At 44.3% G+C, this 138,624-nt stretch overlaps 8 protein-coding genes and 1 long non-coding RNA gene across 21 annotated transcripts; 4 read left to right on the top strand and 5 right to left on the bottom strand.

Annotated features, from left to right (window-relative positions):
- Window positions 1-5: 5 nt before the first annotated feature.
- On the bottom strand, window positions 6-11,159 carry LOC115119447 (leukocyte receptor cluster member 8 homolog; the record flags this gene model as incomplete). Its single annotated transcript, XM_065016707.1, is given in 9 exon segments — window positions 6-66; window positions 1,650-1,820; window positions 2,080-2,236; window positions 2,379-2,740; window positions 2,742-2,827; window positions 4,170-4,253; window positions 4,531-4,683; window positions 7,850-7,991; window positions 10,821-11,159. Coding segments are annotated over 9 exon segments (1,257 nt in total), but the record flags the coding sequence as incomplete, so codon positions are not given.
- Window positions 11,160-16,934: 5,775 nt separating this feature from the next.
- Window positions 16,935-21,990, top strand: LOC115119445 (uncharacterized). The gene is made up of 2 exons (XM_029648239.2): window positions 16,935-17,460; window positions 18,730-21,990. Exons 1-2 carry the CDS (start codon window positions 17,409-17,411, stop codon window positions 19,707-19,709), a joined length of 1,032 nt encoding a protein of 343 aa, XP_029504099.1. The 5' UTR covers window positions 16,935-17,408; the 3' UTR covers window positions 19,710-21,990.
- A 5,683-nt stretch (window positions 21,991-27,673) lies between these two features.
- Window positions 27,674-34,294, bottom strand: LOC115119446 (glutamate-rich WD repeat-containing protein 1-like). The gene is made up of 7 exons (XM_029648240.2): window positions 34,047-34,294; window positions 33,719-33,836; window positions 33,358-33,520; window positions 32,992-33,202; window positions 32,558-32,703; window positions 32,167-32,358; window positions 27,674-28,166 (listed from the first exon to the last, which is right to left on the bottom strand). The coding sequence occupies exons 1-7, from the start codon at window positions 34,258-34,260 to the stop codon at window positions 27,858-27,860; spliced, it is 1,353 nt and encodes a 450-aa protein (XP_029504100.1). The 5' UTR covers window positions 34,261-34,294; the 3' UTR covers window positions 27,674-27,857.
- Window positions 34,295-44,543: 10,249 nt separating this feature from the next.
- Window positions 44,544-48,463, bottom strand: LOC115119444 (uncharacterized). Its single transcript, XR_010463594.1, has 5 exons — window positions 48,344-48,463; window positions 47,933-48,042; window positions 47,681-47,752; window positions 47,126-47,263; window positions 44,544-45,001 (listed from the first exon to the last, which is right to left on the bottom strand). It is a non-coding gene; the product is annotated as an uncharacterized LOC115119444 (long non-coding RNA).
- A 3,048-nt stretch (window positions 48,464-51,511) lies between these two features.
- Window positions 51,512-65,580, bottom strand: LOC115119451 (folliculin-like). 5 transcript variants are annotated; one of them, XM_029648248.2, is made up of 12 exons: window positions 65,316-65,580; window positions 63,765-63,968; window positions 63,426-63,572; window positions 55,424-55,645; window positions 55,048-55,214; window positions 54,810-54,901; window positions 53,917-54,080; window positions 53,589-53,702; window positions 53,369-53,492; window positions 53,024-53,152; window positions 52,649-52,751; window positions 51,512-52,331 (listed from the first exon to the last, which is right to left on the bottom strand). In XM_029648248.2, the coding sequence occupies exons 1-12, from the start codon at window positions 65,370-65,372 to the stop codon at window positions 52,124-52,126; spliced, it is 1,731 nt and encodes a 576-aa protein (XP_029504108.1). In that variant the 5' UTR covers window positions 65,373-65,580; the 3' UTR covers window positions 51,512-52,123. The 5 variants fall into 5 exon arrangements, with proteins under 5 accessions (XP_029504108.1, XP_064872787.1, XP_064872788.1 ...); XM_065016715.1 differs by having other exon boundaries at window positions 63,408-63,572; window positions 65,316-65,576; XM_065016716.1 differs by having other exon boundaries at window positions 63,414-63,572; window positions 65,316-65,576.
- An 8-nt stretch (window positions 65,581-65,588) lies between these two features.
- On the top strand, window positions 65,589-75,996 carry LOC115119450 (leukocyte receptor cluster member 9-like). 2 transcript variants are annotated; one of them, XM_029648245.2, is made up of 6 exons: window positions 65,589-65,663; window positions 66,266-66,418; window positions 71,812-71,893; window positions 72,650-72,780; window positions 72,887-73,216; window positions 73,767-75,996. In XM_029648245.2, exons 2-6 carry the CDS (start codon window positions 66,277-66,279, stop codon window positions 74,804-74,806), a joined length of 1,725 nt encoding a protein of 574 aa, XP_029504105.2. In that variant the 5' UTR covers window positions 65,589-65,663; window positions 66,266-66,276; the 3' UTR covers window positions 74,807-75,996. The 2 variants fall into 2 exon arrangements, with proteins under 2 accessions (XP_029504105.2, XP_029504104.2); XM_029648244.2 differs by lacking the exon at window positions 65,589-65,663 and adding an exon at window positions 65,842-65,923.
- A 197-nt stretch (window positions 75,997-76,193) lies between these two features.
- LOC115119448 (protein tweety homolog 1-like) lies at window positions 76,194-124,404 on the top strand. 8 transcript variants are annotated; one of them, XR_010463591.1, is made up of 15 exons: window positions 76,194-77,897; window positions 85,767-85,944; window positions 89,513-89,742; window positions 91,431-91,542; window positions 99,859-100,196; window positions 100,411-100,506; window positions 100,694-100,766; window positions 112,723-112,798; window positions 112,940-112,995; window positions 113,296-113,388; window positions 113,507-113,599; window positions 113,693-113,832; window positions 116,798-116,965; window positions 118,788-120,260; window positions 123,189-123,208. XR_010463591.1 is itself a non-coding variant. In XM_065016709.1 (15 exons), the coding sequence occupies exons 2-15, from the start codon at window positions 85,810-85,812 to the stop codon at window positions 123,205-123,207; spliced, it is 1,713 nt and encodes a 570-aa protein (XP_064872781.1). In that variant the 5' UTR covers window positions 76,194-77,897; window positions 85,767-85,809; the 3' UTR covers window positions 123,208-124,404. The 8 variants fall into 8 exon arrangements, 6 of the variants coding, with proteins under 6 accessions (XP_064872781.1, XP_064872782.1, XP_064872783.1 ...); XM_065016709.1 differs by having other exon boundaries at window positions 120,182-120,260; window positions 123,184-124,404; XR_010463592.1 differs by having other exon boundaries at window positions 76,195-77,897; window positions 118,793-120,260.
- A 52-nt stretch (window positions 124,405-124,456) lies between these two features.
- Window positions 124,457-127,231, bottom strand: LOC115124428 (josephin-2-like). The gene is made up of 5 exons (XM_029653858.2): window positions 126,936-127,231; window positions 126,579-126,707; window positions 126,206-126,331; window positions 125,757-125,951; window positions 124,457-125,365 (listed from the first exon to the last, which is right to left on the bottom strand). Exons 2-5 carry the CDS (start codon window positions 126,698-126,700, stop codon window positions 125,257-125,259), a joined length of 552 nt encoding a protein of 183 aa, XP_029509718.1. The 5' UTR covers window positions 126,701-126,707; window positions 126,936-127,231; the 3' UTR covers window positions 124,457-125,256.
- A 3,275-nt stretch (window positions 127,232-130,506) lies between these two features.
- Window positions 130,507-137,003, top strand: LOC115124426 (ubiquitin-conjugating enzyme E2 S). Its single transcript, XM_029653856.2, has 4 exons — window positions 130,507-130,981; window positions 132,400-132,547; window positions 134,391-134,581; window positions 134,761-137,003. Exons 1-4 carry the CDS (start codon window positions 130,979-130,981, stop codon window positions 135,118-135,120), a joined length of 702 nt encoding a protein of 233 aa, XP_029509716.1. The 5' UTR covers window positions 130,507-130,978; the 3' UTR covers window positions 135,121-137,003.
- The last annotated feature ends 1,621 nt before the right edge of the window (window positions 137,004-138,624 follow it).

Here is a 138,624-nt window from a genome sequence, read left to right as displayed (position 1 = left end):
CCCACAGAACTCTCCAGAGTCCTTTGGGTGGGTACAGCCTCCCAGCGAGACTGCTTGGCCTTCAGTCTGGACGGAGAGAGAGGAGAGACGGGATTAGGATGAAAGGCAGAAATTAGGCATTTGGTCTCCAAAAGGGGATTCAGGCTTTCTAAGTTCCAAGACGGTGAAACCCCAGGCCAAGTTCCAAGACGGTGAAACCCCAGGCCAAGTTCCAAGACGGTGAAACCCCAGGCCAAGTTCCAAGACGGTGAAACCCCAGGCCAAGTTCCAAGACGGTGAAACCCCAGGCCAAGTTCCAAGACGGTGAAACCCCAGGCCAAGTTCCAAGACGGTGAAACCCCAGGCCAAGTTCCAAGACGGTGAAACACCAGGCCAAGTTCCAAGACGGTGAAACACCAGGCCAAGTTCCAAGACGGTGAAACACCAGGCCAAGTTCCAAGACGGTGAAACACCAGGCCAAGTTCCAAGACGGTGAAACACCAGGCCAAGTTCCAAGACGGTGAAACACCAGGCCAAGTTCCAAGACGGTGAAACACCAGGCCAAGTTCCAAGACGGTGAAACACCAGGCCAAGTTCCAAGACGGTGAAACACCAGGCCAAGTTCCAAGACGGTGAAACACCAGGCCAAGTTCCAAGACGGTGAAACACCAGGCCAAGTTCCAAGACGGTGAAACACCAGGCCAAGTTCCAAGACGGTGAAACACCAGGCCAAGTTCCAAGACGGTGAAACACCAGGCCAAGTTCCAAGACGGTGAAACCCCAGGCCAAGTTCCAAGACGGTGAAACACCAGGCCAAGTTCCAAGACGGTGAAACCCCAGGCCAAGTTCCAAGACAGTTGTTGAAATTATTATGGATAAATGAATAAACAATATCCCCATTTTAAATAGAATTGTAACTAAGTAAACTTATACTTTGTTTTATAAGTGATTGACAATATGAGTTCATAAGAAGGGATTGTGTGACACGGACAAGGAGTAATAAAAAGTTAATGAACACCATTCCAACTAGGCAGAAACAAATGGGTTGGGGACTGTGTAAACACATAAGGTCGTTAGCCTATGGTTGACCCTACTGAAACTTAGCTCTGGGGTTTTTAGATAAGGCAGTGAGTGCATTCCTAGGTTCTGTTAATTAAAACTGTCAGTTCAGTAGTGATCGATAATGTTGAGGGGTCAAAAGTTATCTGGGAGTGTGTTAGTAAGTTAGAATGAACTTTTCACCTTACTTTGTCCCGGTCGAGAGGAGAGGATTCTGTTAAAGCCGTGAAATGACGTCCTGATCTGTATATAAACTCATGCATGTGTTTAAGTGGCAGAGCGCTCCGAGAATAAATTCTATTACCTATTATTGAAAGACTGGTCTGCGTCTATTTTATGCAAACAAGAAATCTTACAAATTCTCATAAAATAGATTAAGGGCTTTCAATTGATGAAAGCACATTGGCATAATTAAATTACAGTAACAACAGTGAAACATCAGGCTAAGTTCCTAGACAGTGAAACATCAGGCTAAGTTCCTAGACAGTGAAACATCAGGCTAAGTTCCTAGACAGTGAAACATCAGGCTAAGTTCCTAGACAGTGAAACATCAGGCTAAGTTCCTAGACAGTGAAACATCATGCTTTTTCAAGAACAACTGCTCCACTCACTCAGGCAGAGGCTCGCGGTCCCAGTCGATGGTGTAGGCAGACCCATCCTGTAGTCTTTTCTGTAGGACCTCCTTCAGCCCCTTTTCGGTGCGGTCCTTGTCCTCCTCATTCTCACAGGCTGTGAAGCAGCGCTGAACATACTCCTTCATCGCCTGGGGCCAGTCCTGGGGCCTGAAGGAATCATTTTTATAATCAGCACTGCAACAGTAAATCAGGGGGAAAGGAAACTGGTTTGGGAGTACTAGGTCAATTTGAAGTGACTAATTATTAGTTTGAGAAAGAGGGACATGGTACTTCTGAAATCTATTGGATGCAGATTTTAAACCCCTGTCATCTTCTGATCATGAGTAGAGATACTTCATTCTTCCCCAGTAGGTATTAAGGATAGTAAAGACCAATATATTGGTGTCATTAGTAGCTGTCTCCTCACCGTGTCTGGGCACCGCCAGGTGCAGCAGGAGCAGCAGCTGGGGAGGAAGGAGTAGCAGCCAATCCAGTGGGTTGTTCCCCAGGAGGGAAACTCTGATTGGTCATGACGTAGGGTCGCTTGGGAATGTTGAACTTCATCGCACCTGCTCCAGGTGCCTCTGTGGAAAACAATGAAGACGGCATTGAAACAAAGAAAAATAACACCAAGTGATGGGAAACAAATTCAATGATAAGCTGACAGAAAAAAACATGCTCTAGGCACCTGAACACACACACAACTCAATACCCTCACACACTTACGTTTCATGCGGTGCCAGAGCTGCGGTCCTTGTTGCTGTGGCTGTTGTTGTTGATGGTTCTTGTTTTTGTTGGCCTCTCCTCTCCCAGCTCCTGGTCCATACTGACCCTGTCCTTGTTGCTGGTGTTGGTTGTTATTCTGCTGCTGCTGGTACGAGTTCTGAGTCTGGTAGCTCTGCCCATAGCTGGGCCTGCCCTGGTTGTGGTTGTAACCTCTCATCTGGTTGGGGTCATTGTTGGGGTAGGGCATGGGGTTGTTGGGGTTGTAAGAGTTCTGCCCTGGAGGAAGGGGGTACTGGGAGTTGGGAGGGGGAGGGATGGCTGGGGGAGGAGGGGGTGGGGGCTGCTCAGAGCTGGTGGGGCTCTGGGGGTGGTTGAGGTGCAGCAGGAGGGGGTTGGGGCTGAGAGGGGTAGCTGGAGGACTGGTCATCCATCACGGGCAGGGATGGAGGCTGGGAAGAATGGGGGAAAAGAAACGTGTATATCTCAATATGAAAGGAGAACTGCAGAGCAAAACATTCTAACTGCAACAGACTTCAGCTCCAGACAGATTCTTAATGGAGGATTACATTATGCTGAGCCGCGAGGTACCGGGTAAAGGCCCGCTACGTCATCGGTCGAAAGCAGGGAGGGAGGAGCGTCCTTCTCAAACCAAAACAGTAATCTGTGCCCCTTCTCAAACCAAAACAGTAATCTGTGCCCCTTCTCAAACCAAAACAGTAATCTGTGCCCCTTCTCAAACCAAAACAGTAATCTGTGCCCCTTCTCAAACCAAAACAGTAATCTGTGCCCTTCTCAAACCAAAACAGTAATCTGTGCCCCTTCTCAAACCAAAACAGTAATCTGTGCCCCTTCTCAAACCAAAACAGTAATCTGTGCCCTTCTCAAACCAAAACAGTAATCTGTGCCCCTTCTCAAACCAAAACAGTAATCTGTGCCCCTTCTCAAACCAAAACAGTAATCTGTGTACCCCTTCTCAAACCAAAACAGTAATCTGTGCCCCTTCTCAAACCAAAACAGTAATCTGTGCCCCTTCTCAAACCAAAACAGTAATCTGTGCCCTTCTCAAACCAAAACAGTAATCTGTGCCCCTTCTCAAACCAAAACAGTAATCTGTGCCCCTTCTCAAACCAAAACAGTAATCTGTGCCCCTTCTCAAACCAAAACAGTAATCTGTGCCCCTTCTCAAACCAAAACAGTAATCTGTGCCCCTTCTCAAACCAAAACAGTAATCTGTGCCCCTTCTCAAACCAAAACAGTAATCTGTGCCCCTTCTCAAACCAAAACAGTAATCTGTGCCCCTTCTCAAACCAAAACAGTAATCTGTGCCCCTTCTCAAACCAAACAGTAATCTGTGCCCCTTCTCAAACCAAACAGTAATCTGTGCCCCTTCTCAAACCAAACAGTAATCTGTGCCCCTTCTCAAACCAAACAGTAATCTGTGCCCCTTCTCAAACCAAACAGTAATCTGTGCCGCTCAGTAATTTTGTCAACAAGGCAGCATGACACATTGACCAATCAACAGTGTAGGGTTGTACCTGACAGTGTGAGATAATTTGTGACGCTTGTCAGTGTAGAAATAGAACATTATTCAAATGCCAGTCATCAATAGCATCTTAATTCATGTATTTGATCCCTGGCGCACTTCTGTCCGGACACAGAAAGTCATTTTTACACAAACGCCTGGCATTGGGGACTCATTTAGTCAATAATTCATAAACTGCAATAGAGGAAGAGTGAAGTAAACTGAAAACTTAATTTAAGTAGCAACAGTAGCAGTTTTCTGATGGTTACCTGTCCAGTTGGAGTGGTGGGAGAAGGGTAAGGTCCTGGAGGTACACCATACTGGCCCTGAGGAGGATAGCCACCACCACCATACTGGAGAATCAGAAGAAAACACACTTCAAATATGGTACTGGCTTGGCTTCAACCAATGGTTTTATGTTGTGTATTCTGTCGGGGTATCATGTATTAACAGTTCATAGATTTTTTAGTTGCAAAGTGCCGGTTTTGTAATGTGTAGGCTAAATCTAACAATTCCAATTCCTTATCTAAACGCTATAGTGCATAAAGCCGGCATCAGTGTCGCGGAAATCATTACCAAGGACTATTATCATAACAGTTCATCTGAAATGTGGAGGATATGTACACGTACGGGGCCCGGCGCCATGGGGTAGTAGTAATTGTAGGGGTAGGTGTATCCAGGATACGGCTGCTGCTGGTTCTGTTGGTACCACTGTTGGTAGTACTGCTGCTGTTGCTGCTGTATGGCTGTGGACTCAGTAACTGCAGGCTGAAACTGACCAGCCTGGAAACACAAACAGACAACTACTAAGTGATGAGAGATTAAATCAGAATGAAAGCCTACTCGTCCATTTGAATCATATTTGGGTATAAAGCCAGGAAGACCCGGGGCCGTATCCACAAAGCCTCAGAGTAGGAGTGCTGAGCTAGGATCAGTTTTGCCTTCTAGAATCTTAATCAATAAGACTACATACACAGGTTGGGACCTGATCCAAGATCAGCACTCTTACTTTGAGACGCTTTGTGGATACGAGCCCAGATCAGACAGTTGTCTGTGTCAGGAAGGAAAAAAATGGTCCATGCTGTACAGCTCGTCAAGTTAACTGTTGAGGTAATACATTATACCCAATAACAAGCGCCTTTGAGATTAAAGCCGGGTCTACACTACACTATTTCAGCTCTGATTTAGCTGTCCCAGACAAGTCTTTGAGATTGGAGATAAAATGTCCATGTCATTGCCTACTCGGGGCACGTGGCCATCACCGATGCTTGTTTAATGTGAACGGGTCAGAGACTCAATCTGAGGGCTACTGATCTCGTCTTTGAGCAATCCCAGACATCCCGATATTTTCAAACATGTTTGATTTTATCGGAAGCAAATCTGCAATGGTCTTGTAGTGTGAGATGTGCAACAACAAGTTGAGAACGATGATCAGCAATAGCCAATGAGAGCTCGCCAGAGAAGCCAGTGAGATGACTTTCGAGCAGGAGCCTTTAAAAAAAAGGCACTGTTACCATGTCAATAATTGCAACAACTAGACAAGCATTTAATTTAAAAATGGGGCCACGGGAGAAACTTTCAAGTAAAAAAAAAAGTGCTTGGTTCATAGAACCGGGGTAATGTCAGCAACATTCAGTAGCTGCTAAATGGGGTTGTAAGAAACCGAGTGGCTTCAGGTCTTTTGACTATAAATATGGCTCTCTTTTGGAATGGTTTAAGCTACAAAATATTATGGCCCCATCACTGAAACAGAAACCTCAGGAACATATATGTGTATTCGGTTTCACTCTACAGTGCGCAGAACTCATTATAAGAGAATGGACCAACAGTCCATCAGACTGGAGGAAAAAGCACATCACTAGTTAGATTTCCATCCAATTGGCAACACATTTTAATGCGCATATTCTAAAATCCACAAAGAAAATATGCACATTTTCCCTCCAGTGGTGTTTCCACCAAACGGGCTTGTTGGAGAAATCTGTGCTTTATGATATAGTGCACACAAAATGTAATTTTTCGCTTAAGTTTTTATATATCTAATAAAAATGAAACGTTCAGTGTGTTTCCATAGAATTTAACTCCACCGATAGTTTTGTCACAAACTGTTGCGTTAAATAGCACATTTTCCTATTCTGGTCTTGGCACATGCACTCTAGCCAACAGCTTGCAGATACAGTTGCGGGTAGGCTGTGGAGATAGGATAGTCTACATAATTGCCAGGTCGCAATTGTAAATGAGAACTTGTTCTCAACTTGCCTACCTGGTTAAATAATGGTGAAATAAAATAATTTTAAAAATAATGGATATTTGTATTTATCAAACGGCAGTCAAGCAATCGATCATGTCACCAGAATAATACCCTCGATATTGACTGTAAAGGAGAATCAAGCTCGCAGCGTGCACTTTCATAATTTACTCCATCTGTAGCCTAATAAACTGCATGGTTTCCCGAGTTGTAGTGGGTGGACCACACACCATATCATCGCATGACTCCAAGTTGTCAACAAGCTTATTTGACAAGTCAAATAGTGTTATTTGACAAGTCAAATAGTGTTATTTGACACGCAAAGACACAAACAGCTTTCCATAGTATGAAAAATCCTGGTTGAGAATGAAACTGAACAAATGAACCACGAAACAGCACAGCAAGTGAAAGAAATAGGTTTTGATTATGTTTTACTGGAAAGACGGACATAGGTAAATGCCAACAAAATACATCTTTGGTCAGTTTGGTGTGTGTGTGTGTAACCTTTATTTAACTAGACAAGTCAGTTAAGAACAAATTCTTATTTACTATGACGGCCTACCCCGGACGACACTGGGCCAATTGTAAGCCGCCCTATGGGACTCCCAATCACGGCCCGGATGTGATACAGCCTGGATTCGAACCAGGGACTGTAGTGACGCCTCATGCACTGAGATGCAGTGCCTTAGACCACTGCGTCCATGTGTGTGTTGACTATTTAACTGTACTAGAATGCTTAAAAGGCCGCAAAAATTTTAAACATCGGTTATCAGTATTGTTTTTTTTGGCAAAGAAAATATCAGATGTCAGTATCGGCCAAGAATGTCATATCGGTGCATCACTAATTAAAAGCTCATTTGACTTGTCAAATAGTGTTATCTGACGTGCATCTTTTTTGACACGAAAAGACCCAAACGGAGTTCAATAGTACGTTGTGAAGCTAATAGCAGTGACGCCATTACTGGGTAACTCCGGTAGGGCAACATGTGTACCGGTGCTCAACCAAACGGCGAAAGCCAACATCAGCCACGACAGAGAACAGTTGATTGTCAAGGGCAATGAATTCCATTATCTTGGCGTAAATGGATTTCGCCTTTGAGTTCTCTCTCTGAAATGTTCTTACTCTTTCAAATGACTGCTAAACTTGTTGACTGCTCAATCCACACCAGCAGACATTGTTGGCTAGGTTAGGAATGCTGTGTTGAACGTGTAGTGCAAAATGTTACGTGGCGTCATTATGTCATGTACCTATGTTATATAGGTATGCGCATCAGCTTTGACATTGGTTTTGCACATCGGCATTAAACTAGACATCGGGCCAATACCGATGTTGGCATTTTTAACTAATAACATCTGATTCCGATATGTTCACCAATATATTGTGCATCCCTAGTCAAAAGTACTGTCAGACTGTCTTGTAATAGACTGTCATAGCCCCAATTTAAAAAGTGAACATTTGCCGTTGATGGCAACTTTTTTTTTTTTACATGGTTGGGTCGCATTTTTATATATATCAAAATGGGGTCTTGGGCCAAAACAGTTTAGGAACCCCTGAATTAGACTAATAAAACTGCCATCCATCTGCCAGACATGAAACCCCTTCATAAGCAGAATTTCACTTCATTATCGTAGGTAATGTGCCGTACAGTAAGTGAACAAAAGCATCCGAGAAGCAAAAAAACAGACACATAAGCAAACACACACCTGTTCTGTGGTCCGGTTGGCCTGAGCGGTCTTGGTGGCGCTCTGGGTCTTGCTGATGGAGGCCAGTGCCTGTCTTGCCTTCTCCCACTCTGGGTTTTCCGAGACTGTCTGGCCCTCTGGACCTGCTGCTGCACCAAACGACCTACAACAGACAGGAGACACGTGACTGTCAGTCAGTTAGTACGGAAACCAAACAAATGTCTGATACATTTAACATGACCGAGTTTCAGGTGTGTTAACTTGGAAGATACTACCACCAAACCAGCAATATTTACAGTACACCAATTCTTTACTCAAGAGATAAGATTGGTTATTTTTGGAAATGTGTAACTACACTGAATAAAAATATAAATGCAACAATTTCAAAGCTTTTACTGAGTTACAGTTCATAAAGGAAATATTTTTTATTTTACCAGGAAAAGCCCATTGAGACCCAGAGTCCTGGCCAAGGCAGCAGCAACAATCAATACATTACAGAATTAAAACATACAACACAACATGATCCAGCCTTAAAATGCATTTACACTCCTCTGTAACAAGACTCCCTTCAAAATATAAAATTCATTCAGTGGCACTAACTTATCTAGATGAAGCATGGATTGTAGACTATTCCATGTAGCAACCACCTAGCAGGCCGGGTATGGTAACCGCGGGTTAAGAGAATGTCAAGAGTGTGCAAAGCCGTCATCAAGGCAAAGGGTGGCTACTTCGATAAAGACAAACATAAAATATATTTTGATTACTACATGATTTCACATGTGTTATTTCACAGTTGATGTCTTCACTATTATTCATCACTGTAGAAAATAGTAATAAAGAAAAACCCTTGAATGTGTAGGTGTGTCCAAACTTTTGACTGGTACTGTATGACTATCTGCATATAGATGCAACCTTTCTGGTTGCATCCCATTTCCCAGATGATTAATACAAATTGGGAACACCACGAGCTAAAACGGAACCCAGCAGCTAAAATGAAATAAATGTTTTAGGTCCTAATCTATGGATTTCACATGACTGGGAATACAGATATGCATCTGTTGGGTCACAGACACCTTAAAAAAAGTAATGGATCAGAAAACCAGTCAGTATCTGGGGTGCCCACTATTTGCCTCATGCAGCACAACACATCTCCTTTGCAGAGAGTTGATCTGTGATTGTGGCCTGTGGAATGTTGTCCCACTCCTCTTCAATGGCTGTGCGAAGTCGCTGTATATTGGCTGGGACCGGAACACGCGGTAATACACGTCGACCCAGAGCATCCCAAATATGCTCAATGGGTGACATGTCTGGTGAGTATACAGGCAATGGAAGAACTGGAACACTTTCAGCTTCCAGGAATTGTGTATTGACCCCTGCGACATGGGGCTGTGCATTATCATACTGAAACATGAGGTGATGGCGGCAGATGAATGGCGCAACAATGTGCCTCAGGATATCGTCATGGTATCTCTGTGCATCGAAACAGCCATCGATAAGAAGCAATTGTTCTCGTTGTCCGTAGCTTATGCCTGCCCATACCGCAACTCCACCACTACCATGGGGCACTCTGTTCACAACGCTGACACCAGCAAATCACTTGCCCAAATGACACCATAAAAGAAGATGCGCTTCCCCGAGACGGTTTCTGACAGTTTGTGCAAGCCCAGTTTCATCAGCGGTCCGGATGGCTGTTCTCAGACGATACTGCAGACGAAGAAGCCGGGTGCGGAGAGCCTGGGCTGGCGTGGTTACACGTGGTGTGCGTTTGTGAGGCCGTTGGACTTACTGTCAAATTCTCTAAAACGACATTGGAGGTGGCTTATGGTAAAGAAATAAACATTACCTTCTCTGGAAACAGCTCTGTTGGACATTCCCTCCAAACTTGACACATCGGTGGTATTGTGTTGTGTGACAAAACTGCACATTTTAGAGTCACCCTTTATTGTCCCCAGCACAAGGTGCACCTGTGTAATGATCATGCTGTTTAATCAGCTTCTTGATAATCATCTTCTTGATATGCCATACCTGTCAGGTGGATGGATTTTCTTGGCAAAGGCAAAATGATGACTAACATATGTAATTTTTGCATATTTTAGATAAATAAGCTTTATGCGCATACAGAACATTTCTGGAATCTTTACATGTTGCGTTCATATTTTTGCTTTGTGTATATGAATACATTTTAGTAAGGTAACCTGTTGAATGAGCATCTCAGCTGCTTGAGCATGGCCCCGCCACACACATAACATTCAAAGCCTGCTATTTCTGTGGCCCCTAAATAAAATGGGACATTCTCATTGGTGGTCTCTGTTAGCAGAGGGTATGTTGAGCGAATCTCAAAATAAGAGTGCTTTGACCCCACATGAAGAATAGCAATAACCCATGCTAGTACAAAATAAAACAGTCATCGCCTGGCCCTGCCTATATTTAAGAGACAGTACCCTTTCTGACAACTAGCTAGGCCATTTCCAAATCTTATAGAAGTGATTCAATGTCAAGTTAGACAATACTGCCCAAGCCTTGAGAGAGAAACTCAACTGCCCGGTCCGGAATCAACCCATTAGCCATATTACACCAGTTCTTGGTGACCCATCGTAGACATGAACATCGTGTTGATTCTAGAATTTGTTGTGATCCGGCCAGGAAGATAACGTTAACTTGGTGAGAGTATTGGATGGATGTTACTAGGTTACTGTACTGTGACCCAGTTAGCTAATTACCATGTCTATCATAACTACGTACTACATAGTTGGTGGTGTTGTTAGTAGAGAAGGCTAGCCGATACGAAGCTGCAGGAAAGTAGGAGTTAGCTAACGTTAATTTACTGGCTAGTTAGCGTTAGCTACGTTAACTAACGGAACGAGACGAACTCTGCGAATCGCAGGCTTTCTTCGAACGTTAAATGTTAATGTCTAGCTAGAATACAGGTCAAAATAAAGTGAGAACATATTCGAAAGCTCGATATGTTTAACTTGATAATTTTAGGTCTTACCAGTTAGCAGCTGGAGCTGTCTGGGTCGTATTCGCCGCCATTTTGCCACCGAGATAACTAGCTAGCTACAATACCAATCTAATAGAACGTCGTAGGCCAGAAGACGCTAACGTAAACATGAACAATTAAATCACAATATATAAGGAAAGTTGGTCCTTCGGTCTTTTACTCTACCATCCACTACTTCTCAAAAAGACAGTCTTTCAATTTAAGAAAAAAAACACACTAAAAGCAATATCTAAACGTCGAATAAAGCCATTTTCACAAGAACCGTAGCTGCATTGGATCTTCAACTGAAAAACAAAATGGCAGTTGTATTAGATATGGAACGTATGCCTCGCCTTCCGTTTCCTTTGCCTCGCCTCCTCTCATTGGAGTAAAATACTTAACAACTTTGTTCCTAGATTTTAAAGTAAGTTTTGCCTTCCCTTTACTACTATTGCTTCTACACTTGCATAATAAAGTTATTGCTGTTAAACACCGTAACCCTTGATGTTGCAGAATAATATTGAATAAAACAGGTTTTTACTCTCCCTGCTGGTGAAAAGCTGTTATAAGTAATATATATATATATATATTTTAAGACTCTTCATCCTCCACCACATAACTGTCAAGCAAGGTGAATGTGATAAGATAGTCTCAACCAGGGATGGGCAACTTTGATGGGGGTGGGGGCCACAAAAAATCTGAACTCGATCATGAGGGGCCGCAGTAGCTTGCTGGTCTTTGTACCCAGATCCATACCCACACGTGCACTCAGAGCCGGCCATAGCCTTTTGGGGGCCCTAAGTGAGAGTGGGTGGCCCCCCAGTCGGTAATTCGACCATGATTACTTCAAGTTTAGATAGCTGGCTCGAATAATTTACCAATCTAAAAAAATGTATCTGACATGAGCTAATTGAGTGACTGTGTAGTGACTGACATAACAAGAGAAAAACTGCTGATCCACAACCAAATTTCGAAATTGCACCTTGAGTATTCTACTATTATAACTCTAAATAATCATTCAAGACCCCGACAGAGTTCCTGAATTACAAATAAATAATAATTATTAAGTTTTGGGAAATTGATCTGCATGTAGCCGTGGGAAGTAGGTATGCTGAGGGTGCCCCCTGAAAAATCTGAAAGTAAAAAAGTATTAATAACAAAAAATGGTTTTAATGTCACATGCACAAGTATGGTAAAATGCCTTTCATGCAAACTCAAAACTCAAAACCCAACAATGCAATAATCAATAACAATGTTGTTGTTTTTTTAACACACAAGAACTAAGAATAAGAAATACGAAATACACAATAAAATAAGTAAATAAATATACTATATACAGGGAATATTTTTAAAAGTCACTTCCAATAACATATTTACAATGTGCAGGTATACTGGAGTGATGGAGGTAGATGTGTAAAATGGTAAGGGGTCTAGGCACCATGATATAAGATAAACAGAGTAGCAGCAGTTTGTATGTGAGTGAGTGTGCAAGTGTGTGGAGTCGGTATAAATGTCTGTGCATATTATGTGTGAGCAAGCAAATGATGGAGTGAGTATTTGTGAGTGTGTTGGAGTGACAGTGTGTGTTAGTGTGTAGGAACAGTGTGTGTGTGTGTAGGAGCAGTGTGTGTGAGTGTAGGAGCAGTGTGTGTGTGTGTGTGTAGGAGCAGTGTGTGTGTGTGTAGGAGCAGTGTGTGTAGGAGCAGTGTGTGTGAGTGTGTTGGAGTGACAGTGTGTGTTATTGTGTAGGGTCCTGTGAATGTACATAGAGACAATAAAGTTTCTCTTGTGTGTAAAGTTACAAGGTTAACTCAGATAGTCCATGAAGCAAGTTTGTTAGCTATTTATCAATCATATTGCTTGGGGATAGAAGCTTTTCAAGAGCCTGTTGGTGTCAGACTTGATGCACCGGTACCACTTGCAGTGCGGCAGCAGAAAAAATAGTCTATGGTGGTTGGAGTCTAAAAGTAGTGCACTGGGCCTTTAGCCCACGGGGCCTTTCCTAGTCCTTGATACATGGGCCTACAAAAGAGGGCTGCCAGTTGCCCATCCCTGGTATAAACTCTGGTCTACATACAGCCAGTTCAATTTGAATATTTGACTTGGGTCATAGCAACATTGTTCGCAGAGGGCGAATTATACTGTGACATTCGGGGGTCTCTATTTTTTTCATGGGACCTCCAATGTGTGCACACCCCAAAAAATTTATGGGCCTAATAGTAAAGACATGATATTTAACTGCCTGTTTTTTATTTAGCATGAACACAACCAGTCATTAAGTTTTCATCTTTATTGTCAAACAAATTACTTAACAAAGTAGGCTACCTGCGCATGTTCATCCACTCAAGCATCGAAACAATGCACTGTGCACTCACGCAATTTGATGAATCTGTTACAAAACACCAAAAAGTGTAATGACATTCAGCGATTGTCATTGAGTCTATGCTCTTGTAACCTGAATTAATACATTTTTTATAAAAAGAAAAGTTGGGACACCTGAAAAGGGTCTGAGATATGGGACTGTCCAGGGATGACAACCCGTACTGGGCAAAGATGTCAATTTTATTGAATAGTTTGAGTTATGGCCTTGTCTCAGATCAATGTGCCTCGGAGCCAGATGCTGATGATGAGTTGGTTGCCCTATGAAAAAAAAAATCTGTGAAAGTTTTAATGTTCTTCAAAAACATCCAAATAGCCTCTAATTTACATTCTCAGAATGTTAATAAAACCTCCTACGAAAACTTCCAGAGAACCATAGTAAAACGTTCTCAGAACCTCCCTGCAAACTAAAAATGTAAGTTCCCAGAAAAGGCAAAATGTTCACTTCCGTTCTTTTTAAATAATATTCTTAGAACTTTCTTTGAACATTACTAATGTTTTCTTGTGGTTTTTATGGAACGTTTTCTTAATGTTCTAAAACATGAGGAAACCTGCACAAAACCTTATGCTGAAGTACAAATTCCCACAGAAGATCGTTGTTTCTTAATGTTCTCTGAACGTTTTAAGAACATGTCTTTAACCAGTTAAATGTAACTAAATCAATCAGAAAAAGTTATGTAAGCCCCAAAAGTAATTATTTATCATGAGAGGGCCATAAACAATAACTAGTAGTTCTGCATATTCAAAGAAATATTTAAATCACACCTTTCTGGTTAAAATAGCTGTAAATTGCTGAGGTGTAGTCACTTTTGAGGACACAAGCTCAAGTACACAGTACAAATATGATAAACATATTACATATTTTATGTGATGTATTTCCTATTCAACAAAACTGTATGAAGAAGGCTTAAAATGACTTATATGCTTTCTAAATACAGAATAATCAAGTTGTAAAACTACTTACTATAAGATTCCACCTTCCTTGTAACTGTGAAATGCATATTTATATGTTTAGTGTTAGAGAAAATGTGCATATTTTCTAAAGGTCTTTCTTGATGAAAACGTCTACCCTCATCGCTGCGATTATCTCACAGAGCTCTAGCTTAGCTTCCCAAACTCGTTAGGAACTTGCCATTCATTTCATATGAATCTTGTCCGCTGTAATCAATGAACAGCATTCTTACATAGGTATTCCTCTTGTCCAAATGGGTTAGGGCAGTGTGCAGTGTGATTGCGTCGTCTGTGGATCTATTGGGGTGGTAAGCAAATTGGAGTGGGTCTAGGGTGTCAGGTAGGGTGGAGGTGATATGATCCTTGACTAGTCTCTCGAAGCACTTCATGATGAAGGAAGTGAGTGCTACGTGGCGATAGTTGTTTATCTCAGTTACCTTAGCTTTCTTGGGAACAGGAACAATGGTGGCCCTCTTGAAGCATGTGGGAACAGCAGACTGGGATAGGGATTGAATGAATATGTCCGTAAACACACCAGCCAGCTGGTCTGCGCATGCTCTGAGGACGCGGCTAGGGATGCTAACTGGGCCGGCAGCCTTGCGAGGTTTAACACGTTTAAATGTTTTACTCACGTTGGCTGCGGTGAAGGAGAGCCCACATGTTTTGGTAGCGGGCTGTGTCCCTGGCACTGTAATGTCCTCAAAGCGAGCAAAGAAGTTGTTTAATTTGTCTGGGAGCAAGACGTCGGTGTCTTAATAGCGATGAGCCCGTCTACGGAGCCATACATGAACAATGTAAGGACAGACATAGAAAAATTATGACTGATGCGTAACCGACACTGTTTTATCAGACATATTGATACTATGTTGTAGTGTCTTAAATGCATTGACTCATGAACCTTAATAGTTGATTTACAGTGATAGTAGAAAATACAATCGGGTGGAATCAAGCACTATAAAAGATTAATAGCGTCCTCTTGTGGCATCGAACTGAACAGCAGACACAATTAAAAAAAAAAAGAAGTTTATATGGGCCATTAATCCCATGGCTTTCATTTGAAACATTATTCGGCTAATGGCTAGGTCATGTCACCCGAGACAGAAGTCCAACTTCTGTCAGATAGCAAATAATTATATATTTTTATTACTGAGCAGATTCTGATTTCCCACCTGGCTCTATTCTATTTCTGAGGTGATGTTTGGCAAACAGAATAGAGCCCGGGAGAGGTGAGTAATATGGCGTAATAAACACACGTACATTTGTACCTAATTCCCCCCCCCCCCCCCCCCCCTGCTGTTCCCCTGTTCCCTCTATTTCCTGCCCTGCACCTCGACTGCTGCAGGATGTATGTCTTTTCATAGACTCACAACCATAGGCAGTGTCTTCGCAAAACACATGCACGCACTCATACACACACGCACACAAATGGTCAGCAAAGGAGGATATCTTACTATTGTATGATGTGTGTGTGACACAGAGAGACATAGACAGAGAGCAAGGACTTAGATGCAGTATCCTATGTTAATATTTAAATTAAGTAAAATATATTTTAAATTTAAAAAAATTAAACATTCCCATAGGCACTCATCAGTGTGACCACAAGCACCTTCACTGGTTTCTGTTAGTCTACTGGTTCATCCAGGGGTTGTATTTGGGACTTGATGGGTAGTGTAAAGGGTTGCGGTGATCGAATCTGGTATCAGGATAAGTATGACACTGAGTCACCGATTTTAGGCTATGTATTTTTTATTAGCTAAGTAATAAGTGGTAAATGCAATTTTCGTATATACGCGTCCGCTGTAACACCACGCAGGACAAACAGAGAACTGGCCAACACCCTAAAGATATCTTTAAATACTCTGACAGTAGTAGTTCCTGCTTCTGAGCTGGCCTGTCAGAGTAGAGATCAAGTGTGGTTTAAATTTACTCAATCTATGTTGATTGTTGGCGCCCCAACTGGTCCCAGCCCCCGGGCGCTCCCATTGGCAGGTGTAGTCGTTGTTGGGTAGAATATCTTTGCGCTCATCCCCTAAATACCGTTATCTCACATCTGGTTCTTGTTACTGCTAAGTTTGAGTTCTAACAAAATACAGTCTGTTTAACTGCCTACGTGTCTCCCACAACTCATGATAACTGCCTATACCTCAAGGCCAGCCACAGCCTTTTCGCTAGTCACATCATATGTTGCAAAATGTTGCTTTTAACATACACAGACACCCTCATGATAGGCCAAGCATATTTTCAATCCTCACAGTAGTAGAATACCCCCCCGATTGAATTCTATTCCCACGGTGTGCCATTCAATTTAACCTTTGGACACGTCCTCCCACAGCTACGTAAACCTTGGGTGACGATATCCCACGAAACAGTGAATGACTTCCATGCCTCAACATTCTGTGATCCCCTGAAGTATGAGATGGCGCTGAATGGGGAGGCAGCTCAGAGATAGTTTTTCTTGTCCCACAACAAGCGGAAGGTCTTCCTACAGCAGCGGTCAGCATTCTGATTACCTAGATCCAGGATTTCCTCAAAGTCCCCTTTCAAGAAGGATAATAGCGGGACTGACCAAAATTAGCGAAGAGGAACTGAGTGTTAGACACCACAGGCAGTGTGCTGTAGGACAACGCATGTTGTGCTGCTCAGTGGTTGAGTATGACGACTTGCCTGACAGCATTCCCGAAAAGGGAGGAATTGTATCCAATTTCTTACACCCATAGTAATTAGCTAAGTTTCTATCATGTAAAGGAATGACACCAACCTCTGACTGCCACCCTCAGCTTTAAGGGAGTTGGCTGAAGGAGAGAGAGAGAAGATCTCTCATTAATGTAGCTTAATTATTTGTATTTTATTTAACTAAGTCAGTTAATAACAAATTCTTATTTACAATTACGGCCCACGCCGGCCAAGCCCGGACGACGCTGGGACTCCCAATCACGGCCGCATGTGATACAGCCTGGATTCGAACCAGGTTACTGTAGTGACGCCTCTTGCACTGAGATGTAGTGCCTTAGACCGCAGCGTCACTCGGGAGCCCCTTATGCTACATACTTGTAACCTTGTATCAAAAACATTTAGTTGTTGATTGTTTGATCGTGTGTGCACTTGATGTGGACCCTAGACCCCGTCATTCTCCCTCCATAAAACACTCCCTAATAAAATATCGCGTCACTTCCTTGCCAATCCCTTAGAAAAAGAAATATTAGAAAGGGACGAACGACGCTGGAAAAGAGCGAGAAGAAGCCAGAATAAAGGATAAAGAAGAAAAGACCGATGAAAAGAGGAATAGTGAGGCGGGAGGAAGAGAAACACGAGCGTAATCAAAGTAAGTTTTCCATACTTTTTCTGCTTTGGAAACACTCCCCTCAGAAACTTGATCGGCGGAGCGCAAGTTTTGTCCCCTTTCCTCCCTCCCCATCGACATCACTCATTATGGCCTTCCATAGACTAGTACTCCTGGGCAATCTATATGATACGTTTTAGAGTTCAATAAGCAGACATTATTATTTGTTGAAATGGGGTCCCGAGCTATGGCTGGCAGTAAGTTTGACATAATGTAGCCTGCCTTGCCGCATAAAAGCGATCAGTTTTATGAGGAGTTGTTGATTTTGCTTTGATTAGGCATATCACCTGCAAGGACAAGGGGACGCACAGAGGGACTAATTAACTTTCAACCGCTTACTGTTTCATCCTCTGATGGAAGTTATTGGTAAATAGTAAACTAATGACAGTAATGTCAGACTGCTTTTTAAATGTAGGCTACCTCATTGTTTTTAAAAGCTCAGTAACACCGGGTTGAGTCAATTTTCAATATAGTTTTCAATTCAATGCAATAGTGAATCATTGTAATTGCTTTTAGTATTAATATAGTGTTTGTCTGTGGCTTTAAAGTCCCCTACCCCGAGGGAAGGAATCCAGGCAGAAGTATGTTTCACTTGCAAGTCCCAGCATGGCCTTGGCATTAATATCAATGCCAAACGACTCGTTGGTTTCTCACACTCTTGCACAACAGCGATGTTTTCATGTAGGCCTGTCATGACAGGTGACTGTATATAAGACCATAGAAGTCTCCCCTACAGTGACACTAATCAAGGGAAATGGCCCCTCAGTGACAGCTTGGCTCAGGCCCCTCATATTCACTTTCTCTCTGTTATCTATGTTGACAGTCTAGAATGGACTTCTCTGTTCACTGTAGGTTTATATACTGGCAAAATACCTTTTTGTGAAGGTATTTTATTTTTGTTATGTGTCTTCTAAATAGGTTTATTGAGTTGATATTTGTCTCACACTGACTGAACTTGGCTCAGTGTCCGCATAAATAGATCACGTCAAAGTAAGAACATCAAGGTAGGTCGTTAGTAGTTTAATTTAGTCTGCCAGTGTGTTTTCTAATGCATAGAAGTGTTTCTGCTTGATGTGTTGTCTCACCCAACTGGTTTTCTTTTCTCCCTGTCTCTGGCCTCTTTCTTTATTTCTGTCACTCTTTCATTTTTTCTCACCCTCTCTTCTCTACACCACTTTTTCTCTCCCTCTGTACCCCATCTTCTCTTTCCCTCTTGCCTCCTTTCTCCATAATTCTTTCTCCCTCTCTCAGCTGTCATGCCACTCCACAAGTCGTCCCACAAGGCGCCTCGCCTGGACCCCACCATGATCTCAGCTCCGCTGGGGGACTTCCGCCACACCATGCACATCGGGAGGGGAGGAGATGCTTTTGGTGACACCTCCTTCCTGGCTACTGTTGGCCCCAGCTCTGACCCTGGGTCTCCGGGTGCCACGGCAACAAACGACTCAATGGCGCCCGTTGATTCCGAGACGCCACTTAACCACACTGATGATGTCACGGATGGCTTCGGAAGCCCACTGAACAGTGAGCTTCAGCATTCCGAGTCGGTGTCGTCTTTCACACTCGATATGGATTTCGACCTGGGCCCATCCATCATGGGTGATGTGCTGGGGGTGATGGATGGACTGGGGCTGAACTCAGACTGGACTAGGACTCGCGCTAATGAGGAAGACGTCTCCAGTCCAAGCAAAAGTCTTGTCGTTGAAGTGGAGAATTTTAAAATGGCGGCGGAGGATCAGTCTGTCAGCATAAGGAACAAGCTGAATGAGAAGAAGCTTTTAGAGATCGAGGGAGATGAGGTGGGACATGGAATGATAATAGAGGGGACTGGAGGGATCAAGGCCAAAGGCCAGAGGCCGAAGGTGAGATTCAGCGACAAACGAGAGGAGATCATTCGCCAAGCGTCAGAGGAGGAAGGTCAGGGGTTAGATGTTGAGGAAGAGTATGTGAGTCCCACCGAGGAAGATCGAGAGAGAGGGAACAACGTCATCAGCTTGCCAATCGTGGGAATAGAGGTACAGCCCACAAACCACAAGGCGGATTCACCTTCCAGTCCCGCCTCCTCACACAGCTCAGGGTATGAGGGTGTCACCCCATTGGACAGGAGGAGGGTTGACAACTGTCACTCAGAGACTGATTCCGAGGAGGAGGAGGAGGAGGAGGAGGAAGGGGGAGACAATGGACAGGGCTACACATTTGAAGATGAGTTTGATGATGAAATCGGCCTATAAGAGTGCTATGGGGTCTTACGTCAATCAATGAGAGGATAAAATGGTTCCTCGTTGGTTGTGAACTATGTACAGTTTACTTCCTCTATGCATTGTTCTGCAAATTATCATTCAAAAGGGAGGTTTAACCAAAGCAAAGTATTTCAGAAGAACTGGATATTTGAAGAGTCTCTGTTGAAATATTTTTGGGACCAAATTGCTCCTTTGGATCCTCAGTCATAGACATGCAGTTAGTAAACAGTTACTACAGGAATCTGTTTTCATTGAATCAATCTTATAAGCTCCAATTGATGGACAGAAGAATTTGACCTATGAAATAGCCACCTATGTATTGACATTGTACTTCAATTTATTATGTCTCAATTGAAAATACAAAGAATAGCCTAGTATTGTTTTAAGCCAAGCAGGTTTTAAGTGAATAAATAGCCTAGTTTGCAGCACTTTAATTCATTTCAAGAAACTGGAAGCTTTACTGTTAAATCAGTGCTCAGTAAAAGATAATGACAGTTTTTTAAATGACAATGATTAAGGCAAATTGAAATGTTTTAACTAACATGTTTTAGTTTTTACCAGGTCAAAGTTGTTTCTTAAGAGAAAGTGCATATGATACAGAAAGACTAGTATCTTATGCTGAAGGTGCCTTAAAGGGAGTCATTGTTCATATCCCTGTGCTTTAACTCACCATAGCCATGTCTTCCTTCTTGATGTTGTATTTTCATATCATGTATTGCTCAGAGCAAATTGCTTTGTTGTCTGTTTTGCATTGCATCTTAATGCTCTTTAGAAACAAACTAAATGAATCAGCCTTTTTAGGACAATTATAGATTTCTTTGCCACCTGTTTCTCCACCTAATGCATGGAAAGTCTATTTTTATTCCTGAGTGATTTTATTGTTAAATGCCACTGGGTTGTTCCAGGAAATTAGTCCTTTTAAGGTAGTGTAACTTGGTTAAAAATATATATATATTTCACCTAATTTTAACATTCTGTAATGATGAGCACATTTTCAACTTAATAAAACATGTTTTCCCATCTCAATATACTATAACTGCCAAATAAAGTAACAGGGTTGACTGTAACAGGGTTAATGATTTCATCTTAAATCAGCCATAAATCACCTTGTGACAGGGGGAATGGAAGCTTATTGCTTGCAAAAGGGAGGGGCAATTCAATGCAAGGTTCAAAACATTTTATTAAGTTAAACATTATTAGCCTGTAGCAGGGTTGACGAGTTAAAGCTCGACCCACTCAGTTTTTCACCACAAAACACCAGAAAATGGCCAAAAAGAGTAGAACCAGCTCACCTGCATTTACACTGATTTGACTATTAGTTTATTTAAAAATGAATAGTTTTACGATATTAAGACAAGTTCAGTTCACGTAACAGGGTTGACCTTAAAATGAGTGACTTTAAAAAAAAAAATATTTGTAAAAAAAATTACCCTAATGAATCCCTAAACTCAAGAAATAAAAAATTATCTTCAGAAATGACTCAAAATAAGCAACAGAATAACTAGGGTTTCACAATTTTGGGGTGAAGTGGATTAAAATCTTTTGAGAAGTCAGTGCACAGAGGGACATGTCAATGCTGAATTGTATTCATTAAAAAAAATATGTTTTATAGAATTATCCATGTGGTCTACTTAATTTTAATATAACAGGCTTTTAAATCCAATATTGGTGCACAATTTCTACTTAAAATATCAAAGGATGCAAAAGCAACTAATTTCATGGAACAACCCAACTCTGTTTATGGATACCTCATTTTAAGAATTTCCTCTTATTTAGAGCTTTAATATCTATGGTGTTTTCATGACATAAATCTATCATTCCTAAAAAAAAATTTAACTGAACTGTTCACATTCCATTATTTAATTTCTCATGTCAGAATTTTTCTGACCTAAATTACATCCAATGTAGGCCTATTTTTATTTGAATGCATTTAGCCTGTGTAGTCAATTACAAAAGTTCTTAGTTTTGTTTTTAACAACCACTGACAATCTCTGAAATTGATGTGCTTCATCTCATGTTTTGAATTTCAGTTGCAAAGCATATATGACCTTATATTTAATACTTCTTTTGGACCAACATTGTACAAGGGGGTTGGGTTGAATGCATTCAGGTGCACAACTGACTAGGTATCCCCCTTTCCCCTTACAAGTAATGCTGTAGGGAGAAGAGGAGGGGGTCTGGAAAATATTGTCTCTGGACATGTTCTTTATCTCGTGATGGATCCTCTTGGATATGCTGATTACTTCAATAAACATATTTCATTACAGCGTAATGTTTCAGCAAAGTGTTTCCTTGTGTCAGTGTGTCATTAACTTATGTGGAAAGATGGCAGGAATATTAATGCGAGAATACACTCTACTACGTCTGTATTTGGACAGGGATGCCAACCTTTAAAATGTGGCTATATTCTCCAGCATTTTGGATTTGAGATAATGTTTCATATGAGATGACAGGACAGAATGTCACCTTTTTATTTGAGGGTATTTTACTTTTTAGAAATGAAAGCACTTTATAGATCTAGTCTCTTGTAGATGTCAAGCAATGTCGCTTCCAAATTCCTAGCACATATTGACTACATCAAAATTGTGACTACAAACTCATTGGATGCATTTGCAGTTTGTTTTGTTTTTGTTTTGCCCAATAGAAACTGAATGACTTGAGTCATTTTCTAAGTGAGTAGATACAATGTTTCTGAACACTTCTAAATCAATCCTGATAATACCATGATTAAGAAAAATCATTCATGAATAATGAGTGTGAAAGTTAGGCTCCAACAAAGCATGCAAACCTGTCACCATTACCAATAATGGGGGAGATGAGCATTTTTTGGTGGGGGTATGATCTTCATCCCTCTAACTTTCTCACTCACCATTCACACATCATTTATGATTATCTATAACCACGGTAGCATTCTTATTCATGTAGGTGTTCACAAACACCTTAACTTACGATAAAAGTGTCTCAAATGACAGTACATTATTCACCATTCACTTCCTATTGGAGAAACATCATCCGAAACACAACCAAAACAAGCTGTGTTTACACATATTGCCGCATGAGTGCGCTGTGCGCAAGCTGTGCAAGTTGGTGGCAGAACAAGGGAGAGTTCTTATCGAACACCAGCAATGAGTGCGCTGTGCGCAAGCTGTGCAAGTTGGTGGCAGAACAAGGGAGAGTTCTTATCGAACACCAGCAAAAACAAACGCCTATTTACACGTAGTTTATGAGTCCCTTTCACACTACTTTTGGATTATGATTGGATTTTAAGGCTCGTATGAATGTCCTTCTTAATATAATGTTTGTGTCATCATCGCAAATCTACTGCATTTTACTTCAACCAGTAAAATGGATATTTCGGCTAGCTTTTGCTACAGCCTATATCAACGAGCGTAAGCATTCTAGATAACTGCTTCATCCAAAATGAGTTATTTTGCAAAAATCCCAACCCAAATATAATCTTAACGACTGTTCAAGCAAGAATCAAAACATAATTGTAAGCGTATGAGAACCCCAAAAAGTTATTTTGTTTGTAAGTAATAAAAACGTAAATCTAGGGTCTGTCGAATGGGCAGATGGCAATGGCTTTCTTACTGCCGCCAAAGAGTAGCTCGCATCTGTGCATGACGTCAGTGTGTCGTGTACTGGAAAAGGGTATGCATCCAAGAAGTTTGTAGTCACAAGCTTGTAGTTAGTGGTCATGTCAGAATACTCATACTTGTGTCCTAATAGGCAGTGGTCTAAAGTACTTAAGTAAAAATACTTTAAAGTATTTTTGGGGGGTATCTGTACTTTACTATTTATATTTTTGTTACATGTTTTGTTGTTGTTTACATCTCGTTACATTTTGAATGCTTGGCAGGACAATAAAATTATCGAATTCAAACACTTATCAAGAGAACATCCCTGGTCATCCTACTACCTCTGATCTGGCGGACTCACTAAACGCAAATGCTTGGTTTGTAAATGTTGTCTGTTGAGTGTTGGAGTGTGCCTCTGGCTATCAGTAAATAAAATAATAACATGGTACCATCTGTTTTGCTTAATATAAGACATTTTAAATTATTTATACTTTTACTTTTATTTTCGATTCTTAAGTACATTTTAGCAATTACATTTACTTTTGATACTTAAGTATATTTAAAATCAAATACTTTTAGACTTTTATTCAAGTAGTATTTTACTGGGTGACTTTCACTTTTACTTGAGTCATTTTCTATTAAGGTATCTTTACTTTTACTCAAGTATGGCTATTGGGTACTTTTTCCACAACTGCTAATAGGACGTTTGAGTATTCATTTTTTAAATATATATTTTTTTACAGTATGTGACGTTTCAAAAATCGAGTATACTTTAAATGTGCAGATGTCAAATTCATTTCGGCTTTGACAACAGCTGATAATCAATAAGGATAAGGATGTGCTACCGAAATTAGTCACAAATGCGAAACCATGCAGTCCAGCATGACCCATTCTCATTATGCGACAATATAACGATTTATATTATGTGAATTTTCTTAAATCGTAGCTTCTGCGGAAACCTGGTCTTAAAACATTTCATATTATTCTGTATATAAATCCAGGACACTCCATTTAGTATATGTTACGTCTGGTATGGTTACATAAGACAGATGGTTACTTCAGGCAAAAACAAAAGGAGGGTGGTTGGTCGTGTGGATAGGATGGGTTGGCGTATAACGTGAACGTCTAGTAACTGTTCAACTACTTTTGAGCTACATTGCAACTACTTAGCATGTTATGTAACCCTTCTGTTAACCCGAACGCCCATCCCAGCTAATATTAGCCACCTAGCTAGAATTCGTAACATATCATACGTTTTGCAAATTCGTAAACTATGAAATCTGTACTGGACATCCAACAATTAATACATACAATACGAAACGTAACATCGTACGTAACATCGTTCTAAATTGAGTGTATCTGCTTTAAATACAGAATACTACAAAATGCTCTGAGACCAGGTTGTTTGCGGTGGTGTTCAAATGCCGTTTTTGTTCTTACAATGATCACGAGTATCGCATCGTAGACTAGTCTTTTTTCTCCTTAAAAACTACGTGGATTTATGTTTTCTAATTGAAAAGTGTTTCTTGTCCTCTTGGCTTTCGTCGGAGCTTTTAAATACTAAACCATCTTTTGATTTGTGAATGTGTAGGCACTATGTGGCTGTGTTATTGATGCCATATTAATCAGGCCTTTTGATTTGAACATATGGATTGTTTTTGTGTTGTAGGCGTGGCTATCTACTTCATTAATGGATCAAGCCTCAGCCCAACTTCAGTTTATGGTGCTGTCCAGCAGTTCTCAATTTGCATGCACCCGACTGTCCACGTTTTATGTGCAATAGCCCTTTGATTTGAACATTTTAAACGTTTGTGTGTACTACTAGGCTGTTTGATTTCATTATTTTCTGTTACAGCACTTTGTTGAAATGGAACCATATTAGTTTGTCTTCAGTCCTTAAATAGGATAGATGAGCTGTATGGTCTAGGTCAAATGTGATAGTCTTCCTAAAACCAGCCTGGTCTACCACGGTGTAGGTCTAATGTGATAGTCTTCATATAACCAGCCTGGTCTACCACGGTGTAGGTCTAATGTGAAAGTCTTCCTATAACCAGCCTGGTCTACCACGGTGTAGGTCTAATGTGATAGTCTTCCTATAACCAGCCTGGTCTACCACGGTGTAGGTCTAATGTGATAGTCTTCCTATAAGCAGCCTGGTCTACCACGGTGTAGGTCTAATGTGATAGTCTTCCTATAACCAGCCTGGTCTACCACGGTGTAGGTCTAATGTGATAGTCTTCCTATAACCAGCCTGGTCTACCACAGTGTAGGTCTAATGTGATAGTCTTCCTATAACCAGCCTGGTCTACCACGGTGTAGGTCTAATGTGATAGTCTTCCTATAACCAGCCTGGTCTACCACGGTGTAGGTCTAATGTGATAGTCTTCCTATAACCAGCCTGGTCTACCACGGTGTAGGTCTAATGTGATAGTCTTCCTATAACCAGCCTGGTCTACCACGGTCTAGGTCAAATGTGATAGTCTTCCTATAACCAGCCTGAGTAGGCCTATAACTCCATTCCTATTTTATTCAGAGTTTAGAGAAATGAATCGAATTGGAAATGAACTATTATCAGGCTGGTTAATGTAATGCATGTCTGTTGAATTTGGAAAAAATCCACCCACACTCTGCCCCGCCCCACCTACTCAGCCAATCAGGAGCCGCTACTGAGTTGCAGCTGTGGCATACTGCATACTTTTTACTAAACGGTACATGCTAAATAGAATGCAACGGTGAGTGAATAGCATGGAGTTTAAGTACGTAGTATGCTAGTATGGGTATTTGGACAAGACCACTGTGTGCATATACAGCTCTGGAAAAAATTAAGAGACCACTGCAAAATTATCAGTGTCACTATGTATAGGTATGTGTTTGAATAAAATGAGCATTTTTGTTTTATTCTATAAACTACTGACAACATTTTTCCCAAAATACAAATATTGTCATTTAGAGCATTTACTTACAGAAAATAACTGGTCAAAATAACAAAAAATATGCAGTGTTGTCAGACCTTGAATAATGCAAGAAAATAAGTTCATATTAATTTTTAAAGAACATAATACTGTTTTAACTTAGGAAGAGTTCAGAAATCAATATTTGGTGGAATAACCCTGATTTTCAATCCCAGCTTTCATGCATCTTGGCCTGCTCTCCACCAGACTTTCACATTGATGTTGGGTGACTTTATGCCACTCTTGACACAAAAATTCAAGCAGCTCGGCTTTGTTTGATGGCTTGTGACCATCCATCTTCCTCTTGATCACATTCCAGAGGTTTTCAATGGGGTTCAGGTCTGAAGATTGGGCTGGCCATGACAGGGTCTTGATCTGGTGGTCCTCCATCCACACCTTGATTGACCTGGCTGTGTGGTATGGAGCATCGTCCTGCTGGAAAAAACAATCCTCAGAGTTGGGGAACATTGTCAGAGCAGAAGGAAGCAAGTTTTCTTCCAGGACAACCATGTACGTGGCTTGATTCATGCGTCCTTCACAAAGACAAATCTGCCCGATTCCAGCCTTGCTGAAGCAACCCCAGATCGTCACTGATCCTGCATCAAATTTCACAGCGGATGTGAGACACTGTGGCTTGTAGGCCTCTCCTGGTCTCACACCCACTGTGAAATATGGTGGAGGATCGGTGATGCGAGGAATGGTTTCTGAGGATTGGTTTTTCCAGCAGGACGATGCACCATGCCACACAGCCAGGTCAATCAAGGTGTGGATGGAGGACCACCAGATCAAGAATGTGATCAAGAGGAAGATGGATGGTCACAAGCCAAGCTGCTTGAATTTTTGCACCAGGAGTGGAATAAAGTCACCCAACATCAATGTGAAAGACTGGTGGAGAGCATGCCAAGACGCATAAAAGCTGTGATTTAAAATCAGGGTTATTCCACCAAATATTCCTAAATTAAAACATTAGTGTGGTGTTTAAAAATGATTATGAACTTGTTTTCTTTGCATTATTCAAGGTCTGACAACACTGCATCTTTTTGTTATTTTGACCAGTTGTCATTTCTGCAAATAAATGCTCTAAATTATATTTTTATTTGGAATAAATGTTGTCAGAAGATTATAGAATAAAACTTTATTTTTTTACCCACACACATACCTATAAATAGTAAAACCAGAGAAACTGATCATTTTGCAGTGGTCTCTTCATTTTTTCCACAGCTGAATATACAAATACCCTCAAATAAAAGTTGACACTGTACTAAACCCTTTGATCTAAAAGCAAAATGTAATATTAGCATCACTCTAGAAATACAGACATAGGGGGGTGTACATCAATGGAAATGACTAACTCATGAACTCATTCCTTCATGTCAACCAACAGGCATTTTGTTGGGTTGAGAAAAAATGTACACCAAAACAGTCATTTGGTAAAATGTTTTACTTTGAACATGTTGGTACACATGCTACTTGTGAAGGCCAGAAGGAATAACATACATGCACAGTACATAGTAAATGCATGCCAACAGAGCAGTGAGGGGACTGAGAAATAAAAAACACAGGCACACACACTTAGACCCTCTCTCTCACACACACACACACACACACACCTATACAGAGATGGTCCTGAACACGTTGAAGCCTGACAGAGCAGTAGAGACCATCACTCCAGGTATCTGCGGGTGCCAGTGGATTTCCTTGACCTCTGTCTGACCCTGGTGCAGGAACAGCAGCTGGGGGGGCAGGTCCTTCACCCCCTCCGCCCTCGCACCAACATCACATGACTCTACCGATAGGTCCCATTGGCTGACCACGTCGTCCGCTCCAGAGGCGGCGAACACGCTGGAGTCCACAGGGTTCCATTCTACCGATGTCACTGGCGCGCTGTGCTGCTTGAAGTTAGCCACCGGCCGGCCCGACTGAAAGCACAGGTAGATAATATTACGGTTTAACATGGTTTAGAATAACTGCATAACCATGTTTAAGATCTGCCTTGTCAAACACACACTGACCCCAGACCAGTCCCATGGGCGACCTCCCAAGTTAAGGGTTCTAAAGCGCAATACGAGTCAGACCATGTAACCACTGTTGATTTGGTGCTCCTCCAGCACATCAGAGTAATATCAAATCTCTAAAGCTCGAAGCTAAAAATAAATAAAATAAAATAAAAAGAGGGCCAGTGTGTGGGAGCCAACTTTCCTCTACATTCCACCCACATCTTGAAATGCCATCATACAGGAAAGGACAGGATTACCGTGGGTGTAGAGAAGGGGCGGGGGAGACAAGAGGACTTATCATACAACGCATCACCAGGGGCAACTGCCTGTTCACCTTGCTATCATCCAGAAGGCGAGGCCATTACAGGTGCATCAAAGCTGGGACGGAGAGACTGAAAAACAGCTTCTCTCTCAAAGCCATCAGAATATTAATCAGCCATCACTAACAATGAGTGGCAGCTGCCAAAATACTGACTCAAATCTCTAGCCACTTTAATAATTAAAAATTGGATGTAATAAATGTGTTACAAGTCACTTTATATAATGTTTACATACCCTACATTACTCATCTCATATGTATATATTGTACCGGTACTCTATACCATCTACTGCATCTTGCCTATGCCGCACGGCCATCCATATATTTATACTTACTCATTCCTTTACACTTGTGTGTGCATAAGGTAGTTGTTGTGAAATTGTTAGATATTATTACACGGTCGGAACTAGAAGCAAAAGCATTTCACCACACTTGCATTAACATCTGCTAACCATGTGTATGTGACCAATAAAATGGTATTTGATTATTGTCCGATGCACAGAAAACACAGGTAGAGATTGATGGCAGTGTGTGATTGTTCAGCAGCAGTGGCTTGCAGTGACAATCTGTTAAGACTGTTGGGACTGCAGCCATATTAAACCCAAACAAACCAACCCAGATGCTGCAATAATGATGCAAAGATGGCATTTACAGTATTTGCCATCCTTCCATTACTTTTTATGGGTTTAATATTTTCCAGAAAATCTTAAATAATACCTTTGAGAAAATTGCAACCACCCTGGTACTCCTGTTCAACCCGGAAATGCTATTTAAAGTTGAAGCTAATGAAGAAAAAGCTGTGTACATTTGCAAATACTGTGCCAAATCATATGTGAAGAATGCAACAAAGATGCAGAATCATCTGGCCAAGTACATAAAGTTCTCTCAGCGCTCACAACAAGCAACCGTTGACAAAAGTCCCTCTACTTCTATTCGAGGTGAAAACGATGAATCAGACACCTTACCGATAGCAACAGCTCATGGTCCTCCTGGAATCATTTGTTTTTTTGACTCAATGGAGGAACGTAGTCAGAGAAATGCTGAGGAATGTCTTGCTCGAGCTGTGTATGCAACTGGTTCCTCTCTGATGCTCACAGGCAATGTGTCTTGGAAGAGATTTCTGAATGTTCTTTGCCCAGCATACACCCCTCCAACCAGACATGCTTTATCTACTCATTTGCTGGATGCAGAGCTCAACAGAGTTCAAGTGAAGGTCAAGCAAATCATCGAGAAAGCAGACTATTGCAATCATCTCTGATGGGTGGTTGAATGTTCGTGGGCAAGGAATAATTAACTACATCATCTCCACCCCTCAATTAGTATTCTAAAAGAGCACAGACACGGGACAATAGACACACCGGTCTCTACATTGCAGATGAGCTGAAGGCAGCCAATGACCTTGGACCACAGAAAGTATTTGCACTGGTGACAGACAATGCTGTGAACACGACGGCTGCTTGGTCTAAAGTGGAGGAGTCCTAACCTCACATCACACCCATTGGTTGTGCTGCTCATGCATTGAATCTTCTCCTCAATGACACCATGGCACTGAAAACAATAGATACGCTCTACAAGAGAGCCAAGGAAATGGTTAGGTATGTGAAGGGTCATCAAGTTATAGCAGAAATCTACCTCACCAAGCAATGTGAGAAGAATAAGAGCACCACATTGAAGCTGCCCAGCAACCCCCGTTGGGGTGGTGTTGTTATCATGTTTGACAGTCTCCTGGAGGGGAAGGAGTCTCTCCAAGAAATGGCCATATCACAGCCTGCCGATATGGACAAGCCCCATCAAGAGGATCCTGCTGGATTATGTATTTTGGGAGAGGGTGGTAACAGCTTGAAACTCCTGAAACCTATAGCAGAAGCCATTGCACGGATTGAGGGAGACAATGCCATCCTGTCTGATCTTCAGACTCTGCTAGCAGATGTAAGAGAATAAATCCACTGCCCTGCCCACTTCACTGTTTCTCCAAGCAGAGGAAACTGCAGTTCTGAAATACATCAAAAAGCGTGAAGACTTCTGCCTGAAGCCCATACTCGCTTCAGCGTACATGTTGGACCCCAAGTACACTGGCAAGAGCATCTTGTCTGGTGCAGAGATCAACAAGGCCTATGGTGTCATCACTACCGTGTCTCGCCACCTTGGCTTGGATGAGGGCAAGGTTCTTGGCAGTCTGGCGAAGTACACTTCCAAGCAAGGGCTTTGGGATGGAGATGCAATATGGTAGTCGTGCCAACATATCTCATCAGCCACCTGGTGGAAGGGACTTTGTGGATCTGAGGCTCTTTCCCCTGTTGCCTCCATTATCCTCCAAATCCCACCAACATCAGCCGCCTCAGAGCGCAACTGGTCCTTGTTTGGGAACACGCACACCAAAGCACGCAACAGGCTGACCAATACAAGGGTTGAAAAATTGGTGGTCATCCAGGCAAATCTGATGCTTTTTGAGCCTGACAACGAGCCATCCTCAACAAGGTTGGAAAGTGATAGTGAAGATGAGGCCTCAGAGTCTGATGTTCAAGAGGTGAACATTGATGAGATTCAGGGAGAAGAGATGGAATCCTGAGAGGAAGTCAACCAAAGATTTTGTTTCTAGAATATCATTTTACAGATGTATGTTGAAAACATTTTTGGTTACAATGGATCATTGGGGATCATTAAATATTCATTTTCTTTTGTTATTCAGTGAACTTATTTAATTAAAGGTTAAATTCACAACTAAATCATTTTAAAAATGTCTTTTGGAAGTATTTAATCATTTGCAATTATGTCTACTTATGATAAGGTAAAAGGTATATGTTTCTGTCTCCATATATGGAAAATACACTACTGTTCAAAAGTTAAGGCACTTAGAAATGTCCTTGTTTTTTGTAAAGAAAAGCAATTTTTGTCCATTAAAATAATATGAAATTGATCAGAAATACAGTGTCAACATTGTTAATGTTGTAAATTGAATATCTACATAGGCGTACTGACGCCAATTGTCAGCTTCAGTGAAGAGGCGACTCAGGGATGCTAAGTTCCTCTGTCCAGTGTCTGTTCTTTTGCCCATCTTAATATTTTATTTTTATTGGCCAGTCTGAGATATGGATTTTTATTTGCAACTCTGCCTAGAAGGCCAGCATCAACAAGGAAATGTCTAAGTGACCCCAAACTTTTGAACGGTAGTGTATATCCAATGCAAAAAAACATCTACATTTAAATGGTATTAATATTCATTTCTGTTAATTCCCACAGAAAATTTCCACCTCTGAATATTCCCTAAAATGTGCAACACTAATGGTGACTATTTAAACAGTCTGATGGCCTAGAGAAAGCAGCTATTTTACAGTCTCTCAGTCCCAGCTTTAATGCACCTGTTCTGCCTTTAAATGATAAATAACAAATGTTTTCAAGTGCAACTTTAGCAATGATGGTTTTGGGAAACAGCTCTGAGATGTAATGATACTCCTATGAAGGTTCTAACGAAAAACTTAGCCTTCCGTTTCCCAAAATAAACTTGCCCTGGTTGGTACCGTAGGATCAGCTGATCCTCCCTAAATCCCAACTTTAGACTAATGTCTAAGTCTAGGGGCAAATTAACCCTACTGCAGTTCTTACCTGGAACTGCCTCAAGTCCCAAACTTTCAGAAGTCCGTCGTCCCCGCCAGACAGGAGGAATGGTTCAGTCCTGTTCCAACTGATGACGTTGACGTCTGAGGAGTGTGCCTCCTTGGCACAGAGCATGGAGTTGGGCGGGGCTCTGGTGTCCCAGACCCGGATGGACTGATCCACAGAGCAGGATGCAAAAACCTTGGGGGTAGGATGAAAGAGGGAGGAGGGAGAAAAGAGGGAGAAAGAGGACAATGAGACAGAAAGTTGCAGTTTTAGCTATAATTCTGCAACTGACCTCATTTCATGTCTGCTTCTTCTGACATTAAAAAAGTAAAGTTTCTTTTCATCTATTGATATTGTCACTCAGCCTAACATCCCACTGCTTCTCCCATCATACCGTGGCTTCTGTGGGTGACCACTGCAGGTCCTCCACAGACTTGGTGTGAGAACTGAAAGGCCGTTGGTCGATCTGCCAGGAAGTCCCTCCCTCCTGTGGTTCCCACACATGGATGTTCTTTTTGCAGTCGCCACTGACCAGCCGACCTTTTAGACAAAACATACTAATAAATGAGTTTATTATTCTACTCTTGTATTCACATTTATTTAGGGACAGTTTCACAGAACCACATTAAGACTAGTCCTGTACAAAAAAAATCTAATTTATCGTCAAGGTAATTAGATTGAGCCAGTCATTCTCATTAATTTGGGATGGAAGCAAACATAGTAGACGTCCTCTTATACATAGAACAGTAACTACACAGCGGATGGTGAGGAATATGCACTCTGCTTTAGACGTACCAAAACATCAGACGTGGCAATGGACCGACTCACCGGGTACTTTGGGCGACCAATCAATGGCAAAGCCCTCACTCATGTGACCCGAGAAACTGAAGAGGGGCGTGGCTTCCTTCTGCTGTTTAACAAAGGTTGACATGGCAGCTGAACTGTGGACGGCTTCCATCTGGGATCGGAGGTCAAATATCTCCACCTGACCTTTCTCTGACCAGACAGCAGCCAATGACTGATCTCCACGATGGGTCACCTGGTGGGGAAATAGACAAGTGTTAATGTTGAGCCTTTCAAACCACTGCTGCCTCACATCACACACAGTCCAATCAGGGAGCATGTACAGAAGAACAAACTGAGGGTGCAAGAGATATTTAGATACTCTCAGACAACGAGAACAGTTCAACTCACTCGGACTCTGTTGATCCCTCCATAGTGAGGCATCATGGCCAACTCCATCTGTGGCTTCTCATCTTCATCATCCTCTTCATCACTCTCTCCATCACTGCTCTCGTCCCCCTCCTTCACTTTCTCTGTAGTACCGTGGAGGTTGTGCATGCGTATGAGAAGCAGTCTTAGAGGAAGGAGGAGAAAAGGTATGGTAGGATAAGTCAATGAGGCCTGGGCAATGAAGGACTACCAATAGCGGGGTGTGCAAAAAGTATATTCAATGTAAGTATTTGGGGATCCCTTCACATCAGCCTCCCAATAGGAAGGCAATCTGAGTGTATGCTGAGTGTCATTGTTATGGATCGGTGGGTGTGACAGCTACCTGTTGCTGAGGGCAGCGTCAGCCTGTGTGCCTGCACAGAGCAGCATAGAGAGGGGATACTGTTCCCTGCCGTCTCCATTCGCATCTCTCAACACGTCGAAGCTCAGGCAAGGAGCACCTGGGGCGGGGGGTATATGGTGACAAAGCAAAACAATCAGCAAGTGCCCATCTAGATCAATCTTTGGTTAATTACAAACTAATGCTATAACGTTAGCAAACAAGCTATCCAATACATTTGAAATAACAGTTCGTGACATTGTAAGTTCAAAACATTCTAATTAATTTGTTTGATGGGCAATAAAATAACTCTATTAACTGTTGGACCAACCTGTCTGACACTCGTGGTACATGCGGTAAGCCGACCGGTCCATCTCGAGCTCCTCTCCGGGTTGGAGAGGCTGTTTTCCGGGGACATAAACTTGAGTTTCCTGTTCTCCATCCTTTCCCTCTTCTTCCATTTCGTCTTCGTCGCTGCCACCCCCTTCCATTTCTTCCATCTCTCCATCTTCGTTCGGAAACGTGTCTTCTCCGGGCGCCGACATTTTGAGAGGGGCCAGGCTTTGCTTACTTCCGGTGGATTGATCACGTGGCTTGTCTCTCGCTCGCTCATTTGCGATAATTCAGCTGATGTGCCCCCTCTATTCCTGACCTCTTTGGCAGACAGCCTGGAATTTTTCCTGACCCTTGCTACTGCCAGTAAAGTCCACTAATTCTAAAAGCATCTAACCAAGGAAGGAATTACTGTAATCTTATGGATAAACAAAAAGTATTACAAAATGTAAAGCGAACATTCAAGGCAGGTGGGTTTTTGAGCCCCACCTGTTTAGCTGAAATATTTGTTCCCCTGTTTCGCATGTTATTTTGTCATTACTACGTGTCACATATCAGTTTGCAAACAGTGTAAAAAATAATACAAACATGGTCTCTTTTTTGCTTTCTTGAGTAAGGCAGATCAGAAATGCAGGTGTTTCAGCATAGCTTAGTGCTTTGTGTGGTGGAGGGGCAGCCAGAGTGTAGGAGTTGGTCATCTTCTCTAGTTGTGCCATGATTTGCTCAGTGTTCTGTCACTCATAGGGACACTACATCATCACAAAAGCTACAGGTAGAGCTAGAAAGTTCAAGCCCCTTGGGTGGTGCCATAAATTTACATTAAAAAAGTGCCCATCCAAGAAGGCTCAAGGTCCTTGGTCACAGATTTAATGACGTCAAATCACGTTATATCTACCGCAGCTTTGATTGGACTGATAAAAATCAACATCATACTTTAAAAATCAACATCATACTTTAAAAAATCTTATCTAGCAAGCTAAACAAGCAGTCTACTGGCAAATCCTTTTCAATTCTTGTCATATGAAGAGAAATTATAGAAAAAACGTATCGGTGCTCATCGGCCATTGGACATAAACATTACACAGGAAGTTGGAAATCGCAAATTCAACAATGAGTGGTTTGGAAGGAATCAGTGGCTAACTGCAAGTGTTGCAAAGCAATCACTAGCCTTCTATTCGTTGGAGAGGGTGTGTAGTCCAAGTCTGGGTTTAAGAGTCTCTTTTCCAAATTTAAACGGATAAACATTCACACGCAACACAATAGGCCAGAAAAGGCTGAATACATTGTCCATGCTGTCAATCCAGAATGACTTCTGCCGTGTTCAAAACAACTGGAAACTCGGAACTGGGAAATCTCAGACTTTAGTGTGTTCAAGGCAACTGGGAACTCTGGAAAAAAAACAAGCTCCGACTGGGAAAATACGTTTTGAACGGTCATCCAACTCGCAATTCCAAGTCGGGAGCTCCGACCTGAAGATCACTGACGTCCTGATTCAACCTAGTTTTTTCTGAGTTCCCAGTTGTCTTGAAAGAACCATAAATCCAGAGAATGCCAGACAACATTTGCCCACAAGAAGGACCCCCGTGCCACCTTCCTGTTCAAGTGAGCACAGCATAACAGTGAGTACAAAAATGTATTTTATGCTGCTGCATAAATTATGTGATATGACAGGGAGATATGTATACTGTAGCTAAGAAAGTAATACTAAGTGTATGTTGTGTAGTAAGCTGTTAGCAGCCCATGTGCCTCACACTAATAACTTGGTCCCTTTCCACCTCATAACTTAGCCTACTGTTCTGACTTGGTGGTGCACATGTAGTGTATAGCCTGTTTTAGACAGATGTAATCATTTAATATTTTAAGAGCTTTCATTGTCTGCTTATACAGTATGCCCCCTTTATTTATCTTACGGTTCTGACTTGGTGTACAGGGAAAATACTGTAAGAACGGCCCATGTTCTGAATTCTTTGGCTCTTCATTTCAAAATTGCTGAACAAATAGTTATATTGATTCCATCCATCTTAGCTCACTCATTAATGTCTTAATCAAATTACGATAGCCTCTTATCCGCTTATCGTTCCCTTATGCCATAGTTTGTAAATCTCAATTGTCTCAATTGAGTTTGCCCCACCAAGATTTACATACTAAAATCGCCACTGAGCCTACTGTCCAAACTCCAGCCACCTACATTGCTGAGCCTGAGCATTATCATTGCAATTTCAGTCATGCAATATCAATACTATACTATGTATCATCATGTTTACTTCTGGTGTAATGGTGATGGGTATTTACCATGGAGAATGATTGAGGCTTCTAGTGGCCAAAAGGTTGTATTAACACAGGCAGCGCCATAGAGCTCGCCAGCTTGTAGTCCTCAAAAACAGAAATTAGTTACCTCAGGTTCCTTGAGCCATTTCTATTGGGAAAATGAATGGGAAATGGATAAGGTTTTGTAATAAATGCCGAAAATAAGGTTAACACAAGCTTTGAAGATCAGAGATCTTATACTTTTTGTTCTATGAGATATCAGTCAGTTAACACGACCTTTATGAATTATGAAGTCTTTTATGTGCTTGAAGTGCATTTTTGATTACATAAATGCTTCAAAATTCACAAAACGTGCCGTTAGCTGATGAAGATTACCTCATAGAACAAAACGTATCAAATCTCCTAAGCCTGTATTTACCACAGACCTTATTTTTCGTAAATGTGTATTTTTGCTGTCTTATGTTATTTCCCAACACCCGGGGCTATGAAACAGTTAATTAAAACAGAAAGAAAAACTGAAAACTCTCTCTCTGTCCTCTCTGTGGTTGTCCTCTCCTCATAATAGGACAGCAAACATTATCTGTGTGCATCTGTTTGTTTGACTCTCACTGTCTGTTTTGATGTTGTGCAACATTCTCTCTCTCTCTCAACTGTGTGTCTCTCTCTCTCTCTCTCTCAACGGTGTCTGCAGAGGTTTATCATAGTTTCTCAGAAAGGCTGATGCTCATTTTGCTGCCTCTACATTTACAAAAGGAAGTGAGACATGCCTTGGGGGTATTGTTGTCAGTCTCCGAGCCTTGCTTTTTAAAGTTTTTGTGCAAAGAAAGCACCTGGCTGAGTTTAATGGGAGTTCTGTCTTAAGCAGGAAAAAAGGGTCTCCTTCTTTTTGTATCAAATATTTTGCAAGTGATCTGTCTAAAGTGTGTATGTGCATGTGCGTGCTTGGGTGGGTCAGGGTGCGTGCATGCATGGGCATGAGCGATTTGTGTTTGTGTGAGAAGAGCCCCTATAATTGAGTTGTGAAGCTACATTCCATCCAAAGTGCTTTCCCGACAGCTCCTTTCTTCAGCTCTGCAGCTGCAACTGTTCAGTCAGTGTGTTACTCACAGGAATCAGTCAGGAAGCTGAGCAGAGAATGACACTGTCACACCCTGATCTGTTTCACGTGTCGTGGAAATTTCCTGTATTTACCAAATCATGAGAGCAAACAACACACAAGTCAGAGTTATCACAAAGTCCATCTTTAATTATATAAGCTCCATCACAACCCGGTGACTCTCAGATCAATTCAGTGTCTATAAATGAATTCTCTGAGAGTCCCTTACACGTTGCAACTGAGATCCTTTATAGCAAAGACACACATAGCCAGACAGCATTGGCCATAATTTATCGTTCAGCTTTGTCTCCTAAACTATGTGCTTTTCTCAAACTCAGAACCTAAACAAATCCTCATATCAACAGGCATATATCAAATCCACCCTATCTTGACAAATCACAGAGACACACTGACTGGCACACAGACATTGTGGAGCCAAGAGATCCACGCCTGACCTCTCCCCTCTCTCCGGCCCAAGTAACTTAGTCTTGACAGAGAACAGATGACTGCAAACCCGGCCACAGTATTATACAAAAATAAACATTCTGATGAGAAGTAACTTACAAACATATGATGAATATAAAACATCTTACCTATGTTACCAACTAATTCAGATTATTCCCCAACACGTGTCTTTGTGCCCCCCTCCGGATGTCACCCATCTTCCCGGTGCATTTATACATGTATTCTCTGTTTGTCTGTTGCCAGTTCATCTTGTCTCGTCAAGCCTATCAGCGTTTTGTCAATGTTGCGGCTGCACTCTGGATGTGGGTTGAGGCCAATCTTCCACCGCTCTCACCTTGTCAGGGTCCATCTGAATATTCCCTGCAGTGATGATGTATCCTAGGAAGGAGATGGTGGAGCGATGGAACTCACATTTCTCCGCTTTCACGAAAAGCTTGTTCTCCAGGAGACGCTGGAGGACCTGTCGGACATGGAGGACGTGCTTTTGAGCACGAGGATGTCGTCGAGGTAGACAAACAAAAATCGGTTCACAACATGTCTCGGAGCACATCACGGACCAGGGTCTGGAACACTGCGTGAGAGTTGGTCAGTCCAAATGGCATAACCAGGTACTTATAGTGCCCGCTAGCCATGTTAAAGGAAGTCTTCCATTCATCTCCTTCCCGTAGCTGAACCAGATGGTAGGCGTTCCGAAGGTCCAACTTGGAGACGATGATCGCCCCCTGGAGAGGCTCCAAATCTGAAGAGATGAGTGGTAGCAGGTAACGGTTTTTAACCATAATGTCATTGAGACCCCGGTAGTCGATACTCGGACACAAGATCTTGTCCTTCTTCTCCATAAAGAAGAACCCTGAGCCGGCGGTGGAGGAAGATGGACGCATATTACTGCAGTGAGAGAGTCCTCAATATACCCCTCCATCGCCTTGGTCTCCAGACCCGAAAGGGAATAAAGTCTCCCTCGAGGCGGTGCGGTGCCCCGGGAGAAGATTGATAGCACAGTCATAGGGTTGATGCGGTGGAAGAGATGTGGCTTGGGCAGTGTAAGTCCTGGTTCTCCGTGGGAACGGCAGAGAGATCCAAGGTTTTTCCCAAGCCAGCAGGGAGATGTCCCGGAGCAGGCTGCGCCGACTTCAAACAATATACATGGAAAAGCAGGCTCCAACCCCTAATGGACCCTGTAGCCCAGTCAATAAGGGGATTGTGCCTCAGGAGACATGAAAACACCAAAACAATGGGTACACGAGGAGACTCCAGGAGCAGAAACTGCATGGATATACTGTGGTTGCCTGACACTCGCTGGTGGATAGGAACCATACTGTGGTTTACTCCGCCAATAGAGCGCCCATCCAGCGCTCTGACATCCATCAGAATGGAAAGAGGTTGAGTGGAGATACCCAGCTCAGACACCAGGGTAGGGTCCATAAAGCTCTCGTCGGCCCCAGAGTCAATGAGCTCCTGGATGGAGCTGGTCACCCCACAACAGGGTAGCATGGAGAGGGGTACGAGCAATGGAAGATGGGAAACTCCCTGTATGGCTCACCAGCGTACTCGTACTAGTACATCCTTGATGAGCCTGGTTCTTTAATTGGCAGATAGATAAAAAAAATGTCTCGTAGCTCCACAATACAGACAGCTCTGGGTGTTAAGTCTGCGTAAGCGCTCAGCAGGAGACAATCTAGCCCTGCCCAGTTGCATGGGCTCTGGAAGAGACAACTCGACAGCCCCCGGTGCCCTCCGAGAGACTTCGTCCAACATCGGATCCACTTGGAAATGTGGGTTTCGGGGATTTCCGTGATTCCTCGGAGGCGAGGTGGAAATCAAGGACGCGCGTCAGTGACAGGGAGCTGACTCCCTCTCCCTCCTACGTTCCTGTAACCACCCATCGATCCGTATGCTCAAGGCAATGAGGGAGTCGAGGTCCAGGGGTAGCTCCCGGGCTAAGAGCATGTCTTTAATCACCTTCGACAACCCGTGAAGGAACTCGTCGACGTCAGCGTTATCACGTACGCTATCCTCGAGTGATCTGAGGGAATTGAAGAGGGTCGCAGCTCAAAGATGAGAGAACACTGGGAGAGAGATGGATCTCCAGCATAGCGCTCAGGAGGAGGTAAGAGAGGTTCTTGGGAAGCCAGGGTAGATTGGGGAGAAACGCCACTGGTAGTGGGGTAATTGACAGTCTGGGGGGTTACTGTAGCTGCATCACAGACAATCCTCGGAATTGCTCCAGCAATGTGTTGAAGGCACAATCCTGGCGTTCCGCCAAGGTCTAGAATCCTTCCATAAGACCTTGAAGTAACTCCTTGTGTCTTCCAATGGTGGCTCCCTGGGAGTAGATGGCGTTGCGGAGCTGATCTTAGTCTGCTAGGTCAGTCATGGCCAGTTTGTACTATCACGACTCAGGATATGACCCAGATGCAGACACGGGAGGCGGATAGTACAGTTCTCAGATGATTCATTAGAAACACGGTTTGTGTTCAGGTTAGAGTCAGGCAGATACAGGACGCTAGGCAGGCTCAGGGTCAAGGCAGGCAGAATGGTCAGAACCGGGAAAAACTAGGAAACAGAACTAGAGGAACAGGAAGGTGAGAAAGAATGCTGGTAAGACCTGACAAGACAAGACAAACTGGCAAACAGAGAATACAGGGATAAATACACACAAGATAATGGGAAGATGTGCGACACCTGGAGTGGGGTGGAGACAAGCACAAAGACAGATGAAACAGATCAGGGTGTGACAATTACTCAGGGTGTATGCAGGTACAAAAGGATAGCCACAATGTTCAACTCACAAGCAGGAGAATCCAGAGTGGGAAAGGAACAAGTGGTTTTCTGTATGTGTTTGTGAACAATGCCCCATGACCAGCTTGCTTAGGGGTCTCTTCTCTAGCTTAATCTCTATGTAGGTGAAAGCTTTGTTATGGAAGGTTTGGGAATCACTTCCTTTTAGGTGGTTGTAGAATTTAACGGCTCTTTTCTGGATTTTAATCATTAGCGGGTAACGGCCTAATTCTGCTCTGCATGCATTATTTGGTGTTTTACGTTGTACATGGAGGATGTTTTTGCAGAATTCTGCATGCAAAGTCCCATTTTGTGAATTCTTGGTTGGTGAGCAGACCCCGACCTCACAACATTGAAAGGCAATGGGTTCTATAACCGATTCAATATTTTTTTAGCTTGATCATAAATGGGATGTCGAATTGTATGTTATTTTGATGGCTTACAAGACCCTTCTTGCCTTGTCTCTCAGATCGTTCACAGCTTTGTGGAAGTTACCTGTGGTGCTGATGTTTAGGCCGAGGTAGGTATAGTTTTTTGTTTGCTCTTGGGCAACAGTGTCTAGATGGAATATGTATTTGTGGTCCTGGCAACTGGACCTTACTTTAAACACCATTATTTTTGTTTTACTGAAATGTACTGTCAAGGCCCAAGTCTTTCTTTTTTTTAACCCCTTTTCTCCCCAATTTCGTGGTATCCAATTGGTAGTTACAGTCTTTTCATATCGGGAGAGGCGAAGGTCGAGAGCCGTGCGTCATCCGAAACACAACCCAGCTTCTTGACACAACGGCCGCTTAAACCAGAAGCCAGCCGCACAAATGTGACGGAGGAAACACCTGGCAACTGTGTCAGCGTGCATTGCACCCGGCCCGCCACAGGAGTCGGTAGTGCGCAATGGGACAAGAACGTCCCTGCCGGCCAAACCTTCCCCTAACCCGGACGATGCTGGGCCAATTGTGCGCTGCCCAATTGGTCTCCTGGTCGTGGCCAACTGCGACAGAGCTTGGACTCTAACCAGGATCTCTAGTGGCACAGTTTAGACCACTGCGCCACTTGGAAGGCCAGGGCCCAGGTCTGACAGGATCTGTGCAAGCTGCTGTAGGTCCTCCTTGGCTGGGTACAGAAGGGTACCAGATCATCAGCAAATAGTAGACATTTCACTTCAGCTTCTAAGAGGTTGTCTGTTTAACATTTTTAGATTTGATAGGGAAGCTGAATGGTCAAATATACTGTTTAGGCTTTCTACTGCCGAGTTTACACCTTCACCATTACTCTCTCAACTGTGTCTGCAGAGGTTTATCATAGTTTCTCAGAAAGGCTGATGCTCATTCTGCTACCTCTCCATTTACAAAAGGATGCGAGACATGCCTTGGGGATATTGTTGTTGGTCTCTGAGCCTTGTTTTTTAAAAGTTTGTGTGCATTAAAGAAAGCACCTGGCTAAGTTTAATGGAAGTTGTCTTAAACAGCAGGAAAAAAGGGGCCCCTTCTTTTTGTATCAAAGATTTTGCAAGTGTTCTGTCTAAAGTGTGTGTGTATTGGCATACATACAGTGGGGCAAAAAAAGTATTTAGTCAGCCACCAATTGTGCAAGTTCTCCCACTTAAAAATATGAGAGAGGCCTGCAATTTTCATCATAGGTACACTTCAACTATGACAGACAAAATGAGAAAAAAATATCCAGAAAATCACATTTGTAGGATTTTTAATTCATTAATTTGCAAATTATGGTGGAAAATAAGTATTTGGTCACCTACAAACAAGCAAGATTTCTGGCTCTCACAGGCCTGTAACTTCTTCTTTAAGAGGCTGCTCTGTCCTCCACTCGTTACCTGTATTAATGGCACCTGTTTGAACTTGTTATCAGTATAAAAGACACCTGTCCACAACCTCAAACAGTCACACTCCAAACTCCACTACGGCCAAGACCAAAGAGCTGTGAAAGGACACCAGAAACAAAATTGTAGACCTGCACCAGGCTGGGAAGACTGAATCTGCAATAGGTAAGCAGCTTGGTTTGAAGAAATCAACTGTGGGAGCAATTATTAGGAAATGGAAGACATACAAGACCACTGATAATCTCCCTCGATCTGGGGCTCCACGCAAGATTTCACCCCGTGGGGTCAAAATTATCACAAGAACAGTGAGCAAAAGTCCAAGAACCACACGGGGGGACCTAGTGAATGACCTGCAGAGAGCTGGGACCAAAGTAACAAAGCCTACCATCAGTAACACACTACGCCGCCAGGGACTCAAATCCTGCAGTGCCAGACGTGTCCCCCTGCTTAAGCCAGTACATGTCCAGGCCCGTCTGAAGTTTGCTAGAGAGCATTTGGATGATCCAGAAGAAGATTGGGAGAATGTCATATGGTCAGATGAAACCAAAATATATATTTTTGGTAAAAACTCAACTCGTCGTGTTTGGAGGACAAAGAATGCTGGGTTGCATCCAAAGAACACTGTACCTACTGTGAAGCATGGGGGTGGAAATATTATGCTTTGGGGCTGTTTTTCTGCAAAGGGACCAGGACGACTGATTCCTGTAAAGGAAAGAATGAATGGGTCGTGAGATTTTGAGTGAAAACCTCCTTCCATCAGCAAGGGCATTGAAGATGAAACATGGCTGGGTCTTTCAGCATAACAATGATCCCAAACACACCACCCGGGCAACGAAGGAGTGGCTTCGTAAGAAGAATTTCAAGGTCCTGGAGTGGCCTAGCCAGTCTCCAGATCTCAACCCCATAGAAAATCTTTGGAGGGAGTTGAAAGTCTGTGTTGCCCAGCAACAGCCCCAAAACATCACTGCTCTAGAGGAAATCTGCATGGAGGAATGGGCCAAAATAACAGCAAGTGTGTGAAAACCTTGTGAAGACTTACAGAAAACATTTGACCTCTTGTCATTGCCAACAAAGGGTATATAACAAAGTATTGAGATAAACTTTTGTTATTGACCAAATACTTATTTTCCACCATAATTTGCAAATAAAGAAATTAAAAATCCTACAATGTGATTGTCTGGATTTTTTTTTCTCATTTTGTCTATCATAGTTGAAGTGTACCTATGATGAAAATTACAGGCCTCTCTCATCTTTTTAAGTGGGAGAACTTGCACAATTGGTGGCTGACTAAATACTTTTTTGCCCCACTGTACATATAGCTGATGTGTGTAATTAATGTTAGTGATTTGGCTCAGTTGTAGGCCTACCCAGTAGCTGCAGACATAAATATTCTATTGAACTACAACTTACTTATGACAGAAGTCTTCGTGTAGGAGACAGAAAGAAAAAGGATAGCTGTTGAGAATCAGACAGCAGTGCAGCTCTGCAGCAATTGCAAAATACTCCCCACACTGGGGATGGTAACAGTCAGCACTCGGGGATCTCTACACAAGACTACATCAGAGAAACTCATAACGGCTGCATGGTTTTTATTTACAAGATGCAGTATGTACAAAAGTTAATAGAAAAAAAAAAACATTCATTGAAGACCAACAAACAAATATTCAAATTCCACTGCATTGTAAACATCATATGAATTTGATCAGAAATATTGGACAATTTATGTTCTGTATCTTGCTCAATATAAAACACTTGTTAGTGTTTAGTTAGCTTGCATAGAATATGGCTTTTTATACATATGGCTATGTTGTATAGGTACATAATGGTTTCTTATGGAGATAATAGAACTCTGGTGTGCAGACGGTAAATTAAAAGGTTGTTATTCTATACATAATCTTGACTGCAGTTGTACATTCAGTGCAACAATTAAGTGTGCATGTCAGTCACTTGATTGACAAAGCTTACTGCATTAGAACAGCTAAAATGGACAGATTGAGAAGAAAAAGCCAACAAGTGCTCCAAACCATTTTGTGTGCGCCATTAGAGATCCACTTCAGTAACTTTAGCAACCGCTCTACAGTAGCATCCAGACAGTCCACATAACAGGAGGCTCCAATGTAGGCCGTCATTGTAAATAAGAATTTGTTCTTAATAGACTTGCCTAGTTAAATAAAGGTTTAAAAAAAAAAGACCCAGAAATAACTAATAGGAGCCCACCTTTGGATGGTGGGCTCCTATTGGTTGGTGGAGGTGTGTGTAACCGCATCCCTATTTCCCCTTCATTCTCCATGTGAACTGCTCGTGTGGTTAATAACCTCACTTTTTTACTTTCCAGAGCTGCCCTTTCTTCCTCCCCAGCCGGAGAGGCCAGAGTGGGGAAGGGACAAGTGTCCACCGGGGTCGAGCACCCCAGCTCCAGCCATTTGGAGAAAACAGATGAAGTGAAGTTGAGAAGTTTCTCTGGAGAGGAGGAGACCGAGGGAAGAACTGAAGGGTCAGGATCCTCAAATCTCTGTGAGAGAGGGATGTGATAAGGGAGGAGAGGAAAGGGGGATAAGGGAGGAGAGGAGTTGTTATTAAACAAACATACAGTGCAAGCACTGTCATTGATTGATAGCCAGTTCTCTGGGGAGTTAACCTGTGATATACATTGCATACATTATAGGTGACCTAAACAGGAAAATGATGCACCGGTCATTGCATAGTCAAGCCACATGGTCAGGAAAAAAAGAGGGATGCAAACTGGTGAGGGCCCAAAAATGATTTTTTTGCATGTTTCAGGGAGCATGCAAAAAAAATCCCTGCTCGGGGGAAATGCAGGTTTTAACTAATTAAACAACAAATAATATGATCTACATGATCAGTCACTGTGTGCAAAATAAAAAAAGTGGTTAAAGTGAACCTAACTCACAGCTAAAAATGTAAAGCAAGAAATACAATGTTATTTGTTGCCTAGACTTTACTGCAAATGACACTCAAGTCTTGAGAAAAAAACAATATACTAATATTGCAGTTAGCCATGACAGCCTTTATAATAGAATGCTTGTGACCACACACATCTAAATATTGCACTTGGGGGAAAAAAACATATTTAGTACAAACAGAAAGAATCAAACAGGCATTCTATTTTTGCTCTATTATAGCGGCCACTATGGTAGACATTGATCCAGTGCACAAGGCTACTTGTGTGCAAAAAAATAAATAATCCCCACTCCTTCACACACGTGTTACTGTTAAATTCAACACAACAAAAGCAATATCTTTGGGCTACACTGCACATTATTACACTGTACACTTTCTGCCTGAGTACATCTGTTCTTCAATGTGCCAGCAGAGCATGATACCTTTTGTTGGCATAATTGATCTCTTTCAGGCAGAGTACTACACCTGGCATAGCCCTTTTATCCACTGGCGCCGGATTGAAAATGTGAGAAAGTGTGGTGTTCCATTCACCTCTATAGTGACATCCAGTTTAAACCAGGCCCAGCTTCAGCTCCACCTAACTGCTTAATTAACAAGCAGCGCCTCATTTTCACCTAGTTATCCCATTCTGAAAATTAACCACATATTGTACTGTAGAGGGAAAATATTAGTTCACAGATAGTAGTTAGTTCGTTCGTTTTCTAGTTAACGATAACGTTTCAAATTGCCAGAGTCCAGTAAGCAACTAACGCTTTATAATTTGAGGAACGGCAAGGAGTCGTATAAAGTTACCAGTTAATACTGGTAACTGGTTAGGTTATTAACGTTAGCTCTTCTGATGTTGTAGCTGTCTGACTTCATTAGCCAGCTAATTTTCACACCATAAACTCAATTATTTGATCAGTTAAGTTGGCTAATGTTGCTCAACATTTCCCTGGCTAGCTAACGGGTAATTCGATACAGCTAACGTTAGCAAGATACTAAAAATATTTGTTTCATCACACTTTCTCCCTCACCTCAAACTTTCCAAATACCAGTTGTTTTTCGGTTACAGCTCATGAAGTACACTTCATCACCTTCTCACCCCCGTCTCCGTGGTCAGGCTTCTCACCCACATGTCGTTATCGTTCAGAGGATGCGCTGCTGTAAATGAACTTACAACCTGCCTTCCACGCTCTTTCCAGAGCGCGCTGTTGTCTCTTCTCTCTTCAGTCGGGTGCTGCATTCTGTTGTTATGTGAACGGTTGGCTAAGCCTTGAAAAAACGTTTTTCTCCCCTGTTTTAACCATTTTCTGTCATTTTTTTTTACTCAACAACATGGCATCTTTATAGTGTTTTGTTGCATTTACTATGGCATAGTTGTTTTATGTTTTACATAACTTAGTCCAAAATGTTTAAGGCTGCTGTGTCTGTCTCTTTTGAGTACATGCTGCTACTTGTTCACCCCCACTGGCAACCTACAGTACACTCTCTTATCCAAAACAGTTCATATAGACTACCAGAGTCATAGCCTCGGAAAGTAGTTTGGGGAAGAAAGATTTTCCGGCAATACAGACGGAAAATATTGTTTCGCTAATACAGGACCAATGCACGACTTTAGTGAAACAGTTACATTTGGGGAGGGGAGGGGGGGGGGGGGTTGCTGCACCCTCGGCCCCAAACCTCCCGCGGCTATGACTAGAGTATGTCCACGACATGCTAAAGTTATACCTACCCCTTTTGTCATACCCCTGCCACCCAGGGCTTGTATAAGGTTGGAGATGAATTCGAAGCTATGGTGCTCTGGCCACAGCTGGCTGCGGAGCTGGAGCCAGGAGTCAGAGAGAACAGTCGCAGCTCGGAACACACAACACTGGAGGGGCAGCAAGGCAGAAGCAGGATTTTAGACACAGAGGTTACGCTGATGATTTGAATAGACGGAGCACAACACAGAGCTGATCATCATTGTGCTAATCAGAGGTTATTGATTATCCTGCCCAGTAACGCTGACAACAACACACATTTAGACTTTAGAGTACTGGAACCAGTGGAGGCTGCCGAGGGGAGGACGGCTTATAAAATGTTAGGAAGGGAGCGAATGGTTAATACCATTCCACAAACTCCGTCCGCTCCAGCCATTACCACGGTCCTCCCGCATTGCTCAACAGAGAATCAGAATGAAGGATTTAATGATACATAGCAGATACACTAAGTGTGACATGTTTGTATAAAACACGAGAATAAATCATTTAGTAAAATGGTGTCATTTAATCAATAGATGGTGCCTCACCGGATCAGTGTTGCACAGCAGGTTGACATTGTAGTGGTGGGAAATCCAATAGTCTTTAGGGAACACCTTACGCTTGGAGGAAAAAACTGGTTCAGGAATCACAGTATTCACAAGAGTATCTATGCCAATAGACAAAAAATCGAATTGATACAAAAATGTAACCACTAGGAAATGAACGCATATTTGTTTAAACCACTGTCATTACTCAGGGTGCATGCAGGTACAAAAGGATAGCCACAACGTTCAACTCACAAATCCAGCGTGGTCTGAGTTAAGGGTGGTTTGAAGATTATCGACAACCCCCCTCAAAAAGTAATCACATCCGCTACCTTGGAGTGTCAATATTGATAGCAACAGAAAAACTGTGAGAGATCGAAGTAAAAAGAGAGAGAGAGATGCAGCAGGTTAATGGATGGAAAATGTATGTGTCCTGCCCATGTGGTTCCAGCCACATGCTTAATGAGAAACATCATGACTTCATGTTAACTTGTTGCTTTAATTAATAGTTTGAGCAAATTAACCCCAAATCCAAATTACAGAACCACTATACGAATTACAGTACAATGGTAATGTTGTCAAATGAATTAAACAAATACAAATCCATGAATCAATCAATTAACTTTTGCATACTCTGAATTTATGTCGTCACTGAATTTCTCTTACCTGATCGTAACATCCTTTTATCTTCATGAGAAAGGCCACTTCTCCATTTCTGTGTTTGAAAGCATGCAATACGCAGCTGAAATAAATCCTCTGGTCTGACTAGGCAAAGTTTCCTCAGCGGTCCGTCAAGTGTGTGACACAGAGAGAGAGCTCTGAGTCTTTTCTTTTTCCCCTACCGTTGAGACTCCAGTTTAGTTGACCTCTTTTTTTAGAATTCCTCCTTTTGTCTCCCTGGTACTTTCCAAATCTCCACACCCCCTTCTCTCATTCAATCTGCACTGTGCTCTCACTTTGGATTTTCCCACCTCCCAGTTTGTCAAGCTGCAGCCTTTCCCTTTCGTTCTCCCTCTCTCTCTCTCTCTCCCCCCTGTTGACCCAGTATATTACAGACCTCACTCTCTTCTCACCCTTTAAATGGCTAATGGACAGAGTGAGAGAAACAGACCCACTATGTCTCTCTCGCCCTCTGGGCAGTCTGTCTGTTTGAGCTCAGGCAGAGGCTAGCCTGAAAGTGAAAGTGCTTGATATCTGCTCCCTGTAAATCTCTCAGCCCCTCCCACCACCAGTCATTTCACCTCCCTATTGACTGACCAAGCCCCCTCTCCCATGCAATTAAATGAAATTAAATTCAAGGGGCTGTATTGGCATGGGAAACATATGTTAACATTGCCAAAGCAAGTGAAATAGATAAACAAAAGTCAAATAAACAATACAAAATAAACAGTAAATATTACACTCACAAAAGTTCCTCTCTCTCCCTCTCCCCCCACCCCCAATCCAAATGAGTCCTCAGAAGGCTTAAGTCATGCCATGTTTTCAATCCCCCTATGTGTGCCTGAGCGTGTGCCTGCCTCCTTGTCTCCAGTGAGCCAGTTAGTAATACTCACCTAATACTCACCTTGTTGAATCACCAGAGGATCTCATAAATCAAGAATGATCTTGTATTTTTGGGTGGCTAAAAGGATTGCAACACTGACTGACATAAGCTGCAAGTCATTCAAGTGTGCAAAGTCAATAATAATCATCACAGTGAAGCTGATGTTGCTTCTCAAAACAAAATAATAAATTAATAACAAAAAAATGTCCATTGATTTGAAATGGAAAAGTTTAATATCCCACAGTTTGGAGGCTTAGATACTTTCTCACATTTTGATAGCACTTTCATTTGTGGTACACTAGTTTATTATTTCAAGTGCTACTCAGATATTTTTGTTATGACAAACTACTATTGAGAAAGTGAGTGGGGATCAGAAGTAGATCAATTAGTACATTGTCATGTTCAGGTTTTACGTAGTCATTGTTGTAGTACTACTTCTTGTATCAATTCCATTTTGAACATGGGCCAAGAGAAACAGTGAATGTTCTAGAGGTCCAAAGGGAAAAGGAAGACAGAGTTCTGCAGTCCAACATTCTTCAGCCTCCCAGAGGCACCATCAGTCCTAACTCTTTTCATCTTGGTCCTCTGCATAGGGCAGTAGGATGATCCCTGATCTCAGGTCAGTTTAGCATATTCTTCATTTATGGTTCAGGTTAGGATGTGGTAAGGATAAGATGGTCCTAGATCTGTGTCTAAGAGCTTCTACCCAGAGTGTATATACAGTGCACTCTGTAATTATTGGATCAGTGAAGCATGTTTTCTTTTGGCTCTATACTCCAACACTTTGGATTTGAAATTATACAATGACTATGAGGTTAAAGTGCAGACTGTCAGCTTTAACTTGTGGGTATTTTCCTCCATAATCGGGTGAACTGTTTAGAAATTACAGCACTTTTTGTATATAGTCCCCCCATTTTAGGGGACCAAAAGTATTGGGACAAATTCCCTTATGTGTATTAAAGTAGTCAAAAGTTTAGTATTTGGTCCCATATTCTTTGCATTCAATGATTACAAGCTTGTGACTTAATGATCTTGTTGGATGCATTTGTGGTTTGTTTTGGTTGTGTTTCAGATTATTTTGTGCCCAATAGAAACGAATGGCAAATAATAATAATGTTTTGTCTCATTGAGTCACTTCCATTGTAAATAAGAATATAATATGTTTCTAAACACTTCTAAATGAATGTGGATGCTACCATGATTACGGATAATCCTGAATGAATTGTAAATAATGATGATTGAGGAAGTTAGACGCACAAATATCATACACCCCAAAAATGCTAACCTCCCATGTTATTGTAATGGTGAGAGGTTAGCATCTCTTGGGGGTATGATATTTCTGCGTCTGTAATTTTGTTTTATTGTCTACTCTACTATATTATATGACCTAACGTTCCACCAGTAGGCTGGCCTACAGTTTACAATATCAAATCAAACATTGACTGGGTCATGTGTAACCAACTGTATTTCTTTGTTCTGTGTTGAAAACACACTTTAAGTAGGTATGATTCACTGGTACATTCTATTTATATATTTTTTAAAGCTCAAATTTCACCCACTCTTTCTAAAGAACTTTAATAAAAAATGTTTAACCTTTATTTAACTAGGCATGTCAGTTAAGAACAAATTCTTATTTACAATGACGGCCTACCCCGGCCAAACTAGGACGACGCTGGGCCAATTGTGCGCCGCCCTATAGGACTCCCAATCATGGCCGGAGTGACGCCTCTTGCACTGAGATGCAGTGCAAGAGTAGAAGTATAACTACACACAAAAATGTATGTTATAATACTCCCTAATTTGCTCAATCATTATATACATACACAGTATAAAAAAAAAACACAGAGCATGAACTTGAACAAAGCCTCGTGGTACTGGATTTTACAAGTCTGCAGACTTCAGCAAAAGCCTTCTGAAAGGGATCAAATAACTGCAAAAACAACAAAAAGCTTTGCAGTTATTTAGTTTTAATAATGAGTTACGAGCTCGTTAGTGAAGAAGCCCCCTGCTGATGTGGTAGTATACAACACAATGATATGTTGAGGGACTGAGATCTCATTATGCAAGGGTTTTTACGTTGCGTGTCACCCGAAGACCTAGAACTGTTGTTTTACACCAATTGAGGTCTCTTGGCTGACAGCCACTCATTGTAAAAAAAGCATGTGAGAGGGAACTGGCAAAGGACACAAGTTTTTTTCCCTCCACTCTTTTTCTTCTCCCTTCTTTCTTAGATTTAATGATTCTCCACAAGATGGTGCCAGTTGGGAAAAAGGATGAATGCCACACCAATATTTCAGTTTCAGCTCAAGCAGTTATTTTATTTGAATATCTCTGTACAATGTGTTAACAAACTATTGAAACTTGTATAATAAGTTAGACATAAAATTGTGGAGAGTGTTCCTATAATAATTCCCATTTGATTACTAAAAAAAATATACGAATTACTTATTACGTTATGTATCTGAATTAATTATTAATTTAAAACCGACCCATGGAGTGGATTTTTGTTCTTTATGGTGAAGGATGGGTTTTAATCAAGTCAGCACCTGGACACAAACATATCCTTCAGTCAGTCTCTGTCATTACTCACTCTTTCACACTTGTTTTCTTTCCCTTTCTCTCTGTCTGTCCAAATACAGTAGTAGATACACGCAGAGGGTGCTGGGAGGAGCTATAGGACGGGCTCATTGTCATGGCTGGAAAGGTATAAATGGAACAGTGTCAAACACATCAAACATATGGAAATCACATTTGACTCCGTTCCATTTAATCCATTCCAGCCATTACAATGAGCCCACCCTCCCATACCTCCTCCCACCAGCCTCCTATACTGAGATACAGTATATTTCACTCCAGCTATATGGTCTCTCCCGCTACCGCTCATATTCTCCTCCACTGCTCTCTCACTGGCTAAGGGGCCTCTGCCCTCCTCTGACAGCGGTCATCAGATGGCTCTTGTAGGTTTTGCTGAGTCCTGTCATCCAGAACTTGAGCAGCCTGACGTTGTCCTCCTCCCCAGGCCCCGTGGCACCCAGCAGGGCCAACACCTTCTGGGTGTCCTCCCTCCCACGCCCATCTACCTTGGAGAACTTAAACAGCACCTTCACTTTACTAAGGAATTGAAGGGATAGAGGGGGGGGGGGGGGTTAAGGGGAGGAGGGGTATGGATAGAAGTGGGAGGGAGAGGAGTTATTGGAATTTCCCAATAATTCTGGACTACATTAAGCATTCCACATCATCCTGTACTGCACAGCCAATGTAACCAGGCTGGGGCTTTGGGGGGTTTCATAGGGGGACTTGTTTGACTCTTTAATGCCCCACTATCTACAGTTGCATACCTACATACGTCTGTTTAGAAAAAGCCAAAGAAATGAAACTTCAAAGTTGAGGGAAATTCCCTGCTTATCAGAGGGGTTGTTGTTACTCACTTCATCCACTCCTCCTTCAGACACAGCAGACAGTGAGAGACCACGTCCACTGACAGGTTCTCATTGGACAACGCCACCTCGATCTTATTCAACAACGTGGGACCTGAGAGAGGGGTGGGGGGAAGAGAGAGAGAGAGGACGGGAGAGAAGGATAGAGAGTTATAGGGGTGACGAGAGACAGGGAGAGAGCACGAGAGATGCAGGTCAATAGATTGAAACTGGAAAGTTAATGGAGGAAAATTTCACACAACTAATTGTCTTTGACCTTTGCCATGATTGTTAACAACTAGAGGTGCCTTGAAGAAGACATGTATAATGTATACCTTCATGTTGATGATGTATATAGTATATTGTCCAGATGGGGTCTATCCTCACCTTTATCTGTAGGCTGTGAGTTGGTACTGCTGATGTTGAACTGATAGAGTGAGAGGATGTCTTCACCACAAGCAGCAGAGTACAGAGAACCCCTCTCCAGACTGACCACATCCACCAACACTGAGAACTCTGGGAAGGGACACAGCAAGATGGACATATTTTATGGATATTTTAGGATTCCTTATGAAAACATTTTATTTGTTATTTGTTCTGTTCGCACTTATAACTAATATCATTATCATCCAGTATTTTATTATTAGCATATTACTATCATATGTAATAGTGATTATAAGCAGACCTCCAAATAAAGCAGTAACCACAGTGATGCATTCTGGGTTTGTGTACCTGAGGAGCTGACGTGTGTGGGGATGGGCACGTCAGGGCTGAGGCCCAGGAAGTTACATCGGTATGCTTCCTCATACTGGGCGCTGTACGTCACAGAGCGGACACAGCCCACCGGTAGCAAGGCCTGATGGGATATATACCAAACCATGTGATTAGCGATGAATGTTAGAGGAGGAATATTCTTGAAAGGGGGATACGATGAAACTTTTGATTGGCTGACCTTCAGCATGGTGAATGCTGAATGGATGAGCCCTGGGTCAGCCCCTCTCAATATGACCTGATTTCCCATGAGCACGTGCCATGCTAGCTGGCGGAAATCAGTGGTCCCGAGCACCTGCGTACCAATCAGATAACAGATATCATCACAAGGAAACAGACAAGAAATGCATTCACAAAATAAGAGGATATTGGTTTCCGTTTTTAACCAATTGGCTCACAAAGTTGTTTATTTTGAAACCAAGTGGTTAACAGAATTAAGTATGGCGTATGATGTGCTAGAAATGAAAGTGTTCATAATGTGGTATGGAGAAAGGCACACCAATGTTTACCTGTCTTAAATGTCTCAAGGACCTGAACTTTGGACCAGGATACCCCTCTGCTTTCCCCTCGTCAAACAAGAAGTCTCTGTACAGCTCGCTCTCCGATTGGTGGCACTGGGGTCTAGACCCGCCCCCTTCTGCTCCTTCCCAGCAACTCATTTCCTCCTCTTGCTCTGAGAAGACAACAGGACATTGTTAAAAAGACATACAAAACACCCAATATCGGGACTAATTCCTAGATATATACTGTATATATATACTGTTATTTTATTTAAATTTATTTAGCCAGGATAGTAAACAGAGTAACAATTGCAACTATTTTCCTGATTGGAAGTATTCAAGTGTCATAGCGACTTGCAATATCAGAGCTGAACAGGGGGAGCAATGGAAAAAAAATTGTCCCAAAAATGGTAATCAGAATGGAATGTGTGATATGGTTAAGTGAGTCACATCGTAGCTCTCTGTCCTCGTGGTCTAACCGTGTTAATCACACGTTTACTGTAGACACTCCTGTTCACCTGTCTGTCTCTCTATGAGCACCAGTGCATACATGTCTGTCTCTCTATGAGCACCAGTGCGTACCTGTCTGTCTCTCTACGAGCACCTGTGCGCACTTGTCTGTCTCTCTATGAGCACCTGTGCGCACTTGTCTGTCTCTCTATGAGCACCCGTGCGCACTTGTCGGTCTCTCTATGAGCACTTGTCTGTCTCGCTATGAGCACATTTGTCTCTCTATGAGCACGGGTCTGTCTCTCTATGAGCACCCGTGCGCACCTGTCTGTCTCTCTATGAGCACCTGTGCGCACCTGTCTGTCTCTCTATGAGCACCCGTGCGCACCGGTCTGTCTCTCTATGAGCACCTGTTCGCACTTGTCTGTCTCTCTATGAGCATCCGTGCATACCGGTCTGTCTCTCTATAAGAAGCAGTGTGTCCTCTGTGGGAGCTCCCTCCAGCAGCTTCTCTGTCAGACGACTACCACAGGCCTTCAGTAACCTGCAGTAGAGGAGAAAACACAAGAGAGGGTATCAAACAACTGGGATAGACAGAACACTGCCCGACCACCCCTGATGTTGACTGTATGTCTGCTATTGTTTAGATTAGTGACCTTAGTGATCGTTAGCGACAGTTAGCCGTCTCACCAGCTGAAGGAGGAGTGTAGGCTGGCCCAGAGGTTGGTGTGCTGGGTGAGGGAGGGCAGGGAGCGGGCTGCGTTACCACTCCTCTGGTGGGGGAAGACAGCAGGAGAGAACACGCTGTTCATCCTCACCGCCCTCTGAGGACACACACACTGCTCACTGTCAAACACCTGTAGAGGATAGGGGGAGGGGGGAGAAATAAGAGGGAGAGAAGTCAAACATTGCACGCCTTTTCTGTCTGGTAGTAAGAGTTAGTGTTCATGTTTATTTGTCTTATGTTTTATGTTCACGTTATGAATAGTAAGTGTGTTTTAATGTGTGTATATATCTATGTCCCATACATTTAACATGGTGTGCTAGTTTGTGTGTGTGTCCTTACCTTCAGTGCTGTGCTCTGTAGACTCTGTATAGTGAGTCTGAGGTGGCGCAGCAGGAAGGGCCAGGAGTTGATGAGGTAGATCCTGTCCATGGCTACCATGACGATACTGTACCACCGCTGAAAGCCCCGGGCCAGGCTGTCCTTGATGAAGAACGTGTGAGAGAACACAAAACCATGCTGCTCATCCCCAAAGAAGATAGGACCCTCACGACCTGGACACACCTAGAGGCAGGGAGGGAGAGAGGCAGATGAGAGAGGGAGGGTACTGAGGGGAGAACAGACATTAAGAACCGAGCAAATGGAATGGCATCAAACACCTGGAAATCATGTTTGATGTATTTGATACCATTCCACTGTTATGACGTTGGCCTGGGGGTCGGTTTGTGACAGTCATAAATACCTCTTTCCCCCTTATTCCTCTCTCTACCCTACTGATGTTACATTTGCAAAACCCTTGGTTAACATAGATATTCTGGGAACATGGGGGGAAATGAACTATATTCTGGTAATCCGACCAATTGAACATATGCGATGGTACTTAATGAATATGATGTCAGTTCGGTTGTCATCTGAGACATTCTCATCAATGATAAGATGACAAACTCTACAGTGGAAAGTCTACACATCAGAGTTATCGGATTCACATGGAATTGTTGTTCAATTCAAATGTTTGAATATGAAATTATTCGTGATGGGATGAAATGTGATTTTAGCTTCTAAAATGTGAGATTTGGGTTTTCATAAGATAGGGCTCTGCTCAATCAGTGGCCCACCCCTGTGAAGGGACATGGGCTATAAAAAAAATCAAACGCGCCCTCCTCTCCCTTCCTATATAAGCCCTTGACGACAATATAACCTCCGGTTCCGAGGACGACGGTCCGATGTCAGAATGGTTCAGATAATAACTACAGAACGAAGCCAACATCAGCGTGAGCTTTGGTTGCGAATGGTATGAACTTTTAACTCTTATTCACTACAGAAGTGATACCTCCTAGCCGTTGAGTTAGCAACAGCCGCTGCAAACGAGGGTTAGGAAGGAACAGACAGAGTATCCGGTCTATCACACAACGATGTTACTACAACGTATCCAATTGACAACCAGAGACATTCTTCAAAGGACAAAGGACTCGGTTGGGCAACACGGCCTTCCATCTACCACCAACCTGTCACACCCTGACCTTAGTATTCTTTGTTTTCTTTATTGTTTTGGTTAGGTCAGGGTGTGACATGGGTGATGTATGTGATTTTGTACTGTCTAGGGGTTTTGTAGGTTTATGAGGTTGTTTACCATCTAGGTGTTTATGCATGTCTATGGTTGCCTAGATTGGTTCTCAATCAGAGGCAGCTGTTTATCGTTGTCTCTGATTGGGAACCATATTTAGGCAGCCATCTTCTTTGGGTATTTCGTGGGTTATTGTCTATGTCTAGTTGCCTGTGTCTGCACATTTATATTATAGCTTCACATTCGTTTTGTTATTTTGTATAGTTTGTTTCGTGTCAGTCTTTATTAAAAGTAACATGTATTCATATCACGCTGCGCCTTGGTCTCCTCCATTCAACGAACGTGACACAACCTACTGAAGCGCAGCTCAGAGTAAATATTTATTGCATTTTCCTTTTCCAAATGGGCGGTAATTTAGAATGCATAAGATACTGTATTTACGACAGCACAGCTTCGCCCTTTGTTCCTCAGTCTTCCCGCTCTTTCACTCAAACCTAGCCCCTTTTCTTTTGTGTAACCAGCTGTCATATCTGTTCCGCCCGCTAGGGACGTTTTCCTTTATGACGTCATTTGTAATCAAGTTACGATTTAAGTATGTGTAATTCTGTGTGATTAGTTAGGTATTTAGTAAATAAATAATTAAACCCAATTTTGCATTGCTGATTCAACTTGTAAGCCAGGGTTCGTGCAGATAACTAAGAATTTACAACTTTCAGATGAGACTGAATTAAGATGACAATTAATATTGACTGCTATTGATGTCAAATATTACTAGGTCTTTAAGAGTTTATTCGGAAGATAACGGCTCTATAAATATTATTTTGTGGTGCCCGGCTCTCTAGTTAATTACATTTACATGATTAGCTCAATCAGGTAATATTAATTACGGAGAAATTATTTTATAGAATAGCATGTCATATCACTTAATCCGGCAGAACCAAAGACATGATACCACTGACCCCGCTCCCGTCATTACCACAAGCCCGTTCTCCCCAATTAAGGTGCCACCAACCTCCTGTGATATCTATCAGGGGTCTCCAACAGGTAGATCACGCAGTAGCTCTGAAAGTACATGCAATTTTCACGTGTTCCACAGCAAACAAATCTCACAAGTAGACTCAGACACCACAAGCTCCCAGCTACTATCTAATCAATGCAACATTGACATTTTCCCACCCCTGGTTAGCCACCAGGGCCTAAAGTCACGTTACCCTAAAGGTGCAGCTGAACATTTGTCTCATCTGTGATATTTTGGTTAAAAGAATTAAATTAAACAATATAATTACTTCTTACTAGTAATACATTTATTGTTTTACAAACATTAAAAAGCATGTCATTGGTTTGAGTGTTTTGTTGGTGTAATTTTAGCGGGAGAAATATTTTGTCTGGTAAAAATTCTGAGTGGCTGGTAGATTTTATAATGTGATAACCATCTTGTGGGTTGATAGAAACGTTCTCAATTAAATGTTAACTGCAAAGTAGGCTTACCTGGCAGAAGTATATCATGAGTATGTATATCATTTGTATCTATTATTTGGTTATTTGCAAACTTTGCCATGAAATGAGCAGCAGCAGCGCAGAACCATCGCTCGACCGGCACATTCCTCACTCCCTAGATGCACATCCCTCACTCCCTAGATGCACATCCCTCACTCCCTAGATGCACATTCCTCACTCCCTAGATGCACATCCCTCACTCCCTAGATGCACATCCCTCACTCCCTAGATGCACATCCCTCACTCCCTAGATGCACATCCCTCACTCCCTAGATGCACATTCCTCACTCCCTAGATGCACATTCCTCACTCCCTAGATGCACATCCCTCACTCCCTAGATGCACATTCCTCACTCCCTAGATGCACATTCCTCACTCCCTAGATGCACATTCCTCACTCCCTAGATGCACATTCCTCACTCCCTAGATGCACATCCCTCACTCCCTAGATGCACATTCCTCACTCCCTAGATGCACATTCCTCACTCCCTAGATGCACATTCCTCACTCCCTAGATGCACATTCCTCACTCCCTAGATGCACATTCCTCACTCCCTAGATGCACATTCCTCACTCCCTAGATGCACATTCCTCACTCCCTAGATGCACATTCCTCACTCCCTAGATGCACATTCCTCACTCCCTAGATGCACATTCCTCACTCCCTAGATGCACATTCCTCACTCCCTAGATGCACATTCCTCACTCCCTAGATGCACATTCCTCACTCCCTAGATGCACATCCCTCACTCCCTAGATGCACATCCTCACTCCCTAGATGCACATTCCTCACTCCCTAGATGCACATTCCTCACTCCCTAGATGCACATTCCTCACTCCCTAGATGCACATCCCTCACTCTCCCTAGATGCACATCCCTCACTCCCTAGATGCACATTCCTCACTCCCTAGATGCACATTCCTCACTCCCTAGATGCACATTCCTCACTCCCTAGATGCACATCCCTCACTCCCTAGATGCACATCCCTCACTCCCTAGATGCACATCCCTCACTCCCTAGATGCACATTCCTCACTCCCTAGATGCACATTCCTCACTCCCTAGATGCACATTCCTCACTCCCTAGATGCACATCCCTCACTCCCTAGATGCACATCCCTCACTCCCTAGATGCACATTCCTCACTCCCTAGATGCACATTCCTCACTCCCTAGATGCACATTCCTCACTCCCTAGATGCACATCCCTCACTCCCTAGATGCACATTCCTCACTCCCTAGATGCACATTCCTCACTCCCTAGATGCACATTCCTCACTCCCTAGATGCACATCCCTCACTCCCTAGATGCACATTCCTCACTCCCTAGATGCACATTCCTCACTCCCCCTAGATGCACATTCCTCACTCCCTAGATGCACATTCCTCACTCCCTAGATGCACATTCCTCACTCCCTAGATGCACATTCCTCACTCCCTAGATGCACATCCCTCACTCCCTAGATGCACATCCCTCACTCCCTAGATGCACATTCCTCACTCCCTAGATGCACATTCCTCACTCCCTAGATGCACATCCCTCACTCCCTAGATGCACATCCCTCACTCCCTAGATGCACATCCTCACTCCCTAGATGCACATCCCTCACTCCCTAGATGCACATCCTCACTCCCTAGATGCACATCCCTCACTCCCTAGATGCACATCCTCACTCCCTAGATGCACATCCTCACTCCCTAGATGCACATTCCTCACTCCCTAGATGCACATTCCTCACTCCCTAGATGCACATTCCTCACTCCCTAGATGCACATCCTCACTCCCTAGATGCACATTCCTCACTCCCTAGATGCACATTCCTCACTCCCTAGATGCACATTCCTCACTCCCTAGATGCACATTCCTCACTCCCTAGATGCACATCCTCACTCCCTAGATGCACATCCCTCACTCCCTAGATGCACATCCCTCACTCCCTAGATGCACATTCCTCACTCCCTAGATGCACATTCCTCACTCCCTAGATGCACATCCCACTCCCTAGATGCACATTCCTCACTCCCTAGATGCACATTCCTCACTCCCTAGATGCACATTCCTCACTCCCTAGATGCACATTCCCTCACTCCCTAGATGCACATTCCTCACTCCCTAGATGCACATTCCTCACTCCCTAGATGCACATCCCTCCCTAGATGCACATCCCTCAGATGCACATCCCTCACTCCCTAGATGCACATCCCTCACTCCCTAGATGCACATCCCTCACATCCCTAGATGCACATCCCTCACTCCCTAGATGCACATCCTCACTCCCTAGATGCACATCCCTCACTCCCTAGATGCACATCCCTCACTCCCTAGATGCACATCCTCACTCCCTAGATGCACATCCCTCACTCCCTAGATGCACATTCCTCACTCCCTAGATGCACATTCCTCACTCCCTAGATGCACATCCCTCACTCCCTAGATGCACATCCCTCACTCCCTAGATGCACATCCCTCACTCCCTAGATGCACATTCCTCACTCCCTAGATGCACATCCTCACTCCCTAGATGCACATCCCTCACTCCCTAGATGCACATTCCTCACTCCCTAGATGCACATCCTCACTCCCTAGATGCACATCCCTCACTCCCTAGATGCACATCCCTCACTCCCTAGATGCACATCCCTCACTCCCTAGATGCACATCCCTCACTCCCTAGATGCACATCCCTCACTCCCTAGATGCACATCCCTCACTCCCTAGATGCACATCCCTCACTCCCTAGATGCACATCCCTCACTCCCTAGATGCACATCCCTCACTCCCTAGATGCACATCCCTCACTCCCTAGATGCACATTCCTCACTCCCTAGATGCACATTCCTCACTCCTAGATGCACATTCCTCACTCCCTAGATGCACATTCCTCACCCCCTAGATGCACATTCCTCACCCCCTAGATGCACATTCCTCACTCCCTAGATGCACGATTAAAAGGGCCAGAGGCGCAAGGTGGAACTACACTCCAAAATAATTAGTTTTTTTGTTTTCTTCCAGACCCCCCAAAAAATTGTCTTCTGCTGTGATTTAGGCATTAACATGGATTCAGCACATCCAATTTCATTGATTCTCTATGAACAATTGTTTTTCAGAGTGAAAATTCAAACTGAGAACATAATTTGGGAATATACAGTTGAAGTCAGAAGTTTACATACACCTTAGCCAAATACATTTATACTCAGTTTTTCACAATTACTGACATCAAATCCTAGTGAAGAGTCCCTGTCTTCGGTCAGTTAGGATCACCACTTTATTTTAAGAATGTGAAATGTCAAAATAATAGTAGAGGTTTTTTTCCAGCTTTTATTTATTTCAGCACATTCCCAGTGGGTCAGAAGTTTACAAACTCAATTAGTATTTGGTAGCATTGCCTTTAAATAGATTAACTTGGGTCAAACGTTTCGGGTAGCCTTCCACAAGCTTCCCACAGTAAGTTGGGTGAATTTCGGTCCATTCCTCCTGACAGAGCTGGTGTAACTGAGTCAGGTTTGTTGGCCTCCTTGCTCACACACGCTTTTTCAGTTCTGCCCACAAATTTTCTATGGGATTGAGATCAGGGCTTTGTGATGGCCACTCCAATACCTTGACTTTGTTGTCCTTAAGCCATTTTGCCACAACTTCGGAAGTATGCTTGGGTTCATTGTCCATTTGGAAGACACATCTGCGACCAAGCTTAGACTTCCTGACTGAGGTCTTGAGATGTTGCTTCAATATATCCACATAATTTTCCATCCTCATGATGCCACCTATTATGTGAAGTGCACCAGTCCCTCCTGCAGCAAAGCACCCAAACAACATGATGCTGCCACCCCTGTGCTTCACAGTTGGGATGGTGTTCTTCGGCATGCAAGCCTCCTCCTTTTTCCTCCAGACATAACGATGGTCATAATGGCCAAACAGTTATATTTTTGTTTCATCAGACCAGAGGACATTTCTCCAAAAAGTATGATCTTTGTCCCCATATGCAGTTGTAAACCGTAGTCTGGCTTTATGGTGGTTTTGGAGCGGTGGCTTCTTCCTTGCTGAGCGGCCTTTCAGGTTAGGTCGATCTATGACTCGTTTTACTGTGAATATAGATACTTTTGTACCCATTTCCCCCAGCATCTTCACAAGGTCCTTTGCTGCTGTTCTGGGATTTATTTGCACTTTTTGCACCAAAGTATGTTAATCTCCAGGAGACAGAACGCATCTCCTTCCTGAGTGGTATGACTACTGCATGGTCCCATAGTGTTTATACTATTGTTTGTACAGATGAACATGGTAGCGTCAGGCGTTTGGAAATTGCTCCCAGCGATGAACCAGACTTGTGGAGGTCTCCAATTTCTTTTTCTGAGGTATTGGCTGACTTCTTTTTATTTTCCCATGATGTCAAGCAAAGAGGCACTGGGTTTGAAGGTAGGCCTTGAAACACATCCACAGGTACACCACCAATTGACTCAAATGACGTCAATTAGCCCATCAGAAGCTTCTAAAGCCATGACATCATTTTCTGGAATTTTCCAAGCTGTTTAAAGGCACAGTCAACTTAGTGTATGTAAACTTCTGACCCACTGGAATTGTGATACAGTGAATTATAAGTGAAATAATCTGTCTGTAAACAATTGTTGGAAATTACTTGTGTCATGCACAAAGTAAATGTCCTAACCGACTTGACAAAACTATAGTTTGTTAACAAGAAATTTGTGGAGTGGTTGAAAAACGAGTTTTAATGACTCCAACCTAAGTGTATGTAAACGTCCGACTTCAACTCTATATAAAATATTTGATAGGGCCCCTCTTAGAATTGTTTAACCATTATTTTACCAGGTATATTGACAGAAAACAGTGCACTACTTTCTATTGTACACTAAGGACCCGGGGAAGAGTTGCAGAGGAGAGAAGAAGAATGTGCCTATTTGAAAGCTTGAACAAAAACTTAGTAGCCTGCGATTTTTTTTTTAAGTAGCTCTCACGCTAGAAAAGGTTGGAGACCCCTGATATATATTGTCCCATACACCAGATAGCTGCAGTGAAATATCTTGTTTATAGGGTCAACCATAGTACAGCCATAGTACAGCACCCCTGGAGAAAATTAGGGTTTAATGCCTTGCTCAAGGGCACATTGACAGATTTCTTACCTTGTCGGCTTGGGTGTTGGACCCAGCAACCTTGTCGTTACTGGCCTAATGCTCTAATGCCACCCTTAACTAAAGGCTTATGTATTGACAAACAGTTATGAGTATTAATGCAAGAAAAATGGCAACACGCACGCTCACACACGAGGTTACCTCACAGCTGAGGCTGCGTACGCAGGCCTGGCGGACCACACTGAAGAGCTGGGGTTGTCTGGGTTGTTGGTGGCTGAGGAACCGGATGCCTGTCTCACTGTCCACGCTGACGAAGCCAGGGTGAGACGCTGGGAGAGACCGGCAGCCCTGACAAAGAGATGGAGAGAGACAGGGAGTGAATGAGAGAGAGAGTGAGTGAGTAAGAGAGAGTGAGTGGGGAAGAAAGGGAGAGAACGAGATGGCCAGAAAGAATAGTTATTAGACAAAACAAATTAGTCAATGTCATTTCTATTCTGTCCGTTCAGCCCTTCACTCATCTCACACACATCTCCCACTCACCTCACACATGTCTCCTCTCTGTGTAGCTGAGCTGTTTGCCCTCATGGTGAGTCCCTCTCCCTCTCTGTCCGACTCTCTGTCCCCGGGTATGGGGGCGCCAGCCTGGGAGGGTGTGGGGGACGGGGGGTGCAGAGCCTCGGTGCAGAACAAGGTCCGGGGGCCATGGAGCTCACAGAAATGACAGAGAGCTACCAGAGCATTCATCTGAAGGGGGAGAGAACAGGGCCGGCCCACCCGTTAGGCAGGATCAGGCGGTCGCCTACAGTGGCAGATTGACGAGTGCAGCATTTTCCAAGCTAAACTGACCAAGATGTACCAACAACACATAAAACGTCACATAAATTGTCATTCATTTTGGGCAGAATTATCTCACCCTTTGGCACATGGGCTATGCAGTTGAATGCCGATGCCGCCATGTGATAAGCAGTGCTCACTTTGTCAAAAGCAGGGAAGCTAAATATTTTTCTTGTCTCTCCAGGGTGCTGTTGGAGAGAGGAACCACTGCCGGCACTCCACCAACATTCCGTCAAAAACATAATCTAACATAAATCATGTAGCCTATAGAAAAGGTAGAAATAGTTTATGGCCTTTTCTGTAGAATACAGGCTGGAGTAGAGATCAAATTTATGACAATGTCATGAGACAGACACTTTTTACACCATGCACGTTTCTCTGAATCAAATAGCGTAACCTAAATTGCGCCGAATCAACAACAACAAAAAGTGCATCGAATATGGCACGTTAATAACAAAAATATCTTTAAAAAAACCTCTTAAGGATTAGCCCCTTTTTTTCAATTTTCGCCTAAAATGACGTACCCAAATCTAACTGCCTGTAGCTCAGGCCCTGAAGCAAGGACATACATATTATTGTTACCATCTAAAAGGAAACACTTTGAAGTGTATGGAAAGGTGAAAGGAATGTAGTAGAATATAACACAATAGATCTGGTAAAAGATAATACAAAGAAAAAAATAACTGTTCTTTTGTATTTGTTTTGTACCATCAAATTCGACAATTTGAGAAAACGGCAAATACTTGGCCTGGGAGAGATGACTGGTGATCAGAGGTGCGTTATTGTCAATGCTTTGTCTTTGGATTCAGTGTAAACATGGATGTTGTAATGAAACAGCAGGGAGCAGGTCTCGAACCCTCGGCCTTCTAGCCCGAGGTCCAGCGCGCTATCGACTGTGCTACAAATCCATGCGCTTATAAACCCGGGGTCGTTACACTACTCCCTCCTTTCAAAGAGCCTCGCGCTAGCTTGCGACCCTACGTCTTACAGGAACGCGCTCACCGGCCAAGCACACGCACAGTCGTGGATGCAAGGTCCGATCACTTCTGACACCAATGTAATGGAACAGGCAGGGAGCAGGTCTCGAACTCTCGACCTTCGAGGTCCGGCGCGCTATCGACTGTGCCGCAAAAGCATGCTCGTGTGGCAGAGTCGATTTCCGCGCTTATAAACCCTTTCTGTGTAATTCAATTTAATTGCTGGGGAAAGTTTCCTACAACCTTTCTAAATGGAAACCTATAAGTCAAGCACACTTACCTTGATTAAAGCAGCATGAACAATCACTGCAACAAATGACAGGCGATCATATTGCATCAAAACATCACAAAATGACAAGCTAACCCCTAGCACAGCACGAACCAATGTCTCGAAAATAGATCATGATCATTTTTCTTAAAAGCATGGGAAATAAATCGCCAATGCACACGCAAATTCAAATTTCTAGTTCATTCCCAAAGTAGTCTTGTTGCTGTATTAGCTTTTGTTTATACTTTTTCACTGCTCTGATACGCTCGCTCTCTAGGTTCGTGGTAGTCGTCATGTGATGAGGAGAGTCACGCGCTTTGGATCCAGGAGATGACTCACAGTTTTGGTATACTCTCTTCGGTAAGAAATTATAACAAACTATTGTCAATTTATAAACGGCCTAGAATAGAAAATATTATAGCATCAATTGTTTTGAGGATTTGAATGATTATTTAAACGAAGAGAAAGCCTGTTCTCATCACTGAGGTACATAGACCTAGACCTACATTTCCCACAAGCCCCCTCAGTACAAACATAACAAAGGTCAAAGTACACATTTACGGTAGTTTCAGACATAATCTGTGATATATCTGTTTATAAATCAGAGGGTGTACATTCAGGTAACTAACAACAATAATGTATCATGATGCATATATTATACAGTACTACATTATCGTTTTATTCATGTTTAACATGTTGGTTGCATTGTATAACTTGTTATCTTGACTCTTGGGTGTGTTGTAGCTACATCCTCGTTAGGGAAGGCTACCTCTCAGTTCTCCTTAGCTTAGGTAGCTACTATAGCTACATTGCACAACTTACTTCTAAATATATAGCTACTATATTTACAAAATCTATTATTGCTTAATTTATTGATTTATTAACTGGTTGTGCTTGTATTGCCATGTTAACAGTGAGAAACAGAGTTAACACTTTTGTATAATAATCTTTTACACCCACAGGTTAATTGACTATGGCGTCAGAGGATACAGGTGTGCCTTTGGACTCAGCTGAGAACCTGGAGGACAGGAGAGCACAGGAGCATAGAGCTACAGAGGGGCCAAAGACAGAGGTCCCAGCCAGTCCCAGCCAAGATGGACCTCAGGTGACGGCAGGTAATGTTTTGTCATTCAGTTGGATTCTGTGTGCACTGCTGGTACGTGTAGACATGAGATGTAGGCCTAACTAGGGCATATACGCTTCTTTAGAGGCAGAGCAGAAATGACAGTGAAAGGGAACGTTCATATTTTGATAATTACACAACACTGAAGTTTATTAAGGTATGATCAAATTATGAAGGACCGTTTTTAATATCGAGGTTCCGAGGAAGTTGGGTGTTCACCAGTCGAGGCTGGTGGGAGGAACTATATGAGGACGGGCTCATTGTAATGGCTTCAATGGAATACATGGAACGGAGTCAAACGTGGTTTTCATATGTGCGATGTGCTTGATATCGTTCCAGCCTTTTCAATGTGACCATCCTCCTATAGCTCCTCCCACCAGCCTCCACTGTTCACCCCATCCTCAGTTTCTCTGAAGGAAGTCTGGGTTTGCCTGAGTAACGATATGTTCCACAGAAATTCCACACTGATTGTATCTTAGCTACACTCGCAATAACATCTGCTAACCATGTGTATGTGACCAATACAATTTGATTTGATTTGTGTTGTTAGGTTCTAATTCTCAGAGTAAATAACTCAACGGACACCATGAAAGCATAACCAAGTTTATTTCTTCCCAGAGGATCAATATAGCTGCATTAGACAAATCATGTTTCCACCACCACAAGTATATATACTTCTCTCTAATCCTTACATCTTTTATGGTTCAACAGGAAGACGAAGTGATAGGGTAATAAACCATTACTTCTCTCTTAAGGGGGATCTGACCTGACCTCAACCCCCTTGATGCCTAATCCAAAGATCTCCACTCATATCCCCTATAGCAATCCTGTGACTTCCTCCTGTCCACCCAACACATTCCAAAGCCATCTGGCTCCTACAGATAACCATTAACTTCTGATGTAAAAAACAGTCTCTATCACTTCTCAGATACTATACTTCTGAGTATAAACAATGTTCCAAGTTTAACCCAGAATCTAACAGTGTATTCATCAGACAGTATGATCTCTCTGAGATCTGCTTGTACCTGTTATTACTTTTCTATTATCTCTCTATTTTCTTTCTCTCTGCATTGTTGGGAAGGGCCCATAAGTAAACATCTCACTGTTAGTCTACACCTGTTATTTACCAAGCAAGGGACTAATAACATTGGATTTGATATTCGGGAGAAAGCAGTGTTTTTCCCACTTGTTACTCCCCCACTCTATCTGAAAGCTCCTGGTAGAAGTTGTTCTGAAGCACAGATCGAGTATCAGTTCACTGTCTCTAACTTCTAAGGGAAACACAGAACTAACCTAGGTCAGTGTCTAGGGCTGAGTTCTTCCTACTCCTACTTTTGGGAAAGGGAGAAACCAACCAAACTGTCTGTGTACCCCCTCTAGTGTCATTAGGTTGCAAGCCAAGTCAGTCCAGTCCAAATGTTGTCAGTGCCAAGAACGGATGGAATTACATGTGCAATGTTTTATGCACTATCATACTTCGTATGGGAAACCCCTCCTGTAAGGACAAAATATGTGCCTTTACACACAAGTAATACTGCAGATGTGTCATATACTGTGTAACATTTATGTTGGGAAATCAGTGACAGCTAATATATTGGGAGATTTATGAATGGAAAGGCAATAATGCACTTGTCAAACTCGTTCCACGGAGGAACGAGTGCAGGTTTTCACTCCTCCCTTGTTGATGAATTAAGGTCACTGATTAGTAAGAAACTCCCCCTCACCCTGTTGTCTAGGTATTAATTGAAAGGAAAAACCAAGAACCAGCAGACACTAGGTCCTCCATGGATTGAGTTTGACACCCCTGACATAATGAGTCCTGGTTGTCCTAATCAGAAGTTGCACAAAAACAGGCTCATTAAATCCTCAACTAGGACATCATTCAAAGTGTGCCGGTATGTGATTTAGATTAGATATCACTCCCATCAGTTTTCATAAATATAATTGTATTAAGAGTTTTCATTGGTAGTTACATAGTTTTATTGGGCCTATGATTTGAATTGATTCCCCTCACATAGGGAAGAGCAGGAAACCTCAACGCCAATAGTGGCTATCTGAATCATCATACAGCCCCATGCCTGAGGGGAGACTCATGTAGACCACACCCACCTGCAGCTCTAGTAGAGTCACTGCATTTACCACAAATCTACCATTTCCACCAGGACTGTGTGCATAATTAAACATGATTCTCTTGTCATTCTTGTATATGTAAACACCAATGTCTCCTGGGCTAGGGGCATCACTGGCAGTGAATCTGATTTAGTCAACATTTATCACTTATATCTGCATCAGAGCAGAAACCGAAACAGGAAGAGATCAACAATTTCCATCAGCACTCAGTAACATTAGCTGGCCCAGAATGTACTCATGTCCATGCATGTAGGTAGTTGGAGCTTTTACCCGTAAGTGAGTTGTAGGCCTTTCTGATTTGTTGGTGAAGACTTTACTGTAGACCAGTGGGATGTCAGCATTGAAGGGTCCTATCCTCCCAGAGTCAGTCAAAGCAGCATAGAATGCCACTTTTTTGCCTGTCTGTGAATACAGTTTAATGTATGTTATTTCACATTATATGATATAGTATACACAGCAATCCTTCACCTGTGAAGATAATGTCAATGTGGCGCAGTGACTACATTTGTGTGTTTTCTAACCTGCATTCTCCTTCTTCAGCTCCTCCACCTCTCTCACTGGCACTCAGTCTGGCCTCCTGGGCCAGAGAGACATTTCAGAGCAAATATGAACTCTTCAATGATCTACTGGGGGAAATTAATAATCCTACCTACTGTAAACAAATTATTCATCTGTCGTCATTAAGATCTTTCAATACTGTACCTGAGTTCTCACTCTCACTCTCTGTCCCTGGCCTGCATGTCTGACAGTTCTGCTGCTTGGCCTGGAATTAGAAAGGACAAAAACAGAGAACATATTTTGAGAGCTATAGATCCTTAAACTGTTAAAATTATAAATAAATACAAATTCTATATTATCTTTTCAGCTCTTTAATATTTATTTTGGAGACTGCAATAACATACAGAACAATATGCTATTTTGTTCATTGTCTGTTCAATTTAAATATTAGCTAATCATTTTTTTTACCTCCATTGGCTCCACCTTGTTCTTGTCCAGTTCAGTCTTAGTGACTCAGCTCCACTCTCTGGTTCACCACCTCTCCTTTCAGCTCCTTCACCTGGCTGTCACTAGCTGTCACTCTGGCCCCCATGTTCCTCAGCTCCACTCTCTGGTTCACCACTTCTCCTTTCAGCTCCTTCACCTGGCTGTCACTAGCTGTCACTCTGGCCCCCATGTTCCTCAGCTCCACTCTCTGTTCCACCACCATGTTCCTCAGCTCCACTCTCTGTTCCACCACCATGTTCCTCAGCTCCACTTCCTGTTCCACCATGTTCCTCAGCTCCACTTTCTGTTCCACCATCATGTTCCTCAGCTCCACTCTCTGTTCCACCACCATGTTCCTCAGCTCCACTTTCTGTTCCACCATCATGTTCCTCAGCTCCACTCTCTGTTCCACCATCATGTTCCTCAGCTCCACTCTCTGTTCCACCACCATCTCTCTCGGCTCCTTCAGTTCAGTAAAGACTTGGTCAGGTTGGCTGGTCTGGCAGGTAGCGTGTCGGGCTCATTTCGGGGTCATCGTGACCTTGTTGAGTGTCATTCTCCTTGACTGTTCCAATCTCTCCATGAGCCCATGAACTAATCTAGTCTACTGGGCTCAGCGACCCCCCCCCTCCCTTCTTTTCAGTATGTACACACTGGTCTTGGTGGACCAATACATGGGAATTTAAATCCAAGGTCACTGATGTCATGACGTTGGCCTGAGGGTAAGTTTATGACAGTCATAAATACCTCTTTCCCCCTTTTTCCTCTCTCTACCCTACTGATGTTACATTTGCAAAACCCTTGGTTAACAGAGATTCTGAGAACATCAGAAGGTGGGGGGAATAGAACTATATTCTGGTAATCCGACCAATTGAACATATGCGATGTTACTTAATGAATATGATGTCAGTTCGGTTGTCATCTGAGACATTCTCATCAATGATAAGATGACATAAACTCTACAGTGGAAAGTCTACACATCAGAGTTATCGGATTCACATGGAATTGTTGTTCAATTCAAATGTTTGAATATGAAATTATTCGTGATGGGATGAAATGTGATTTTAGCTTCTAAAATGTGAGATTTGGGTTTTCATAAGATAGGGCTCTGCTCAATCAGTGGCCCACCCCTGTGAAGGGACATGGGCTATAAAAAAAATCAAACGCGCCCTCCTCTCCCTTCCTATATAAGCCCTTGACGACAATATAACCTCCGGTTCCGAGGACGACGGTCCGATGTCAGAATGGTTCAGATAATAACTACAGAACGAAGCCAACATCAGCGTGAGCTTTGGTTGCGAATGGTATGAACTTTTAACTCTTATTCACTACAGAAGTGATACCTCCTAGCCGTTGAGTTAGCAACAGCCGCTGCAAACGAGGGTTAGGAAGGAACAGACAGAGTATCCGGTCTACCACACAACGACGTTACTACAACATATTCAATTTACCAGCAGAGACATTCTTCAAAGCACAAAGGACTCGGTTGGGTAACACGGCCTTCCATCTACCACCAACCTACCGAAGCGCAGCTCAGAGTAAATATTTATTGCATTTTCCTTTTCCAAATTGTCGGTAAGTTAGAATGCATAAGATACTGTATTTACGATAGCACAGCTTTGCCCTTTGTTCCTCAGTCTTCCCGCTCTTTCACTCAAACCCAGACCTTTTCTTTTGTGTAACAAGCTGTCATATCTGTTCCGCCCGCTAGGGATGTTTTCCTTTATGACGTAATTTGTAATCAAGTTATGATTTAATTATGTGTATGTGTAATTCTGTGTGATTAGTTAGGTATTTATTAATAAATAATTAAACCCAATTTTACATTGCTGATTCAACTTGTTAGCCAGGGTTCGTGCAGATAACCAAGAATTTACAACTTTCAGATGAGACTGAATTAAGATGACGATTAATATTGACTGCTATTGATGTAAAATATTACTAGGTCTTTAAGAGTTTATTCGGAAGATAACAGCTCTATAAATATTCTTTCCTGGTACCCCGACTCTCTAGTTAATTACATTAACATGATTAGCTCAGTCAGGTAATATTAATTACGGAGAAATTATTTTATAGAATAGCATGTCATATCACTTAATCCGGCATAGCCAAAGACACGACACTGATAACACAGAGAACACTGGGAAGGACAAACTACCATACAGATATTATATAAGGCCATACAGATATTATATGTTGTTTTGTAACTGACTTTGGGTGAGACGGGCTGCTAAATAACTGCCCCCCATTCCTCTCTCTCTGATGTTCCAGGCCAGGAGGAGGGAGCAGGTGTCTGTCAGTTCTTCCTGTTGGGAAAGTGTCGTTTTGGAAACAGGTGTCGTCGATCTCACAGGTCTGTAGCTAACACGATCACCACCGACCTGTAAGAAAATTGTTATATACCAAAAACTATGGCAGGGCAATGGCTAAGTAACATTGCATTTTGACTTTTGATGGTGCCATGATGCCATTGTTACTGTGATGTCTAAACATGGCTTCACACTCCTGCCATTTTTAACATGCATGATTTAAATTGTCTGATGCAAAATGTTTGTGCAGCCCTCGGAACAACTGAAAATGCCCAGGGGTTAGGGGCTAATATTTACTCACAGTTCAGTCTATTTCAGACTTCTAACCACTTGAACAACTAAATAAGACTGAAAGACAGAAATCTTCAAAGCATATAGCTGCCAGCCCTAAACAGATGGCCCTCAGAATCGGAGTCCTCCCTCTCATCACTAATCCTTCTGCCTGGCGACAGTGGAATCTTCAGAGGAAGATATTGTTTTTCCTCCTGTGAGAAGCAGCATCTGTGGTATTGGCTCTGTCTGCCCTCACAGCAAACAGAGCCTCTGAACCAAGTGGTAATCAAGTCATGTAGCACAGTAGAAATATAATAGATAGGTAGTTAATTCCATAGGATAAGAAAGTGAAGAGGTAGAATAGCAGAGTTAAATTAATGTATCTGTTTAGACATATAGATAAGCTTCTTAAAATACATCCATCTGAAGGTCACTGTCCTATCAGTATGAGGAGGACCTAACAGGTTAGCTCTTACATTGACCAGAGTGATGAATACAATCCCTCTTTCTCCTTCCCTCTTTCTCAGCACTCCAACATTAGACGACCCAGAGGCTGTTATAGACCAGGAAAACAGGAAGGAGGGAGAAAAAGAGGGAAAACTCGAGAAGAAAGCAATAGGGAATAAAACAAACCAGCCAAAAGACACAGAGGGAAAAGGTACAATTTCCCTCCATTAAATCTAACTGAACATATGAGAACCCACTAAAATACCTGTTTACTGCAAACTAAGTATAACTAACTAACAAAGTGTTTCTCCCATCAGGATCAACTAAGAAGCCCCGCATGCGTACAGCTGATGACGTCATCTCTCGGATCCTGTGGGACCCGTCGGTGGAGCCGGCGGACTTTGTGGTGGGGTACGTGGACCGCTTCCTTGGGGTGCTGGAGCGGCCCTTCTCTGAGTTCAACTGGGACACCGACCCCTGCGATTGTGACTACTCCTCTGAGCTAGCCCTGCCCAGACACAGGATTCAGTACTTCACCCATAGAGGGCGTAGAGTTTGGGACCGCAACAACAGGACTGACAGGGTGTTTGGATCCACTGGACAGTGTCTGGCGCCCCCCTTTGGACAGGAGGAGGAGCAAGAGCAGGGTAAGAGAGGGCGAGGAGGAAGCAGCAAGGGCGAAGGAGGGTGGAAGGTAGGGAGAGAGGGCGTGAGGGCGAGGGAAAGGAAGGCGAGAGGGCGAGGGAGGAAGGTAGGGAGAGAGGGCGAGGGAGGGAGGAAGGTAGGGAGAGAGGGCGAGGGAGGGAGGAAGGTAGGGAGAGAGGGCGAGGGAGGGAGGAAGGTAGGGAGAGAGGGTGAGAGGGAGGGAGGGGAGAAAGGTAGGGAGAGAGGGTGAGAGGGAGGGAGGGGAGAAAGGTAGGGAGAGGACGAGGGAGGTAGGGAGAGAGGGTGAGGGAGGGAGGACTGTAGGGAGAGAGGGTGAGAGGACGAGGGAGGGAGGGAGGACTGTAGGGAGAGGAAGGGAGGGTGAGGAAGGTAGGGAGAGAGAGGGAGTGAGGAAGGTAGGGAGAGGGAGGGAGGGATTTCCACAGCTCTAGAACCTGGATTAACATACTGTTCTACTTCACTTTGCTAGTCTATAACATGTTTTTGTCATAATGTTTGGTTAACCTTCAAAATCAGCTTGTTTATTGTCAGGGAAAGGGACACAAGATGTTGAACAACAAGACCCAAAAAACGACCACCGTGAATCAAGAGAAGAACAAGATGGAGTCATCACTACAGGGGAGGGAGAAGAGAGTGACGAGTCCCTGATAAAACAGGATGTTGAAAACGGACACATGGCGGAAAGAAATCAGAGCAAGATAAGTGTTCAGATGCCTGAGTCGACCAGACCAGGCACAGGAAGTACTCCACTGAACCAACAGGAAGCAGGAAGAGAATCAGAACCCTTGGAAGAGGAAGTTGGGAAGGATTCCGTTTTAGTCGTCATAGCAGACCAGATGTCTCTATCCCAGAGTGAAAGCGAGAGCAGGGGGGAGGAAGGTGAGAAGGAGGAAGAATGGAAAGATTACTGGGATGGAGAGAAAGGCCCAGACCTAGCCCAGTGTCCTTCTGTGCCTGTGGAGCAGAGAACAGAGAGGGGTGGAGGCCGGCCTTCCAAACGTAAGCCCACCCACTTCATCACCTTCCGGGCCAACACTCCCGCCATCCTCTCCTCCTTCCAGCACCTTCAGGAGGAGCTCACCTCCCTCCTCCCCTCATCCGCCCCTCATTGGTTGCCCCCCTCCTCCCTCCACGTCACCCTGTGTCTCCTGGTCCTCCCCGGCCCAGCCGAGGTCACTGCCGCTGGGGAGATGCTCCAACGCTTCGCCTACCTGGACCGCAACCCCCCTGTGGCCGTCTCCTTCCCCCTGAAACTGAAGCACTTTGGTGGGAAAGTTCTCTACCTGAGCCCCCAGCCTCAGCCCCACCTCCAGCAGCTAAATGCTGGCCTACAGGAGGCCTTCAGAGAGCAGGGCTGGCTGCACAGGGACTCCTTTAACCCACGCTACCATCTCACCCTGGCCAAGGTGAAGGACCAGGAGGGGGCGAGGGTGTTTGAGGGGGTGGGGGAGCTGAAGGTGGGTAAGGGGGTGAATTTTGGGCGACTGCCTATAAATAGGCTACACCTGTGTAGCATGGGGATGACTGGGGATGGGTTTTATGAGACACTGTGTGTGGTCAATCTCCGGTGAGATGTAGGTGTGTGTTTGTTTAGGTATGGAGGTGCTATTTTACAAAGCACAGAACCCACATTTCCACACCTCACAGTCTCCATAGTTTTACATTTAAAGGTGCAATATGCAGAAATCGCTCCGCCATTTCCTGGTTGCTGAAATTCAAGTTTGCCTAAGTTCAGTTTGTGACAAAACAAGCAATCATTGCTGGTTTTGTGTAGAGAGTTATTGTACCATCTAAACCGCTGTGAAATATCTTTTCAATAACCAAAATATTGTATTTTCAGCTTTCTGAAGATGGTGTACAAAACCGGAAGTAAAAGACACAACAATGAAACTTAAGAACAGGAAGCATAGAAATAGCACTCAAAACAGATCTACCACTTCTTAGATTTCAATGACAATGACAGATCTATAACTCACATTTCTATGTGAATTTGGTCCGCTTCCTAAAAGTTTCGTATTGCAGCTTGAAAATTACTCCATTGATTAAAATATGAAATCCCAATGTTCCTGAAGTGCCTCTATCTGCTACGGACCATGATGAAGTAGCTGTAATTGTAACGACTAATTTACTGTACCATGTTCTTTTAAGAAGAAAAATGCTATTGCAAACTCTTTGCAATAAGGAATTGAGACCAAAAGCTCAAGAGAAGTTTCAAGTGTTTATTACCAAGAGAATCCCCATCCATCTTCTGTTCTGGGCCTGACCCTGCTCTCTGATCCTAGGCAATTTCCTGTTATCTGATTAGGTCAACAACCTTTCTAAATGAGCATACACACAGTTTCATGGCCTGAACTCTATTAATACTCACAGTAATCATTCACTACACAGGATATTAACAAACTACAGTTTAACTTGAAACATGTTACATTTTAATAGAATCCATCAATGTCTATAGCTTTCACATTTCATTTAGCAGACTTTAATACTGATGTAATAATGTAATGTATTTAATATAATAATGGCTGAAATATTATCTTTCCATCATGGTAACTGCATCTCAACCAATCAATTCTTACTTTGTGGCTACAAAGATGATTTTATAATTGTAATAAGATTAATTTAATATGAATATTTTAATATAATCCAACAGAAACCCACTGATTTCTGCTACGTTCATCATGTAAAATGTCTGCTTTTACAAAGAATTATGACCTTTTGGATTTGGATTGCCAAGGACATTAAATATTGAACTTGTAATTTTTGTGAATGTCTGAGTGGTGATATTTCTGTGTAACAGCAGAGGGATGGAGGAAGGATAGAGAGAGAGAAGAGAGAGGGATAGAGAGCTGGATGGAGAGAGGGATGGACAAAGGAGAGGGAGGGATGGGGAGAGGAGCCCCGCTCCGATGAGAAAGGAGAGGGGGATGAGAGGAGCGAGAGATGGAGAGGAGAAATAGATGGTGAGAGGGGAGAGGGGGATGGAGAGTGAAGAGGGATGGATGTCAAAGGAGAGAGAGGGACAAAGGGAGGATAGGATGAGGGGCTTGAGAGAGGAGATGGAGGAGAGAGGATGGCTGCTACAGTATAGTGCTGGGTCTGAATGAGAGCCATGGAGGCACGGTTAACTCTGAGTTAACTCTCTTGCATACGTAATATTATTTTCTGTCTCTCCCCCCTTCTCCTCCTAGATACACGCACACTAGTGTGTTCTCTCACTCTCTCTCTCTCTCTCTCTCTCTCTCTCTCTCTCTCTCTCTCTCTCTCTCTCTCTCTCTCTCTCTCACTCCCGTACGCTCCCTTGCTCGCATTATCTCTCTGACTCCCTTCCCCCACTCCCTTTCAGTGACACAGAAAAACGAACGCCACCCCTCCCTCTCGCTCTCTCGTTCTCCCCCATCCTCCAATGGCACACAAACACCCTGGTCTCTCATTCCACCCGCTCTCACTTTGTTTTTATTGTTTATTTGTAATCCCCCTCTTTTTCAGTCAAATCACCCACGGTCATGGAAGATCATCTCTCATCTTTCCATCTCTGCTTTTCGTGGTTGTTGTTGAATCATGGTGTTGATACTATTTTGCAGTCTCCACTCGAAACTGGTTTTGCAACTCCCCTCTCCCTCTATTCATCGCTCACCCTCCCTCCTTCCCTCCATCCCTCCCTCTTTCTCTCACGCTCACTCACTGCCCAGTTGACAACCCATCTTTTTTCCTATTCACAATATCTTTGTTGCACCCTCCATCCTGCCCTCCCTCCCTCCCATTCTCTCTTGCTCTCAGTATCCATCTAAGTGGTGTGCTTATTTGCTTCTGCCTAAATATATGTGCATCTCTACCTCTCCCTCTCTCTTCCTCTCTGCACAACACAGCCAAACACTGCCCTGCCTAACCACACAGGAGATTTCTTCAACAAATATTTTGTGGATTTTTTGTGCAGAAATCTGAAATGTAACTCAAACTCGAATAATTGGACCTTTTCTCATTTTGTATTTTTATTTAGACAACCGTAGATTTTTTTATGATGATTTGTTGATTTTGGTCAGATTTTTGCCTCCTAATCTGAGAGTGTAGAGATTGATTGGTATGTTGTGTGTGTGACTGAGTGTTGATGGAGGTTTCAGTAAGAGCTGTGTCTGTATCGCCCAGCAGCATCGTCATTTGTGTGAACTGAGAGTGGATGGAGTCCTAATCCCCGTTAACAGATTCATTATCGCTGGGCACAATCGTGCGCTGCCTTGTTGTGAAGTCGCCTGGCTGAGCGATCTGCTGCCTGAATGGGGTTCTGACATGACGATAAGGGTCCCTCTGGGGTGTCTTCTCAATCCTAATCCCTCTCTCTCCTCCCTCTCTCTCCTCTCTCTCTTGCGCTGAGGGCTCCTCTCTTATCCATCAACACAAGCACCTCTCCACTGTTACCAGACAACCATCCAATCACAGGCTGTTTAATATTTCAAAAACAAAAACAGACCTTGTTATTTATTTACATTTTACGTATTTTTGGGGTTCATGTCCCTAAACCTATATATTTCAGGATGAGTTTTTTTCCCAAGAGGATCCAGCGCTGATGGTTGGCAACGGTATACCTCAGTGAGTGTGTAGATATTTGACAGAACACCAGAGAAGAGCAAGAGATAGCAGAACACCCTCCCAACGCTACAGTCAAAGGTAAGAAACGGATCACTCTCCAATCACTCATTCACCATGGGTGAATTGTCTGTGTATTCTACAAGATGAATGGGCAGTCAAGTGAAATAGATTCATCATGCACTGTTAGACCATTGCAGTTTATGTTCAATGATGGAAAGTGGAGAGAAGCCTGGGTTTTACATCAAATGTTTGGATTTTTACGCAATGTCTGTGCATTGGCTGATGTTGAAATTAGGAAATGATTTATAAAACATTGAGGTTGAACCATGTTAGTTTGATTCACTCTGTTTTAGATTGTTTTGTCAATCTCTCATCTCTTATCAACTATGATAAAGTAATTTTATTTATATTAATAAAATATCACATTGTATGTCACTGAATAGTTTGCTTAGCTTCATCTTCAGCAAACCTCTCTCAAATGCTACATTTGACTTTGTGCAAGCTTCTAAATGAGATTGTTAGTGTGGGAGCATTTGTCCATCCTCTTGGTACTGTATGTTAAACTCTTGTACACTCCAAAGCTCCATGTTGTATTTATTGATTCTACAAGCACGGAGCAGCCTGCAGCTGAATGCACTCAATCTTTCATTGATTTGGGGAAATGTGTGTGTATGGTTTGGTTTAACTATCCTTGTATCCAAAATTTGGACAAGTGTGTACATTTTGCTGGTCCCCACAAGTAAAAAGGCTATTTTAGGCTTAGGGGTTAGGGTTACAATTAGGATAAGGGTTAAGGTCAGGGTTAAGGGTTAGGGAAAATAGGATTTTGAATGGATTTAGTTTTCTTCGTTACCCACAAGGATAGTAAAACAAACATGTGTGCGTGCACGTACGTGATCCTGGGGGGACAAACATGTGTGCGTGCACGTACATGTTCCTGGGGGGACAAACATGTGTGCGTGCACGTACGTGATCCTGGGGGGACAAACATGTGTGCGTGCACGTACGTGATCCTGGGGGGACAAACATGTGTGCGTGCACGTACGTGATCCTGGGGGGACAAACGTGTGCGTGCACGTACGTGATCCTGGGGGGACAAACATGTGTGCGTGCACGTACGTGATCCTGGGGGGACAAACGTGTGCGTGCACGTACGTGATCCTGGGGGGACAAACGTGTGCGTGCACGTACGTGATCCTGGGGGGACAAACGTGTGCGTACACGTACGTACACGTACGTGATCCTGGGGGACATTTGTTTTTTATACAAACATGAATTTCAACTGAAACTTAAATATGAATTTTATAAGAAACAATTCAAACTCGTAGAGTCTGGAAATGTGTATTTATACACTACCCATCAAAAGTTTGGGGTCACTTAAAAATGTCCTTGTTTTTGAAAGAAAAGCTCATCTTTTGTCCATTAAAATAACATCAAATTGATCAGAAGTACAGTGTAGACATTGTTAATGTTGTTGGTTAAATGTTGCGGAATTACTGGTCATGCTCTAGATTGGTTTATACATTACCTATCAAATCGTACACAATGTGTAATGGCGGATGGTTGTAAATCTGAGTCCATAGGTGTGCTCAGGTGTTCTATTTTGGGTCCACTGTTGTTCATTTTGTATATCAACAACATTGGGGATCTTATTGAAACAGTGGATGTTCATTTTTATGCAGATGATACTGTTCTTTATTCAAGTGGTAGTAGTTTATCTTTAGCTTTAGAAAATGCCCAAAGAGCATTTAACATCATACAACAGAATCTGTATGATTTAAAGCTGATTCTAAATTCAGGTAAAACAAAATGCATGATATTTTCAAATGCCAGGCATGTTACAAATCATGTCATTGCTACATTGGCTGGACATACTATAGAGCAAGTTAAAGTGTACAAATGTGTGGGTGTGTGGGTTGATGATAAGCTGAGCTTCACTGTGCATGTAGAGAACTTGATAAGGAAGCTCAAGCTGAAAATAGGATTTTTATTACCGGCATAAGGCTGGTTTTGTTGTTGAATTTTCTCTCTTTTTCTCCCCAATTTCGTGCCATCCAATTGTTAGTAGTTACTATCTTGTCTCATCGCTACAACTCCCGTACGGGCTCGGGAGAGACGAAGGTCGAAAGCCATGCGTCCCCCGAAACACAACCCAACCAAGCCGCACTGCCTCTTAACACATCCAACCCGGAAGCCAGCCGCACCAATGTGTCAGAGGAAACACCGTGCACCTGGCGACCTGGTTAGCTCGCACTGCGCCCGGCCCGCCACAGGAGTCGCTAGTGCGCGATGAGACAAGGATAACCCTACCGGACAACGCTAGGCCCTCCCTAACCCGGACGACGCTAGGCCAATTGTGCGTCGCCCCACGGACCTCAGAGTCTCTGGTGGCACAGCTAGCGCTGCAATGCAGTGCCCTAGACCACTGCACCACCCAGGAGGCCCTGCTTGTTTTTCTTTTGAGGCCAGCAATGAGCTGGTACGATGTACATTACTGTCGGTTTTAGATTTTAGTGATGTTATACAGTGGGGCAAAAAAGTATTTAGTCAGCCACCAATTGTGCAAGTTCTCCCACTGTAATTTTCATCACAGGTACACTTCAACTATGACAGACAAAATAAGGGGGAAAAATCCAGAGAATCACATTGAAGGATTTTTAATGAATTTATTTGTAAATTATGGTGGAAAATAAGTATTTGGTCAATAACAAAAGTTTATCTCAATACTTTGTTATAAGGGTGGTGCAGTGGTTAAGGGCGCTGTACTGCAGCGCCAGCTGTGCCATCAGAGTCCCTGGGTTCGCGCCCAGGGTCTGTCGTAACCGGCCGCGACCGGGAGGTCCGTGGGGCGACGCACAATTGGCCTAGCGTCGTCCGGGTTAGGGAGGGCTTGGTTGGTAGGGATATCCTTGTCTCATCGCGCTCCAGCGACTCCTGTGGCGGGCCGGGCGCAGTGCGCGCTAACCAAGGTTGCCGGGTGCACGGTGTAGCCTCCGACACATTGGTGCGGCTGGCTTCCGGGTTGGATGCGCGCTGTGTTAAGAAGCAGTACGGCTGGTTGGGTTGTGTATCGGAGGACACATGACATTCAACCTTCGTCTCTCCCGAGCCCGTACTGAAGTTGTAGCGATGAGACAAGATAGTAGCTACTACAATAATTGAATACCACGAAATTGGGGAGAAAAAGGGGTAAAATTCACAAAAAAAACAACAACAAAAAAAAAAATACTTTGTTATATACCCTTTGTTGGCAATGACAGAAGTCAAACGTTTTCTGTAAGTCTTCACAAGGTTTTCACACACTTGCTGGTATTTTGGCCCATTCCTCCATGCAGATCTCCTCTAGAGCAGTGATGTTTTGGGGCTGTTGCTGGGCAACATGGACTTTCAACTCCCTCCAAAGATTTTCTATGGGGTTGAGATCTGGAGACTGGCTAGGCCACTCCAGGACCTTAAAATTCTTCTTACGAAGCCACTCCTTCGTTGCCCGGGCGGTGTGTTTGGGATCATTGTCATGCAGAAAGACCCAGCCATGTTTCATCTTCAATGCCCTTGCTGATGGAAGGAGGTTTTCACTCAAAATCTCACGATACATGGCCCCATTCATTCTTTCCTTTACACTGATCAGTCGTCCTGGTCCCTTGACAGAAAAACAGCCCCAAAGCATGATGTTTCCACCCCCATGCTTCACAGTAGGTATGGTGTTCTTTGGATGCAACTCAGCATTCTTTGTCCTCCAAACAAGACGAGTTGAGTTTTTACCAAAAAGTTATATTTTGGTTTCATCTGACCATATGACATTCTCCCAATCTTCTTTTGGATCATCCAAATGCTCTCTAGCAAACTTCAGACGGGCCTAGACATGTACTGGCTTTAAGCAGGGGGACACGTCTGGCACTGCAGGATTTGAGTCCCTGGCGGCGTAGTGTGTTACTGATGGTAGGCTTTGTTACTTTGGTCCCAGCTCTCTGCAGGTCATTCACTAGGTCCCCCCGTGTAGTTCTGGGATTTTTGCTCACCGTTCTTGTGATCATTTTGACCCCACGGGGTGAGATCTTGCGTGGAGCCCCAGATCGAGGGAGATTATCAGTGGTCTTGTAGATGTTCCATAAAAAATCTGCTGTTTCCAGCTACAATAGTCATTTACAACAGTAACTATCTCTACAGTGTATTTCTGACAATTTGATGTTATTTTAATGGACAAAAAATGTGCTTTTCTTTCAAAAACAAGGACATTTCTAAGTGACCCCAAAGTTTTAAACGGTAGTGTAGATACATTACAGTCCTCACACTGAATGGGCCGTTCATGTCCCCACTGACTGATAACTGGGCTGTGGTGTGTATCACAGGGCCATATAACTGTCTCATAAACGGCAATCATTAAGAGTGTCCTTAAGTGGTCGTTAGGGAGACCATTGGGTCTTAACGTGTGGCATGATTTCTGTTGCATGTCATTATTCATACCCAGTGGCCCAGAGGAAAGCTGTTGTTTGTGATGTGTAGCAATAAGAATATGTGGTGCAATACAGGATAAAGGAGAAGGTGGCTTTACTGTCCAAAGAGGATTTTGTTCCCAGCTGCATATCCTCAGTCTGCCTCATTAACCGCCTTACAAAATGGCCTCGTGGAGAAACATATTCTGGAGGCTCCCTCAATACAAATAGCTGAGTGACTGTTTCATAACAGAGCCATTCCCAGGGTTGAGTCAATCAGCTTGGTTCAGTGCAGTGACAGATAGTTGACGTCTATTCTACTGTATTCGATCCATTTCTCCTCGGCTTTGTTGTTCCTGAGTGTCTCTTGTTGGTTTGAAGCAGCGAGTGCAAGGCACAGAAGGCTGTGGTTTGGGTTTCCTTCTTCCGTCTCCCTCTCCTCTCCCCTTCTCTCCTTGCTCCCTGTTATTTGCCTTCAGTTATGCAATGGTAACCAGCATGACAACAAGCTGGCAGGAAGCATCACGTCAACTTGAGCCTGCCTCCCTGCCTCCCTCTGACAACTACTGCTGGACCACTGCTCAGCTCAGACTGCTCCCTCTATGGTGCTCTCTCCCTGGGGCCCCCTCAATCCCTTTCTGGGTTCATGTTAGCACTAGTTCCCATTGTTGACACCACATCTTGTTGTGGACAGACAGACAGATAGATTTATGATAATTGCCAAAAATCGTTAATGTAGATTTTTCCAAGTAACACGAATTGAATTTCAATTCACACTATAGTCTAACCACACAACAACATTCCTATAATTCACCTAATGTGACAACATCCTCTACCACCCTCACAGCCAAATAATTCAAGACTATAACAAGAAAAATCCTGTTTGTTGATATACCATCAGAGTCTGGCCATAACAATGTGAGACTACAACAATAACACCAGTCTGTTGACAGCCTCAGTGTGAGGGGATGGACGGCAGTGTGTGAAACCATTCTGAGTGTTGACATTGATTTAGTTAGTGACAGTTGGGGGTTTGGAGCCATTAAGGTGAACAGGCTTATTCTAATGAGCTTGGGTTTGACTGTCTGGGTTGTCTGTTTAAAACTCACACACACACACACACACACACTTATTATGTCCGTTGAGGCGTCATTGATTTTAAATGACTGCTACAGTAAAAAGACGATTGATATTTCTAAAATAGATCAGATATGGTCATATGCGATTCTTGATCATATTTAGTATTGTGTAGTGCTTCTATTCAAATGTAGTGTTGTGTGCTCATACAGATGGATCATTAAAAAGGCTGAGAATTCATGTGATACAATGCTGAGTGTTCTAAACATTCAAAGACAGCAAAACCAAGATAGGAGCCTGGTGCAGAATCCAAATCTAAGAATCCCTCCCTGATAGACGCTATCAAATACACTATTGTGTCTTTCCTCAAGGTTCCTCTGTGTCTCACTGTATGTAGAGCAGTACTGTACAACTCCCTGTCTCTACTCCTCAGTACAACTCCTGTCAATGGTCTAGTCTGTGCTGATCTCATCTCATAGGCTCTCTTGAAACCTTTTCCCCTCTCTCCTTCCCTTTGGAGGGTGGTTGTGTGAAGTCTGCTACTGTGCATCATTGTTGTAGACATACTATCTCTTATAGTATATTCTAATTTCCAGGATGATTGAGGGGTGTTGTGTTGATAGTTGGTCTGATGGCGGTTGAATCTCCCTCTTGTATTGACCCAACTCTGCCTCTGTTATATAGTGCTGGTTGTGTGGTGTGGCTGAGATTGCTACTGGACCTCCCACTATCCCCTACTCTGCTCCCATAGGTTGAGGAGTATGATGAAGTAGGATGTTAGTAGAGATGACAGGGTAGTTGGTTTAGTTGATGTCCCCTGGATAAGAGAGGAATCGCGCACATCCAATCCAGGTTTTTGTCAGGTCCCATTTCTATTCAGTTCAGCCAGATGAATTTCACTTCTGTACTTGAATGAATTGGAATGGAATTGACCACAACCATGATCCAAATGTAGCTTAGAAGCTGAGCAAAAATAACTAGCAATGTCTGCTCTTGCTCTGTGGTTTCTGCTCCACAGGGTTTCACCCTGCATACCTCCTCGCTCCAGGTACAAGCCCTTAGGCATAGCTCTGATCTAGGATTAGATTACCTTGACTTTCACAATTCCTTACTTTAAGCATTAGGAGAAGACCATGTAAACCTCACCTTAGATCAGAGTTTAGGAGAAGACAATATAAACCTCACCTTAGATCAGAGTTTAGGAGAAGACAATGTAAACCTCACCTTAGATCAGAGTTTAGGAGAAGACAATGTAAACCTCACCTTAGATCAGAGTTTAGAGAAGACAATGTAAACCTCACCTTAGATCAGAGTTTAGGAGAAGACAATGTAAACCTCACCTTAGATCAGAGTTTAGGAGAAGACAATGTAAACCTCACCTTAGATCAGAGTTTAGGAGAAGACAATGTAAACCTCACCTTAGATCAGAGTTTAGGAGAAGACAATGTAAACCTCACCTTAGATCAGAGTTTAGGAGAAGACAATGTAAACCTCACCTTAGATCAGAGTTTAGGAGAAGACAATGTAAACCTCACCTTAGATCAGAGTCTAGGAGAAGACAATGTAAACCTCACCTTAGATCAGAGTCTAGGAGAAGACAATGCAAACCTCACCTTAGATCAGAGTCTAGGAGAAGACAATGTAAACCTCACCTTAGATCAGAGTCTAGGAGAAGACAATGTAAACCTCACCTTAGATCAGAGTTTAGGAGAAGACAATGTAAACCTCACCTTAGATCAGAGTTTAGGAGAAGACAATGTAAACCTCACCTTAGATCAGAGTTTAGGAGAAGACAATGTAAACCTCACCTTAGATCAGAGTCTAGGAGAAGACAATGTAAACCTCACCTTAGATCAGAGTTTAGGAGAAGACAATGTAAACCTCACCTTAGATCAGAGTTTAGGAGAAGACAATGTAAACCTCACCTTAGATCAGAGTTTAGGAGAAGACAATGTAAACCTCACCTTAGATCAGAGTTTAGGAGAAGACAATGTAAACCTCACCTTAGATCAGAGTCTAGGAGAAGACAATGTAAACAAACTTCACATTGTGCTGACCCACCTACAGTACATTGATTGATGAAATAGGACGTTTCATTAACCATTGGCTTGCTCTCCCACAGACTGGAGGAGGGTTGGTTGGTGAGTTGATGTCCCCTAGTTCCCTTGCTCCCTCGCTTCCTCCCTCGCTCCCTCTCTCCCTGCCTCCTCAGCAGGGTTATTCTGAAACATCTTATCTTTCTTCCCTGGCTTCCAGTGTGTAAGAAGGAGTGGTAGACAGCTATTGCAACTGAAATGTTGTCCATCACCCGGCACCACATACAGCATAAGGCTTTGTTTACTCATAGTATTTATCATTGGTCTGCCACTGGTGTGGAAATGTGGAATATGTCTATCACTTACACACCTTTGATATTCTAACCCTTCTCTTCACTTAGTTCCTTTCAACAGGGTGGAGGAGGGGGGGTTAGGCGATAGAGTATGTCTGCCATGGCGACCGTGCCCAGCTACACCCCTTCGCTATGGGTGAGGATGTGCCACGCCCTCCCCCGGCTGGACCTCACCATGACGATGAGAGACAACCTCTTCATCCCCGACAGCTGGGAGTACCAACAGGTAACAGAAAACACCCACAGCCAATCATATCCATCGCAAACTACAACACGACTGATTGATTCATATTTATCTCAAGTTTTCTCTTGGTTCAAACAACAAGATCGACAATAAAAGACAGCTAAGATTCAATGAAAAATATGTATTGCACTTGGTAAGAATGAGAACCAAGTCTGATACCGCCATGATACAGAATCCCCCCACCCCTTATGTTAAATACTGCCCCATAAAGATCCCTCTCTGTTTTGCACAGCGGCATCTGCAGAATCCTACTGGTATTATTAGAGCATTTAAACAGCTTATTCATGCTAGTGGTGCAAGTGGCCTAGTTATTGACAGGGAAACGAGCCCAGACCACTCAGAAGAATCTTGACCTGGATTTCAAGTCATCAGAAATATTACACCACCTGGCTGTCTCTCCTCAAAACTGTTAGCACTTAATTACACTGTTCTGTTCCCATCTCCACCACAGTTCAGTTTACATCCCTCAGCTCCACTACAGACTCTTATTTCACATTCATTCTCATCAGTACGGTTTGAGTAGGATTTGGTTTGAGTGTTTTAATCTGGAGACACTGTATTAGTAGCATCAAAATGTTGTATTGTCTTTGTGGTAGAAAACACACCATTTTGTTGTGTTGTTCATTTTTAGGTTTCACCATTCCCTTCCAGTGGCTCTACGTCCCTACTCCCTGCGTCACACACATTGCATGTTTACAACATGTCTACGGTACCGAGAGAGAGATTCTCAAATGATCCGCCAGTAGAGAAAGACAAAAGAAATGGAAAGCACTGAGTAACGTGAGGAGGTAGTGGGGAACAGAAGACAGGACAGAAAGAGAGAGTAAAAAGGAGAGGATGAGTAACGTGAGGAGGTAGTGGGGAACAGAGGACAGAAAGAGAGAGAGAGTAAAAAGGAGAGGATGAGTAACGTGAGGAGGTCGTGGGGAACAGAAGACAGGACAGAAAGAGAGATTAAAAAGGAGAGGATGAGTAACGTGAGGAGGTCGTGGGGAACAAAAGACAGGACAGAAAGAGAGATTAAAAAGGAGAGGATGAGTAACGTGAGGAGGTCGTGGGGAACAGAAGACAGGACAGAAAGAGAGAGTTAAAAAGGAGAGGATGAGTAACGTGAGGAGGTCGTGGGGAACAGAAGACAGGACAGAAAGAGAGATTAAAAAGGAGAGGATGAGTAACGTGAGGAGGTCGTGGGGAACAGAAGACAGGACAGAAAGAGAGATTAAAAAGGAGAGGATGAGTAACGTGAGGAGGTCGTGGGGAACAGAAGACAGGACAGAAAGAGAGATTAAAAAGGAGAGGATGAGTAACGTGAGGAGGTCGTGGGGAACAGAAGACAGGACAGAAAGAGAGAGTAAAAAGGGATAGAGAAAGTGAGGGTGGCAGTGAATGTATTTAAGTAGGTCACAGATTATTAATAGAGTTGCAGTGGCGTGGATAGAAAGAAAGAGAGGGGGAGAGAGAGGGGAGGGGAGGGGGAGAGAGGGGAGGGAGGGGAGAGAGGGGGAGACGGAGAGAGGGGGACAGAGGGGGAGATGGGGAGAGAGAGGGGAGGGGAGGGGGAGAGAGGGGGAGACGGAGAGAGGGGGAGAGAGGGGGAGATGGGGAGAGGGAGGGAGAGGGAGGAGGGGGAGAGGGAGGGAGAGAGGGGGAGAGAGGGAGGAAGGAGGAAGGGGGAGAGAGAAAGGGGGAGGGAGGGGGAGAGGGAGGAAGGGTGAGAGAGAAAGGGGGGAGGGAGGAAGGGGGAGGGAGGGGAGAGAGAGGTGAGGGGGAGAGTGGGCGAGGGGAGAGAGGGAGGGGAGGGGAGAGAGGGGGGGAGGGGGAGAAAGAGGGGAGGGGGAGAGAGGGAGGAAGGGGGAGAGAGAAAGGGAGAGGGAGGAAGGGTGAGAGAGAAAGGGGGAGGGGGAGAGAGGGGGAGAGAGGGAGGAAGGGGGAGAGAGAAAGGGGGAGGGGGAGAGAGGGGGAAAGGGGGAGAGAGAGGGAGCAGGAGAGGGGAGAGGGAGTGTGGGGGGAGAGAGAGCGAGGGGAGGAGAGAGAGCGAGGGGGAGAGCGAGGGAGTGGGGAGAGGGAGAGTGTGGAGGAGAGAGGGAGGGGGAGAGAGAAGGGGGAACATGGATGGGTGGGGGGCTATATAGAGCAGGAGGCATTAGAGAGAGGGATAAGAGATAAGGTGGAGGAGAGGAAAATGAGGGAGGGAGAGAGTGAGACAGGCAGATGGAGAGGGATAATGCTGTAGATAAGTGTTCTGGCTAAATGCACTCTCCAGTAAAGTTGAGTATGATAGATGTTAGTATGTCAGAGTGCAGGCTGAAGATGAGATGCAGGAGAGATGTGAGATGTGTAGCTGAGGTAGTAGTGTGACGATACAAGGTAGCTTTTAACCCTTAATCATGTTCAGTATGTATGTTAAACGGTCAGGAATGATATTATTACATTCAACTACTGGTTAATGAATGCAGTAGGTATGCTCTTCTGAATGGAGTCATACAGATTAGTTTGTGTGTGCCTGTGTTTGTGTTTGTGTGTGTGTGTCTGTGTGTGTCTGTGTGTGTTTGTGTGTGTGTGCGCGTGTGCCTTTGTGTGTGTGTGTGTGAAAAAAGCCTCCTGCTTTTTAGTTGATGTCCCCTGGATAACTTTATACACTTTATGTTCTAATCACCTTTCACTTCCACTGCTTGGGTAGGTAGGACTGTACTCCATTTGTCACAGTGGAATTATAGGACCAAAGAATATTGTGGTCCTTTGTAGCTCATTTGGTAGAGCATGGCGCTTGTAATGCCAGGGTAGCGGGTTCGATTCCCGGGACCGCCCATACGTATAATGTATGCACGCATGACTGTAAGTTGTTTTTAATGAAGGGTCTGCTAAATGGCATATACAGTAAATTAATATTGTGATTTTCAGTATCACAATATCAACCTGTTATTTAGCTATTTTGCATAAATACACTGTATGGATTCTTGCAGAATATTGAGGTTCCCATGATGAAGGCTGGGAATACACTAATGTCCTCATGACTAACATGTGCACCTCCCAGCTGCTCTGAATCCCTGTTGTTATCCATAACACAGTATATTGATACATTTACCCAGCCCTAGCTGCTACAGTCTGGGCTCAATATTTGACTCTCAAATGGTGTGGAGGAGGCTCATGGGAGTTTCATTCCTTATATTAGTTAGACAGTGGTGCATGATGTGTCTCTGACATGCAGTTCTATCCCACGGGCAAAAATATGTTGAACCAACATTTTATCAATTTTAGATTTTTTTTTTTGGGGGGGGGGGGTTGAGAAATGAAGAAATGAAACGTATACAAATTTGAACCAGATTTCCACCATAAGTCAACAACAGAATTTCAAGGGTTGATTTATTCACATGTTGACAATGCAATTAAATATCAACTGATTATAGAGATTGATTTTACGTTATGTCAGGTTTTTGCCAAGAGGGATAATGTTACTTAGAAATGCATTTTCCATTATGCAATCAAGTACAATGACAGTGTTGCTCATCAGTCTGTAATTTGCTGTGTTGAATTTGATTTACTCTCTCAGACTCTACTGGTCCTCTCTAGTCTCTCGGCCATTGCTCTCGTTCTCTCCCTCCTCGTCATTATCTCCTTCCTTATACACTACTGCTGCTGTCGCCGTGGTGACCGGAGCGAGGGATCTGAGGAAGAGGAGGAGGATGAAGAGGGCAGCACGGGCCATGGATACGGAGGCAAGAAAGGGCGGGGTATCTGCTGTGTCACCTGGGTGTCGGTGGCGGCTGTCACACTGTGCTGGTGAGTAAGAGAGGTTATTGTGACGTCACTGCCAGGGTCAATGTGATGTCATTATGAGGGTCATTGTGACCTCTTTATGCGAGCCATTGGGATATTGTGATGTCCTGTCGTCTGTGTGACATCAGTGTCATGAGTGTTGTATTCATGAACTGTGACCAAACCATATGACCATTTGTCACAAGGATAGAGGAGAGGGAATCATTTTTATAACACAGATGTACCATCTTCTAACTTTCATTATTTCCCAATGGTCCAATAACCATGTGTGAGTTTTGATGTAAGTTATTTTCAGAGCACTGTAGAAAGTAGTGTCCAGTCCCTGCTTTACAATGGGTTAGTATTTTGCTCCCGGCAATATCTGACACAGACAGGTGACCTAACTGACCGTGGTCAAGTTGTCGTTTGACCACATGGACCAGGCCACTGAGGTTAGGTGTTTGGGCTTGTGGCAGCATGTTTGTGGTTTGGAAATTGAATCGTGGTTTCCTATCACTGTGACGATGATGTCAGAAGTTCCATCTCAGTGTATTGAATCCTCTCTCCTTCTGTTCCCTCTCTGGTGACTATGCTGTCATCCACTGTCATGAGGGCGTTTAGTCACATTGTGACAGGATGTTAATTTTAAGTTTGCATGAGGATATTGCAGCAGGTATTCAAATCTGACCCTACGAGGTCCGGAGTACTGCTGGTTGTCTGTTCTGCCTGATTATTAATTGCACCCACCTGGTGTCCCAGGTCTTAATCAGTCCCTGATTAGAGGAGAAGAATGAAGTGGAACTGGTTTAGCAGTCCAGATTAGAATTTGCGGGGTTTACTGAGCCAGATTGGGTTCTCGTATAGAAAACCCACAGTTAAACACCTTCAGCTCTGACACCGCATGATGTTGGATGTCCCCTCCCGTCTCAGCAGCATAGTGTTGTCATATGTCACATGTTATCGGATTGCATTGTCAGCCTGAGTTGATGTCACTGCTTTATCAAACAGCACAATGTGCTCCAGATCTGATTTCCGCTTCAGTGATGTCATCATTATGCAGGTGTTTGTGTTATGGTGGTCCTGTTCCCCCCTGCGGCCGTGATGATGTCATCTCTCTCTCTGATACACAACCTTCTTGCTGTTTAGATGAAAAAGGGTAGTAGACATCTTAGTTTTAGAAATGCATTGTGGGAAATATCAAATGACACCCTATTCTTCAAGTTGTGCATCAGAGCACATTTGAGACACACATGATGCTGTCAGAGAAAACATACACGTTGGACTGTATGAAACACAACACTCCTCTTTTTTCTGCCGCTTTCTAATCTGGGTCACATACTTTGTGGGAGATTGGGTCATACCATTGCTCTCGGGTGCGAGGGGATTTGGTGAACATCTGGCCTAAGCTTTAATCTGAATATTTGAATAACAGAGAGATAAATATGTGATTATTTTTTATGTTTCTAATATCACTCCAACTGAAGACTGCAGATGCAGACGCTGCTAAAACTCTTCTAAGCTATCTGTATGTTTTCTAGTTTTCCTGTGGTCGTTAGTTCGTTCATTCATCTTTTTCTCACATTTCACATCACTCTCACCAGCTCCATCTTGTTGTGTCAAATTCATTTTATATGTACATACAGTACAAACTGAATTAAACATGAATCTCTCTCCCTCCCTCTCTCCCTCAATCCCTGTTCCCCTTTTCGCAGTGTTGCCATAGGTGTTGGTTTCTATGGCAACAGCGAGGCTAATGATGGGATATATCAGTTGACCTCATCTCTTCTCACAGCCAATTACACACTGGCTTCCATCGATCTGCTGGTGAGTACTCCAGCTCCTCCCTCCCAGCAAATTTCAGACATGCACTGTGTGTGTGTGTGTGTGTGTGTGTGTGTGTGTGTGTGTGTGTGTGTGTGTGTGTGTGTGTGTGTGGTAGACATATTGGCGGAGAGGGAGAGAAAGTGGGGTGTAAACTTGTCAGGTGTGATATAGATCTGTCTGTCCCCACGCTGTCACTCAGTGGTTTATCTGTCTGTCCCCATGCAGTCACTCAGTGGTTTATATGTCTGTCCCCACGCGGTCACTCAGTGGTTTATATGTCTGTCCCCACGCGGTCACTCAGTGGTTTATCTGTCTGTCCCCACGCGGTCACTCAGTGGTTTATATGTCTGTCCCCACGCGGTCACTCAGTGGTTTATCTGTCTGTCCCCACACGGTCAGTCAGTGGTTTATCTGTCTGTCCCCACACGGTCACTCAGTGGTTTATCTGTCTGTCCCCACGCGGTCACTCAGTGGTTTATATACATTTACATTACATTTAAGTCATTTAGCAGACGCTCTTATCCAGAGCGACTTACAAATTGGTGCGTTCACCTTATGACATCCAGTGGAACTGCCACTTTACAATAGTGCATCTAAATCTTTTAAGGGGGGTGAGAAGGATTACTTTATCCTATCCTAGGTATTCCTTAAAGAGGTGGGGTTTCAGGTGTCTCCGGAAGGTGGTGATTGACTCCGCTGTCCTGGCGTCGTGAGGGAGTTTGTTCCACCATTGGGGGGCCAGAGCAGCGAACAGTTTTGACTGGGCTGAGCGGGAACTGTACTTCCTCAGTGGTAGGGAGGCGAGCAGGCCAGAGGTGGATGAACGCAGTGCCCTTGTTTGGGTGTAGGGCCTGATCAGAGCCTGGAGGTACTGAGGTGCCGTTCCCCTCACAGCTCCGTAGGCAAGCACCATGGTCTTGTAGTGGATGCGAGCTTCAACTGGAAGCCAGTGGAGAGAGCGGAGGAGCGGGGTGACGTGAGAGAACTTGGGAAGGTTGAACACCAGACGGGCTGCGGCGTTCTGGATGAGCTGTAGGGGTTTAATGGCACAGGCAGGGAGCCCAGCCAACAGCGAGTTGCAGTAATCCAGACGGGAGATGACAAGTGCCTGGATTAGGACCTGCGCCGCTTCCTGTGTGAGGCAGGGTCGTACTCTGCGGATGTTGTAGAGCATGAACCTACAGGAACGGGCCACCGCCTTGATGTTATTTGAGAACGACAGGGTGTTGACCAGGATCACGCCAAGGTTCTTAGCGCTCTGGGAGGAGGACACAATGGAGTTGTCAACCGTGATGGCGAGATCATGGAACGGGCAGTCCTTCCCGGGAGGAAGAGCAGCTCCGTCTTGCCGAGGTTCAGCTTGAGGTGATGATCCGTCATCCACACTGATATGTCTGCCAGACATGCAGAGATGCGATTCGCCACCTGGTCGTCAGAAGGGGGAAAGGAGAAGATTAATTGTGTGTCGTCTGCATAGCAATGATAGGAGAGACCATGTGAGGTTATGACAGAGCCAAGTGACTTGGTGTATAGCGAGAATAGGAGAGGGCCTAGAACAGAGCCCTGGGGGACACCAGTGGTGAGCACGTGGTGAGGAGACAGATTCTCGCCACGCCACCTGGTAGGAGCGACCTGTCAGGTAGGACGCAATCCAAGCGTGGGCCGCGCCGGAGATGCCCAACTCGGAGAGGGTGGAGAGGAGGATCTGATGGTTCACAGTATCGAAGGCAGCCGATAGGTCTAGAAGGATGAGAGCAGAGGAGAGAGAGTTAGCTTTAGCAGTGCGGAGCGCCTCCGTGATACAGAGAAGAGCAGTCTCAGTTGAATGACTAGTCTTGAAACCTGACTGATTTGGATCAAGAAGGTCATTCTGAGAGAGATAGCGGGAGAGCTGGCCAAGGACGGCACGTTCAAGAGTTTTGGAGAGAAAAGAAAGAAGGGATACTGGTCTGTAGTTGTTGACATCGGAGGGATCGAGTGTAGGTTTTTTCAGAAGGGGTGCAACTCTCGCTCTCTTGAAGACGGAAGTGACGTAGCCAGCGGTCAGGGATGAGTTGATGAGCGAGGTGAGGTAAGGGAGAAGGTCTCCGGAAATGGTCTGGAGAAGAGAGGAGGGGATAGGGTCAAGCGGGCAGGTTGTTGGGCGGCCGGCCGTCACAAGACGCGAGATTTCATCTGGAGAGAGAGGGGAGAAAGAGGTCAGAGCACAGGGTAGGGCAGTGTGAGCAGAACCAGCGGTGTCGTTTGACTTAGCAAACGAGGATCGGATGTCGTCGACCTTCTTTTCAAAATGGTTGACGAAGTCATCTGCAGAGAGGAGGAGGGGGAGGGGGAGGAGGATTCAGGAGGGAGGAGAAGGTGGCAAAGAGCTTCCTAGGGTTAGAGGCAGATGCTTGGAATTTAGAGTGGTAGAAAGTGGCTTTAGCAGCAGAGACAGAAGAGGAAAATGTAGAGAGGAGGGAGTGAAAGGATGCCAGGTCCGCAGGGAGGCAAGTTTTCCTCCATTTCCGCTCGGCTGCCCGGAGCCCTGTTCTGTGAGCTCGCAATGAGTCGTCGAGCCACGGAGCGGGAGGGGAGGACCGAGCCGGCCTGGAGGATAGGGACATAGAGAGTCAAAGGATGCAGAAAGGGAGGAGAGGAGGGTTGAGGAGGCAGAATCAGGAGATAGGTTGGAGAAGGTTTGAGCAGAGGGAAGAGATGATAGGATGGAAGAGGAGAGAGTAGCGGGGGAGAGAGAGCGAAGGTTGGGACGGCGCGATACCATCCGAGTAGGGGCAGTGTGGGAAGTGTTGGATGAGAGCGAGAGGGAAAAGGATACAAGGTAGTGGTCGGAGACTTGGAGGGGAGTTGCAATGAGGTTAGTGGAAGAACAGCATCTAGTAAAGATGAGGTCGAGCGTATTGCCTGCCTTGTGAGTAGGGGGAAGGTGAGAGGGTGAGGTCAAAAGAGGAGAGGAGTGGAAAGAAGGAGGCAGAGAGGAATGAGTCAAAGGTAGACGTGGGGAGGTTAAAGTCGCCCAGAACTGTGAGAGGTGAGCCGTCCTCAGGAAAGGAGCTTATCAAGGCATCAAGCTCATTGATGAACTCTCCGAGGGAACCTGGAGGGTGATAAATGATAAGGATGTTAAGCTTGAAAGGGCTGGTAACTGTGACAGTATGGAATTCAAAGGAGGCGATAGACAGATGGGTAAGGGGAGAAAGAGAGAATGACCACTTGGGAGAGATGAGGATCCCGGTGCCACCACCCCGCTGACCAGAAGCTCTCGGGGTGTGCGAGAACACGTGGGCGGACGAAGAGAGAGCAGTAGGAGTAGCAGTGTTATCTGTGGTGATCCATGTTTCCGTCAGTGCCAAGAAGTCGAGGGACTGGAGGGAGGCATAGGCTGAGATGAACTCTGCCTTGTTGGCCGCAGATCGGCAGTTCCAGAGGCTACCGGAGACCTGGAACTCCACGTGTGTCGTGCGCGCTGGGACCACCAGATTAGGGTGGCCGCGGCCACGCGTGGTGGAGCGTTTGTATGGTCTGTGCAGAGAGGAGAGAACAGGGATAGACAGACACATAGTTGACAGGCTACAGAAGAGGCTACGCTAATGCAAAGGAGATTGGAATGACAAGTGGACTACACGTCTCGAATGTTCAGAAAGTTAAGCTTACGTAGCAAGAATCTTATTGACTAAAATGATTAAAATGATACAGTACTGCTGAAGTAGGCTAGCTGGCAGTGGCTGCGTTGTTGACTTTGTAGGCTAGCTGGCAGTGGCTGCGTTGTTGACACTACACTAATCAAGTCGTTCCGTTGGGTGTGATAGTTTCGACAGTGCTGCTATTCGGGGGCTAGCTGGCTAGCTAGCAGTGTTGATTACGTTACGTTGCGTTAAAAGAACGACAATAGCTGGCTAGCTAACCTAGAAAATCGCTCTAGACTACACAATTATCTTTGATACAAAGACGGCTATGTAGCTAGCTATGTAGCTAGCTACGATCAAACAAATCAAACCGTTGTACTGTAATGAAATGAAATGAAAATGTGATACTACCTGTGGAGCGAAGCGGAAATGCGACCGGGTTGTTGAGTGAGGAAGTTCAATTCCTCACTATATGTCTGTCCCCACGCTGTCACTCAGTGGTTTATATGTCTGTCCCCACGCTGTCACTCAGGGGTTTATATGTCTGTCCCCATGCAGTCACTCAGTGGTTTATATGTCTGTCCCCACGCTGTCACTCAGTGGTTTATATGTCTGTCCCCACACCAGTGGTTTATATGCACTCAGTGGTTTATCTGTCTGTCCCCAGTGGTTTATATGTCACGGTCACTCAGTGGTTTATATGTCTGTCCCCACGCTGTCACTCAGTGGTTTATATGTCTGTCCCCACACGGTCACTCAGTGGTTTATCTGTCTGTCCCCACACGGTCACTCAGTGGTTTATCTGTCTGTCCCCACACGGTCACTCAGTGGTTTATCTGTCTGTCCCCACACGGTCACTCAGTGGTTTATATGTCTGTCCCCACGCGGTCACTCAGTGGTTTATATGTCTGTCCCCACGCTGTCACTCAGTGGTCACTCAGTGGTTTATCTGTCTGTCCCCACACGGTCACTCAGTGGTTTATCTGTCTGTCCCCACTCAGTGGTTTATGTCTGTCCCCATGCAGTCACTCAGTGGTTTATCTGTCTGTCCCACACGGTCACTCAGTGGTTTATCTGTCTGTCCCCACACGGTCACTCAGTGGATTATATGTCTGTCCCCACGCGGTCACTCAGTGGTTTATATGTCTGTCCCCACGGTGATTGACGGTCACTCAGTGGTTTATCTGTCTGTCCCCACACGGTCACTCAGTGGTTTATCTGTCTGTCCCCACACGGTCACTCAGTGGTTTATCTGTCTGTCCCCACACGGTCACTCAGTGGTTTATATGTCTGTCCCCACACGGTCACTCAGTGGTTTATATGTCTGTCCCCACGCAGTCACTCAGTGGTTTATCTGTCTGTCCCCACGCGTCACTCAGTGGTTTATGTCTGTCCCCATGCGGTCACTCAGTGGTTTATATGTCTGTCCCCACGCTGTCACTCAGTGGTTTATATGTCTATCGTCATGCAGTCACTCAGTGGTTTATCTGTCTGTCCCCACGCGGTCACTCAGTGGTTTATGTCTGTCCCCATGCAGTCACTCAGTGGTTTATCTGTGTCTGTCCCCACACGGTCACTCAGTGGTTTATATGTCTGTCCCCACACGGTCACTCAGTGGTTTATGTCTGTCCCCATGCGGTCACTCAGTGGTTTATGTCTGTCCCCATGCGGTCACTCAGTGGTTTATATGTCTGTCCCCACGCGGTCACTCAGTGGTTTATGTCTGTCCCCATGCGGTCACTCAGTGGTTTATGTCTGTCCCCAGGAACCTGGAGGGTGATAAATGATAAGGTCACTCAGTGGTTTATATGTCTGTCCCTCACGCTGTCACTCAGTGGTTTATATGTCTGTCCCCACGCGGTCACTCAGTGGTTTATCTGTCTGTCCCCACACGGTCACTCAGTGGTTTATCTGTCTGTCCCCACACGGTCACTCAGTGGTTTATCTGTCTGTCCCCACACGGTCACTCAGTGGTTTATCTGTCTGTCCCCACACGGTCACTCAGTGGTTTATATGTCTGTCCCCACACGGTCACTCAGTGGTTTATATGTCTGTCCCCATGCAGTCACTCAGTGGTTTATATGTCTGTCCCCACGCGGTCACTCAGTGGTTTATGTCTGTCCCCATGCGGTCACTCAGTGGTTTATCTGTCTGTCCCCACACGGTCACTCAGTGGTTTATCTGTCTGTCCCCACACGGTCACTCAGTGGTTTATATGTCTGTCCCCATGCAGTCACTCAGTGGTTTATATGTCTGTCCCCATGCGGTCACTCAGTGGTTTATATGTCTGTCCCCACACGGTCACTCAGTGGTTTATATGTCTGTCCCCATGCAGTCACTCAGTGGTTTATATGTCTGTCCCCACGCGGTCACTCAGTGGTTTATGTCTGTCCCCACGCGGTCACTCAGTGGTTTATATGTCTGTCCCCATGCGGTCACTCAGTGGTGTATCTGTCTGTCCCCACGCGGTCACTCAGTGGTTTATATGTCTGTCCCCATGCGGTCACTCAGTGGTTTATATGTCTGTCCCCACGCGGTCACTTAGGGGTTTATATGTCTGTCACCATGCGGTCACTCAGTGGTTTATATGTCTGTCCCCACATGGTCACTCAGGGGTTTATATGTCTGTCCCCATGCGGTCACTCAGTGCTTTGTATGTCTGTCCCCATGCGGTCGCTCAGTGGTTTATATGTCTGTCCCCACACGGTCAGTGGTTTATATGTCTGTCCCCAGTGGTTTATGTCTGTCCCCACGGTCACTCAGTGGTTTATCTGTCTGTCCCCACACGGTCGCTCAGTGGTTTATATGTCTGTCCCCACACGGTTTATCTCTGTCCCCATGCGGTCAGTGGTTTATCTGTCTGTCCTCAGTGGTTTATATGTCTATCGGTCACTCAGTGGTTTATATGTCTGTCCCCACGCGGTCACTCAGTGGTTTATCTGTCTGTCCCCACACGGTCACTCAGTGGTTTATCTGTCTGTCCCCACACGGTCACTCAGTGGTTTATCTGTCTGTCCCCACACGGTCACTCAGTGGTTTATATGTCTGTCCCCACACGGTCACTCAGTGGTTTATATGTCTGTCCCCATGCAGTCACTCAGTGGTTTATCTGTCTGTCCCCACACGGTCACTCAGTGGTTTATGTCTGTCCCCATGCGGTCACTCAGTGGTTTATATGTCTGTCCCCACGCTGTCACTCAGTGGTTTATATGTCTATCGTCATGCGGTCACTCAGTGGTTTATATGTCTGTCCCCACGCGGTCACTCAGTGGTTTATCTGTCTGTCCCCACACGGTCACTCAGTGGTTTATCTGTCTGTCCCCACACGGTCACTCAGTGGTTTATATGTCTGTCCCCATGCAGTCACTCAGTGGTTTATATGTCTGTCCCCACGCGGTCACTCAGTGGTTTATCTGTCTGTCCCCACACGGTCACTCAGTGGTTTATCTGTCTGTCCCCACACGGTCACTCAGTGGTTTATCTGTCTGTCCCCACACGGTCACTCAGTGGTTTATCTGTCTGTCCCCACGGTCACTCAGTGGTTTATGTCTGTCCTCACGGTCACTCAGTGGTTTATCTGTCTGTCCCCACACGGTCACTCAATGGTTTATATGTCTGTCCCCACATCTGTCTGTCCCCACACGGTCACTCAGTGGTCACTCAGTGGTTTATATGTCTGTCCCCACGCAGTCACTCAGTGGTTTATATGTCTGTCCCCACGCGGTCACTCAGTGCTTTGTATGTCTGTCCCCATGCGGTCGCTCAGTGGTTTATATGTCTGTCCCCACACGGTCACACGGTCGCTCAGTGGTTTATCTGTCTGTCCCCACACGGTCGCTCAGTGGTTTATATGTCTGTCCCCACACGGTCGCTCAGTGGTTTATATGTCTGTCCCCACACGGTCGCTCAGTGGTTTATCTGTCTGTCCTCATGCGGTCACTCAGTGGTTTATATGTCTGTCCCCACACGGTCGCTCAGTGGTTTATCTGTCTGTCCCCACACGGTCGCTCAGTGGTTTATCTGTCTGTCCTCATGGTTTATCTGGTCACTCAGTGGTTTATCTGTCTGTCCCCACACGGTCACTCAGTGGTTTATCTGTCTGTCCTCATGCGGTCACTCAGTGGTTTATATGTCTGTCCCCACGCGGTCACTCAGTGGTTTATCTGTCTGTCCCCACACGGTCACTCAGTGGTTTATCTGTCTGTCCCCACACGGTCGCTCAGTGGTTTATCTGTCTGTCCTCATGCGGTCACTCAGTGGTTTATCTGTCTGTCCCCACACGGTCACTCAGTGGTTTATCTGTCTGTCCTCATGCGGTCACTCAGTGGTTTATATGTCTGTCCCCACGCGGTCACTCAGTGGTTTATCTGTCTGTCCCCACACGGTCACTCAGTGGTTTATCTGTCTGTCCCCACACGGTCGCTCAGTGGTTTATATGTCTGTCCCCACACGGTCACTCAGTGGTTTATATGTCTGTCCCCACACGGTCGCTCAGTGGTTTATATGTCTAGGTGATGGATGCCCTCTTTCCTCTGTATATGTTTTTCATTGTAATTCAATCTCCACCCACCGCATGTTGTTGATTATACAACTACAAACTCTCTATGATTACATGACCTTGAGATTGATTGTATGACTCATGACCTCCACCTCTCTGTTCTGCCCCACCCCTCCCTCTCCGCCTCCCCAGGTTTCAGACACAATCTCTGGGCTACAGCTGTCCATCGCTGGGCCCCTGACCACTATGGAGGAGCTGTTTACAGGCAGTAAGCCCTACTTGGTGTCCACCCGGAACTGTAGGAGACTGTCAGAGAACGTGGTGTCCCTGCTCACCTCTCTGACAATGGCTCGCTCCTCTGACGGGGGTGCCTGGAACAGCAGTAACAATAGGGGAGATCCTCCCATAGCAGCCCTCACCCCTGTGCCCCCCTCCATGGCCCCCACAGTGGCACCAGTCGGAGGTGTCATGCCAAGCCCCTTCTCCCCTGGCTGGGCAGCCAACACACTGATGGTCAACGAGGACTACAGGTGAGGGAAGGGAGTGGGAGTGTCTTCTTCTCCAATGTTTTTAATTGGGTATTAAGAACACACATAGCGTGCCAGTATATCACTCCCTTGTGGTTTGCTGAAAGATTGAGTTTTGCGTTCAGCACCATAGAAATGTATTTGGAAGTGTACTCCCTGCATTGTGTGGTTCTATGGTGTCCTATTGCTGAGATGGCTGTTATCTCCTGGGCTGTAGGTGGCTGTCCTACGTGCTGCTGTTGCTGTTGGACCTCCTAGTGTGTCTGTTCATCCTGCTGGGGCTAGCCAAACAGGCCCGCTGGCTCCTCATCCTGTAAGCACACACACACACACACACACACCGACAGTTAAACCCTGTGTGTTGTATTGCATCGAACAACACTGAGTTTGTAATGCTCTGTGACTCTGTGTTATATAGGCTGTGTAATATATGATGGTTCCTAGGAGGTGTGTTTGGTGCTTCGCTGACCCCTATGTGTGTGTGGTTTTTCTCCTCCCAGGATGACGGTGCTGGCCTGGCTGGCTCTGTTCCTGAGCTGGGGATCCCTGGGCCTGGAGACTGCCACTGTGGTGGTGAGTACTGACGGATAAAGGGAGGAGAGGTGGAGGGGTGGTGTGTGTTGTTGAGGGGAAGGGAGGGAGTTGATCGGAAGGATCGGAGGATCTCAGGAATGTCTTAAAGAAGTACTTCTGTTGGTGTCTGTCTGCATGTGTGTGTGTTTCTGTATTGCATTCAGTGTGTCTCTGTGCCCCTTGTGCTAAACTGTGAAAAGACTGGCCTCCTAGGGAACACTGCAGTCATGGCAGGGGACCAAGAAGGAGGGAAAATGGGGCAGAAATTAGTGTGTGTGTGTGTGTGGGGGGGGGGGGGGGGCATGCATGTGTATGTAAGTAGTACATGTTAATGCATGTTAGCTTGTGTGTGGGCGTGTGGCTTGGAGGGTGATGGAAGAAGAACACAAGTCCTTTCAGAGAGAGAGAGAGAGATTGAGTCCCAGAGAGAGGGAGAGTTGAGAGGGAGAACTGAGGGAGAGAGAGAGGGAGGGAGGTAGGGAGGACTTCTCCAAAGACTCACCAGAACCCACAGAGAGAAAGAGAGGGGGCTGGAGAAGGTGTTTGTTTAGGGTGGTGTAGAAATGGGACTAGTGGGACAGCCAGTGACAGTAAAAACACCATTTGATTCTATGCTATGACACTATCTTGGCCATTCTATTGATTGATGCCTACCACAACACCACAGACCATAACACATAATTACAGTAAAAGCAACAAATTATTCTAGCATTTAAATAAAGTTTAAATAAAAATTAAATAAACATTTGGAGGGAATAGAGAACATAGAGATCTTTATTCAATATTGCATTGATAAAGAATTGGCAGCGAGCCAGGAATATAGAACTGTTGATGACATTTGCTGAGAACTGCCAGGGAGTGTTCTTTCTTGCAACTGTCCCTTTCCAAATCCATGCCTTGGAAGTTTGTCAGGAGAGAGGGGCAGTGGGGGGGAGACATTTGTGTGTGTGTGCGTGCCCCTGTGCGCGCCCCTGTGTCTATGAAAGAAGGTTGAAAGGCCTGGAGGGAGAGGGCTTCAAGCAGACCAGTGTCATGTGGAGCTGGCTGGAGATGTCTCAGAGCCCGTCCAGCGGTCCACACAGAGCCCTTCTGTCCCTGGCCACTGACAGACAAAACAAGACCCAGCTGTGGGTCTAAACTGCCCTGGACCGACTCTCTCTCTCTGTCTCTGTCTCTCTGTCTCTCTGTCTCTCTGTCTCTCTGTCTCTCTCTCTCTGTCTCTGTCTCTGTCTCTCTGTGTCTCTGTCTCTGTCTCTGTCTCTGTCTCTGTGTCTCTCTGTCTCTGTCTCTGTGTCTCTCTGTGTCTCTCTGTCTCTCTCTCTCTCTCTCTCTCACTCCCTCTCCTGGCCAGCCTGTCCCTTGTTCTGTGTCTGTGTGTGTCTGGGTCTCTCACTCCCTCTCCTGGCCAGCCTGCCCCTTGTTCCCTGTCTGTGTGTGTCTGGGTCTCTCACTCCCTCTCCTGGCCAGCCTGCCCCTTGTTCTGTGTCTGTGTGTGTCTGGGTCTCTCACTCCCTCTCCTGGCCAGCCTGCCCCTTGTTCCCTGTCTGTGTGTGTCTGGGTCTCTCACTCCCTCTCCTGGCCAGCCTGCCCCTTGTTCTGTGTCTGTGTGTGTCTGGGTCTCTCACTCCCTCTCCTGGCCAGCCTGCCCCTTGTTCTGTGTCTGTGTGTGTCTGGGTCTCTCACTCCCTCTCCCTGGCCAGCCTGCCCCTTGTTCTGTGTCTGTGTGTGTCTGGGTCTCTCACTCCCTCTCCTGGCCAGCCTGCCCCTTGTTCTGTGTCTGTGTGTGTCTGGGTCTCTCACTCCCTCTCCTGGCCAGCCTGCCCCTTGTTCTGTGTCTGTGTGTGTCTGGGTCTCTCACTCCCTCTCCTGGCCAGCCTGCCCCTTGTTCCCTGTCTGTGTGTGTCTGGGTCTCTCACTCCCTCTCCTGGCCAGCCTGCCCCTTGTTCTGTGTCTGTGTGTGTCTGGGTCTCTCACTCCCTCTCCTGGCCAGCCTGTCCCTTGTTCTGTGTCTGTGTGTGTCTGGGTCTCTCACTCCCTCTCCTGGCCAGCCTGCCCCTTGTTCTGTGTCTTTTTACAATGTGGCAGTCAGGAGGGAGGAAAAAGGAAGGGATCGATGTAAATGAAAACAGAGAGAGGATGATAGAGAAAGGGAGGGAACAGTTGAGAGAGGAGAAAAGCGGGATGAGAGAGGGAGAGAGTGAGATGGAAAGAGAAACCCAGAGCAGGTCTATACAGCATGGAAAGGGACAGTAGGTATATACATTATGGAAAGGGACAGTAGGTCTATACAGCATGGAAAGGGACAGTAGGTATATACATTATGGATAGGGACAGTAGGTATATACAGCATGGATAGGGACAGTAGGTATATACATTATGGATAGGGACAGTAGGTATATACAGCATGGATAGGGACAGTAGGTTTACACAGCATGGAGAGGGACAGTAGGTCTATACAGTATGGAGAGGGACAGTAGGTCTACACAGCATGGATAGGGACAGTAGGTTTACACAGCATGGAGAGGGACAGTAGGTCTATACAGTATGGAGAGGGACAGTAGGTCTACACAACATGGAGAGGGACAGTAGGTCTATACAGTATGGAGAGGGACAGTAGTTTCTATACAGCATGGAGAGACACAGTAGGTCTATACAGTATGGAGAGGGACAGTAGGTCTATACAGCATGGAGAGGGAAAGTAGTTTCTATACAGCATGGAGAGACACAGTAGGTCTATACAGTATGGAGAGGGACAGTAGGTCTATACAGCATGGAGAGGAACAGTAGGTATATGCAGCATGGATAGGAACAGTAGGTTTATGCAGCATGGATAGGGACAGTAGATCTATGCAGCATGGAGAGGAACAGTAGGTATATGCAGCATGGAGAGGAACAGTAGTTTCTATACAGCATGGAGAGGAACAGTAGGTTCTATACAGCATGGAGAGGAACAGTAGGTATATGCAGCATGGATAGGAACAGTGGGTATATGCAGCATGGAGAGGGACAGTAGGTATATGCAGCATGGAGAGGGACAGTAGGTCTATGCAGCATGGAGAGGGACAGTAGATCTATGCAGCATGGATAGGAACAGTAGGTATATGCAGCATGGATAGGAACAGTGGAGTAGTATGCAGCATGGATAGGTAGGTATACAGCATGGAGAGGGACAGTAGGTATATGCAGCATGGAGAGGGACAGTAGGTATATGCAGCATGGAGAGGGACAGTAGGTTCTATAGCAGCATGGATAGGAACAGTAGGTATATACAGCATGGAGAGGAACAGTAGGTTCTATACAGCATGGAGAGGAACAGTAGGTTCTATACAGCATGGAGAGGAACAGTAGGTATATGCAGCATGGAGAGGAACAGTGGAGGTTCTATACAGCATGGAGAGGAACAGTAGGTATATACAGCATGGAGAGGAACAGTAGGTATATACAGCATGGAGAGGAACAGTAGGTTCTATACAGCATGGAGAGGGACAGTAGGTATATACAGCATGGAGGAGAGGACAGTAGGTTCTATACAGCATGGATAGGGACAGTAGGTATATACAGCATGGAGAGGGACAGTAGATCTATACAGCATGGATAGGGACAGTAGGTATATACAGCATGGAGAGGGACAGTAGGTATATACAGCATGGAGAGGGACAGTAGGTTCTATACAGCATGGAGAGGGACAGTAGGTTCTATACAGCATGGAGAGGGACAGTAGGTATATACAGCATGGAGAGGAACAGTAGGTATATACAGCATGGAGAGGAACAGTAGGTATATACAGCATGGAGAGGGACAGTAGGTATATACAGCATGGAGAGGAACAGTAGGTATATACAGCATGGAGAGGAACAGTAGGTATATACAGCATGGAGAGGGACAGTAGGTATATACAGCATGGAGAGGGACAGTAGGTTCTATACAGCATGGAGAGGGACAGTAGATATATGCAGCATGGATAGGGACAGTAGGTATATACATTATGGAAAGGGACAGTAGGTCTATACAGCATGGAAAGGGACAGTAGGTATATACATTATGGATAGGGACAGTAGGTATATACAGCATGGATAGGGACAGTAGGTATATACATTATGGATAGGGACAGTAGGTATATACAGCATGGATAGGGACAGTAGGTTTACACAGCATGGAGAGGGACAGTAGGTCTATACAGTATGGAGAGGGACAGTAGGTCTACACAGCATGGATAGGGACAGTAGGTTTACACAGCATGGAGAGGGACAGTAGGTCTATACAGTATGGAGAGGGACAGTAGGTCTATACAGTATGGAGAGGGACAGTAGGTCTACACAGCATGGATAGGGACAGTAGGTTTACACAGCATGGAGAGGGACAGTAGGTTTACACAGCATGGAGAGGGACAGTAGGTATATGCAGCATGGAGAGGGACAGTAGGTATATGCAGCATGGAGAGGGACAGTAGGTTCTATACAGCATGGATAGGAACAGTAGGTATATGCAGCATGGAGAGGAACAGTAGGTTCTATACAGCATGGAGAGGAACAGTAGGTTCTATACAGCATGGAGAGGAACAGTAGGTATATGCAGCATGGAGAGGAACAGTAGGTTCTATACAGCATGGAGAGGAACAGTAGGTATATACAGCATGGAGAGGAACAGTAGGTATATACAGCAGGAACAGTAGGTTCTATACAGCATGGAGAGGGACAGTAGGTATATACAGCATGGAGAGGGACAGTAGGTTCTATACAGCATGGATAGGGACAGTAGGTATATACAGCATGGAGAGGAACAGTAGATCTATACAGCATGGATAGGGACAGTAGGTATATACAGCATGGAGAGGGACAGTAGGTATATACAGCATGGAGAGGGACATGGATAGGTTCTATACAGCATGGAGAGGGACAGTAGGTTCTATACAGCATGGAGAGGGACAGTAGGTATATACAGCATGGAGAGGAACAGTAGGTATATACAGCATGGAGAGGAACAGTAGGTATATACAGCATGGAGAGGGACAGTAGGTATATACAGCATGGAGAGGAACAGTAGGTATATACAGCATGGAGAGGAACAGTAGGTATATACAGCATGGAGAGGGACAGTAGGTATATACAGCATGGAGAGGGACAGTAGGTTCTATACAGCATGGAGAGGGACAGTAGATATATGCAGCATGGATAGGGACAGTAGGTATATACATTATGGAAAGGGACAGTAGGTCTATACAGCATGGAAAGGGACAGTAGGTATATACATTATGGATAGGGACAGTAGGTATATACAGCATGGATAGGGACAGTAGGTATATACATTATGGATAGGGACAGTAGGTATATACAGCATGGATAGGGACAGTAGGTTTACACAGCATGGAGAGGGACAGTAGGTCTATACAGTATGGAGAGGGACAGTAGGTCTACACAGCATGGATAGGGACAGTAGGTTTACACAGCATGGAGAGGGACAGTAGGTCTATACAGTATGGAGAGGGACAGTAGGTCTATACAGTATGGAGAGGGACAGTAGGTCTACACAGCATGGATAGGGACAGTAGGTTTACACAGCATGGAGAGGGACAGTAGGTCTATACAGTATGGAGAGGGACAGTAGGTCTATACAGTATGGAGAGGGACAGTAGGTATATACAGCATGGAGAGGGACAGTAGGTATATACAGCATGGAGAGGGACAGTAGATCTATGCAGCATGGAGAGGGACAGTAGGTATATACAGCATGGAGAGGGACAGTAGGTCTATACAGCATGGAAAGGGACAGTAGTTCTATGCAGCATGGAGAGGGACAGTAGGTCTATGCAGCATGGAGAGGGACAGTAGGTCTATGCAGCATGGAGAGGGACAGTAGGTATATACAGCATGGAGAGGGACAGTAGATCTATACAGCATGGAGAGGGACAGTAGGTATATACACCATGGAGAGGAACAGTAGGTTCTATGCAGCATGGATAGGAACAGTAGGTTCTATACAGCATGGAGAGGGACGGTAGGTTCTATACAGCATGGATAGGAACAGTAGGTAAATGCAGCATGGAGAGGGACAGTAGGTCTATGCAGCATGGATAGGGACAGTAGGTCTATGCAGCATGGAGAGGGACAGTAGGTCTATGCAGCATGGATAGGAACAGTAGGTATATGCAGCATGGAGAGGGACAGTAGGTATATGCCGCATGGATAGGAACAGTAGGTATATGCAGCATGGAGAGGGACAGTAGGTCTATGCAGCATGGATAGGGACAGTAGGTCTATGCAGCATGGAGAGGAACAGTAGGTCTATGCAGCATGGAGAGGGACAGTAGATCTATGCAGCATGGAGAGGAACAGTAGTTTCTATACAGCATGGAGAGGAACAGTAGTTTCTATACAGCATGGAGAGGAACAGTAGGTTCTATACAGCATGGAGAGGAACAGTAGGTATATGCAGCATGGATAGGAACAGTGGGTATATGCAGCATGGAGAGGGACAGTAGGTATATGCAGCATGGAGAGGGACAGTAGGTCTATGCAGCATGGAGAGGGACAGTAGATCTATGCAGCATGGATAGGAACAGTAGGTATATGCAGCATGGATAGGAACAGTGGGTATATGCAGCATGGAGAGGGACAGTAGGTATATGCAGCATGGAGAGGGACAGTAGGTATATGCAGCATGGAGAGGGACAGTAGGTTCTATACAGCATGGATAGGAACAGTAGGTATATGCAGCATGGAGAGGAACAGTAGGTTCTATACAGCATGGAGAGGAACAGTAGGTTCTATACAGCATGGAGAGGAACAGTAGGTATATGCAGCATGGAGAGGAACAGTAGGTTCTATACAGCATGGAGAGGAACAGTAGGTATATACAGCATGGAGAGGAACAGTAGGTATATACAGCATGGAGAGGAACAGTAGGTTCTATACAGCATGGAGAGGGACAGTAGGTATATACAGCATGGAGAGGGACAGTAGGTTCTATACAGCATGGATAGGGACAGTAGGTATATACAGCATGGAGAGGAACAGTAGATCTATACAGCATGGATAGGGACAGTAGGTATATACAGCATGGAGAGGGACAGTAGGTATATACAGCATGGAGAGGGACAGTAGGTTCTATACAGCATGGAGAGGGACAGTAGGTTCTATACAGCATGGAGAGGGACAGTAGGTATATACAGCATGGAGAGGAACAGTAGGTATATACAGCATGGAGAGGAACAGTAGGTATATACAGCATGGAGAGGGACAGTAGGTATATACAGCATGGAGAGGAACAGTAGGTATATACAGCATGGAGAGGAACAGTAGGTATATACAGCATGGAGAGGGACAGTAGGTATATACAGCATGGATAGGGACAGTAGGTTCTATACAGCATGGAGAGGGACAGTAGATATATGCAGCATGGATAGGGACAGTAGGTATATACATTATGGAAAGGGACAGTAGGTCTATACAGCATGGAAAGGGACAGTAGGTATATACATTATGGATAGGGACAGTAGGTATATACAGCATGGATAGGGACAGTAGGTATATACATTATGGATAGGGACAGTAGGTATATACAGCATGGATAGGGACAGTAGGTTTACACAGCATGGAGAGGGACAGTAGGTCTATACAGTATGGAGAGGGACAGTAGGTCTACACAGCATGGATAGGGACAGTAGGTTTACACAGCATGGAGAGGGACAGTAGGTCTATACAGTATGGAGAGGGACAGTAGGTCTATACAGTATGGAGAGGGACAGTAGGTCTACACAGCATGGATAGGGACAGTAGGTTTACACAGCATGGAGAGGGACAGTAGGTCTATACAGTATGGAGAGGGACAGTAGGTCTATACAGTATGGAGAGGGACAGTAGGTATATACAGCATGGAGAGGGACAGTAGGTATATACAGCATGGAGAGGGACAGTAGATCTATGCAGCATGGAGAGGGACAGTAGGTATATACAGCATGGAGAGGGACAGTAGGTCTATACAGCATGGAAAGGGACAGTAGTTCTATGCAGCATGGAGAGGGACAGTAGGTCTATGCAGCATGGAGAGGGACAGTAGGTCTATGCAGCATGGAGAGGGACAGTAGGTATATACAGCATGGAGAGGGACAGTAGATCTATACAGCATGGAGAGGGACAGTAGGTATATACACCATGGAGAGGAACAGTAGGTTCTATGCAGCATGGATAGGAACAGTAGGTTCTATACAGCATGGAGAGGGACGGTAGGTTCTATACAGCATGGATAGGAACAGTAGGTAAATGCAGCATGGAGAGGGACAGTAGGTCTATGCAGCATGGATAGGGACAGTAGGTCTATGCAGCATGGAGAGGGACAGTAGGTCTATGCAGCATGGATAGGAACAGTAGGTATATGCAGCATGGAGAGGGACAGTAGGTATATGCCGCATGGATAGGAACAGTAGGTATATGCAGCATGGAGAGGGACAGTAGGTCTATGCAGCATGGATAGGGACAGTAGGTCTATGCAGCATGGAGAGGGACAGTAGGTATATACAGCATGGAGAGGGACAGTAGGTATATGCCGCATGGATAGGAACAGTAGGTATATGCAGCATGGAGAGGGACAGTAGGTCTATGCAGCATGGAGAGGGACAGTAGGTGTATACAGCATGGAGAGGGACAGTAGGTATATGCAGCATGGATAGGAACAGTGGGTATATGCAGCATGGAGAGGGACAGTAGGTCTATGCCGCATGGATAGGAACAGTAGGTATATGCAGCATGGAGAGGGACAGTAGGTCTATGCAGCATGGATAGGGACAGTAGGTCTATGCAGCATGGAGAGGGACAGTAGGTATATACAGCATGGAGAGGGACAGTAGGTATATGCAGCATGGATAGGAACAGTGGGTATATGCAGCATGGAGAGGGACAGTAGGTCTATGCAGCATGGAGAGGAACAGTAGGTTCTATACAGCATGGAGAGGAACAGTAGGTATATACAGCATGGAGAGGAACAGTAGGTTATATACAGCATGGAGAGGGACAGTAGGTCTATGCAGCATGTAGAGGAACAGTAGGTTCTATACAGCATGGAGAGGAACAGTAGGTATATACAGCATGGAGAGGAACAGTAGGTTATATACAGCATGGAGAGGGACAGTAGGTTATATACAGCATGGAGAGGAACAGTAGGTATATACAGCATGGAGAGGAACAGTAGGTTCTATACAGCATGGAGAGGGACAGTAGGTATATACAGCATGGAGAGGAACAGTAGGTTATATACAGCATGGAGAGGGACAGTAGGTTATATACAGCATGGAGAGGAACAGTAGGTATATACAGCATGGAGAGGAACAGTAGGTTCTATACAGCATGGAGAGGGACAGTAGGTATATACAGCATGGAGAGGAACAGTAGGTTATATACAGCATGGAGAGGGACAGTAGGTCTATACAGCATGGAGAGGAACAGTAGGTTCTATACAGCATGGAGAGGAACAGTAGGTATATACAGCATGGAGAGGAACAGTAGGTTATATACAGCATGGAGAGGGACAGTAGGTATATACAGCATGGAGAGGAACAGTAGGTTCTATACAGCATGGAGAGGGACAGTAGGTATATACAGCATGGAGAGGAACAGTAGGTATATACAGCATGGAGAGGGACAGTAGGTATATACAGCATGGAGAGGGACAGTAGGTATATACAGCATGGAGAGGAACAGTAGGTATATACAGCATGGAGAGGAACAGTAGGTATATACAGCATGGAGAGGAACAGTAGGTTCTATACAGCATGGAGAGGGACAGTAGGTATATACAGCATGGAGAGGGACAGTAGATCTATGCAGCATGGAGAGGGACAGTAGGTATATACAGCATGGAGAGGGACAGTAGGTCTATGCAGCATGGAAAGGGACAGTAGTTCTATGCAGCATGGAGAGGGACAGTAGGTCTATGCAGCATGGAGAGGGACAGTAGGTCTATGCAGCATGGAGAGGGACAGTAGGTCTATGCAGCATGGCGAGGGACAGTAGGTATATACAGCATGGAGAGGGACAGTAGATCTATACAGCATGGAGAGGGACAGTAGGTATATACACCATGGAGAGGAACAGTAGGTTCTATGCAGCATGGATAGGAACAGTAGGTTCTATACAGCATGGAGAGGAACAGTAGGTTCTATACAGCATGGAGAGGGACGGTAGGTTCTATACAGCATGGATAGGAACAGTAGGTCTATGCAGCATGGATAGGAACAGTAGGTATATGCAGCATGGAGAGGGACAGTAGGTTCTATACAGCATGGATAGGAACAGTGGGTATATGCAGCATGGAGAGGGACAGTAGGTATATGCCGCATGGATAGGAACAGTAGGTATATGCAGCATGGAGAGGGACAGTAGGTTCTATACAGCATGGAAAGGGACAGTAGGTATATACATTATGGAAAGGGACAGTAGGTATATACAGCATGGAAAGGGACAGTAGGTATATACATTATGGATAGGGACAGTAGGTTTACACAGCATGGAGAGGGACAGTAGGTCTATACAGTATGGAGAGGGACAGTAGGTCTACACAGCATGGATAGGGACAGTAGGTTTACACAGCATGGAGAGGGACAGTAGGTCTATACAGTATGGAGAGGGACAGTAGGTCTATACAGTATGGAGAGGGACAGTAGGTCTACACAGCATGGATAGGGACAGTAGGTTTACACAGCATGGAGAGGGACAGTAGGTTTACACAGCATGGAGAGGGACAGTAGGTCTATACAGTATGGAGAGGGACAGTAGGTCTATACAGTATGGAGAGGGACAGTAGGTATATACAGCATGGAGAGACACAGTAGGTATATACAGCATGGAGAGGGACAGTAGATCTATACAGCATGGAGAGGGACAGTAGGTCTATGCAGCATGGAAAGGGACAGTAGTTCTATGCAGCATGGAGAGGGACAGTAGGTCTATGCAGCATGGAGAGGGACAGTAGGTCTATGCAGCATGGAGAGGGACAGTAGGTCTATGCAACATGGAGAGGGACAGTAGGTCTATACAGCATGGAGAGGGACAGTAGATCTATACAGCATGGAGAGGGACAGTAGATCTATGCAGCATGGAGAGGAACAGTGGGTATATACAGCATGGATAGGAACAGTAGGTCTATACAGCATGGATAGGAACAGTAGGTATATGCAGCATGGAGAGGGACAGTAGGTATATGCCGCATGGATAGGAACAGTAGGTATATGCAGCATGGAGAGGGACAGTAGATCTATGCAGCATGGATAGGAACAGTAGGTATATACAGCATGGATAGGAACAGTAGGTATATGCAGCATGGAGAGGGACAGTAGGTATATGCAGCATGGATAGGAACAGTAGGTATATACAGCATGGATAGGAACAGTAGGTATATGCAGCATGGAGAGGGACAGTAGGTCTATGCAGCATGGATAGGAACAGTGGGTATATGCAGCATGGTTAGGAACAGTAGGTCTATGCAGCATGGATAGGAACAGTAGGTCTATGCAACATGGTTAGGAACAGTAGGTATATGCAGCATGGTTAGGAACAGTAGGTCTATGCAGCATGGATAGGAACAGTAGGTCTATGCAACATGGTTAGGAACAGTAGGTATATGCAGCATGGTTAGGAACAGTAGGTCTATGCAGCATGGTTAGGAACAGTAGGTCTATGCAGCATGGATAGGAACAGTAGGTATATGCAGCATGGAGAGGGACAATAGATCTATGCAGCATGTGATTCACTCAGTAAATCAATAGAACAGGCAGTGGTCCAAGTGCTGCAGTCAGATATCTGAGGAGAGACGTGTGTCATTCAGTCAGTGTTTCTCTATTAACTTTTCCCTTGTGATCTCTCCCTCCATTTCTCTCCCCCTTTATCTCTCTACCTCTCTCTCTTTCTCTGTCTTTCTATATCCCTCTCTACCTCTCTTCCCCCACTACCTTTCTCTGCATCTCCAGTCTGTCAGTGACTTCTGTACAGATCCTAACACCTTTGTGCTCAACTCCACCCACTTCAACTCTGGGACCAGCTCAGGTACAGTAGTGCATCGCTGCACACTAACAAAGAGTCTCTGATCATTTCATTCATATAGCCATTCATTTTGATGCTGAAAGGCCCTGACACACTTTATTCATTGCTGATTGATGGTCTGCTGCTGTCCTCTGTCCTATCCAGACGTGTTGGATTATTACCTGACCTGCAGCAGACGTATGAACAGCCCTTTCCAGCAGGTAGTAACTGTTCTCTGTAGATGCTGTGTCTCACGTAGTGGTGTTAGGGGATCAGGGTTTCAATAACACATGGACTCTTCTGAGTGCCCTGAAATTAGTGGGCTGGACCAATGTAAATATATGGGGGTTTGTATTATTTCTGGGCAGCTCTGTAATTCCAAACCTGGTGGCACTGATATAGGACAGTAAGTAAACTTGTATTATCTGATAGGTACTGATCAGAATGTTTATAGATTATACAGTGTTAGCATGATGATGATGCTTAGCTAAGCAATATTTTCAATGACCTGTTGTCTGCAGCTGCTGACCCAGTCACAGAGGGCCCTTTCCAGCATTCACACACACCTATCCAGCCTGGACCGGAATGCTCTCCCACAGGTCCCCAAGGCAGAGGTACATCACACTGGGCCAGGGTGCAACCCATGACACAAAATGGCTGCCAAATATATAAAGCACAGTGTCATGTTTATGAAACTGAGTGTGATATTATCCTTACCTATTGTCGTTGTAGAAGTCACTCAGGGAGGTTCAGCAGATTCTCAATGCCACAGAGGGCAACTTTCACCAGCTGGTGGCGCTACTCCACTGTCGAGGTCTCAACAAAGTAGGCCTGGTGTTTAACATGGGGTGTAATGGTCTCTGGTGTGTTCTTGCTGTTTTCTCAAGTCTTTTAGCTCTTTCTGTCTCTGTTTCTTAGGATTATATTGACTCTTTGAAAGGCCTGTGCTCTGACGGGATGGAGGGATTGCTCTACCTCTCCCTCTACTCTTTCCTTTCGGCTCTGGCCTTCACTGCCATCCTCTGTTCCCTGCCCGGCGCCTGGAGAAGCTTCCCCAGGTGTGTGTCTGTGTGAGCGAGAGATCGAGATATGTTATTGATGTCATAATGTTGTTGCTTAAGTTTTGTACATCATAGTTTAACATTTCCTCTGAACATGCTCAGCAGTAAGGTAAGGTTGTACTATATAGAGGTGCATCTCTAGGCGTGGGTTGACGTACTGGATGGATATGTAATTCACTACTGTACCACCAGGTCTGTCAGAGCTTCTGTCTGTGTGTCTGTCTGTAGTAAACAGCATCCAACTGTGTCACAGCCAGAAACATGAAGGGAAAAACAGATTCAGAGATCAACAAGGGGATTATTTTTTTCTATTTGCGAATATCGATGTAAAATTAACAGGAGGTCTGTATTCCAGAGGACATTGCTGAATGCACCATCACAAACCCATTCATTTAACAGATAAAAACATATATACAGTGAGGGAAAAAAGTATTTGATCCCCTGCTGATTTTGTATGTTCGCCCACTGACAAAGAAATGATCAGTCTATAATTTTAATGGTAGATTTATTTTAACAGTGAGAGACAGAATAACAACAAAATAATCCAGAAAAACTCATGTCAAAAATGTTATAAATTGATTTGCATTTGAATGAGGGAAATAAGTATTTGACCCCTCTGCAAAGCATGACTTAGTACTTGGTGGCAAAACCCTTGTTGGCAATCACAGAGGTCAGACGTTTCTTGTAGTTGGCCACCAGGTTTGCACACATCTCAGGAGGTATTTTGTCCCACTCCTCTTTGCAGATCTTCTCCAAGTCATTAAGGTTTTGAGGCTGACGTTTGGCGACTGGCTAGGCCACTCCAGGACCTTAATGTGCTTCTTCTTGAGCCACTCCTTTGTTGCCTTGGCTGTGTGTTTTGGGTCATTGTTATGCTGGAATACCTATCCACGACCCATTTTCAATGACCTGGCTGAGGGAAGGAGGTTCTCACCCAAGATTTGATGGTACATCGTCCCTTTGATGCGGTGAAGTTGTCCTGTCCCCTTTGCAGAAAAACACCCTCAAAGCATAATGTTTCCACCTCCATGTTTGATGGTGGGGATGATGTTCTTGGGGTCATAGGCAGCATTCCTCCTCCTCCAAACACGGTGAGTTGAGTTGATGCCAAAGAGCTCCATTTTGGTCTCATCTGACCACAACACTTTCACCCAGTTGTCCTCTGAATCATTCAGATGTTCATTGGCAAACTTCAGACGGGCATGTATATGTGCTTTCTTGAGCAGGTGGACCTTGCGGGCGCTGCAGGATTTCAGTCCTTCACGGCGTAGTGTGTTACCAATTGTTTTCTTGGTGACTATGGTCCCAGCTGCCTTGAGATCATTGACAAGATCCTCCCGTGTAGTTCTGGGCTGATTCCTCACCGTTCTCATGATCATTACAACTCCACGAGGTGAGATCTTGCATGGAGCCCCAGGCCGAGGAAGATTGACAGTTCTTTTGTGTTTCTTCCATTTGCGAATAATCGCACCAACTGTTGTCACCTTCTCACAAAGCTGCTTGGCGATGGTCTTGTAGCCCATTCCAGCCTAGTGTAGATCTACAATCTTATCCCTGACATCCTTGGAGAGCTCTTTGGTCTTGGCCATGGTGGAGAGTTTGGAATCTGATTGATTGATTGCTTCTGTGGACAGGTGTCTTTTATACAGGTAACAAACTGAGATTAGGAGCACTCCCTTTAAGTGTGTGCTCTAATCTCAGCTCGTTACCTTATAAAAGACACCTGGGAGCCAGAAATCTTTCTGATTGAGAGGGGGTCAAATACTTATTTCCCTCATTAAAATGCAAATCAATTCATAACATTTTTGACATGTGTTTATCTGGATTTTTTTGTTGTTATTCTGTCTCCCACTGTTCAAATAAATCTACCATTAAAATGATAGACGGATCATTTCTTTGTCAGTGGGCAAACGTACAAATGCAGCAGGGGATCAGATACGTTTTCCCTCACTGTATACAGTACTGTGCAAAAGTTTTAGGCAGGTGTGAAAATAGGCTGTAAAGTAAGAATGCTTTAAAAAATAGACATGTTAATAGTTAACAAAATGCAAAGTGAGCGAACAGAAGAAAAATCTACATCAAATCCATATTTGGTGTGACCACCCTTTGCCTTCAAAACAGCATCAATTCTTCTAAACTGTACACTTACAGACAGTTTTTGAAGTAACTCGGCAGGTAAGTTGGCCCAAACATCTTGGAGAACTAACCACAGTTCTTCTGTGGATTTAGGCAGCCTGAGGTGCTTCTCTCTCTTCATGTAAACCCAGCCAGACTCGATGATGTTGAGATCAGGGCTCTGTGGGGGCCGTACCATCACTTCCAGGACTCCTTGTTCTTCTTTATGCTGAAGATAGTTCTTAATGACTTTCGCTGTATGTTTGGGGTCATTGTCATGCTGCAGATAAAATTTGGGGCCAATCAGATGCTTCCCAGATGGTATTGCATGATGGATAAGTATCTGCCTGTACTTCTCAGAAATGAATTGATGATCATTAACACCTGTTTGGTATAATTGTTTAATCATACACCTGACTATATGCCTACAAAATCCCTGACTTTGTGCAGGTGTACCTACAAGAATTGATGCTGTTTTGAAGGCAAAGGGTGGTCACACCAAATATGGATTGGTTTAGATTTTTCTTCTGTTCACTCATTTTGCATTTTGTTTATTGATAAATATAATCTATTAATATGTATATTTATGAAAGCATTCTTACTTTACAGCATTTTCTCACACCTGCCTAAAACGTTCACACAGTACTGTATATTATTATTTTACAACTATTTTTTGTTTTCTTGTACAGTAGGGTAAAAGTACACAGATGTTGTGGCTCTCTTCCACACATGTACAGTGTGTTCCATATCTGTTCCATTGGATTTAAAGGTTCATACAAAGTGTTACTAAAAACCCTAATTGTTGTTCTCATGAGTTCTCCTCTACCCTCTCTCCGACGGGTGACAGTGATTCCGAGGAGTATGAAGATTCGGACAGCGAGAGCGAGGACCCCTTCACTTCCCATCAGGCACGTAGACAGCCGGCCGTGGGGTCTCAGCGAGGGGCCCTGCCCCCCTTCTATAATTACCAGGGGGCCGGGTGGACTCCTCCATTTTCTAGCGCGCCACCCCTCCCGTGAGTAACACAGACACACAGACACACAGACAGACAGACAGAGTTGCCTCAGTGAGACCCCCAGTGAATAAGATGAAGTTGCCCCCAGTCACTGATCTAAGGTCAGTTTTTTTTTACTATAGTGGCTGAGGATGAAGACTTGGAGATTAAGCTGATCCTAGATCTGTGCCTTGGTGTAACTTCAACTCAAAGCTCCCAACTGAAGCCAACAAGATCAGGACACTCATATAGGCCCAGTATGGAGTAGTGGAGCGTGCATGAACACACACAGACCTACTGACTAAGTCTGTAATGTTAATGAGCATAAGTGAAGGATAGGCACAAAACAGAGACACACAGAGGTTTTAGATGCACAGCTTGAAAAGACACACATATTTACTTCACCACACCCTGTAATGTTACATGAACACTTGGCAAACATTTGACATTGTGAATACATTGGATATAGTTCTATCTCACACCCACCCAGACATGTACAGTGATGGAGTAGTCAGAACCCCTCTGCCTCCATATAGACGCATACGGATCACTTTGTCAGGGGAAGCAAACACACGCAACGCAGACAGACACACAGACAGGTCTACTGTGGACTACAGGGTAGGCAGAGAAACAGACGCACAGACAGATCTACGGTGGACCGCAGGGTAGGCAGAGAAACAGACACACAGACAGATCTATTGTGGACTGCAGGGTAGGCAGAGAAACAGACACACAGACAGATCTACTGTGGACTGCAGGGTAGGCAGAGAAACAGACACACAGACAGATCTACTGTGGACTGCAGGGTAGGCAGAGAAAGAGACACACAGACAGATCTACTGTGGACTGCAGGGTAGGCAGAGAAACAGACACACAGACAGATCTACTGTGGACTGCAGGGTAGGCAGAGAAACAGACACACAGACAGATCTACTGTGGACTGCAGGGTAGGCAGAGAAACAGACACAACTCCAGAAGTCTGTCTTTCTGTGTGTCTGTCTATCGGTCTGTCGCACCTTCCAAGACAGACATAGACCGGTCCGATCGATCACTCACAGATCTTGAGTGTGTTTCAAATGACACCCTATTCACCATATAGTGCACTACTTTGGGCCAAGTGTCCGAAAGTAGTGCACTATATGGGGAATAGGGTGTCATTTGAGACACATACATTAATACTGCGGAGATATGAGGCTCAGGTTGACCTAGGTAAAACCCCATCACTCCCACCCACCATCCACACTGTGGTGTCCAAGTCTCATGTTATCAAGTCTCTCAAATTACTCTCACCTCTCTCTCTTTCTGTCTCTGTCCTTTATTATTTCTTTATCACTCTCTCACTCTCTCGGTCTTTCACTCCCTCTCACTGTCACTTCCTCTCTTTCACTCTCTCACTCTCTGTCTTTCACTCTCTCACTCTCTCTGTCTTTCACTCCCTCTCACTGTCACTTCCTCTCTTTCACTCTCTCACTCTCTGTCTTTCACTCTCTCACTCTCTGTCTTTCACTCCCTCTCACTGTCACTTCCTCTCTTTCACTCTCTCACTCTCTGTCTTTCACTCTCTCACTCTCTGTCTTTCACTCCCTCTCACTGTCTCTTCCTCTCTTTCATTCACTCTCTCTCTCTCTCGGTCTTTCACTCTCTCTGTCTTTCACTCCCTCTCACTTTCACTCTCTCGGTCTTTCACTCCCTCTCACTTCACTCTCGGTCTTTCACTCCCTCTCACTGTCACTTCCTCTCTTTCACTCCCTCTCACTGTCACTTCCTCTCTTTCACTCCCTCTCACTGTCACTCCCTCTCACTGTCACTTTCTCTCTCTCACTCTCTTTCTATACTTTGCCAGTCCAGTTAATGCCCTAAGAAGTGTACTTTCCTACCTTGTGTCTTAGCATGTAGAACATAACTAAATGCCAAGTCCCGTTAATGCCCTAAGAAGTGTACTTTCCTACCTTATGTCTTAGCATGTAGAACATAACTAAATGCCAAGTCCAGTTAATGCCCTAAGAAGTGTACTTTCCTACCTTATGTCTTAGCATGTAGAACATAACTAAATGCCAAGTCCAGTTAATGCCCTAAGAAATGTACTTTCCTACCTTATGTCTTAGCATGTAGAACATAACTAAATGCCAAGTCCAGTTAATGCCCTAAGAAGTGTATTTTCCTACCTTGTGTCTTAGCATGTAGAACATAACTAAATGCCAAGTCCCGTTAATGCCCTAAGAAGTGTACTTTCCTACCTTATGTCTTAGCATGTAGAACATAACTAAATGCCAAGTCCAGTTAATGCCCTAAGAAGTGTACTTTCCTACCTTGTGTCTTAGCATGTAGAACATAACTAAATGCCAAGTCCAGTTAATGCCCTAAGAAGTGTATTCTCCTACCTTATGTCTTAGCATGTAGAACATAACTAAATGCCAAGTCCAGTTAATGCCCTAAGAAGTGTACTTTCCTACCTTATGCCTTAGCATGTAGAACATAACTAAATGCCAAGTCCAGTTAATGCCCTAAGAAGTGTACTTTCCTACCTTATGTCTTAGCATGTAGAACATAACTAAATGCCAAGTCCAGTTGGTGTATTCAGGCGCTGTAAACACTGTGATCGACAGTGGCCCTAGCCTAGATCTAATAGTAACAGTATCATGACCAAACTGCCCAGAGTAAAGTAACTCAGATTCCAGGTACCCAATAAACAATAAGAATGCAGTGGACTCCTGATAAATGCTCTGGTTTGGGGCCGTCTGTAAAGCACACACTAAAGTGGAGCATGTGGATATCCAGAGCAATTAAAAATGAATGTATTTTGAATTGGGACTGGTGAAGTTTTAAATTGCCATGCACGTACACGTTGTACACAAATGTGCACTTCATCATTGTACATGAGTTTACATTTCCCAAAGTGCACTTCTCAGGAGTGGACTGTGTGTATAATATCTGTGTCCCCATGCTGAAACCTCCAGCTATCCCCCTGCCTACGTAGATATAGTGCCCTAATAACACTAATGCCACCAGTTATAAGGAGGTTTCTACATCACCATTTCGCTAATCGCTCTTCCTCCCTTTCTCTTCTTACCCCACCTCGGTTCCCTACTTTGGTCCACCTCCCTCTTTTTGTTTTTCTCAATGTGTCTCATCCCTTTTTCCCCTCTCTCTCACTCATTCTCCACTCCTTCTCCTCTTCCTCCTCTTCTGCCTTCCTGCTTTTCCTTTCGTTTCCTCTCTCTTTCTGTCTCTTTTCAGGACTCCAAACGTTTCCTCCAATGGCAACCCTGGCTATGAGAGCCTACCCCTGACTGACAGGCAGTCCCCACCCCCCTCTGTGAGTTCCTTTGTATTCGTGACATCCTAATCTGTGCCATTTGTCATCACTAGGTGTGTAAACCGTCACTCGAGGTGTTATTTGCCTGTACGTTTGTCATTAGTCGATAATAAACATTCTGGATCTAACTAACTGGTGGTGGTGATGGTAGTGATGGTGGTGGTGGTAGTGGTGATGGTAGTGATGGTAATGGTGGTGGTGGTAGTGGTGATGGTAGTGATGGTAGTGGTGGTGGTGGTAGTGATGATGATGGTAGTGGTGGTGATGGTAGTGGTGATGGTGGTGGTGGTAGTGGGGATGGTGGTGATGGTGGTAGTGGTGGTGATGGTAGTGGTGATGGTAGTGGGGATGGTGGTGGTGGTGGTAGTGGGGATGGTGGTGATGGTAGTGGTGGTGATGGTAGTGGGGATGGTAGTGATGGTAGTGATGGTAGTGGTGATGGTAGTGATGGTAGTGGTGATGGTAGTGATGGTAGTGGTGATGGTAGTGATGGTAGTGGTGATGGTGGTGGTGGTAGTGGTGATGGTGGTGGTGATGGTAGTGATGGTAGTGGTGATGGTGGTGGTGGTAGTGGGGATGGTGGTGGTGGTGGTAGTGGGGATGGTGGTGATGGTAGTGGTGGTGCGGGTGGTGATGGTAGTGGTGGTGATGGTAGTGGGGATGGTGGTGGTGGTGGTGTGGCTCCAACCTCACAGGGCCCTGTAGGCCAGGAGTGTAGACAAGGGTGGGCCTGGGTAGCGTTGGCCAGGAGTGTAGACCAGGGTGGGCCTGGGTAGCGTTGGCCAGGAGTGTAGACAAGGGTGGGCCTGGGTAGCGTTGGCCAGGAGTGTAGACATGGGTGGGCCTGGGTAGCGTTGGCCAGGAGTGTAGACCAGGGTGGGCCTGGGTAGCGTTGGCCAGGAGTGTAGACAAGGGTGGGCCTGGGTAGCGTTGGCCAGGAGTGTAGACAAGGGTGGGCCTGGGTAGCGTTGGCCAGGAGTGTAGACATGGGTGGGCCTGGGTAGCGTTGGCCAGGAGTGTAGACAAGGGTGGGCCTGGGTAGCGTTGGCCAGGAGTGTAGACAAGGGTGGGCCTGGGTAGCGTTGGCCAGGAGTGTAGACCAGGGTGGGCCTGGGTAGCGTTGGCCAGGAGTGTAGACAAGGATGGGCCTGGGTAGCGTTGGCCAGGAGTGTAGACAAGGGTGGGCCTGGGTAGCGTTGGCCAGGAGTGTAGACAAGGGTGGGCCTGGGTAGCGTTGGCCAGGAGTGTAGACAAGGGTGGGCCTGGGTAGCGTTGGCCAGGAGTGTAGACATGGGTGGGCCTGGGTGCGTTGGCCAGGAGTGTAGACAAGGTGGGCCTGGGTAGCGTTGGCCAGGAGTGTAGACAAGGGTGGGCCTGGGTAGCGTTGGCCAGGAGTGTAGACCAGGGTGGGCCTGGGTAGCGTTGGCCAGGAGTGTAGACATGGGTGGGCCTGGGTAGCGTTGGCCAGGAGTGTAGACCAGGGTGGGCCTGGGTAGCGTTGGCCAGGAGTGTAGACATGGGTGGGCCTGGGTAGCGTTGGCCAGGAGTGTAGACATGGGTGGGCCTGGGTAGCGTTGGCCAGGAGTGTAGACATGGGTGGGCCTGGGTAGCGTTGGCCAGGAGTGTAGACATGGGTGGGCCTGGGTAGCGTTGGCCAGGGGTGGGCCAAGGGTGGGCCTGGGTAGCGTTGGCCAGGAGTGTAGACATGGGTGGGCCTGGGTAGCGTTGGCCAGGAGTGTAGACATGGGTGGGCCTGGGTAGCGTTGGCCAGGAGTGTAGACATGGGTGGGCCTGGGTAGCGTTGGCCAGGAGTGTAGACATGGGTGGGCCTGGGTAGCGTTGGACCAGGGTGGGCCTGGGTAGCGTAGACCAGAGGTGACATGGGTGGGCCTGGGTAGCGTTGGCCAGGAGTGTAGACAAGGGTGGGCCTGGGTAGCGTTGGCCAGGAGTGTAGACCAGGGTGGGCCTGGGTAGCGTTGGCCAGGAGTGTAGACATGGGTGGGCCTGGGTAGCGTTGGCCAGGAGTGTAGACCAGGGTGGGCCTGGGTAGCGTTGGCCAGGAGTGTAGACATGGGTGGGCCTGGGTAGCGTTGGCCAGGAGTGTAGACCAGGGTGGGCCTGGGTAGCGTTGGCCAGGAGTGTAGACCAGGGTGGGCCTGGGTAGCGTTGGCCAGGAGTGTAGACATGGGTGGGCCTGGGTAGCGTTGGCCAGGAGTGTAGACCAGGGTGGGCCTGGGTAGCGTTGGCCAGGAGTGTAGACATGGGTGGGCCTGGGTAGCGTTGGCCAGGAGTGTAGACCAGGGTGGGCCTGGGTAGCGTTGGCCCATCTACCAACTAAATTCTGTCCTTGCACCTGCTGTAAACTGGCATTCTTTTTTTTATTCAAATAACCTAAAGTATGTGTACTATCGCTTGAATGGGAAAACTCACTTTCTGCCCCTAACAACTAACTCCGTCGGTTGTCACCTCTCTGACTTTGGACATGCTAGAAAGGACGTACATACAGTGGTTTCTGACCACAAACCTGAGACTTAACCCTAACCATTACCCTACCTTTGTCCTTTCTAGCATTGCCATCCCAGTCCTAACTTTTACAACAGTCCCTGGTGCTTGTGGTAGAAGTTGTCTCCATCCACCTCTGATCTGGGATCAGATTACCTGACACCCATTCCTAACCTTAACCATGTGGAGGTAAAGACCCTGGATCAGTGGTTGTGGATAACTTCTACCTCCTCTACCCCTGTTGTTAGGGGAATAACGTGACCACGTGAGTGCTCATCTTCCTACATGAGATGATTTTGAAACCAATTTGAATAATGGAGATTTCTTGTTGTTTTCTTGTCTCCCTTCTCTCTGCACACCCTCCTCTGTGGATCTTCAATGGCGGCTCCCCCATATCGAATCAAAACGCTGTTTCTGAAAGTACAGTACTCTCCCAGCATGCTGACTGGTTACGGGGGTAGTCAAACACACCCCAACTCCGCCCATTCAAGGAACCTGTATTCACGCTAATTTTTTTTTATGTTTAAAAAAGTATAGAATTTTTTTTTGTTTTCTTATGAATGGACACTTTATTGAGATGAAGAAAAAATAACTAATCCCCAAAAATCGAGCTTTAGATGTAAATTAAAGGTGCGTAACGTCAGTACCAACAAGGTTGAATGGCCTGCTGTAGAACCTCACAGTAAACTAATGTCAGATAGATACAGTAGGTAGCATGATTATGAAGAGGTCTGAACCAGGTTCACTCGGTCAAAGTCACCCCTTACAATCCCCCTTGTCTGTCCAGTGTCAACAGTTGCACGGCGAGCCAAAATGGTATTGACGTTACAACATTGTAGTTCTATATTTTTTAAATGTAGCACCAGTTTATTTTCACGTTTTTATATCTATATCTTGTTGTAGAGAAACACTGACACGTAGAAACAAGACACATTTTTGGGTGAATGAATATGCAGTCTCCTCACTTGGTATTCAACGTGCAATTTTTATTTGATTTACTTTTTATAAGTGAAAATTCTGTATCTCCTTTGTATTACCTTCTGATACTATACTGTACATTTCACTGTTGATGACATTATCTAAATCAGGGATGGGCAACTCCTGTCCTTGGGGCCGGAGTGGTGAATAAACTAATTGCATTCTAAACTGAAGATCATGATTAGGCGATTATTGGGAGTCCGGTGCAGAAGGGACACCAAGTCCCCAATGACTGGAGTTGCCCATCCCCTCATGAAACTTTGCTTTTAAAAAGAACATTCAAGAGAGGGCTATTGTACAAACGTCTTTGTAGGCTGAATTGAGAACTACAACTCCCATCCAACCACGAGACCGTTAGAACTACAAATCCCATGCAATGACAGCAGGCACATAGCAATAAAACTCCTGCCACTGGTGCTGCAGTAGCTCTACCGTAAATAGCAATAATAACTATATAGCAGTGGGTTTCTGGGGTCTCTATAGGATGTTATGTACATATGTGATGTCAGATTTCATTGAACACCCTCCTTATCTACTGACCTTGTTAACCCTTGAATTGCGTTTGTATGGTATAATCAATGCTCCTTTTGAATGGCATCCTTTTTCACTCCAGTCTAATATAAATAAAATAATAACAATGAATAAAGTTGCCTTGTTTAAGTCACTCAACTGTGAATGAACTGTGCTGCTGAACCTCTGAAAGACGAGACACATCGTTACATATAAATAACATGTTCTTTATATCCTCTGAGTGTGTGTGTAGCGCGTGTAACAGAAAGACAGTGCTCCCATTCACTTGGATATGCATAGTTAGATGTAGACGCAGACAGAACACAAACATAGAAGCATTATTTTCACACAGTCAGTTGTCAACATGACATCCAGTGCCGCCTCTGTACCTCCTCTTTGCATAGAATAACAAAGACAAACTAGTTCTAACGGATCTACCTCAGTGCATAGAATAACAAAGACAAACTAGTTCTAACTGATCTACCTCGACAGTGCATAGAATAACAAAGACAAACTAGTTCTAACTGATCTACCTCGACAGTGCATAGAATAACAAAGACAAACTAGTTCTAACTGATCTACCTCGACAGTGCATAGAATAACAAAGACAAACTAGTTCTAACTGATCTACCTTGACAGTGCAGTGCATAGAATAACAAAAACAAACCAGTTCTAACTGATCTACCTCGACAGTGCAGTGCATAGGAAGAAGGAAGAGAGAGAAGGAAAAATATATAGATGCAGCTGTAGTGTAGAAATCCAAACAGTCAGTAAACTGTTACAAACAAGTAATTTGGGACAGAAATCCCTCGTCATCTTAAATTATCTTTGGCACTTCGTGTGTCTAAGAGTGCCCACACTCCTCAGCAACCGGTAATGCATTTCCTGAAATATGTACTTTTTGTTAAGCGCCTCTTGTTTTCTAAAATGTTATTTGTTTTTCCAGAGTAGAGTAGGAGTTTGAGTCCCATGCTGAATGAATGAAGGAATGCCCAGGCCAGAGGAATCACTTCCTGAGATCAGAGTTCAGCCAGGTTCCGTACTCCTCCACGTCCCTCCTCACAACCAGGAGCATCTCTGCCACGTCCGGAGACAGAACTTCACTGAGAAATGTACTGTGAGGGAGAGAAGGGGAGTGTGGTGAATGAGAGAGTACAAATGGGAGAGTGAGAGAGACTGGTTTACAAGAGTGCAAAGTACAAACTGTAACAAGCAGACACTGTGGTAAGCCCCATGTGACCACTCCTCTAACAGGATGAGATCAAACTCTGACTAGTAGTCTACCACAGTCAAATTGTGGGCTGCGTTCAAGAGTTCCTGACAGGGTAACTAATGTAAATAAAAATGACAGAGGGACATTTCTGTTTGCAAACAATTAGCATGACAAGTTTAGCATTTGCATATTTTTGCATTTATCACTATCACAGCTGTAAAGTTGGAGATACTGTGTCTTTGATTAAGAGTTGTACAATACATGTCTGCATAGTCGTCCCTCCCATCACTCACCGGAGATCTGCTTCGTTCCCGATGCAGACAGGACTCTTTAGTTTGGAGTCGAGGTTGTAGTAGTGTCCATTAACCTGGCGCACTGCAAGCCAGTGCCGCCGCTTGACGGGGAGGGATACAATTCCAAGAGAGACACGTGACGGAACGTTCAGGATGAACCCCTGGACCTTGTCAACACAGAGACTCTGTACTGTTCTGAGGGAGAAATAGGAAAAGGGACGTAGATTTTGATTTGAAATCAACAGAGTCACTGTGGTGGTGAAGGGGAGGAACAGTAGGAGTAGACAATCTGGCAAAGTTTCCTTATCAGAATATTTTCTTTGGACAATAAAACTTGCTCTTCATGACCTGTAGCGGTACTTGGTTGGATTTGAATTTATTACACAGGTGTATTTCATTGCCAATCATCTCTTCCGAATCTGTCTGGCCCGGAGGTATTTAAGACTGACCTGCGTTTGTCCCACCATACTGCAGCCAACTCTCTGCTCTGTAGGGCAGCCATGATGACGTTGACGTCATAGTTGCCTGTGCCCAGCATCGAGCGGTGAGGGTTCACCACACACTGTGGAGCTAGCCTGGGGAGGAAGGGGAAAGAGGGGAACATGGTAAAAACAGATTCACATGCTCTTGGAACTCATGGAGAAAGTGTTTGTTGGGTGCTCTTTGGATCACAGGCTTATAGCAGTACTTGATGATTTTACATGCAAAGATTGCATATTGAAGAGTCTGTTTTATCATTGACACAAAGAACCCTGTTTAGCCAAAACACCGCCCCCCTAAAGTTGACATTACACACACATCGCCTGACCTAAGTGACCTCACCGCTTGCAGATGTCATCTGCCGTCTCCTTGGTGAACACTTGTTCTTGCAGAACGTTGTTCAGAGCATGAATGGCGCACAACTCCAGTCGCTGCTTCTCATGGAATACCTCTCCTTCGCTCATAATAACCCTGTTGATAGACAAAATACAAACATGTTGACTGTAGCTGTTCAATACATTGTTGAATATATGAACTTTCAACAAAACAGTGAAAAGGGAATGAATTAAACACTTTCCAAGGGAACAAAACAATAGCTATCTCCTCTGTAATACTGCAGAAAAAAACACGGGCATTCGAAGTCCAATAGAATGCTTAATTTCATTCAATTATTAGCTAACTAACTAGATCAGTCTTTACCGTATTGGAAGTTGCCCGCAGTGTAATGGTCAAATAAAGCGGTGTATCAAAGTCAGTAATAGCTCTTTCGGTGCTCTTATTCCACGACAAACAAAATAATAAAATGTACCTAGCGTACACGTAAATCTATTATACATAAACTTGTTGATTTTACGCTCACAAGATCATGCTAGTGAACTCTAGTAAGAATGGGGAAAACCGGAAGCTTGATTGTTGTCGTTCAACTGTCACGCCCGTAAATTGGAGCGAGCGTTGTTTTTGTCTTCGCAGAATTTCTCTGCAACTCATATCAGGCTATCCAATCAGTGATTAGTGCGCGCTGAAAGCCAGGAACTATGCGTGGTGCCAGCAAAGATGGCGCGCCTGGAAAAGCCCATAGACTTAGATAGACATCTCATCATTGTATATGTACTACAGTGTTATGGCGTTTGTGAGAGCAGGGGCAGCGCAATTGAGGGCATCCATTTTCTATGATTTGGTAAACAAACTGAATATGTGCATACCACGGAGATATAATAAGAATTGAAGACTACATCCAATATGTCCGCCCGTTGTTTTCAAGATAATCTACTCACTTTCGCATATGTTGATTAATTTCATGGACCGTCTATATCTGAGATGCAACCGCACAAGGAACGAGCGCAAGCAGTGATCACGTCATCACATCGTCCAAAAACAGAGCAGACGTTTGATGAATATAAAATGTTAATATCTTCGGTTGTGAGTGATGGATTTCAAAGATGTATTGTCTTTTACTAGATGCGTTATGTTGTCCTACATTAATTTCACATTTCCACAAACTTCAGTGTTTCCTTTCAAATGGTATCAAGAATATGCATATCCTTGCTTCAAATCCTGAGCTACAGGCAGTTAGATTTGGGTATGTCATTTTAGGCGAAAATTGAAAAAAAGGGTCCGGTCTTTAAGATTAAACTGCTGTACAGAAGCAAAACTGTGGGAGCAGTCAAAACCATTATTCTAGACCGGAACCCTGTCCTCTTGGTGCATACTGCCACCTGGAGTGCGTTGTTTGAACAGGTATAAAGCTTGCCAATGTACTGCCACCTGCAGTTGTGGAATGTTTGTTCACAAGTATAATGCATTGGCTGATCCCTCCTGGTGACCTGGTTGGAATTATGTGATCCTTCCTTAACCCATAGGAAGTCCCACCCAGTGACTACTTCAAAATGGTGAAAGTGCTCAATGGCGCTGCCCATTCTAAATGAGACATTTGGGCACTAGAGTCCTCTATCTATCTCTATGGGAAAAGCCACACACATCGTGTCCAAATGAGCATTACTAGTTTGTGCCTTAGAAAAAATACTGTTTAACTGTTTAATGTAAATAAAAATGATTGAATTACTTTATTGTATTTTTACAACATTGCAATTAACAGCCATAAAAATCACATTTGACAAAAAAGTATTTGCACATGACACAAGCAATCATGTCATTAATCGAAAAACATTTTCTGATTGCAGAGGGCCACAAGGGAAATCCCTGTGCACTGTTTTCCTACAAATAATTCGAAGAAAACATCCAGAACCATAATCCCGAAATAGAAACACGCAGACAATGTAATGATGAGGCGCACTCTAGTGGTCAATAGAAATACTGCAGGAAAAAGTCTCAGTTGGGGGTTGAAGGCCATAACCTTCCCTTCCAAAATGATGGATACTAGGAATAATTTAAATGTAATGTTACTTGGAATGTACCTTTCCAAATCTCAGGTGTATCACTGTATCTTGAGGATGGCATTAATAATCACTCATCTACATTAATTTACCTTTAAATAACAGGGAAGTTTCTGTCTGGCACATGGTAGGCATTTTCCCATTCTGGCCATTGTGACCATAGTTCTCAGGATGGTTGGTCAGGGTCAGGGGCTTTCAAATTCAATCTGAGCTGATGTCAGTAGACTGGGGTTGGCAGGCTGTGATGTTTTCTATTTTTTTGTTTGTACAGAAGCAACACTTACATTAGATTTGCTGTGAGCTGTAAAAGTTTCCTCCATGCAAGTAATACATGTGATAAGAGTCTTACAGGTACAGATATTTAACCCCTTATTATAATGTTGGATGCCAGTGCTTGATGGTTTGGTACCTTAACCATGAGCAAATAAATGTTTTACCTCATGCAACAAGGGGTTACGTACCCAGGTTTTATTGTGCTGCTCACCAAAAGTCATGAAGAGTGAAATGGTGATTTGTGGAAGATCCTAAACAATTATGTGGACAGGTTTGAGAAATAGCTACATTTGTTGTAAAGGCCTTGGAATGGATGGCATTATGTGTGAACATTAGAATGACGACCATATTGTTAGACAAAGTTGCTATTGTAGTAATTCCCAAGCATATCTAACATTTTGACTAATAGTTCATGCTTCTGATAGCATCAAACGTTCTAAATTCTCTCTGATTTGTTGCATTCTAGCCTGGTTGCCATCTCTGTGTCTCTGCTCAGCTATTACATTCCACTCCTTGCCAAAGCCAATGACAGGAGTGACAAGGAGTTGAATGTTAGCTAAAAAGACTGGTACCTCGACTAGTATTAAATTAAAATCAAATCAAATCCAATTGTATTTGTCACATGCTTCGTAGAAAACAGTCGTAGACTCACAGTGAAATGCTTACATACGGGTCCTTTTCCAACAATGCATAGTTAAAGATCAAATAAAATAAATACAAATAAAATAGAAATAGTAACACAAGGAATAATTATGCAGTGAATAACGTGGGAGTACCAGTACCGAGTCGATGTGAAGGGGTACAACGTCATTTCAGGAAGCTATGTATTGTACATATAGGTGGGGGCAAAGAGAATAGGCAACAGGCTAGATAATATCATTAGCATATGTGGTGATTGTAAAAGTGTGTGGCGTCAGTATGCATATGTGCATAGTCACTGCAGGTAGTCAGAGTTGCCATTTCTCAATATCGTTTAGAAGTCTTATTTATTTTATCTAGGCAAGTCTATGCAAATTTCTTATTTACAATGAGGGCCTAGCCTCTCAAACCCTAACCCAGACAACACCGCCCTACGGGACTCACAATCACGGCCCGTTGTGATACAGCCTGGAAACGAACCAGGCTCTGTAGTGACACCTCTAGTACTGAGACGCAGTGCCTTAGACCGCTGCACCACTCAGAAACTTATTTGGTTTGGGGGTAGAAGCTGTTTAGAGTCCTGTTGGTTCCAGACTTGGTACATTGATTTGATTGGTACCACTTGCGGCAGCAAAGAGAACAGTCTTTGATCATTTGTTGACACTGCCGTCTATGGGTATATTGTATGGTAGAGTTAGGTTCACCGGGATTAGGTTATATTGAAGTTTAGAAAAAAGTTTATATTGTGTGTGTCTGTCAAGATGAAGTCCTACCCTCTGGGTGGGTATGAGTTTTTCAAACGCACCTATGGCTTGGAAGCATTTTTGACATTCTCGACTTTGGATGGCTGGTGGAAATGTCAAGTATGATGACGACGGCGCACCTACGATATGTGATTGGTCTGGTTGGTTAGGTTGTTTGTACACGTGATGTATGGCTAAAATACCGATTGGTCAAGACAACACAATTTCATTTGTGAGACGTAGTCGTGTTCCGTGTCAACGAAAATAGTAGCTGGCTAGCTACTCTAGCACTTGGCCACCACATAACTTTGGCTAAAAACACTTTATTCCAGTAGCTCGCTTCCCTTCACTGTATACGTTGTTTACACCAAAAAGCAGACTGGTTTGAGCAGAATAACGAATTGGGGTTTACGTGCTATCAGTGTGACTGAACTTTTGAGGAGAAGAATTTCAGCTAGCAAGCTGCAGCTGGCTAACGCGTTAGCATAACTTGATCGCTTGCTTGGCCATTCGAGATCTAAATAGTCGGCGATAACTGCATTTATTAATTTATTTGAGGTGTCGTGGACCACTTTCTCATCGATCAAGCATAAGCTGCAACTATTTATTAGTTGCTAGCTACCGTTGCTATTTAGACGAGGATCACAGAGTTAGCTAGCCCCAGTCACCTGAATACTAATATTCTTCGGAAGACATGGTAAGTTAAAATGTTCTACAAACACATTCATAAATGGATACAATTATTGGTTATTTAGCTAGCTAACAAAGCAAGTCAAATTGTTTGCCAGCTGTTTAGCTAACGTTAACTAGCTAACTACAGTAACGTTACTTTGCCGAGACCTAACTTAGCTAACTAGTTAAGTTGGGTAGCTAACGTTAGTTGGTTATTTGCTTGCTATAGTTAACTAACTGGCGTTATAACGTTAGCTACGATTTTCTTTCGCAGGCTAGTTCAGTGTTGACACTTCTCCCGAACACAATTTAAATGGTAAACTGTCCAACATAAAGATTAATCACTAACTAACTTCGACACGATTGTCAGCAAATTAACTATCATAACGTTAGCACACCCCAAAGTTGGCGTATGTAGCTACCTATGCAAGTTAGCTAGCTACCTAATGATGATTTGGTTACCTAATGTTAGCTTGCTAGTTAGATATCTTATTTCCTCTCTTTTAGCGAAATTGAGGAGTTGTAATGAGAACTACATCAATGTGTTACACAATTGGGCGATTTAATGGGAACGTTACATTAGCTATTTGACTTGACAATAATGTGAACTAGTCAGTAATTTTAGCCAGCAATGCTACCATTAGCTAGCTTTCGGCTAACTGTTAATTCGCTAGCTAGCTGCAACCTAGCTTTATTTGGTAAAGACAGAATGGATAACTTGATGTCCGTTTTGTATGGCTAGAAAATGCTTATACAATATCGTAACTTTGACCGGTTTGTACATTTATCAATGAAGTAAACTGCCAGACATTGGCTGAAATCGCAGTTGTCAGTTGTGACACAGCTTATCCACTGCACTACATTTACATTTAAGTCATTTAGCAGACGCTCTTATCCAGAGCGACTTACAAATTGGTGCGTTCACCGCACTCTCATGATATTAACGTGAATCACCACCTGGCCTGTACTGTATTCGACTCAACTCCACGATTTACGATGGAGTTGAGCAGCGACTAGTGTGGGCAAACTGGAATTCCTTAGTCCCATACAATTCCATTTTTAGCAAAAACTTCAGATTATAGCATCCAAAGAATAGCCCGCAATTACACATAAATTAAATCAGTAGTTTTTTATTCAAATTGATTTTGTGACTAAGGAGCTCCAGTCTGTTCACACGAATCGTAGCTCATCTCCATCATAAATCGTGGAGTTGAGTTTATCGGCTACAGGCATAAGGCTTATCAGACAGTAGATGGCTACATTGATTCTGAGCAACCATTTTGGTGACCGCTTTACTGAAATTGTCCCTTACTGAGATTTTCCTGTTATTAATGTGTTTGTGATCATGGGATGTGTGGTTTCCATATCTATAGTATTTACCATATTTGCACCTTTCTGTTGGTAGTGGGACAGAATAGTAATGTGTGTGTGCCCCATTTATAGAACTCCAATGTAGAGAACTTGCCGCCCCAGGTTCTGCGTCTGGTGTACAAAGAGGTGTCTGCACTAGCTGCAGATCCCCCTGAGGGCATCAAGATCTACCCCAGCGAAGAAGACATCACAGAACTCCATACAGCCATTGAGGGACCAGGTAATGCATACCTCTGTCATGGGAAATGTTTTGTCTGCCTAGGAAAGCTGTAATGTAGAACATGCTGGGGTTGACATTAAGCTCTCAAAGGTGCTTGTCTATCGGGCAAGTACAGGCAAAGGTCATAGTCACTTGCCCAAAAAACGAAAATGGTCTTTTACACATACAAATGTAAAAAATTTGAACATTGTTTGAATGAGTCAGCATACTTATGAACTATTCAAACCCGTTTTTTCACAAGTTTCATGCTAATTCTGTAAAGAAGTTATCTTAAGGCGTCAGCATGCTTCAGTTCATCTGGTGGTTAGCCGAAGTCAGACGAGTGTGCTCGCATACTTTAAAAGACCTTCGCTTGGAAAAACAAGTAAAAAGCAGAAATAGTATTGTTTGTCAATTTTTAAACGCCATAGCCAGTATACACTTCCTCAACATAGGCAGAATTAATCTAACTCAATAAATCTGTCAATAGTTTTGATGTTTTTGACAAGGATGTTTGCAGTATTTCGCAATTAAACATTTTCATGAAAATGAGTCGTCTCTTGTTGAATGACAACCGACTTCACTGAAGAATCCCTACTGTTGGCCAATCACTGACAAAGGGGTGTAGACTTCGGATATGGACTCTGGCTACCAACTTTGGCTTGCCGCAAGAAAAAATGTACGCCCAAACAACAACAGACAAAAATGACTGAAGTCCAAAACTAACAAAAACGGCACAAAATATTGTCTTAATATATGCACAAACTCTTCCGAACTGTTTTGGCTGGGAAGCATGCAGACGCCTTTACTCTGACAGACTTCTGATGAAAAGGGTTAAAGTGTGTGTTAAAGTATGAAGTGATGATCACACATGTAAAATACTCCATAGCGGCATGAAATTTAAGTCTCCGATACTTTTGTGTACTTTTTAGACAATAGTTCTGAAAGTAGCTCTCAGCAGCCAAAAGTGGTACTTGGAAATTGCATACTATCGCTCTGCTGAGTGTATCTTGTTGACTGTCACTCAAATGGTGAGGAGCTGAAGCGCATTTGCTGAAACTAATTGCTATGGGTGGGCCCAGGGGCTGGGGCTGGCCCATGTGGGCCCAGGGGCTGGCCCATGTGGGCCTAGGGGCTGGGGCTGGCCCATGTGGGCCCAGGGGCTGGGGATGGCCCATGTGGGCCCATGGCTTGGGGATGGCCCATGTGGGCCCAGGGGCTGGGGCTGGCCCATGTGGGCCCAGGGGCTGGGGCTGGCCCAGGGGCTGGGGCTGGCCCATGTGGGCCCTGGGGCTGGGGCTATTTGCCTTCATCAAAACAATGTTTTTGTTACATATGTCCATCTGTAACCTATTCTAAATGACAGACTAGCAGTTCGCTAAATGGACCAGATGCATAATCTGCAGCTTGTAGTTGGAACACATTTCCCTACTTTAATTAACCAGTCCATTTTGAATTTGTGATAAAGCTGTTGTGATTTGGCAAGGAATGTAGCTTGTCTACAGTTTTGTTTGTGTATCCCATCTGTTAGATGCATTTTTATAGGCAGTAATTTCTATAGTCTTAATGGGAGCTTGGGTGCGCAACTCGTTTGTGTAGAGGGAGCGGTCGGATCTGAGTGGAGTGAGAAGAGTAACGGAGGTGAAAGAGAATGTAGGGAGAACTGTGTGATCACTTGGCTTGATTTTTTATTTTATTGAGTCGCTTATGCACATTAACAAATTGAACTCGAGTCGACGTGAATGAACGCTAGTCTTCAGGACAAAAGGCAGATTCCACCTTACCGACTGTTCAGTTTACCTGCCCTGGACAACCAGTAATGTCAACCCCTGCTTGACGTGGTTTATTTATTGTGCTTCAATAGAAGGAACCCCGTTTGCCGGGGGTGTTTTCCGGATGCGCCTGGTCCTGGGGAAGGACTTCCCTGCTGCACCACCGAAAGGCTACTTCCTAACCAAGATCTTCCACCCTAATGTGGGCCACAAGGGAGAGATCTGTGTCAACGTCCTGAAGAGGGACTGGAGGGCAGAGCTGGGACTCAGACATGTATTACTGGTAAGAAACATTTAAGCATCTCTATAGGTGCTTCTTTTAATAATCCAAAATAGCAATGGGTGAAAGAAAATATTGTATCTGGTGCATTTTCTATTCTTAACATATTGTTTAGTGGTTCAAGGAAAACCTTGAAATATACCCTGACGACTCACCGGTGCTCATTCTCTCTCTCCCCTCAGACTATCAAGTGCCTTATGATCCATCCCAACCCTGAGTCGGCTCTCAACGAGGAGGCGGGTCGTCTGCTCCTGGAGGACTATACAGAGTATGCGTCCCGTGCTCGCCTCCTGACTGAGATCCATGCCATGGGGGGGCATGGGGGGACGTCGGGGGTGCCCCAGGACCCCGCCGATGGCCCCCAGCCCAAAAAACACGCAGGGGACCCTACCAAGAGGGCGATGGGGCCAGGGGTTGCCCCCTCTGCTGCTCTGGGTAACGGAGCCAATGGAAGCAGTACTACCTCCAGCAGTAGTAGTAGCAATAGTAATGTTGTAGGGAAGAAGAAAACTGATAAAAAGCGAGCGTTGAGACGACTCTAATGCTGTTTGGAGTCTTCTCAGTGTGTGTATTGAATATTGTTCCCCTCTCCCAGACTCTTTCTATACCCCTGACTGTACTGTCCCTTTTGTACTCATTGCATCTTGTATTCCTGTTCATTCCTTGTTGCCATATATTCTCCCAATCCCCTGTGGATAAATCCATATACATTCAATTACTTTTTGACAGCACCCCTTTTTGATTTGAATGAAACCTTCCATACATATTTGTCTGTTGTAGAAGTGCTTAGAAAGTGAGTTTTTGGACCTCTGTCAAAACACAAAAGATTAAGGTGCTCAAAGTTGACCCCTTTTGCGAACCTCACCACACAATGAGACATCCATGTCAACATCACTGGAAAAGATAAATGGTTGAGATTTGATATATTTTAAAAGCTTGCGAACCGGGTTGTCAGACTATTTAGTCATTTTTTTGGTTGAGTGGGGTATGCAAAATGAGGCAACTTTGAGCACCTTGATATCCTGAATGTTTATGGCATTTAGGTCCAAAACATCACTACTTTCTGACCACTTCCATGGTAAAACATGTCTGGAACGTTTTGTTTAAAACAAAAGGGGTGTTGTGACTGAATTGAAATGGGTTCACCGCTGTGTGTTAGTTCTCTCCATGGTTCCTCGCTGACATGATCAGAGAAAGGTTTTTATTGTGTTTCATACACGGCACTAGTGATTGTGTGTGTCATACAGTAGCTACCCAGCTCAATACTGTTTGAGCTTCAGTCTGACTCATCTCCCCCATCTGAAATTAGGCTTCTTTCTGTTCAGTGTTCACTAAACAAAATGTCTTAGATATTTTTCAGAAACAGAAAATGCCTCTTTCTTTCACCACCCCCTTCTTGACATGGCTCCTGTTGCTGAAATGGTACTGTGTACTGCCCAGCTAGCCTCGTGTTGGGAAACTGGTGAGATGTTTTGTCACGTCTGAGTTGAGTTACCTTATACGAGATCAGGTTGTCGGAAGGGAGTAAGGGTAGAGGACTTATTAGAAGATTATGCAATGTTTTTTATTCATAGAGTGAAACACAACATGATGAGATGGTCATTCATTGGGTAGTCAAATGAGGAAGCAGCAATGAGCAGTTTTCCTAGAAAATGTTTGTCTAGTCGTGGTCGAAATGAGATGGACACGAAGGGAGCAACATTTGGTCTGATTATTACTTTAAAGAATGATTTCACCCCTATTTTTTTGTATATGTTTATCCCCATGTATGACTATTCTGTTTTTGCATTTTTACAAAATTGTCATTGTTTATTCATTGTCCAGTATTTGAAGAGTGGTTTTAAAGTGACATGCCTATATTCAGATGTCTTGGTGCGTGTATGAAGTAGGTTATTGTCCATCCAGGATTAGGTTAGGGTGCAGGATTGTGCATATCATTGATTTATTAATTATATCCCATATATAATTATGGATATTTATTTATATGGTCATAGCGGCACATCTGGTCTTTAGTACTGATTTGCCAATAGTCTACTTGTGAACCTTTTTTATTGTAAAATGTTTTTCATTTGATTTGTATGGATCAAATACCTGCTCCGGTCATATGCACTATCCAGCTCCTATCCTATTCAGAATTGTGGGAAAACAATGTATTTGTCAATAGGGAAGCCTCAACAGATTTGATAGAAAGGAACTCCTCAGTCGATATGCTCCTCTGGCTGGGTTTCCTGGGCATGTTTTCTCCCTCCGATCTAAATGCATGTTGGCGCCTACATTTCCCAGGGAAACAATCAACAGTTTTCTTTTACTTCGGTGGGAAAAGGTGTCTGGGAAACAGTCATTGAGCGAAACTTAATGGGTTGGTATTTTTGTGTCCATTTTAAGTTATTTAAATGAATAAATTAGGAAAATGTGGGAAAATGTATCATTTAGTTGTTTCTTCAGTGTTGGTAAGATATTGAACACATTATGGTGTGAATAGCATTGCTCTCTGGTACAGTAGTATAATAACAGGGAAGGGAGAAATCACATTTTGAGAGCCCCCAATGTAGGTTGTTTATCTGGGGCATATTTCATAGTAAAAACAGGATTAATTTCATCTGTAAAGGTCTGAGTACACGGGATGGGTGAAAAAGCAACTGGGGAGACGAGTCGAAGGAGGGAGCCACTACACTCTTGAGCTCCACCCATTGTCATGAATTCCATACACACATGTTTAGTCTAGTGGAATGTGCCCCCAGCAAGCAGGCTGTCAGTTGACGTACGTGATGAAGGGCTCCTTCCTCTGGCTTGGCTGCAGTGAGCAGCATGCAGAGCCACCAGCTACCCATCTGGGTGGAAATATCTGCCTGATCCTGGTAGTTGCCCCCAGACACCTGGGTGTTGGGCTGGAGGTGATGCTAGGAAACCTCCTGTTTAGAAAGGTTTTTCACCTTCTAGTCCCCATCAGTGGAAAGGTTGATTCAACTATCTATCGGAGTACCCTACCACCTTGACGATTATGGGGATAGAAAGTATGGAGTGGCTGCGGATCCAACTTTTCTGGCCACATCTTCCCAACAGCTAGAGGTCCCGAAGCTTTTGATTGTGTGAAATTCTCTACTTTACACTCAGTCTTGGCTTTACAAATAAAGAACAGGCTCCTGTTGCGACTGGCGCTCGTTTAGATAGTTAGATCAAAGCTGAAACAATGTCTGCAAAAACACTGATACTGGTCTACATAACAGAACCAAAAATAATAGCTATGAGATTTTAGGATGATTGTACAAATGGTCACATTTTTCTACAACACAACATCGTGCGCCATTAGGCAAAATATTTGATATTATTTTGAACTAAGCACAGCTAGGCTATGCTACAGTTTGTAAACTCCGTCTGCTTGTTGACACGTTCGCTCACTGCATAATAAAACAACACTAGGGTTCTTCGTAACTACACTGTAGGGTGCTTTGTAACTACACTGTAGGGTACTCCGTAACTACACTGTAGGGTTCTTTGTAACTACACTGTAGGGTTCTTTGTAACTACACTGTAGGGTTCTTCGTAACTACACTGTAGGGTTCTTCGTAACTACACTGTAGGGTACTCCGTAACTGCACTGTAGGGTACTTTGTAACTACACTGTAGGGTACTCCGTAACTGCACTGTAGGGTACTTTGTAACTACACTGTAGGGTACTCCGTAACTGCACTGTAGGGCACTTTGTAACTACACTGTAGGGTACTCCGTAACTACACTGTAGGGTTCTTCGTAACTACACTGTAGGGTACTCCGTAACTGCACTGTAGGGTACTTCGCAACTACACTGTAGGGTACTCCGTAACTGCACTGTAGGGTACTTCGCAAGTACACTAACTCAAGATCTAAATATGCATATCCCCCTGAAACAGATCATATGTTTGGTATGCAGATGCTGCATGGATGTTTCACCGGTAATACTTGAGTTCTCATAGAATTGTGAAGGGAGGTTCGTAGATCAGAGACTGTTAAGTACAGAATCTTACACATGCACAAAAGCTTCGGGACCTTTAACTGTCGGGAAGAGA

The sequence above is a fragment of the Oncorhynchus nerka genome, unplaced genomic scaffold (genome assembly GCF_034236695.1).
Source record: "Oncorhynchus nerka isolate Pitt River unplaced genomic scaffold, Oner_Uvic_2.0 unplaced_scaffold_897, whole genome shotgun sequence".
Classification (NCBI taxonomy): domain Eukaryota; kingdom Metazoa; phylum Chordata; class Actinopteri; order Salmoniformes; family Salmonidae; genus Oncorhynchus; species Oncorhynchus nerka.
The sequence above is the reverse complement of the archived record's forward strand: the minus strand, read 5'-3'. Positions and strand labels throughout refer to the sequence as shown.

Coding starts and splice junctions, on each gene's coding strand:
- LOC115119445 (XM_029648239.2), top strand. CDS start 17,409: ATGAAAAGAGGAATAGTGAGGCGGGAGGAAGAGAAACACGAGCGTAAT. Junction 17,461..18,729: donor GAAACACGAGCGTAATCAAA/GTAAGTTTTCCA, acceptor TCCCTCTCTCAG/CTGTCATGCCACTCCACAAG.
- LOC115119446 (XM_029648240.2), bottom strand. CDS start 34,260: ATGTCGGCGCCCGGAGAAGACACGTTTCCGAACGAAGATGGAGAGATG. Junction 33,521..33,718: donor GACGCTGCCCTCAGCAACAG/GTAGCTGTCACA, acceptor CCTTCCTCTAAG/ACTGCTTCTCATACGCATGC. Junction 33,203..33,357: donor GAGGGATCAACAGAGTCCGA/GTGAGTTGAACT, acceptor TTTCCCCACCAG/GTGACCCATCGTGGAGATCA.
- LOC115119451 (XM_065016715.1), bottom strand. CDS start 65,372: ATGCAATATGATCGCCTGTCATTTGTTGCAGTGATTGTTCATGCTGCT. Junction 55,215..55,423: donor TACAGAGCACAGCACTGAAG/GTAAGGACACAC, acceptor TATCCTCTACAG/GTGTTTGACAGTGAGCAGTG. Junction 53,493..53,588: donor CAGCATTCACCATGCTGAAG/GTCAGCCAATCA, acceptor ATATCCCATCAG/GCCTTGCTACCGGTGGGCTG.
- LOC115119450 (XM_029648245.2), top strand. CDS start 66,277: ATGGCGTCAGAGGATACAGGTGTGCCTTTGGACTCAGCTGAGAACCTG. Junction 71,894..72,649: donor AGGTGTCGTCGATCTCACAG/GTCTGTAGCTAA, acceptor CCTCTTTCTCAG/CACTCCAACATTAGACGACC. Junction 72,781..72,886: donor AAAAGACACAGAGGGAAAAG/GTACAATTTCCC, acceptor TTCTCCCATCAG/GATCAACTAAGAAGCCCCGC.
- LOC115119448 (XM_065016708.1), top strand. CDS start 85,810: ATGTCTGCCATGGCGACCGTGCCCAGCTACACCCCTTCGCTATGGGTG. Junction 100,767..112,722: donor TGGAGACTGCCACTGTGGTG/GTGAGTACTGAC, acceptor CTGCATCTCCAG/TCTGTCAGTGACTTCTGTAC. Junction 113,833..116,797: donor GCCTGGAGAAGCTTCCCCAG/GTGTGTGTCTGT, acceptor GACGGGTGACAG/TGATTCCGAGGAGTATGAAG.
- LOC115124428 (XM_029653858.2), bottom strand. CDS start 126,700: ATGAGCGAAGGAGAGGTATTCCATGAGAAGCAGCGACTGGAGTTGTGC. Junction 126,332..126,578: donor GCAGATGACATCTGCAAGCG/GTGAGGTCACTT, acceptor CTTCCTCCCCAG/GCTAGCTCCACAGTGTGTGG. Junction 125,952..126,205: donor GTATGGTGGGACAAACGCAG/GTCAGTCTTAAA, acceptor TTTCTCCCTCAG/AACAGTACAGAGTCTCTGTG.
- LOC115124426 (XM_029653856.2), top strand. Junction 132,548..134,390: donor TACAGCCATTGAGGGACCAG/GTAATGCATACC, acceptor GTGCTTCAATAG/AAGGAACCCCGTTTGCCGGG. Junction 134,582..134,760: donor GACTCAGACATGTATTACTG/GTAAGAAACATT, acceptor CTCTCCCCTCAG/ACTATCAAGTGCCTTATGAT.